Raw genomic sequence first — 107,926 nt, forward strand, 5'->3', positions numbered from 1 at the left:
GGTGATGCAGTCGGTTTCTAAGCAATGGCATGGTAACTGTTTCCCAAGAGTTTAGAATTACCATAGGTTTCTTGGCAGGAAGTCCACAATCTTCTCATTTCAGCATTAAAGCCTGATGTCATTTCAAGCCATCGGAACATTCTTCAAGACGCTCAAATAGGTATCAACTGAGAAACATTACACATCCTGGTTTATGGCTTAAAGTTTGAGCTTGTCTTGTAATGGCAAGAAGAATACAGTCACTTGGATAGATGTTCAATCAAAAAAAATCTGAATAATTCCAGAATCACCAATGTGGTCTCTTCAACCCTTGAAGTGCTTTCATTAAAAAAGGAAAGAGTTTAAGACAACTTGATGCACTTTGTCATGAATTTTTTAACTTCCACAAATACTGACCTTATTCAGTGTTTTTAGATTTATTGCCAATTTAAAATCCAACTATTTTAAAACATCTTTTAAAAAGGATCAATTTACAAATGTCTTCGTATGAAAACAACCAAGTACTGTAGGTTATTTGTGCAAGGAAGCTTACTGCAACCTATACGCTTACATTTACAGTTCATTGCCCACTAGTTGAAACTATAGCAAAAAAAAAAAAAAAAAAAATATATATATATATATATATATATATATATATATATATATATATATATATATATATATATATATATATATATATATATTCTTGAATCTGATTGGCTGATGCTTGTCGTGCTTTGCCAGTAACAGCACTCGACCAGCCTCTTCACCCTTCTGTATTACTCCGCCCACACACAGCAACAAGCATACAGAACAATGCTGAGGACGCTCTACAGTTTGACAAATATTGCTGCTGTGGGCAACATAATGTACTTTTGAGGCTTTTTTGTCGAGAAAGTAGTTGTTTAGATTGCAACTATACAGTTTGGCGACCATTAGCCTGTCATTGAACAGACCAAAGACGGTTGACGTTGTTTATCCACAAGATGGCGACGGAGACTGCATAATAAGCACTTAGAAGATTAAAACAGCGTAATTTCTAACTACAGCTGAACAAATCATTATTATAATGGTAAGTGATATTCTAAGTCGATCTCTCTCTCTCTCTCTCTTGTATGTTGTAGTGCTGTATTTATACTATATAATTGTAGTGTATTGAGAGTGAGATGGGACTCGCATATCTGGAATGTTTGTTGTGTTGGCAGAAAGAAAGAAGAAATGCCGCATATTTTTTCTGGTTTTAGAGCGTCCCTTCATCACTCCACACTTAAATGGGCTATATGTAGACTTCAGAAACCACTGTTAGCTCCTACTGCACACAAGATAATCAGGAGAATGAAAGTTACAAAGCACCCCCAAATACAATACAATATATTACAGTATTTCAGTTCACTTTTAGTTTAAGAATTCTATTAAAGTTTGTAATTATTGTTACTAGTTCTGTGGCGCAAATGCCTTGTTGATGCCAGAGGTCAGAGGAGAATTGCCAGACTGATTCGAGCTAATAGTAACTCAAATAACCACTGGTTACAACCGAGGTATGCGGTAAAGTCTGGATCGGATACATGGCCGGCTAGAAGTGTGATATGCACATCAATAAACAGTAGCAGCATTTTAGACACTGTATAACAATAATTTATATTTTTACAGTACTGTTATTGTGATGGTTGGGTTCAGGGTTGGGGGTGAGCTTTAAAAAATAAAATGTATTGGGTAATTTAATAGATAGCATAAATAATATTCAGTACAACTACTGTTTTTACAGTCCTTCACATAACTATCTGTCTACAGGCTTTCATAGACAACCTCACAATGGCAATAAAAGACATGAAAATTTGTACATATAGCCCCTTTAAAGCAAAACATAGCCTTTCTCTCTGGCATTTAAGACTTGTTCGGAAGTTAATTTCAGCTTGTCTTAAGAAATTAATTTTTAAAATATAATCTAAAATGTGCTTCATCTTTTAGCCCACAAAGTCAGAATACTATTTTGTTCACCATCATTTTCTACTGGCCAATGACCTTCTTAATCCAGGGCACGAAGGCGGAGACTTTGGTGTAAACCCCGGGTGCTTCCTGCAGGCGACACGCATGACCCCATGATGTGACCCCATAAACAACCCAGCTCCCGCTCGGCCTCTCGCACACCAGCGGACCACCGCTATCACCGCGGCAGGAGTCCACACGCTGGGCATCATGGGACGAGCCGGCGCACAGCATGCGATTGGTGAACTGCTCCGAGTAGCGCTGCTCACACTGACGCTTGCTCAACACAGAAATGGAGGCCTGCTGGAGAGTTTTGGAATATGCACGACCTGAGGATAAAAAGAAAGGTCAGGAAGTCCCTTTAACTTGCAGTCTGGAAGTGATCAAGCTTAACTGTTCACGCATGCAACCAAGTGTGGAGTTACTTTGCTCACAGTGCGACAGCAGCACACACTTCATTCATTCCCCTTCAAAATACGGTTAAGGACTTTTAATGCTCAAAATACGCCACTAGTGATTTACAATACGCCATGGTCATTCGAGTGAAACCCCACTATCAGCACGTCACATGATCATCTAGATGCTTGACACTGACATTATAATTACGCAGTGCAGTTTGGTGATGAGTTCCTGATGTTCGGTGCTGTCAGGCTCTGATTGCAGCTCTGTGTGGATGTTTCTACCGTCTCGTCTGTCTTTCTGTTTTGATGAGAGAAGACAGCTGGACAGGTGTGGACACAGAGGATACTGAAAAGAGTGTAATTGTATTGAATGTGCTCTTCTATTATGCCTTACCGAGGACCTACCTGTATTTTGCCCATTTTTTCAAGGTGTAAAATAAGTCTCTGATGTCCCTAGAGTGTGTATGTGCTCAAAATACCACATAAATGTTTTTATAACTGTTTAATACCCCATTCAGGTTTTGTCCTAATTGTGCCATTTTGGTGACTGTTGCCACACAACTGTGAGTATATATTTTTTTAAGTATATTTTCAATTTTAAAGGGGTGGTCCACAGTGTATTCTTAAGGCTTGGTCATGTTTATAAGATGCCCTCAAAGAGGCTCTGATTGGTCAGCTAACATAAAGTGCTATGATTCGTGGATCTGCTACATGTCACCAGGCAAAGCGTCACGCCTCTAATAGCTCACGCTGTGTCATTGTGTAAATACTGTCAGTCAGAGTAGCTGTTAGCTGTATCAGTTTGAGCCTGAATCAGATAGAAACTGAAGAGGACACAGCTGAACCTCATGCCTGCTCTCTAAATAATGTTCACATCTTTTGCGAGTTCGTTATTTGGGATGTAGAATGCAGGGAAATCGACCACATAGAGAGACACTGATGCGCTGGTGAAGATTGTGTGTTTACAGCGGTTTTGACGGATAAATATAAATTTGTAGCTAAATTGTTAGCCGTGCCAAACTGCATTTCTCATTGTTTACATCCTTGTTACAACATACCATTAATGCTAGACACTATGCATGTAATACATCAGTTCTAACTTACAGGTTGTGACTCACAGTCCACAGCTTCTTCTATTATGGTTGGAGCTGCTCCTTCTTTGAGGAGTTTTTAGCCGAATCCAGCACTGAACTGGGAAGGATTCTGGGAGCTCTCCTTTGTTAAATGCTAGCTATATACTTTTTATACTGGAACATAAACAAAATTCACACTCTCTTTGTGTCACATCCTTTTGAAGTCAAAATACAGAAACAGAACAAGCTCTGTGGAAATAGCAGCGTTGGGACGGAATTTTAGCTTTCTCTGCTATAACATTACAGTGCCTCTGATCACGCCCCTTCACTGCGCGGGGTGTATGAGTGTGTTGCAATGCATGTAACCTGAAGCGTTTGTGATCTCACTAACCCGGATGTATTTTTTTTGTAGTCCCCATTCTTCGTTGACTATAGGCTTTGCTAAGCTAACTCGGTTAAAGGCATTGTCTCACTTTGCATTGATCTTTGAGCATATTACATTCAGAGATGTTTATGTTCACACAGCTACATTACACATCAACTAAAGTTTAAAATATAATATCGTAGTCGACCACCTCTTTAAAATATGTGCTTGCATCATGTAAAAAAGGCATCTTTTAGTGTACTAAAATACACAAAGATGGCAATATGGATATTTGTACCTAGTATTAATAGGAGAGTTATATATATCCCCAAAACTTTGCACCTTAAATGTGCGTCACAAAAACCTATTACTTCCAATGGAGCTGTATCTTCATATCTTCTTAAACACATTAAAAAATAAAGGCTTGAAACGACTTGAGGGTGAGTAAATAGTGAGAAATAAATCATTTTGGAGTGAATATCTCTATTTAACAATTAGTTAACCCCAAAAAATTTATTAATTTCTCACCCTCATATCATTGCAATAACCTGAAACCGTCCTTCATTTGTCCATGATAATAATTTCATGACAATATGTTCATGGGATGCAGCAACACACGTTGGAGGGCTTCAAGAGAATGGGAAAGCAAGCAAAAAAGGATGTAATAGCAAATTTTTTCAGTCACATTCAGCACGGTTATTTTGTTTTACTGTGCATTCTCCCAACATATTCTGTTACAATCACAGTAAATAACTAGCTTTACAATAGTAAGTCTTAAGTGGCTTTTGCCCATTTACACTATGAAAGCAATCAGATCAGATGTGTTTGACAGCTTCTGAAAGCTGTTAAAAGTGAAGGGCTCTAAATGCTTAGACACTATTTATTATTGTCAATGTCACTTGTGATCAGATTGATGAAAATGCGTCTTAATATCAGTGTAAAGCAGATTTCGAAATGCGTTTTGTCTTTTAAGAAGTGCACTTTAAGCGCACTTAAAGAAATCAAATTTATGTGCATTCTTTTCAAGTATATTACTTCCATAATATATATACTAAACTTCTCATGGCTATAAAATTGTTTGTAAGTGTAGATTATGTATTTGAGGGTAAATGTAACTGATGTAGCTGCTAATTAATCACTGGACATCTGGTTGGAGATATTTATAAATGACATCAGTTCACAGCCCCATGACCCCACAGAACACTAATATAAACTCTTTGGTGATTATGAACATGTTAAAATGGCATTCACGCCATGTGCTCATACATAAACCAGTACTTACAAACAACCTCATGCAAATATGCAACATTGTTTGCAAATACAACCGAGGAAACAAATAATTACTAAATGTTTGAGATGGATGATGTCTGACTGTTGTGAAAAAACAGATGTTTTACTGATTTCTTTTTTGTCATGTTCAGCCAACAAGTAAAATTTTATCGCAAATTAAACAGTTCACCCAAAAGTACAACTTCTCTGTGTTTGTCTCCATTGACTTGCATTGCATTGATATTTTCAAAAATATATTCTGTGAGGTCCAGAAGAAAGAAAACCACACAAGACTAGAGAAAGTATAAGATGTTAAGTTTACTGATGACACCATGTTAACTGAAATTTGATTTCAGTTTAGTAATCATTATACACTACCTGATAAAAGTTCTGTTGTCGATCCCAGTTGTAAAAACAACAAATAATAATAACTTTACTTCTGGTTGATCACTTGGAAAAGTGTCAGAAGGTAGTTTTTCTGATGAATCATCTGTTGAACTGCATCTCAGTCATCACAAATACTGCAGAAGACCTATTGGAACCCGCATGGACCCATGATTCACACAGAAACCAGTCTTGGTAAAGGAAAAATCATAGTCTGGGGTTACATTCAGTATTAGAGATCTGCAGAGTGGATGGCAACATCAACAGCCTGGGGTGTCAAGACATTTGTGTTGCCCATTACATTACAAACCACAGGAGAGGGCAAATTCTTTAGCAGGATGGCACTCCTTCTCATACTTCAGCCTCCACATCAAAGTTACTGAAAGAAAAAAGGTCAAGATGCTCCAGGATTGGCCAGCCCAGTCACAAAGACATGAAGATCATTGAGCATGTCTTGGGTAAGATGGAAGGAGGCATTGAAGATGAATCCAAAGAATCTTGAGGAACTCTGGGAGTCCTGCAAGAACACTTTCTTTGCCATTCCAGATGACTTTATTAATAAGTTTTTTGAGTCATTGTATTAGCCACTTCTGATGCCAAATGATCAACTAGAAGTCAAGATGTTATTTGTTGGTCCTAAAACTTATGGACTTATGTCAGGTAGTGTAATAACTTAAATTATAAGTTAAAATAGATTCACCATAACCGCTTGTCAATATTGAATTGCCATTCACTTTATTTTGAATATAATAGTTATAAAATTATAAAATTACATTTGAAGTTGTACTCTAGTCCCAGTCCTCTAGTAAAAAGCATTCTGAAGTCCAACCAGGGTTTATTGAAGCTTTATAACAAAAATACTGTAATTGTACTGGAAAACAAAAATACTGATCAAAATTAATTCAAGTCTTAATGAATTTAGAAGGTTCAATTTTGATTTAGGAGCTTTAAATTGTAGAAAAGTAAGAGCCACAGAAACTACTTGCATTTGATATCATTTTTAACTACACTAAAAAAAAATACATTCGCTATTTGTTCAAACTACTTATTTAAGTAATAAGCTGAATCAACACAACCTTTTTTTAATTTGTAAAAACAAATAAGTTAACTTCCTTTATGCTGTCCCAACACAAATCAATTGTGTGGAACCCAGAATTTTTTACAGTGCATATTGCATTTTTATTTTTACATTAAACTTTATATTATATTTGTAAGTGTATTATTTTGGCAAGTTATTCCCATAAAGCAGGGCTATTCAGTTTGTTTGTCATGGGGGCCAGTTCATGAAAAGCATCCAAACCAAATGAGGGGCCGGAGAGTGTGAATTGCAATATAAGTGATGCCACAACAGCAATTTAAGAGCCCATATGTTGTATTTTTGCTCTTTAATACACCCATGTTGGATTTTCCTACATTAAAATGTTAATATGTTGTGTTTTGAAACTACATAATATCAGTGCATTGTACAGCAGGCTTTTTTTCTTTGTACAAACATTCAAATCTTGTATTTCAAAGCACAACAAAAGCAGTGCATTGCTTAAGTAGGCTTCTTCTACATTTAAACACATATTCATATGTTTTGAACTACACAATAATTAGGAATGCAACAATTGGTTGTACGATTATATAGTCTGAAGAATAATCATGGTTTCACGGTTATCACGTCTAATGTACATTTAAGCTTTATATTAGGCAAGTATTTACATGAACTGTCATTTTAATAATTGGTCTAACGTAACCTATTGTTTATATTGCACTGAAAGCCACGCACAACTCTCACTGCTACAGTGTGAGACGTTTTCTACTCGGTGCGTCTGGAAGGCACGAGCGAATTGCTCCGCTTGCCCATGCATACTGGCATATGTTCTTACATTTTAAATAACGAACTTGTGCAGGAAAAGACGCGATATGTGAATGGCCCGCTGCTATAGTTAATCCAGTGTGTGTGCGTATAAGCTTCGGTGTATAAGCTCGGAACTTTAGGCTAGCGCACAGGTGGCATAACTTTGTTTAGTTGCAACAGTTTCGCTCCATGCAACGCGGCATTGAGAAGCCTTTTAGCTTAAGTATCCAAATGTTTTCGGCTGCTCGCGCACACTCTTAATATCAGTTGTCTTACGGTCTGAGCAGCCTTTAACTGCAGCTTGTGCTTTACTGAACAGATGCACGTCACTTCATAACTATAGCGGTCATTTTTCAACTGAACATGTCTTGGTCACACTATTTGGAAATTGCCTCACGCGCCAAGTTCGGCCCACGGGCCACTATTGAATAACTCTGCCATAAAGAGTAGGCTTTTAAAATTGTTTTAAAGTGTACTTCAAAACATACAGTGAAGCACTTACTGGTATTATAAATAAATAAATGGCATTACACATTGATGAAAACCTCTTGAATTTCTGAACTGAAATTGCTTGTGCTCTTTCTCATTTGTACTTGCTTTGGATAAAAGCAGCTTCTGAATGATTAAATGGCAGTGTCATCCCATATACTTGGCTCAGTAGTTTTGTTCTTGTCTGTCTGTGGGTGAGAAGGACACAGTGAGGGAGCGATTGTTTCAGACAGAACACAGAACAAAGACTCAGTAAAATCTTGCGGTGTGTGATCATCGCTGTCAGTTCTGCTTTCACACTCTCTGATCACATCTTATGCCTGTCAGCCTGCACTATTCAACAGCGCCCAAAACACCTACATTTCACACACAAACACAGCCTCAGCTTTTGCTCTAATTGTGGTCAAAACATCTTTCATTTTGAAATCTTGAGGCTGTCAGACAGTCTGTTATAACCGTTTCTCAATCTATTTCTCGAGTCTTAAAGCAAGTTTCAGAAAGCATGTTTAAAAACTCATTTCGCAGGTTTCTCTTGTCTATTGACATAGGAATGGGATCTTGTTATTTATCACTAGCCCTTAAAAGAACACCGCTATTTTGGAAATTAGGGCCGGGTGGGGACACATTTAGCTTAGCTTAGCATAAATCATTAATTCAGATTAGACCGTTAGCATCTCACATTAAAGTGACCAACAAGTTCCAATAATTTTTGGTGTGTGGGGTACTTCAAGCTGAACATTGAGACACATTCTACATACAGTTGAAGTCAGAATTATTAGCCCCCCTTTGAAATATATTGAATATTATTATTTAGTCAGAATATTATTTGAATTCTTTTTTTTTCTTTTTTAAATATTTCCCAAATGATGTTTAACAGAGCAAGGAAATTTTCACAGTATGTCTGATAATATTTTTTCTTCTGGAGAAAGTCTTATTTGTTTTATTTTGGCTAGAATAAAAGCAGTTTTTACATTTTTTATGAGCCATTTTAAGGTCAAAATTATTGGCCCCTTTAAGCTAAATTTTATTTGAATGTCTACAGAACAAACCATCGTTATACAAAAACTTGCCTATTTACCCTAAGCTGCCTAGTTAACCTAATTAACCTAGTTAAGCCTTTAAATGTCACTTTAAGCTACATAGAAGTGTCTTGAAAAATATCTTGTAAAATATTATTTACTGTCATCATGACAAAGATAAAATAATTAAGTTATTAGAAATTAGTTATTAAAACTATTATGTTTAGAAATGCGTTGAAAAAAAACCTTCTCTTCGTTAAACAGAAATTGGGGGAAAAAATAAACAGGGGGCTAATAATTCAAGGGAGCTAATAATTCTGACTTCAACTGTATACCACAGATTTATTTTACATCTTTTAAAAAATGTCTTTTTTTCATGTCTAGTTTCCTTCTAGTGTCCATTTTAAAGAAAAAAAGACTGTGTGGATGCATGAATGTGTGGCCATGTCATGATATAAAACAAACAGTTGTTTATTTTCAGCTATTTTAGGTGCATTTAGCACTAGCATTTATCAAATTAAAAGAGTAATTGTACAAACAAACATAAAATAATTGTTTTGTTCTTTTATCAATATTAAAGAGGTAATTGACTCAATGAAATTGACTAAATGAAAGTGCTGTCATTATTTACTCACTCTTAAGTTGTCAGTGACCTCACTAGTATTTTCTCCAACAACTGTTTGGTAACCCACATTCTTCAATGTATCTTGTTCTCTTATGTTTGCTAATGAAAACACTATTGGTTGGGTTTAGGGAAGGGTTTAGATCAGTAGTTCGCTATAGGTGGTCTGTACAACAAGCTCTGCATTCTTGTGGACTAGTTGTACAAGATGGATTTGTATCTGAAATGACAACAAAACGTACCCGTAGCAAAGTATTTTTGAAAAATGTAGGCACATATTTCCAATGAGCCTGAGCTGGTTAATTCCTTTTGTATTGTTATGCTGTTGTAAATCATTATATAATTAGTGGAATAAAATGGTCTTAAAATGAGAATAATATTTGCGGTGACAATATATTTCACAACAAAATGACTTATCGTGCCAGTCCTATGAATGTGTGTGATTTATGCTATCTCTAACCTGTATCTCCCCAGCCTGTGATGTAACAGTTGGCGGTGCCCTTTGGCACTTTCTCTCTCCGCACTGGCAGACAGGCGGGCAGCACGGATCTGCTCAGTGTGACGCATTGGCCTGTGACACCCCTGTGAGCTCTGTGTCCAGACACACGCAGAAGTGCCAGGTCATAGTCGCTGCTGTCTGAATGGTAGCGTGGGTGAAGGACGATCTTCTCTACAGCGTACTCTTCCTCATACTCCTCAGGGACCAGAGAGTGATAGTCACCAACACGAACTTTATACAGTCCAGTGCTGTTCCCATACCTGAGAAAGAGCATATAACAGACAATATAACCAAACCACAGATTTGTTAGTAACCTTACTAATTGATTCGTAACCACGTCCACTGATCAACTGAACATCTGTGCAGAATATAGTTACAGTACCATATTAATTATCTGCTTTTATTGGAAACCTTTAAAGTTGAGGTTTATAGTGAATTTAAACTGGGGTCATTAGATTTTTTAAAAGGGTAATCCAGCAAGAATGTGTCACAATTGGCAGTATTAACAAACCATTACCTAACACTACTGGCTTAATAAACAAGTAATTAGTAATTAGGTAGAAGTTGGGTTTAGGTTTTGGGTAGGATTAGGGTTCCAGAATAAGGTCATACTAACTACTAATGAACAGTTAATATCCTTATAGGCGGGTGATAAGCCAGGGGTAAATAGCATGAACTGTGACCTAAACCAAAGTGTTACCAATTAATCAAATGTGACAGTAAAGACAGTTAAAATTTTACTTCATATTTCTTAAAAAAAATATATATATATATATATATACTAGAACTTTTTATTTTTTTAAACAATTCCGAAATAAAGGGTGGCGCAGTAGGTAGAGCTGTCGCCTCACAGCAAGAAGGTTGCTGGTTCGAGCCTCGGCTGGGTCAGTTGGAATTTCTGTGTGGAGTTTGCATGTTCTCCCTACGTTCGCGTGGGGTTTCCTCCGGGTGCTCTGGTTTCCCCCACAGTCCAAAGACATGCGGTACAGGTGAATTGGGTAGGCTAAATTGTCCGTAGTGTATGTGTGTGTGAATAAGTGTGTATGTGTTTCCCAGTGATGGGTTGCAGCTGGAAGGGCATCCACTGCATAAAACAAATGCTGGATAAGTTGGCGGTTTATTCTGCTGTGGCAACCCCAGATTAAAAAAAGGACTAGGCCGAAAAGAAAATGAATGAATGAATCCGAAATAAATCGTTGTTTCCACAAAATTGCTTCCTTAATCTTAGGCTTCTTGATACCCAAATACTAAATATGTATTAAAAGAATTTCTACTATCAAAATGTGTTCATATTATTATTTCATAAATTATATTATATTGTCTTATTATTCACAAAAAATAAATAATTTTCTTTTAATCGACGAATCTTTAAAACAAATCTGGACCTCATTATCACCAAGTCAGCATATTACAATGATTTTATTTTTTTTAAATATTACTTTATTATAAAATATTCATTCATTTTCTTTTCTTTTCAGCTTAGTCCCTTTATTAATCAAGGGTCACCACAGCAGAAGGAACTGCAAACTTACCCAGCATATGATTTACGCAGCGGATCCCCTTCCAGCTGCAACGCATCACTGGGAAACATCCATACACACTCATTCACACACATACACTACAGACTATTTAGATTACCCAATTCACCTATACCACGTCTTTGGACTTGTGGGGGAAACCGGAGCATCTGGAAGAAACCCACGCAAACACGGGGAGAACATGCAAACTCCACACACAAACACCAACTGACCCAGCCGAGGCTCAAACCAGCAACCTTCTTGCTGTGAGGCGAGAGCGCTACCCACTGCGCCACTGTGCTGCCCACTAGTATAAAATATTATGTTGTAATAATATTTCCCAAAAGTTCACTGAATTTAGTTTTTTATTCCTTCATTCATTCATTTTCTTTTTGGCTTAGTCCCTTTAATAATCTGGGGTCACCACAGCGGAATGAATTGCCAACTAACCCAGCTTATGTTTTACGCAGCGGATGCCCTTCCAGCTGCAACCCATCTCTGGGAAACATCCACACACACTCATTCACACACATACACAACGGACAATTTAGCTTACCCAGTTCACCTATGGCGCATGTCTTTGGACTGTGGGGGAAACCGGAGCACCTGGAGGAAACTCACACGAACGCAGGGATAACATGCAAACTCCACACAGAAATGCCAACTGATCCAGCCGAGGCTTGAACCAGTGACCTTCTTGTTGTGAGGCGACAGCACTACCTACTGCGCCACTGCGTCGCCCGAATTGAGTTTTTTTAGTAATTTTTAATTTCATATAAATCTAAAACCACTTTAAACTACCTAAATCACTAACCATCTAAACCACCATCAAAAGATCCACAAAATTTCCACAATGTTTCCACAAAAACATAAATCTAAGAATATGACGAGTAAGAAATGTTTTAAGAATCAAATCAACAAATTATAAAAATGATAATATTGCTGAAAAGTATTATATTCAATATTATTAAATTAAAATGGACGTCGTGGTGGCGCAGTGGGTAGCATGATTGCCTCACAGCAAAAAGGTCGCTGGTTCGACCCCCAGCTGGGTCAGTTGGCATTTCAGTTTGCATGTTCTCCTCGTGTTCACGTGGGTTTCCTCCAGGTGCTCCGGTTTCCCCTACAGTCCAAAGACATGCGCTATAGGTGAATTGAATAAAGTAAATTGACCGTAGTGTATGTGTGTGAATGCAAGAGTGTATGGGTCACAGTGTTGGGTTGTGGCTCGAGGGGCATCCGCTGTGTAAAACATATGCTGGATATGATTATGATATACATATGATTAATAAAGGGTCTAAGCTGAAAAGAAAATGAATGAATGATTAAATTAAAACACTGTCGTAAGTTTTACTGTATTTATAAAAAAATTTATGCAGATTTTACTCGTTTAAAAAAATCAATTATACCAGTTTGAACGATGAAAATTTATATCAGAAATAATAAATATTTAATTGTGCATGTTTATTCTCTTTTTTTATATGATATTTTATTTTGATAACCTTTAAAAATAATAATAATTACATTTTGAAATTAAAAAGTAATCTTTAATCTATTCAAATGAAAATCTATTTGTCATACTGTACATTTAAAAAAAATGTGATGCCTAAATTCACTTCAAATTATTCGTTTATAATTTTTGTGATTTATCGTTACTTATACCAGTTTCCCAACCCTGTTCCTGAAGGCACACTAACAGTACACATTTTCATTCTCTCCCTAATCAAACACACCTGAAACAACTCATCAGAACATTAGAAGAGACTCCAAAACCTGAAGTTAATGGGTCAGATGAGTGAGACATCCAAAACACGAACTGTTGGTGTGCCTCCAGGAACAGGGTTGGGAAACACTGAATACTATATATTGTTTTGTATTATTAACGGGCAAAAAGTCCAAATAAAAATAATATAACAAAACTGGCGAGACTAAACAGAATGAACTGAATTTATAATCAAACCTGGATGAAAATGGCCCCAGCACAGCAGTGTAATACATTATCACAAGATGATTTATGACTCTTCTACATGCCACTCAAAACGCCCTCACATGACAAATCAAGTCCCTTCCTCAGGAAGTTCATGTCAACTGATCTTAGAGTTCCAAAGCCAAAGCATGTGCACTTACACACATTCACACCAACACACACTTGCAAAACCACTCTGGGGTCACACGATCAGTTGGTAAAAACAGAGATACAAAGGAAGTTTTCTTTTTCCATAAACTCAAGACTATGACATCATACCCAAAACACTCAAACAGTGATTTGAATGAAACTGAAAGCCTCTTGTCATAACCAGTCTTTAATATAAAGTATTTTAATGTAGGGTTAATTTACTGTCATTGGTGTGATTGTCAAATCTCTTTATAGATAGTTGTAATATGGCATGTGGTAATGGAAAAAATGAGTTGTTTTTTAACTGTAAACAAATAAACAACAAAAAAAGAAAAGCATAAGATTAAGAATGAGATTTTTCTGTGGGCCATTTTACTTAGTAAATAATTTCCTTGTATGTGTGTGTGTGTTGTGTGTGTATGCGCCCACCCCCTGTCTGCTTGTTAGTGATTGAACCCATTTCTGTGTAACGGAAATATGTATGTGGTGCCAAAGAGAAAGAGACGGCAGTGTCCAGTTACGCGGTCAGGTCTTTTCTGGAAAGGGATCTGGCCTGTCCGGAATGACACTCTTGGTCTGGCAGGAATCAGAAGCAGGATCAGCAGCACATTCCCACAGCCCCTTCATGAGAGACACTCAATATATTACACTTCTAACACTCACAATCAGTGTTAATCCATACTGTAGTACTGATCTAGAGCAGGTTATTAAAAGGTTATTCTGTCTGAGACACGGCCAAGTGGGTATTGCTCCGACATGCTGCACTTGAACCCAACTGTGAATGAGGATCATTTCTCAATAACAACCCCCCAGCCGTTCTGAGCTCGCTATAGGGTCACCTCTCCACCTTCTTATTTCATTAAAGGCATAGGCTCTGATTGGTGGACTATTCTAAATTTAACGTGGTTATTTAGGCCACTGTGTTATTGGTACACCTTGTTAGTCTTGGGTTGGGCTCCTTTTTTGCCTTCAGAACTGCCTTAATTTTTCATTCCACAGATTTTTTACAATGTGCTGTAAGCATTCCTCTGAGATTTTGGTTTATATTGTTATGACAGCAATGTTCTGAAGTGAAATCAGGGTTTCTCATACTCAGGTATTGAGCGATAAAGCAAAATGGACTAGGAAACAATGCACACTTCACAGGGATGTGTCAGTCAAAACATAGTTCATGCATGGAGCTCTTCTAATGGCCTGGTCACCTAAATCACCAGTGTTAAATAAGAGACATGAACAAATATGCAGCATGAGGGTGTGAAGACCAGGATTAAGAAACACTGATCTAAGGAATCAACTTGGTAAGCAACAATACAGAGGTAGGCTAAAGTGTTTAAATGATCCTCAGCTAGTACAGTGAGATGGAAGAAAATAATCCCCACACCATCACACTACCATCAGCAGCTGTCATACAAAGCAATAGTTATCTACTGTGTATATTTGCAGAATGTTATTTACACCAAAATGTGAAATTGTGTCTGAATGTCTAAACAGTGTCTGAAAATGAAGACTCATCAGGTCAGGCAGTTTGTTTCTAGTCTTCTACTGTCCAATTGTGTTGAACCTGTGCAAATGTATCCTGGTGACAGCAGTGGCAAAGATGTGTTCTTCTGATTCAACATTTGATGAGCTGTGCATTCAGATATGCTCTTTGTCAGACCTCAGTCAAAAAATGAGTGTTTATCAAGTTTACTGAACCAGTCTGGTCATTTACGTCTGACCGCTTTCAAGCTTTACAGTCACAGAACTTCCACTCAGTGTGCATTTCCACAGAAGCGTTTTTGCACAGCTGAAAATGCCAGCGCTCTTCCATAAACGCTTACCTGGGAGCATTTCTTTAAATTTTAGTGCATTAAAATTAGCACTGAGAAATTGATGCTCAGCACCACGTCATGCTGCTGCCATTCTAACAAAATATGGCGATTCCATTTACGACTGAAAAAATTAACTCAGCTTGGGAAAAAAAAATCACTTTGGTGGCCACACGTCCTTACCCAATATTTTCATACCATTCTCTGTAAACCCTAAAGATGGTTGTGCTTGAAAATCCCTGTACATCAGCTGTTTCTGAAATACTAAGACAAGCCTCTTTGGCATCAACATCCTTGCTACAAAATCCCTTGAATTACCATTCTTGACCACACTTCTGTTCAGTTTAAATGACTATTCTAAGCCTAAAAATCCCTTTTTTTATTTTATTATTATATCCAGTATGAGGGCATGTGAGAGATCTGTAGAGTGGATGGCAACATCAACAGCCTGAGGTGTCAAGACATTTGTACTGCCCATTACATTGCAAACCACAGGAGAGGGCAAATTCTTCAGCGGGATGCCGCTCCTTCTCATACTTTAGCCTCCACATCAAAGTTCCTGAAAGCAAAAAAGGTGAATGTGCTCCAGGATTGGCCAGCCCAGTCACCATACATGAACATTATTGATCATGTCTGGGGTAAGATGAAGGAGGAGGCATTGAAGATGAATCTAAAGAATCTTAATGAACTCTGTGAGTCCTGCAAGAACGCTGTCTTTGCCATTCCAAATGACTTTATTAATAAGTTATTTGAGTCATTGCAGAGCTGTATGGATGCAGTCCTCCAAGCTCATGGGAGTAATATACAATATTTATAATATACAATATTTTCCACTGCCCCATGACTTTATTTTTTTATACTGTACATTATTTCTGTTAAGTGACAAGACTTTTTTCTAAGCAAAGTCAGACCTTACTGCCCTAATTAAATAATTAAAAATCAAGACATGATCACATTTTATGGGAAAATAAGCATAATCTAGAGACTTTTCCTTTCATATAAGCCACTTCTGATGCCAAATGATCAACTAAAAGTCAAGTTATTATTTGTTGTTCCTAAAACTTGGATAGGCAAAAGGACTTTTGTCAGGTAGGGTAAAGTAATTCAGTACCCTATGAATTCATTAACTCAACCCACACTGGTTCAATAGTGTACTGCTCTGTTGTACCAAAAATCCAGAAGCCGGAAGCTATCTGACTTTTAGCTTGTTCATATTGAGGCTCTCTCAGTCCTATAATACCATGCCGGTTGTAACCCCAGAGTTAATTAAGGTTGGCCAACAACCTGGCACACAGCATAAAAATAGTTTAATATCAATGTGTGTGTGTGTGTGTGTGTGTTTGTATGTGCTATTTTTGCACAAATGTCATGCTACCCTCGGTAAACTCGGAAGTGAGAGACTAACTTGAGTCATCTCAAGCTAAATGATCTCAAATGATTTAAAACAACTGTTACACTTCTGCATGATATTAATTGCATTCTTAAAAAAAGTGTGTGAACGAGTATGAGGAAAAAGAGGGGGGGGGGGCATAAGGTCTCTAGATTTATAGCTGTGTGTATGTGTGTGCACGTCTCTGTGTGAAGGAGAGCATGCAACTAGAGGAAACTTTAGCAGTAGTCTGATGTCATGGATCATATTTTGAAGGCTCAGTGCTTGGACTGGTTGATAAAAAACAGATCCTATCTTACTTAAACCTCTCACATTGCCAAAGTCTTTCTACTGAGACCCTTTTTTTTTAAATGAAACCCTAAATGGTTTAGGAAACTACCACTGGCGTACATTCTTCACAGTAATGTGGACATGCAGCAGAGTCTCAGACTGAACTGAAGGCAGATCATTTACCAGACTGATCCTTATGGGAAGCAGAAGTGTTTGTTTTCATATCTTTTTTTATTGCTTTCCTCTGACCTGCTACTATTATTCTTCCTTAATGTGAAAAGCTATAGCCTTTATCCCTTTGGTGAAAACTCATCAAAAATTGCACGAAAGGTCTATGGCTAATTGCATGTGTTATGGGGATGGATGAGGTTCATCATTGCCTAGAAACAAGCAGTTATATTTACAATATTCAAAACATGAGTCCTGCTAAATTTAAGATTTGACATGAGAATAACTACTTAAGAAAGTAGATAGTGATGTAGAAAATCAGATTTTTTTGTACTTTTGCAAACAAACACTTTTCAAAAGTACACATTTTTGTTAAAACCACTTAAAGCGGTGGTCCACTATGATATCTTATTTTAAACTTTAGTTAATGTGTAATGTAACTGTGTGAACATAAACAACATCTCTGAATGTAATACGAATGTAATATGAATGTAATATCAAAGATTAATGCAAAGGGAGACATTGGCTTTTACAGAGTTAGCTTAGCAAAGCCTAGTCAACCAAGATTGGGGTCTACAAAAAAATACATCCCTGTTAGTGAGATCACAAACGCTTCAGGTTACATGCATTCACCAGCAATGGGGCATGGCCAGAGGTGCTGTAATGTTATAGCAGAGAAAGCTATTTCCACAGAGCTTCTTCTGTGTCTGTATTTGAGCTTCTAAAGGACACGGCACAAAGAGAGAAGTGATTTATTTTATCTTTGCCATAATGACAGTAAATAATATTTTACTAGAATTTTTTCAAGACACTTCTATACAGCTTAAAGTGACATTTAAAGGCTTAAATAGGTTAATTAGGTTATCTAGGCAGATTAGCGTGATTAGATAAGTTATTGTATAACAATGGTTTGTTCTGTAGACTATCGAATATATATATATATATATATATATATATATATATATATATATATATATATATATATATAACTTATAGGGGCTAATAATTTTGACCTTAAATTGGTTTTTAAAAAATTAAAAACTGCTTTTATTCTAATCGAAATACAAATAAGACTTCCTCCAGAAGAAAAAATATTATCAGACATACTGTGAAAATTTTCTTGCTCTGTTAAACATAATTTAGGAAGTATTTAAAAAAGAAAAAAAATGCTAATTTTAAATTAATTAATAATTAATTAATAATTAAATTTCATTTTGAATTTTATTGAATCATTAATATTATGTCATATTGTTGATTGTATGTGATTTTGTTGATTGTTAACTCACAAAAATTACATTACCTTGAATAATTAGTGGACACCCTGCAGTTCTGATTGAAAAGAGCTGGTAACGCTTTATTTAGATGGTCCATTTGAGTATTAGTAGACTGTCTGCTTAATATCTGTTGATACTGCTCCTTCAACAGACATTTAACTGACTACAAGAAACTTTGCAAGTACATGTCAACTGACACTAACTCTAACCCTAACCCCAACCTAACAGTCTACTTATAATCTAATGAGAATTAGTTGGCATGTAGATGCAATGTAGCTTAAATTAAAAAAACGGACCATCAAAATAAAGTGTGACCAAAGAATTTACTGTCCAATAGAGAGTCAAGAGTGGAAACCAAGCAAACTTTTGATGAAAGTCCATTTCGCCTACTTTGTTGCAACATCTCCCAATACAATCGTGATTCTCCTAAATTGTATATCATTTCATATAAGAGATACATATTTATACCTATTGTTTAAAAATGTTCAGTTATTTGTACTAGTTGTGTTTAGCTGTACAAACACCCATTAGCAAAAGTGTGACCTAATACACAGATCTACTTTCATCGCCTTCATCAAATAGACGGCATTTTAATTTGATTCCTGCATCTGTTATTGAATCTGAATTATTGGAACTGTTTAACTCTGTTTGTTTTGCAGCTGGGATGACTAAGAGTGTTTATTTGCAGATAATGATTACAGAATTGTTCACAGACAACAGAAAAAGTGTGGGAAGAAGGTACGTTGTTTAAAATGGACCATTAGAAATGTTTTGTTTGTTTTGATGTTGTGTTATCTAGCAGTGTGAGTCACAGTGGAAAGTTGGAAACACAAGAAAGAAGTTTGAGTGTACGCGGCAGGGTGTTATTTAAGCCTTGCAGATGCGATACAGAATGAAGATGTACCTGTCCATATATATAAGTAATTGTGTACCTCTTGAAGCAGTGAGCTGAGGTGAGGATCCAGCAGCTGCTGATCAAAGTGGCTCCACATACCAAGCGTCCATCTGCCTGAGAGCCCCGTAAACGCACAGCTGCCTGCCACGGCCAGCCACCACTACGCCATCCACAAACACACATAAACACACTATGAGCATGCTAGTACTTAACATTTAAACAGCTCTCCACATAGTCTTCTCATTCTGACCATATATACAATTATTTTGAAATGTGTCATTTGTTATGGCATCGATGTTTATATACAATTTGACCCTCTTTGCTTACCGTAGAGAGTTTTCTCCTCCTATAATTCTCTTCTGACGTGTGTGAGAGGGTCTTAGACCACACATGGAGCCAACTGCCTCTGAAATGTATTACAAACACAAATTTCTATAAAGCATGCATGGGTGAATCTGTTAAGAACATCTGCCTTGGTGCTGTTTCACCGCAAGCCTCCTGCAAAACGTTGTATAACACTTGCTGCTATTAAGAGGCTCTGCTCCTCTTCTCTCGCCTGCACCTTTACAGTCTTCAAAACAAAAAAAGGAATAAAAATATAAGAATAATATAAACAGAAATTGTAGTGACTTTCCCTATAAACAACTTTTATTTAGTGCTGGACAATAATTAATTGATTGATTGTGAAAGAGATTAATCACATCCAAAATAAAATTTAGACAATATATGTATGTGTATATTTTATATATTTATTTTTATATGCTTATATACAACCACATAGAAACAAAACTATGCAAATCTATTTTGTTACATAGACATTTTAAGTTCTATATATTCTTTACATATATAAATGTATCCAGTATGTACTGTTGAAGCTGGCTTCTGCTGATGAAACTGCAAACTATCTTCAGTAAACTTTCATTTAATTGAATCTCTGACTTCTTCATCTGACTAACTGGTGATTTTTGGGTTAAAACTGTCAGTTCGCCAATTTTTTTATCTAACATTTTCTAAAATATATGCATGCATTATATTATTATATGCATGTAATATAATTATTATTATATGCATGTATTTACATAAATCTACACTGTACACACAGATATATTATGTCAAAAAAAACTTTTATTTTGGATGCGACTAATCACAATAAATTTTTGCCCGGAACTACTTTTATTATATATAAAACCACTGTATTTAATGGCAAAATGGCACTAGTGGCTTGTGGAAAATGTGCTGTTTAGATGCTCACATGTCTTATATTTATATCTTTGTGTGCTTTGAACGTGTTTTTGCTAGCTTGATTGTGTCACTTTGAAACATAAAATATATAGCATAAAATGCTACTTGTATTCCAGACAATAAATTACATATATCTTTAGAGAGTATAGTGACAATAACAACAGATTATCATTAAGTATTATGAAAATATGGCGATGCGGTGGCGCAGTAGGTAGCACTCTCGGCTCACAGCAAGAAGATCGCTGGTTTGAGTCGGCTGGCGTATCTGTGTGGAATTTGCATGTTTCCCCATGTTCTCGTGGGTTTCCTCCAGGTGCTCCGGTTTCCCCCACAAGTCCAGAGACGCGGTACAGGTGAATTGGGTAAACTAAAATTGACCTTTCGCTAAGCCCCGCCCTCCTTAGTTACTGTTGCTACGCCTGTCAAGCTTTCGTGCCTGGCACGGCTTTTACAATGTGTATGCACCGGTGTCAGACATTGCCAGGGATATAATGTCCTTTTTGGCGAACAGGTGAGATATCCGAGAACGCCAGACAAAAAAGGAATGCAGTATGCATTACAGGAGTATATTAACGACATAATAGACAACCGATTAGAGAATAATTTAATAAAAATTGAAGCTAGCTTAGCATAGCTGCCTCATATGCTGACCATTCAACAGCTTAGTTCATGCACAGCAGGAGAGGTGAAATTTTTAAATAATCTAATAATAACAAATTAAACTGTCATTTCTCTATTTTTAGCCAAAAAGGCTGATAGACTATTGTTGTGCAATGAAATATAGCGTTACTAACCGACGAGGAAACACGCACGGACAGTGCTTCTACATAGTTCATTCATAGAAAGAGCAGCCAGAAAGGGGAAATTGATGGACTTGTGCCAAATATTAGCATCATTGACCTATAACAATGTACAGTAAGTTACCTATTACTGTCAGTATGTTTGTGTGCTCATTATAAATTAATGTAAAACTGCTGGTGGTAAAGTATATTGATCGCAAGTGCTCAGTTTGTGATCACATCTCTGTTTTGTTCTGTTGATTTGTAATTTTAAATATTCATAGCTTAAAATAGATGGAAATATGAAGTTCAGTAAAGTTAGCAACAGATTTGCAGATTCGTATTTTCTGGATCAATAACTCATTATGACATATTCGCTATTAGTATGACTAACGTTACCAGGGGCGTAGCAACCGGGGGGGACGGGGGGGACACGTCCCCCTCACTTTTTGGAAACAGGTTACTCTGTTCCCCGACTGGCCCACACGTTTTATTTGACCTAGCGGCCGCAAGTGTTCTCTGATTTGTTACTTGATTTGAGTGAACGATCACTCAGCCAATCACAGCACCAATCTCTTCAGCGTCTGCCACGAGCTTCATTCATTCACATTGCAGTCAAAGTCCGGGATGACGCGGAAGGGAGCAACAGCTACAGCTGGGTAAATCACGGTAAATCACTGACTTTACAGAATCCTACTTTTGTTCCGTTTCGAAGTGAGAACCGTAAAGTCCCTGGTGCTGGTGTCTTGTCTGGCGCTGAGCCAGAGAAAGACAGCGGGGTTAAGTTGGTTTTGTTTTCGGTATTCCTGACACATTCAGTGACAGACGGCATGAACTAAAAAAACCTCTCACCCTGAAAACATCTAAACTGTATTCCCTACAAAATGACAAAGCTGGTTATGTTTCACAGCTGTCTTTTTCTTTTTTCGCTCGATATTACGAGCACTGCTTGAGCAGTCGCAATATGCGTTTAGCCAAAGAGGGCTCGCGCTGAGCTAAGCTCTCAGTAAGGGACCGTCGGAAAAGTGCTTCTTTTTTTCGTTTTTTTTTTTCCGAAAACAAGACCAACTTAACCCCGCTGAGAAACACGTGTTATTTTATCACAGTTATGCAGACTTTTTACGGCCTATTGCTTAATTTATGATTTAGACATGTAAATACACACAAGTACTAGTAAAACAAGAACTTTAGCGTTTGAAAAACACACAAGGAAGTCTAACAATCCATTCAAATATAATTTGCCGATGTGTTTTAATCATATCAGATACACATACTGAAAGTAACTATAAAGTTGAATCTACTCCTTTCTACGTTCACCAACCACTTACTTGCATGTATTTGGGGAGTAATTGGTGAATTTACATGTTGAATCCTACGTGTTCTGCTTTTATGAATGATGCATCGGCCGCAAGTACACATGGATGTCCATCTCACGTTATATGTGTAGTATCAACTTGAAATGTGTTTGGTTCTGTTTATTTATTGTTATTATTAATATTTTGTAATTATTTTAGAATTTTGGTTAAAAGATTATTAAATAAACTTTATTGCTAATAAATCATTAATCACTTTTGGGTGACCATACAGCTGTCCCCCCCACTTTTAAAATGGCTGTTACGCCCCTGATTACACATATATAAAAACATATATGCAACATGCTGCATATTTCAAATATTGTCAAAATGGTTGTCTATATATACTACCACCAACCTTTGGAATTACAAACTTGCAGATATACACTGCTGGTCAGAAGTTTGGGGTCAGTAGGATTTTTTAAAATGTTTTAAATAAGCTTCTCCTGCTCACCAAGACTGCATTTATTTATTTAAAAATACAGTAAAATGTGAAATGTCATTGCACTATATAATAACTGTTCAAAAGTAGTTTATCATTTATTTTAATCATTTATTCCAGTGATTTTAAAGATGCATTTCAGCTTCATTACTCCAGTCTTCAGAGTCACATGATCCTTTAATATTAATTATTAATATTAATAATATTATTTTATTAATATTATTATTAATAGTAATAGTAATAAAAGCAATAATCACTGGAGCAATAATTTTATTTTAAACTACATACAGTAAGAAAGCAGTTTTTATTAAAATTGTAATAAATATTTAACAAATGTAAAAAAAAAAAAATGCATTTAATAAATGCCGCCTTGATAAACAGAATACATTTTCTTTAAAATAAAAAAAACTGACCCCAAACTTTTGACCGGTATTGTATGTTCAAATTTATTATCTATAATTCTATTTATATACTGTATGTTCAAATATGGCCATGTATCAGATTTGTGACAATATATAGTACAACACCTACAGGTAATTACACAAAAATGTGTTTTGCTATTGTGTCATCTGGGTTTAATGAAGAAAGCAGGCTGGATTAACATGCATTACGCTTATTAGATTTATAAGGAAAATAAAGCAGAAAGAAGTCTAAGTGAATAATACAGCACAAAAAGTCTACAGTAAGTGCCAGTGATCATGCTGAGCCAAACCACATCCTTTAGAGTAGACATAACACACACACTCACACACACACACACACACTTCACTCCAGCACTACAACAACTATAGATCTTCTCAGGTAATGGGTTCCATCTTTCTTTTAGATGGCTTTTTTTTTTTACAAATCAGAGTATAAACAGAACACTCTGCACATTTACCTGCTGCCGCAACATATGCATTACACCACTAAAATAAAGGCAGTGTTTTATACAATCTTGCAAATTCCAAGTATTTAATGTGCCTTACAGAAACAGATACATTTAGTAATAAAATGTTAAGAATAGAACAAAATGTAGAGTACTAAAATGCTATGTATACAAAAGGATGGATAGAAGCATGTAAACTTACAAAAATGTACACTCACCAGCCACTTTATTAGGCACACCTGTCCAACTGCAAATTTCTAATCAGCCAATCACATGGCAGCAGCTCAATGCATTTAGGCATGTAGACATGGTCAAGAGGATCTGCTGCAGTTCGAACTGAGCATCAGAATGTGTAAGAAAGTTGATTTAAGTGACTTTGAACATGGCATAATTGTTGGTGCAAGATGGGCTGGTCTGAGTATTTCAGAAACTGTTGATCTACTGGGATTTTCACGCACAACCATCTCTGGGGTTTACAGAGAATGGTCCAAAAAAGAGGAAGTATCCAGTGAGCGGCAGTTCTGTGGACGCAAACGCCTTGTTGAAGCCAGAGGTCAGAGGAGAATGGCCAGACTGGTTTCAGCTCATAGAAAGGCAACAGTAACTCAAATAACCACTCGTTATAACCGAGGTATGCAGAAGAGCATCTCTGAATGCACAACACATCCAACCTTGAGGCGGATGGGCTACAGCAGCAGAAGACCACACCGGGTGCCACTCCTGTCAGCTATGAACAGGAAATTGATGCTGAAATTTGCACAAGCTCACCAAAATTGCACAATAGAATATTGGTAAAACGTTGCCTGGTCTGTTGAGTCTTTATTTCTGCTGCAACATTCAGATGGTAGGATCGGAATTTGGCATCAACAACATGAAAGCATGGATCCATCCTGCCTTGTACCAACGGATCAGGCTAGTGGTGGTGGTATAATGGTGTGGGGAATATTTTCTTGGCACACTTTGGGCCCATTAGTACCAATTGAGCATTGTGTCAACGCCAAAGCCTAACTGAGTATTGTTGTTTACCATGTCCATCCCTTTATGACCACAGTGTATCCATCTTCTGATGGCTACTTACAGCAGGATAATGCGCCAAATCATAAAGCGTGAATCATCTTAGACTGGTTTCTTGAACATGACATTGAGTTCACTGTACTCAAACGGCCTCCACAGTCACCAGATCTCAATCCAATCTCTGAGCAATTTTCCAGTACCTTGTTGAATCTATGCCAAGAAGGATTAAGGCACTTCTGAAGGCAAAAGGGGGTCCAACCCAGTACTAGTAAGGTGTCCCTAATAAAGTGGCCGATGAGCGTATACTGTAGTTTAGTTAATGCTAATATTAAACCCCCCTTCCTCACAGCAACTCCTAGATGCTATTATGTTTTTTTTTTTTTCATTTGTAAAGCTTGAAAATTTCATTGAATAAAAAGCTGCATTAACAGTGTAGTTTACCTAAAGATTACAATTTACTCATCAGTTACTTGTCCTCAAGTTGCTCCAAACATGAGTTTCTTTCCTCTTTGGAACACAAAAGAGAAGATATTTTAAAGAATGTTGGTAATTGCGCAGTTTAAAGTTCCACTGTATGAAATTAAATATTATTGAAGGAATTACCAACAGCTGCTCAAAATGGCTTTTGTCTTTAACATAGACAAAACATTTAACTCATATATGAATGGATTTGGAACAGCCTGAGGATGAGTAATTGGTGAGTAGCCTATTCTAGTAAACTATTCCTGTTAATGTTCCATAACAGAAATACATTCATAGAGGTTTTGCTGACCATCCCAGTGTGACATGTTTTGGATGCTGTAGCAATGAGAAAAAAACAGGAGAATGTCCCACCTTTGACCCCAGGAGAATCCTGCTGTAACCCATAGTTACAAATAACACCGGCATCTTCACTATGGCGACAGTTGTGCATCCCGAATGGCTGTTTGATGCAGTCAGTCAGGGAATGTTCCCCGCCTGTACACTTTACATTGTCAATGTGGATAGGACCGTCGCCTTCCCCAAAATATGCCATTACACGAGCTTTAGCCAGCCCACTGCAAAAAGAATGACAGGGAAATTTTTACTACTAAAAAAAAAAATCTGAGAGACATTTTTTAATGGTTATTATAAATTTAAATGTTACATTGAAAACTTAAAGATGTACTAGAATTACTGAAATGACTAAAACAAAACTTAAATAAATACAAATTAAAGCTAAACAAAATGAAAAATGCAAAAATAACAATACTACTAAGTCATAATGTGTAAAATTCTGTAAATTAAGTGCACAGCTCTCTGGAACACTTGATTCTGATTGGTCAATAAAGCTTTATGTTTATTAAAAGAGTTAGTAAATTATTACTGCTTAGATCAATGTTTTATGTCTTATGTGTTGAGCTTAAGTGTTGAGTATGCAATAAACCTCTCGGGATCTATTCTGCAAGAGCAACCTGCTAGATTGTATGTACATTATTCCTTACATAAAACACCACTGTTGTTGCCATAACAAATGTAGTGCAAGTAGAGTAAAAGTATCTGTTGTAAATATTACTCAAAGTACGAGTAAAAAGTAGCCATTTTAAAAGTACTCAAGAGTACTGAGTATACGCTGTGAAAAGTTGATGCGTTTATATGCAGTTTGTGCAGGGATGTGTAAACGTAATATTCTGTAGTGCATTCAGTGATCTTCCTATATTCATTCGTTCCTTTATTTCTTTCCATTGTTTGTTTTTTCTGTCCTTCCTTCATTCATTCCTTTGTTTGTTCGTTCTTTCCTTCATTCATTTGTTCCTCCCTTCATTCGTTCACTCATTCATTTGTTCATTCATTATTTTGTTCCTTCATTTGGTTCTTTGTTCATTTATTCATTCATTCATTCATTCATTCATTCATTCATTCCTTCGTTCCTTAGTTTGTTCAGTCCTTTCTTGAATCCTTCCTTCATTCATTTTGTCCTTCCTTCCGTCATTAGTTCGGTCCTTCTTTCCTTCATTCCGCCCTTACTTCCATTCAACATTCATTTCATTTTGTGATTGTTTAAGGCTGTTTGGCAATTTCATTCATCACACAGTCGACATCCTTCATTTTCGTCTCTGGGTCATTGCGTGTAAAGATTTTGGACATTTTCAATGCTTCCAAAAGGTTTGCTGCATTTATAAAGAGCCCATGTCTTGGAGTTGTTCAGTATGATGCAATTTATTTCTATGTTTGGTTTGGACAGGAATTACAAGACTGATTTTTCTACTTTAGTCAAGCACCATAGACAAGAAAGATATAAAGTAGTGACAGAAAGTTGAAGGAAAATAGTGGAGTAAAAGTATCGATACAGCACTAAAAATTTGCTCAAGGGAAAGTAAAAGTACACATTTTTTTAAACTACTTAGTAAGTTCCTCAATTACTGTAATTTGAGTATTTGTAATTTGTTACTTCACACCACTGACCTTGACACACCTCACACAAATTCTTCCCATACCACTCATGGCATACCATCAATATATAGCATGCACTGCATTTTAGCCAAATCCTACTTAAAACAATATTGCCTACAATAATTTTCCACCAACAGTCAAACTATGTGTTTTTGATTGTGTACTTGTCTATCTGTGCCTACATGTGTGTAATGTGTGTTTTTCTTAATGTATTTATTATTTAGACTTATTGTCTTTCACGCATTACTGTCAACATTGCTAATAGTATATTGTTTTATTTTTTGGATTATGTTGTTGTATTTTGCACTGTCTATATTTTGCACTCTCTGGAGCCTGCACCTTTTCACTCCTCATAGTAAGTTACACGTGCTGCTGTTGATGTAACAACAAAAGTGATTTGATTTAATTTGATTTGATTTGATAATCCTAAAGTATAGCAAGGTACATTTACTAAGCTCAATACTTCAATACTTTGAACGTTAGCTCAAACAATGACACAATGAAAGGTCTGTATGAGTTCTGGGTGTATTCACTCAAGAGGAACATATATCGTAGCACACACACACACACATACACAGACAAGCACACCATATCTAACATAACACAAGTGAGAAACATCGCCAGCTCCAGCTGAGAGAACTGAGCTCATGAGATATAAGCATCAGTTACAGTGTCATAACCTGACCTCTGACCCCCCCTTAGGAGGTGAACGTGAGGGAAGGTGTTGATCACATTAGCGTGTGTAAATCTGACAGTCTTCTCGGTGTTGTAATCTGAGCTCAACAATAACAATAACCATTCAGAACTGAACTAATAAAAATCATATTTATTTGCAAAAAAGAAGCAAACTGAAATAGATCTAGACCTAGCTCAAATAGTAGAGCTTTGCAAAATGGCATCACAGCAATCACGAGTTTGATCCCACACTTAGCCATAGGTTATAATAACCTACTTAAAAAACAACTCATTTAGTCATCTTTCAGAAGTGGATATTCCGTGTGGCAATAAAACAGAGTCGAAGTGTTGTCATTATCTGGATTTCCATTACCCTGTGTTAATGTGCATTTTGAAGTATCAGATGTGAAATGAGTGATGGAAATGCAAAACTCTGAATAAACATCCTTCAATTTGGTGGATTAGGATTTTTGACTTGCATTGTTTACTGTTGGTTACTAGGTTACCAATACTACAGTGAGCTACTCTAACAACAAAATTTTAAAGGATTTCTTTTTCTTTTTCTTTAGTGAAATTTGAACAGATTTGCTTTACATTCAGATGGAAACCTGGCTACTCACAGTAATATATATATATATATATATATATATATATATGTATGTTTTTCAAGATGCCACAACATTATGAAAAAAAACAACAGGTTAAACTTTCAACAAGTAGGACTATATTGCTTTGTGTTTCAATATCTAAGGGCACCTATGATGAAAATCAACTTTTGTAAGCTGTTTGAACAGAACTGTGTGTAGGTATAGTGTGTCCACTGTCATATTGGAGTGATAAAACACAACAAGTCAATGCAAAAGGCATTTGTGAGTGCCTCCTCATTTTAGAAAGGCTTGGATAAACTCCACCACAAATATATGAAATAAACTTACTTGGTATTTTTGACTAATGAGCTATATCTCAGCTCATCCATGTCTGTTTCCATCACTGACTGCTGTTTATCTGATGTAACACATGATGAGAAGCAGACACGCATGTGAAACAGTGGGCGGGAGAAGCAGCTTATTTTCATTTAAAGCCACAGGCTACAAAAACAGCTACACTGTATTCAGACATCAAAACAGGCAGGTTCTGGAGGCTATAATAAATAATCTGATGGGTATTTTGAGCTGAAACTATAAAGACACATTCTGGAGACACCAAATGCTTATCTTACATCTTGTAAAAGGGGTAAAATAGGTGCCATTAAAACTCTATGGTAAGAGTTATTTAATATATGGTAACATTTTAAAATCATGTTAGACAGCACCTTTCCCTTTTGTCAATTTAGCAAAATAATCTGTCAATATTACACATTTCACAGATTTTCAAACATGTAGACATATTTTCACATTATACATTTTGTATGAGGTCTGATGGTTTATTGGCTACTGAGCCTGTTTGATATACAGTAGGTTACTTAGATTAAATAGTGTGTGGTGAATTGAGATTTTATTTGTTTTTTTTAAATGTATTGTCTTTCTGACGATAAAAGATTCAAACCTTAACTATTTTAAACTTTCAGGCCTTGCTTTGTCAAGCCAACATCAAAGAACATTTACATATCTTATTCGACTTGATTACTTCAGTCTGTGTATTTGAATGTGTGTATATTATATTATATTATATTATATTATATTATATTATATTATATTATATTATATTATATTATATTTTACTATGTTTATTTTACTATCTTTATTTTACTATCTTTATTTTACAGAGAAACTGTCTATTTGTGATGAAATGGCAGAACATTTAATGCTCATCAGGTGAAATACTGGTGTTACCTGTAACCCAACTGTCTGCACACCACTTCTGCGTCCCGATCCGTCCATCCATCATCGCACACTGTCCCCCACTGGCCACCCACCATGATCTCCACACGCCCCTCTCTTTCATTTTCTCCGCCCACCAGCCTCACAGGTAAACCTGAAGGACAGGGAAAGCAAAATAAAGAACATTTATCTTTGGTAGTGTGGTGGCTTAAGCAAAAACAGAATGTGCCTTATATGTTCTAAATGTTTCACACAAAAATTAAAATCTGCCATTTCAAAACTGTGTGTAAAAACTGTGAAAAAATATTTTCAAATGCAAATCCAAACAGATTTGGTTGACATTTACCTCCATTGTAAAAGCAAACAGACACTCACATTCCTCTAAAAATCTTGTTTGTTTCATAGAACAATGTGTAAGCATGTGTAAGAAGAAATACCAATTCATTATTTTTAAGATGGCAAATAAAACTTAAAATGAGAATAATGGCCAAAATGATCATTACTACAATTTTTTAAATCACAAAAGACAGTATATGGATTATGGCTGTGCGATTTGGGGAAAATATCTATTTGCGATTTTTTTTGCGACAGATATTGCGATTTTCTATTTGATTTACGATTTAATTCAAGCTTCAAGCTGATTTTAATTTAATTCAAGCTTCAGCTCAATAATCTAAAAGCCGTGGCAACAATTCTGTTACAGCTCTTTAAAATTTCCTTGACATATGGTGTCGTGGGGAGTCTTTAGCAACTAAAGGACGTCGTGACACAAGATTCAATCATTTCTTCTTGTATAATGGCATAGTTCAAGACAACCGATGCCATGTCTGCAATGCTTTACGACACCATCGCAGAAAGCCTAATATGTTTAATTTTCTGAAGCATAGCGGACTGGTTTTGAAGCACTTCACCTCAGATGTTATTCGTTATTTATATATATACATATATATGTTTTATATTGCAGCCTCTTAACTAATCGCAATGTTTTAAATTGCGATTACGATTCGATTAATTGCACAGCCCTATTATGGATTTTAGAAACTAGTTAAAGTCATAAGTAGCTGAAGCTGGCTAAATACCTATATATAAATATAAATAAATATATACATACAGCATCCACTAATCCTCAGACTTTAATAATAAAAAGAGAGCTTCAATGTCTGACAACCATGTTAATTTAATCACTAATTACAACTAGAAAATATACTACAATGTAATTACATATATTTTCCTGGGGTCAAAGGTTTTTGAGTAATCTCACAAGCTATAACTGGCTCCCTGGGGAATTCATTTGTTTGATATAGTTTATTGAAGCTAAATTGGGTCTAAAAAATCTAAAATGGTCCTCCTAAGGCTTTTATCAGACTTTTGTGACTTCACTAAACTTTCTTTCATCTACCAATAAAATATCAATACCAATAAAAAGTTCAAACCCCAAAGCAGTACAATTTCTGATCAAAGCTGGAAAGGTAGACTGAGTTTGGTATGATTTAATGTGTTAAATAAGGTCAGAAGTTGTCTGAATGTGGTCTTTGTGTAATATTCTATTTCTGTTTTATATCATCAAAACTTGTCATGTAATTTTTGTCATCTAGTTTGAATGTTGTTAATTCGTCGAGTTTGAGTACTGCTTTAGTGTGCCTTTGAGTGTTCAAACTGTGGATGAAGATAACTTTGTGTTAATCAAAATGATGAAAGTGTACCATAGATGTATACACTAGATATCAGATACCGACCCAGAGTATGCGTCAATAGTGCCGCCACATTATTACAGTGCTCCAAGGACAAAAGTCATTCAACCGCACTAGTCAAGACTAAAGCCAATCTGAAGATGCTGGACTTTAGTGCTGCGTATGCGTGTAGTAACAAGCAAACAAAAAAAAAACAAAGCATAAAGGCTGTACATTTCGTAGTTAAGATTTCGTTTTTTACATTTTTGTATGTTATGAACTTTTGTGCTCAACAAGTATTGATGATAATACAGTCACTTATTCACTATAAGGCAAAGTAGCACCAACTCACACTAAATACTCAGGTTATTCTAGTTTTGTTGAATAAAATAAGCAAACAATATAAATGAAACATGACAAAAAGATGCTGTGGTGCCTGAAACTAGTATTATTGTTGGCTAAGTGAACGGTTGTTCGTAACAGGGATTTAATAAGAAACAAATCGCTCCCTCCGTTAATATGAGAAGTAAAAGCAGAAAGGGGGTGTATTTCAGGACACAGATTAAATCAAATTAAACAGGGAGGGTGGATAGTGCATTTTCATGCACACAAACATACACTCTTTGTCCGCAATGCCCATGCAGTCACTTATAAAAGCGATGAAGAAAAGTGATGTAAAATTTTAATTTTTGTCATTTAAAAAAATATTTGCATACTGACCAACGGGAAAACTCCCAATCATAGATATATGTATCTATGTGTATATATCTCTCACTGTGGATGGCCAGTCCTCCACTGCACCTTAGTTCTGCATTCATTTCAAAGGAGCGCTACCCTGTGCTAAAATGGCGGCTCTATTGACGCATTCCTACATCTACATGTAGGAATGCGACATCTAATGTAAATATCTATTAAAGTGTGCTATGAGGGACTTTGCGTGATAAAACAACACATTGCCAAACACAGATGTGACAGATGTGATTTGTTTTTATGCTTAACAAATTTTGGGTTTAAAGAGATGTTTCATTTAGTTTCATTTGGTTGTTGCTAGACCAGATACGGTCATGACCAAAAGTTAACAAGAATTATTTATATTATTTATGAAATTTCCCATTTATTGTATCTATCAGTACCCCAACCCTAAACCCAGCCATCACAGTAATGTAAAAACAGTAGTTGTACTGAGTATTATTATGTTATTTATTAAATTTCCCATTAAATTGTATTTTATTAACGCCTACCTCCACGCCAACCCTAAACCCAATCGTCACAGTACTGTAAAAATATAAATTATTGTTATACAGTGTTACAAAATGATGCTATATTGATGTATCCACAGCTGTATCCTATCTAGACTTTACAATTTTCAAGCCAAAACTCAAGTCATTTTAAACCTACATGATTTTTTGATGATGAGTTTGGCAGATTTATGGGTTTTTATGGGTTTTTAAAATGAAATAAAGGAAAAAAAACTTACTGAAATGATTTTAGAGAATAGAGGAAATAAGGAAGGCTATAGAAAGAAAATTTACATCCACCTATTCGTGTGTGTAGCACAGTACGATGCATAAAAAAACACCTGGTGCCAGAGGGACAGTTTTAGGTTTCCACTCACAGAACACCTGTCTCCACTTACACATAACACACAGACACACACAATCATTCATCAGCTACAGACCCGTCAGCAATATCAGGGGCACTCTCAGTGCAAAGACAAAAAAAGCATGACTTTTTACTGGCCATAAATTACTGCATTAATTTAGTTGTGAATTTTTTTAGAATTAAAAACTGATAGTGACTGTGCATCCAGATTGGCCAAGTCATTTATGCATGCTCATGACCACATAATTGTGCATTAATGTGCCAAGAATAAACTGCCAAGACTTATTTCAGATTTACAATCTGATTATTATTACAACCACTTCAGTGAATTTTCAGTAACGCAGTGCATTGATTATCGCTCTACGACATATTCTATACATTAACAGAACTGCTTCATGAACATCTGCAATCCAAATCATTGCTTCAAAGCATGAAGTCCATTTCTCACAGTCATGTCTCGTTTGTCAGCACTTTTTTTATAAAATTAAATTTACGTCATAAAGCCTTCTGCACCAGTGGCACACACGTACACTCACATATGATAACAATCGGCCGCTGAAATGTTTTTTCATATGGTCTTTTCATCAGCTCTGTCTATGAGATGACATGAAAAACACTCCTAAAACCACACAGGAACACTCAGACACTTTTATTTATTTGGATTCACTGTGCAAATACCGTGTTTCTGCTGCGTGCATATTGAGAGAGAGAACTTGAGTGTTTGTATATATATATACTGGTCATCTGTCATCTACATATAAGGTTTTCTGGCATGCAAGTTAGTAAGAAAGAGAGGCAGAGTTACAGATATAGAGTAATAATTCAGGCGAATAGAATGACAATAGAAATATGATATTTTTTATGTCAATCAGATGTGACAACAAACATCTGAGGGCTGTGTTGATTTCTGCAGAATGCATTTAAATGTGATCAAATGTGTTAAACGGAGCTGAGAGTATACTGAGATGAATGACTGAAGGTCGGTTGTTCTGGAAATGGGTGGAATTACAGTTTTGTGGGCAGAGATTCCATGTGGACCCTTATGGATTCCATGTGGCTCTGAGGCAAATAGGAACTCAATTTAAGTTCATTCAGCAAGAAGGAAACATTATTCAAGCTCTGAGAGTTTCCCATAGAGCCAGACTCACCGCATTTTCATAAAGCCATCAATTTGACAGAGGAAGGCCAGTGGGTGGGTGTGTGTACATGTGCGTGTGTGTGGGCATGCATGTGTGTGTACTCTGTGTGTAGGATGAATTCCAAAAGCTATTCAGCAGGCAACACTTATGTAGAAATATAAAACATATATTGCAAAACATTTCCCCCAGACCTGACAAAAATGTTTAAATACATCCTAGTGCCTTAAATGATAATCCTAATGCATAGTTTTTATATACATTTATATATTCGGAAAAACTAAAATTTGGAGTGGCACCCGGTGTGTTCTTCTGCTGCTGTAGCCCATCCGCCTCAAGGTTGGATGTGTTGTGGGTTCAGAGATGCTCTTCTGCATACCTCAGTTGTAATGAGTGGTTATTTGAGTTACTGTTGCCTTTCTATCAGCTGGAACCAGTCTGGCCATTCTCCTCTGACCTCGGGCATCAACAAGGCATTTGTGCCCACAGAACTGCCGCTCACTTGATATTTTCTCTTTTTTTGCACCATTCTCTGTAAACTCTAGAGATGGTTGTGCATGAAAATCCCAGTAGATCAACAGTTTATGAAATACTCAGACCAGCCAGTCTGGCACCAACAACTATTTCACATTCAAAGTCACTTAAATCACCTTTCTTCTCCATTCTGATGCTCAGTTTGAACTGCAGCAGATCATCTTAATCATGTCTACATTCCTAAATGCAATGAGCTGCTGCTAAGTACCTAATAGTACCTAATAAAGTGGCCAGTGAGCATATGCTTAGTAGATATATACTCTAGTTTATTCAGTGCCACCCCAAAGGTGGCATAAGGTCTGTTAAAGTAGGTTTTGTTAGTTTAACATGTATATAGTGAAATTTTCAGTGTGCATTTGTAATAAAGCAACAGACACATCGTTACCTTGGAATTATAAGGTTTTATCTACGGTCTGACTGAATTTGAGGTTTTGAGTTTTAAAGATTCTTATAGCAAACAGTATGTGTATAAAGTTTGTTTTTTAAATAAAAAGTCTTAAAATGTAAACAACTTAAAAAAACATCCCATAATGTAAATAAGTTGTCATTTAATAAGAATATGTCAATAACTTAATTTTGAAAAAAAGGTCAGATAGAACCTTATAATTCTAAGGTGTCGACATGTAAACTGTTAAATGAGTCTTTAATGCAAATTTATGCATGTGTGTCCTAAATTTTATAAACTGAGACACTCCTTTGTCTTATTTAGAGTTATCCTAAGCAAAGCAATTTAAGTATTTAAGTAATAAGTGAGTTACATATATTCTATACAACATAGGCTTATTCTGAAAACAGCCCTATATAAGTTTCTGGAGCTCGCAAATTATGTAGCCAGAGCTACGTATACGCATTTAATTTTTAAAATAAACGATACGGGGCGGTATGACACCGTTTCTTTTCGCGCTTACCAGCTGACCACTTATCTCCATATGGACGGCTTTCCTGCTGTTACCAGTTTGTCCCGTTCGCTCGACATATCCTCGGCGGACTTGAGGCGCAGAGAGGAGTCGACCCCGATGATCGGGTTCGAGTGCAGTAAAGAGTGGTTTTAAAAAGCAGGTTTGACCAAAACAGCATCCAAAAAATTTAATTACAAGTAAATAACAGGGTGAGAATGTGGTAAAATCTGAAAACGTGGTAAAAATCAGACGAGGGCTTTTCTTTTTCTGGATTACTTTTGAAAATTGTTGGTTGGTCAATCAATACAATTGGTTGGGTTTAGGGAAGGAGGAGGGTGGGTCAGTCGATCGATCAGTCAGTCAGTCAGTCAGTCAGTCAGTCATTTAGTCAGACAAACACTCAGGGTGCTTTCACATCTGTAGTTTGCTTTATTTGGTCCGGATCAAGGGTAATAAATAATACATTGTAGCATTTTCTGCCATCTTTGGGTCGTTTTTACACCACACTGATTGCTTTGGTCCAAACCAGTTAAAAAGAACTAAAATGCAGTCATCTGACAAAATCCACATCCCTCATTGGCCAGATGTTATTGAACATATTTCCTAAACTGCTTTTCGATTGGTCAGAATTAACGTGCGGGAAAATGCCAATGGAACTCCCGCAAGGTAACAAACACCTGTTGACACAAAATGTCGCTTTTGACTATGGAGGCATGACTCAGCTGACTGCTCATAATATACTATATAGTTTGTAAACATCACTTTAGACAAACTATACATTTCGAGAATGAAGTGCGGCTGCGGCTGGAAAACAATGTTTTAACACATTGCAAATGGCGAAGGTGGATCGCAAGTCACTTCAGGAGGAGGCGTGAATTAATTTAGCTAAACTGCGACATGGTCATCTTCCGGAAATATTACCAACGATCCATCAGTTAATGTTTTTCACCCCCTCTCCCTCTCTGTTTAAAATTGTTGGCAAAGCGCTGTCAACAAATATTTTTCCTCCACATTACATAATGCATGACGCATCGGCCTACGGCAGCTGGATTAGTCCAAAAAGGTGCAGTACCTTTTGCGATTGTGTCTGTTTTAGTTCGGATCATATTCTCACCACAAACTAACCACTCCAGGGTTCGTTTAAAAGCATACCGAGACCTCCTTGAAGCTTTTTTGGTCCGTTTTTGGTGCACACTTGAGTACGATTGCTACATTCACACCTGCCCAAACGAACCGCACCAAGAGGTAAAAAGAACTCTAGTACGATTCAACCGAACTAAATAAGGCAGGTGTGAAAGCACCCTCAGTCGACAGCAGCCTCTGGTGGATTTACGTGAGGACAGCAGGCGCAAATGGCACTCGCGAAAAAAATTTGGAGATCTCAAAAAGCATACACAGCACCCTTTGGTGGATTCACAAAAACTGCAAAAAAAAGTAGCTCCTGAAACGTAATTGGGGGCCTCAAGAAATGTATAAAGAGGTACGTTTTAAGAATGAGCCTGATTCTATATTATAGCACAGTATAAAAATCATAAATGAAATATTTGAAAATGAACAGTAAAAATATTTAAAGAACATTTTCAGATCCTCCCGGTTATTGGTGTTAATCTGGCACCTGCTTGCAATTTCTTGATTATCTGACACACCCTATTTAACCGCTATCTCCACTCTGTATAATGTTGAAATGGGTGCTTGATGAGAATACTAAGAACTACTTTAGCCTTTCATTTATACACACAGAAAACCACACTCGTTTGATTCCCTTTGTGTAAAATGAATTAAACAGGGAAATCTCATCTGTAGTGAGTCTCTTGAAAACATTGACTGCTCTGTCCAAAGTCAATAAAGTTAAATCTGCCAGAAAGTCCAGGAAAAAGACCTCAGCAGGGCATTTACACACAAACAATAGTTCCTAGTGTGTGTGTGTGTGTGTGTGTGTGTGTGTGTGTGTGTGTGTGTGTGTGTGTGTGTGTGCGTGCGTGCGTGTGTGTGTGTGTGTGTGTGTGTGTGTGTGCGTGTGCGTGTGCGTGTGTGTGTGTGATTGTAGAAGTGACATACTCCTCACCGTTTCCCAGTTGCAGTGTTGTCACTCATTCTGTTATTCACACTCTGACTGGCCTGCTGCCCTCAAAGATCTATTACACACACATTCATTCTCTTTCTCTGTCTGCTGAATTTTACAAAAGAGTTCTGGGATGGAGGGGAAATAGAAGAAAACAAAGCGAGGAAGAGAAAAGCAGCAGAATAATGTGAGGGTAATGTTATTTCAGAACCTTTCATTCAGTGAAACACATGAATGGTGGACCCCACTGTAAAATAAAAATTCTATTAGTTTGAGTATTAAATTAACTGATACTAAAGTAGAAAAGTTGTGGACTTGTATCCCTATAGATCTGTCAGTCTATTATTTTGTGAAAATCAAACACTAAGGGCTCTACTTAAACGATCTAGGCAAATAGTCTAAAGAGCAGGGCGCAAAAGCATTATTGGCGTGTCTGAATCAACTTTTGCTATTTTAAGGATGGAAAAATACGCTCTGCACGATGGCGCATGGTCTAACAGGGTTGAGCTTATTCTCTTAATGAGTTATGGGTGTGTTTTGAGAATAAACCAATCAGAGTCTCATCTCCCATTCTCTTTAAGAGTCAGTTGTGTCGCGACATGGCGCATTTGCTATTTACATGACGGACTTTGTTAGTGGAATAACCGAACGCTTCACTAGCAAGAAAACAGTTAAACAAACCATCTGCAGAACGAGCCTCCTTCAGTTGGCCTCTTTACTTTCTCTTTACTTTCCTTTTACTCCTTACTTTACTCGTTTACTTTCGTGGATAAGGAAACTGTGTTGTACGCACAACTATTTAGCATGTTACGCACAAAGATTTGTTTCAACACTATTTCTAAATTCAGTTCTAATTTCCAGCAAATGAATAAACGAACAATAATAACGAAGTGTGGTCAAAAAACTGAGTAATATAAATACACACGTCTTATTCTTATGCCCCATATTGTTATGCAGATGTCTCCAAAACCCAACAGGAAGACAAATCTAAACTTATTTTTATTAAAACATATAAATATGCATATAATCAATAATACTGCTGATAATAACATTGTACAACTGCAAATTGTCATGAATAAACCGAAAAAGCCCCCCGAGATGAAGAAGGCATGGAGGCAGAGGTTTTTATATTTATGTAGAAAATAATAATTTTTGTAACATTTAAAACCTTTAGTTTATTTTTTTGTGTGAATATATTTGCTGTACATCCTGTGTGTATTAAGCAATGTGTAAGTGTTTGGACCTGCATAGGCGCATAACTAAACGTGCTGTGCGCTTAGACCTGCTTTTAGTTGGTCAACTGTGTGGTTTGTTTTAGTTTCTCAAAATAGCAAGGCGCCAACAATGCGCCTTAACACAACTTCTTTTCAGACCAGCACACCCATGAGTCCACAAAGTGGCACAAATAGATTTGCTATTTAAACAACGTGGCACAAAACATGAAAATTAGGCTTGCGCTGGTCTGAAAATAGCAACAAATCGTGCCAAACACATCTTGCATCTTAATGTGCGGGGTGTATGATAGAGCCCTAAAACTGATAAGATTAAGAAAAGTTTTGTGCTAAAACTTTGTTCTATTGCATTAACAGTTACATTTGTTCACTTAGTAGACACTTTAATACCAATCTGTATTTACAAATAAGGATATTAGGAGATCATCCAATCTCCATAAAGTCAACAATATGTAGATGCTGTGAGAAGTCTTGGTGAGTTTAGCATTGTGTGTGTGTGCGTGCCTGTGTGTATATCATTTTTATTAACAAAATCAATTACTTTTACATTGTTTTAATATTAATGCTTCCTGAATTTATTTTTTGTAATTATAGTTTTATTATAAAACGTCTAAATTAATATTATTATTACAGTAATTATGTTTTTAAAATGTTTTTACTAAATAGCATAGTTTCATTTAAAATGTTTATATTTATATTACATTAAACATAAATTAATTTCAACAGTCTAGGTTAGAACTGAAATCATGAAAATGAAGGGGATTTGATGTATTGGAGTGTTTTTACATTTGTACTGTGTGTAATTGTGTGTCTGTCTGGGTCAGGTAAAATCATCAGCTCTTTATGAAACTCAGCAAGAGTCAGGCATGATAAGTTTAATGGCAGCTGCACTTGTTAAACGTCTGACTTCATGCCCTCTGACCATGAGCAGAACTCGTCTGTCGCAAGTCTTGAGATGGTTAATACATCTTGCTAAACCAAAGCTCTTAATGAGGTTTCAGAGAATTCTTTCTAGTAAAAGTCTGTCAGATCATTTCTCTCTATGTGGATTTTGCTTACATATATATATATATATATATATATATATATATATATATATATATATATATATATATATATATATATATATATATATATATATATATATATATATGCAGTAATGTGTGTAATGTAACATTCAGCTTACAGACAGAGCTTCTCAGGGGGAAATATTCAGGTTTTATGATTGTGTAAAAGGTGTAAATACACTACCTATTCTGCCACATGGTTTACAGGTGTGGAGACATCACCACGCCAACCAATAACAGTCATCATAACTCTAAAGTCCTCATAGAAAAGTATATAAGCTCATGTATCAGAAACATATGTGGTGTCTGAAATCAAATACTTCCTACTATATAATATGTGAAAAACAGCATGTGAGCCAAGTAGAATGTCTGAATTCACAGTAATTGAAAAATAGTAGGTGAGAAGTATCCAGATGACCTACTACTTCCAGTAAGCAACCCAGGCTCATTCTAAAAACACAGCCCTATATACATTTCTGGAGTGCACCAAATATGTCCCAGAAGGTACGCTTTTTTGCAGTTTTTGTTTTCACAAATCCACAAGAGGCCGCTGTGTTTGCTTTTTTAGATTGCGACTGATTCTTTGACTGACTGACTGACTGACTGTGAGCGTTCTTTGCTGGACTGGAACCCTGTCAAACTCCTCTCTGCATCTCTAGTCCCCTAACGTACATAGTGAGCCACTAGTAAAAGCCATCCAAACAGAGTTAAGCATTAAGCTGCTAGCATGAAAAGAAATGGTGTCGTACCACCTCGTAGCGTTCGTTTTAAAGCCGAAATGCAGCCATACGTATTTCTGGCTACATAATTTGCGCTCTCCAGAAATGTATATAGGGTTAGTCAGTAGTGCCAGTGAGATTCTGTAGTTGATTACAATATTTTTTTTTATAATTTCAAATAAAAAACATATTGTTAAGTATTATTACAGTTTTTTACAGACGCTAGGACACATTTCTCAATTCTTAGGTCACTTTTGCAAAACTCTTCACACAATTCTCCTAACCGAATTTCAGCTTGGCAAAGCAGTTCATTTCACATTCAAAGTGCACTACAACTACCAAAACACTATATTCAGATCTCAAATAAAGCCATTCTTCCAGAACACTAGCAAAGGTTGACAGCCGACAAACACACATTGTCACCCACAAAACAATGACCTAAAAACACTAACAACATATATCACTACACTGTGTTTTCTTGTGTAAAACAAGGACACATCTCTGTTTATAATATATTATATATTGTTTATAACTGCAATATATGTTACTGGAATGAATCAGACATGATACAGAATTCGTCAATATTTTGTTGTTTATTTATTTATTTTTTTGCACTAAGTAATTTCAAAATACAAGAATTTCTAATACACACCATTCACGGATACAGATACAATAGTAATGCTAATCTGGCTGGTTAAACTGCATTTTTAGATTTGAAATATGTTACAATAAAATATTGCGGTTGAATTTTGCTTATTGTTTTGAACATGAGTTGAAACAGTTTTGATAACAGTATCTACGCATGTGCAAAATGTCCTTTACCTACAAAGATTTTTGGCAGTTGTTGTGACTGAGTGAGAAAAGAATTCATGAAATTTGAGAGATGTAGTCATTGAACGCATTTTGTGCCAAAACAACGAAAATTGATCCTCAGTTTAGCCCACATAGACTTCTATTGTGCTCACTGTGTAAAGAGTTTTGCAAAAGTGACCTAAGTATAAAGAAATGTGTCCTAGCGTCTGTAAAAAACTGTAAACCTGGCAAATTATACCAATTCCATTATATGATTATATTTATGAATTGACATTATGTGTTAGTGTCTACATTTGGTGAACATGGTGAACATTTACATTGATTAAAATAGTGTACTTTGTAACTAATTAAGACTTTCAGCCATAATACTGTACATCAATATTCTTATTACATTGTTATGTGTTATTAATATACTGATGATGCCCATTGAAATGAAATTAAAAAATCTGAAACATTAATTTCCACAATAATTAAAATCTGTTACCATAATAACATTCTCAGGGCAGTTACATGAACTGTTTTAAATGTTAGTTTTAGCTCTCACAATAATATCTATTTATCTATCTATCTATCTATCTATCTATCTATCTATCTATCTATCTATCTATCTATCTATCTATCTATCTATCTATCTATCTATCTATCTATCTATCTATCTATCTATCTATCTATCTATCTATCTATCTATCTATCTATCTATCTATCTATCTAATATAAGCCAATATTATACCGAAATACAAGTAAGTCTAATGTCAGCTTTGGTTCCATAATAACTATTTAATTTCATAGTAATATCAATTGAAATTTAATATCTTCACACAGTGGAATAAAACTTCTGTCAGAAGATGTAAAGATCAGAATAAACAAGTCTTGAGAGAGAAACACCAGAAATGCTAATATTTCCAGAACGTTCAAACAATATCTGGTCATAAGTAATACTTGTCGGATTTATGGCTGTGAAATGTGTTTCCCTCAGTGTTTGGATTGTTTCTGTTTCTCTAAAGGGGGAACGTGTAAGGCTTTGTTAAAGTGTGTATGTTTGTGTGTGTGTGTGTGTTTCAGAGCACTTACTGTTAGGCACTCCATGTCTGGAGCGTTGGGGGCTGCACACAATGGCTACATCTTGTCTGTGAGTGCAGTCGTGTTTAAACCAACCCCTTCGGCTGCAGTGTGTGACAGTGGGCTCTTTTCCAGTACAGCGCACATCATCCAAGAGAACAGGACCCGCCGCTTTCCCGAACCGCCCTGCTGACACGCTCTCCCCTGACCTGTATCAACACAATACTATTAACAAAGTCAATAATATGCACATGATATATTGTAAATTAATCTACAGATTAGAGTTGAAAAATTTCTTAGTCTTGTGTCTACACTGTAAAAAGGAAACCATTGGATTAACCAGAGTTATTTTCATAACAAAAATGGATCAAAAATGAACAAAAGCTTAAAAGATCTAATACTCCAGTAACATGACTGAATGAATGCTCATATAATGAGTGAACAGCAAAATACAGTGGATTATACCAAATATTAATGTTCGTTAATTAGGTTAGTTTAAGTTATCAAAGTCTGCACAAGAAGTTCGGCCAGAGGAGAAATGTCGTGCACAACTGAGCCTGGTTTCTCTTGAGTTTTTTTCTTCTTCACTTTCGTCAATTGGTGAAGTTTGTTCCTCACCGCTCTCGCCACTGGCTTGCTTGGTTTGAGATTTGTGGAGCTGCGCATCGATGGATTTGCTCTTCAGTGTTTGGACTTTCAGCAGTGAAAATTAAACTACACTGAACTCTGAAAACTGAACTGACACAGTTTCAATTTACTAGAACCTTTGGTAACACTTTATAATAACTACACACTATGAATCATTTGCTAAGCATTAGTAAATACTGAATTCATTATTTGTTAAGCATTAACTCGTTAATGAAACGTTATAATTATAAATGTTAATAAGCAGTTTATAACTGCAGCTACAAATGCTCTATTCTTGACTTACAACCACATTTATAATATGCTTAATAATCGCACTTTCATAATTTGTAACTGATTTGATTTGAATTGATTTTTCATTACTAAATTCAGTATTGCATTATTAACAAAGCATTTGTATTGAGGAGTAGTTGGGTTTTATAGATCATTCCGAATCAGTTAGTAAATGATAAACTATTGAAATTAACATTTATATATCTTATTATTCAGGCATATAGTAATGGTTACTATCTATGTTAATAAATGCTTTATTAACTCAACTTCAATTAGTTTTGTGACCTAATCTAAAGTGAGGACTATTTATGCTTTATAAATGCCTTATAAATGACAATTAAAGGCTCATTATCAAATGAACAATAATATTTGCAATCTTATCTAAAAAGTAAAATTACTGTGAGGTTTAAACATTGCTGAATAACATAAGTGTCAAAATATGACATAAAATTGGATAAAACAACAACAATATAATAATAACAATATAATAGGATGCAATGTTTAAACTGTGCAGTAATTTTATTTTAGATAAGATTGCAAAAAAAAAAATGTTTTATACAGTTTCATTTGTGTATCTTTAAACGAATAGGTATGAATAAAGTCGTTTATGTTCTTTTTTTTCCTGTTTAAAGTTTAACTGAGACTTTAATTGTCATTTATAAGGGATTTATAAAGCATAAACAGTCCTCACTTTAGATTAGGTCACAAAACTGGATGAAGTTGAGTTAATAAAGCATTTATTAAGATGCAAATGAACTATTAGTATCTGCCTGAATAAAAAGAATTATAAATGTTAATTTTAATAGTTTACTAATCATTAACTAACTTATTCTGAATGATCTTAAAAAACAACCAACTATGCTTAAATAACTGGTTTGTAAATAATGCAATACTTAATTTAGTAATAAAAAATAAATCATTAACAAAGTATGAAAGTACAGCCATTAAGCACATTATAAATGTGGTTGTAAGTCAAGAATACAGCATTTGTAGCTGCAGTAATAAACTGCTTACTAATGTTTATTAATGTAGAGTTAATACTTAACAGATAATGAATTCACTATTCGCTAATGCTTAACAAATGGTTCATAGTGTGTTATATTGTTTATTATAAAATGTTACCGAACCTTTATGTTAAGCTGCTTTGACACAATCTACATTGTAAACGCGCTATACAAATGAAGATGAATTGAATTGAAGTCTTTACCCACTGTTTGTTTCTCTCCTTTTTCAGGAGTTTCACAAACAAAGCAATCCAAGGGATATTTTTTTATTTGTTTGTATTACCTGAAACCCAGCTGCCTGCAGACGACCTGTGTGTTGATCTGTGTCCAGCCATCATCACACACAGTCCCCCACTGTCCTCTGTAATGGACCTCCAGTCTCCCTTCATAACCCTTCACACCTCCAACCAGACGCACTGCACCATCTGAGGGAGAGAAACCGAATATGTTTACACCAGGTATACATCAACAAACTACAAAGGTCTATGTACTATTAAAACACTACCATTCAGTCGCTTGCCTATTCAGGACATGAACGACACATGGGATTGTGTCGTGTTAAAAACAAATAGAACAAATTATAATCACTGAGTCTTATGAATTATAATCACAATCAGTTTATGTGCACTTATGTCTACTGATAAACAGGACAAATTGAAGAGAAAAATATGTTTTGAGTTAGCACGCCAGGTTCTAACAGTCAGGAACAACATCAGGAATAAGTGAACATTTATTTTTACAGTTTTTCTCAGTCCATTTGGTACATTTCTCAAAATTGAAATTCTCAAAACTACCTGTTCCATCTTCAGATCAGTGTGTCACTTGTGCACATCAGAAATGCAGTTTCTCATTCGATTGAAAAAGTTTTAAATGCTTTTGTACATCCATGCAAATGGTTATGTGCAATTCTCTGATGCTTCTTACATTATAAATTGCTTATGTCATGTTGATCAAAATGTATTATTTTGATCTCTGTTGAATAGTCTCACCCTCCAAAGCATTTAATCACTTGTTCATGGCATAAGTCTTTACATCCAAAATGGCTGAAGAAGTTGTCATATTATTTTGTCATAATGCATTTTCTACACTTTTCCATTAGACTTTTTTTAAAAATCTGTCTACAATTGGTACATTTCTCCCAGGTGAATCTTGACTTTTTCTAATGAAGGTGCATCTCAAAGCAGATTGTCCTATGTTCACATTCCTACTTTTGTTTTTTCTTTCTTGTATGCAGTGCTGTCTTTTCCTTCTGTATCACATTGTCAACAAATTACAGTACAAACAGCAAAAAAAGAAAAAGAAAAAAAGCAATAGTTTACAACAGAACACCTCTCCAGAACAGTTATTTTGACACCATGACTAAGTAATTTGGCTGTCGTATCAGTACACAATGACACAAGGATTTGTCATTCTGACAGCACTGACACATTCATCGACACAGAAATTTAGCTTTGAGAGATGAACCAAGAGACTGGCTTTCGCAGCTAATACATGGTGTTTTGCTATTTGTAAGCGCTTTTTTGAGAAATGCGCTTACTGTTTTGCAAATTTCACTGATCTGAGAAATATTCCAAAGCGGCTGAGAAAAACTGTAACATGCTAGATCACGTGACAAGAAAATATTAGTTTAAAGATATTAGACAACAGATTGTTTTGAAAATGAGGCACAGGACCCACCTCGTAAAAAACAATATTTCAGAAAGAATGAGAGTAGAAAATATTATTTTCCCCATATACAGTAAAGTCAGAATTATTAGCTGCCCTTTTTTTTTTTTTTTCTTTTTTTAATATTTTCCCCATTTGATGTTTAATAGAGCAAGGACATTTTCACAGTATGTTTGATAATATTTTTTCTTCTGGAGAAAGTCTTATTTGTTTTATTTCGCTTAGAATAAAAGCAGTTTTTAATTTTTTTAAATCCATTTTAAGGTCAAAAATATTAACCCCTATAAGCAATTATTTCGATAGTCTACAGAACAAACTATCTTTCTACAATAACTTGCATAATTACCCTAACCTGCCTAGTTAACCTAATTAACCTAGTTAAGTCTTTAAATGTCACTTTAAGCTGTATAGAAGTGTCTTGAAGAAGATCTAGTAAATATTATGTACTGTCATCATGGCAAAGATAAATAAATCAGTTATTAGAGATGAGTTATTAAAACTATTGTGTTTAGAAATGTGTTGAACAAATCATCTCTCTTTTAAACAGAAATTGGGGAAAAAAATAAACGGGGGCAAATAATTCTGACTTCAACTGTACATATATATGTATAAACTGCACACATTTTTTTATTGTTTGTTTAATTTTTACATTATTTTTAAAGTGAAACTTAAGAAACATACTAAAAATATTTTTAAAAGTTATAATATTGACATTTAGATAAATTTTACTTTATCATAAGTGCTTGTCAATGTATTTATAAATATGTCACAATATATTATACAACAATAAATGTGATTGTGGAATGACTTCTATAGATCTACTCAAGTCCTTAAAATAACATATTTAGTTTATATTAAGTATATTAAAATAAATATACTTAAGTATAAACCAGGTGTCACCAATTTTGTTCCTGGAGGTCCGGTGCTCTGCAGGGTTTAGCTCCAACTTGCCTCAACACACCTGCCTGGGTGTTTCAAGTATACCTAGTAAGACCTTGATTAGCTTGTTCAGGTGTGTTTGATTAGGGTTGGAGCTAAAATCTGCAGGACACCGGACCTCCAGGAACAAGTTTGGTGATCCCTGGTATAAACCATTACCATTGAGTTCATTTTTCCAAACTATGCAACATCATGCCCGCAAAAAGCACTTCAACAAACACTGTCAGTGTTTTCATTAACAGAACTGAATAGAATTTGATTTTATTTTCATTTAACATAAGGCACTCTGCTTTAAAACTTACACATTGAATATATAATGTGCCAGAAGTGTGTTTATACCTGTTAGTGGTACACAGGATACTCCAGCATCCTCTGTGTGGTCACAGTTATGCTCCCCCCAGGCAGTTTTTGGACACTGCTCTATCGAAAGCTCATTTCCTGTGCAGCTCACCTCATCCAAAAACACACGCCCCGAGCCTGCGCCGAAATAAGCTCCCACCCAAGCCTTCGCAATGCCACTGTACACATAAATCACAAAATAATACAAAACACCAGGACGTCAGTATGAAATTTAAATCACTGATATTCCTCGAAGAAAGTAAAACAATGAAATATTTCAGCTAAAGGTTAAAGCTAGCGTCCCACGATGATGATTTTTCCAACTGATTTACAGTCTCATGCTTCATTTATTTAGTCATTATGAAGTCAGAGTGAGTTGCTTGTCTCTCAGCAGGTCACTGTGAAAAGCTGTAAAGACTTCCTGCTAAGCTCCTCTAGAAGATTCCAACATATTGTTGCATATTATCAGTTTAAATGAGCTGAATGAGATTTCTTCTCACGCTAAATAAAAAAAACTCAGGCTATAACCTAAACAAGCAGTAAATAATGTCAAACTGTTTTATTAATATTTTGTCATGCTTTAGAAAAGCATGCTTACTTTGTTAGTGAATAGTAAATTACAGTTTTTCTCAGTGGCTTTGGTGCATTCTCACAACACTATTAACATCTGCACAACAGTTTGTTTTGGCATTTCTCAAAACAATTAGTACAACTGCAAAACCTTGTTGATAACCTGCAAAAGCATTTCACTTGCTCAAAATGGATAACTCATTCGTCAAAAGCAAGTATTCATGTCAATGGAAGTGTTAGTGTCATCAAAATGATAAGTCCTGACACCATTGTTTATGAACAAGATAGTCAAATGGTTTTGTCGTGTTTTCTTTATGACAGTTTACTCTGTACATTTTTTTCAATGCAAAAAAGTCAGATTTTGGTGACACTTTTGAAATTGCTCAAGACAGCATTATATACTGTTTGCACAGCCATTTGAAAACTTCAGTAAAGTTAGACATCACAGCATTTAGTGAGGCGTCTAAGTACAAGACACTGAATATGTTTCACATTTTTACTGCACATGCAATATCCTCTTTGCAATTCTAATATATTCACAGCATTGTGCGAAAAAACACACCCTTTACAACAAACATAAACCTTCTTTGGGTAGAGCTGTGCACAACTGTAAACAATACTGCAGAACATATTGGAACTGAACCTACAACATACATAGGTCTGTAATCATTCATGAAATTGTTCAATTTTAGACATTTTCAGGAAAAAAAAAAGATTTTAATTTTTTTATGAATTAGCTTGACAGATTTTGATAACTAGTTCAGCATTTTTGTATGTAATGACTCAAGTAATGAAATGAGGGACTATTAGTTTTATATGGAATGACTATTCAGCATTCACAAGTTTAGTTCATTTGACTGACAGGACATAAGCGAAGGATAATGTTATAAACAGCAGAGAGTTGTGTGAAAGCAATTGATGCATGTCCAAAAGCATTCGCAATTTGTTGAAAGGAATGAGAAACTGCTACTATGATGTGCACAATTAATTGTTTTGAGAAATGCATTAACTGTTGTGCAAATGTAAATAGCTGGAGTGAGAAATGCACCCAAGCTGATATGATATATTATTCTTAATATTACTTTTATTCAAACAGCCAATTTTTTTTGTGAAGAATTGGCTAAGGCATATCCCAAGATAAACATATATTTTGAACAAGACAAAAAGTCAAAAAAAAAAAATAATTCTCAGCTTATATTTACATGGACGGACAGACAAACAGACAGACAGACAGACAGACAGACAGACAGACCAAACTTCCAAGTGATAAGAAGTACTTATTAAAAACTTATTGAAATTACATATTAAAATGTCTGCAGTCGGCTGAAGTGGATCAAAAATTTTAATTCTGCTAACTCCATTTGTCGGATGGATGATTATGTAATACTTTAGCATACTTTCTAAATTCTGGCTACTTTTTACAGTCATATTTGGCTGAGTGACAGCAGTTAAAACAGTCCTTTTGTTTCTGAATACGCAGTTACATTTTAAAGTTATGTGCCCTCTAGTGGGCATAACATCATGAAATGCAATCACCCACTATTTTCCTTATTACAGTTCACAAAATGTACATTTACACTCCTGACCAGAGATGCCCAAAGTAGGGCCCGCAGGCCAAAGTTAGCCCCCTGGTAACCTTTAATTTGACCCGCCATCCCATCTGAGAAGAAATTCAGAATGAAGGTTGCGGCAAATGCCTTCAACAGAGATTGTCATTTAGAATTTTAAAGTAACTTTTTGTTTGTTTGTTTGTTAATGTTGAGCTACAAAAGGTAAACTGAATTAAATGTTTCAATTAAATGTGCATGAATCAGATTTTTAAATGTAAATATTGTCATATGGGGCGTCACAGTTGCGCAGTGGGTAGCACGATCGCCTCAAAGCATGAAGGTCGCTGGTTCGAGCTTCGGCTGGGTCAGTTGGCCTTTCTATGTGAAGTTTGCATGTTCTCCCGGTGTTCGCTTGGGTTTCCTCTGGGTGCTTCAGTTTCCCCCACAAGTCCAAATGTCATGCGCTGTAAGGTTAATTGTGTAAGCTAAAATTGTACGTAGTGTATGTGTGTTAATGAGTGTGTATGGGTGTTTCTCAGGGATGGGTTTGCAGCTGGAAGGGCATCCGCTTGTAAAACATATGTGGATAAGTTGGCGGTTCATTACGCTGTGGCGACCGCCGATTAATAAAGGGACTAAGCTGAAAAGAAAATGAATAAATGAATGAATGAATACTTGAAGATAGTGGACAGTACACAAGACATTGATGGGGAAATCAAGACAAAGGCAGGTGCAGCTTGACTTGTGTATTCAGCATTGAACACCATTGTGTTATAGATGTGTTGTTTATGTTTTATTGTAAAAGTTTATTATAAAGTGTAAAAAATGTATAATAAGATTGAAGTATTTTTCTCTTTATTTTTCAATATTAATAAATTAGGAAATTACCATGGCAGCTTTTAATGTAATAGTTTGGTATACTTACCTTGGCCCACCTCCTTTGGTTTTTGGCTCTTATTAAAAAAAGTTTAGGCACCCCTTCTCTTGACAGATAAATTAGAATATCCTGGGATCTGACCTATGATTGTTGTATCATTATGAAAATAATGTTCGACCTATCAAGATGCACAAATCTTACACAATGCATTATGTCTTCTGGAAGGGGCTATATTTTAGTACACACCCCTGTATGGATCATATTTCAGGAATGAGCCAAATTACCTATATGCATTGTGTTACAAGTGCAGGTTTGAGAACAAATTGAAAATACCACATACATATATTATTTTAGAGTAAATTTATAGTTAATTTCATAAGTCATCTTTTTTTAAAGCTTGCTAAAGATTTCTAACTGTTTTTCCTACAGTCCATATATTAAAAAACTCTGAATGTAAAACATTTAGATTATTTAACCAAGCATTTTCTGCTATCCTACATTACATTGCTAATCATAATAATAAAACACGTAGGCAGAACTATCTGTGGTATAATTTTTTCTCCTCACTAAAACTGAGCGTGCATATTACAGCATTTGACATTTTCTCAAGTTAATGTTAGCATAGAACCACTTTTTCATTTGGAAACCTTCACGTTGATTGGGAAAATGAGACTGTATAACAGAAAAAGAAAAACAGACTGTGTTATAAGTTGTTATAAGTATCCCAGTGGGCTGCATTAAGAGTCAGCTATGAGATTATATACACTTTTTTATATTCTCTCTGTGATTAAAAGGCCATCAAGCACAACGTTCAGCAGTCAATAATCAGTGAAGGTTGAGAGGCAAATGAAGTGGAACTGCGGTCTCTGACATGTGCAACGAACCCACACGTTTTATTCTACAAGAGCTTTTCTGCTCAATGGAGAGCCCTTCACATGAGCGATTATTACAAACGCACCTGCAGAGCTCACTTTTGGGCCACCATTTGTTACAACCGTCAGCATTATAACAGTCGAAAATCTTGAAACAATCAACCTGATTCACATCTAGAATCTTTCCATTCCCTCTTTCCGTTCCTCTCTAATTCCTCTCCTCCCTCTAAATCACCCTTTACGCCTCTTTGCCCTCTCGATCTGTCTTCCTCTGGCTCTCATCCTCTCATTATCTCCATTTTCTGTCCTGTCTGGAACACACTCACTTTTCTTGCTGAGAACACTTTGGCTTGTGTGTCAGGAACCTCCCAACAAAATATTTCACATTTTTATGCAGGGAAGACACTCTTCTCCTGTCTTTCTGTACTCTCTGTTTATCACTCCTACCTCTTCTCTATCTTCCTTTTATTTTCCGACATTTCAGTTATAAAAAAAACGCCCCCGTGTTCCTCTAAATAGACAGTTTGTTCCCAAGAAACAAGGTCAAGCCTCCATGGGTTTGTTTAGACAGGCAGATTTCTTTGGCATACGACTCATTTGCTCTTATTGGTTTGCTTTTGTATTGCTGTTAATTAATAAAAGATGAACATATAATAACAAAATAATTAAGAACAACAAATAATTTAAATCTTATATTTTGTTTTTTACATTAAATTACTCTAATTAAATCTCAACTGTTAATTAATTATAGATAATTTAATTTAGCTACTTTTTGTATTGTTTTAATTTTTCCTAATTAATTAATAATTCATTACATTTTTGTCTAAAATTATACATTTTAATATTAACAGTTTGTAACTAATTTGATTAAATTAGATTGACGCAATTCAAACCAATCCAGGTTTGAAATCAATTCAGTGCATTCAGACAGATCAGATTTCAAGTTGTTGTTTTTTTTTGTCATATGGGACACAGCAGGAATGTAATGCCACACACAAAGCGCAGTAGTGTCAACAGTCATGTCTGAATGCATTCATTCATTCATTCATTCATTCGTTTACTCTCACAAGTTGCATTCACAATGTATGGTAAGACAAGCAAGCATATGCATGAATGCTGTGCATCATCATATGATGTCCAGTACCACGGCAACAAAGACTTAAATTTCTTTGTTTTGTCCTTTTATATCTTTGGTTGTCATTACTATGCCTTGTTAGAGTCACCAGCAATCTAACTACTGCTGATCGCTGGAGAACTACAAATCTGCCCACATATACGAACTACAACTTCCAGCATGCACCGCACACACACCAGTTCCTGATCCCGACTAATTGCAAATACACACAGTTACAAATGCGCACACTCAAGGACCCATTACAGAGGACTATTTATACAGCATACACACACACACACATTGACATTGCTGAGTCTTGTTGTTTTACATGTTGCATCACGAAGCATTTCTCCTTGCCTTTTTATGTTTGATTCCTTGCTTTGTATATTGATTTTGATGTTAGCCACCTGTTACCGATCTCTTTTTTGATGACTTTTTTGAATTGCCCTTGATGATTATGTTTGCGGGGCATCACGGTGGCGCAGTGGGTAGAACGATCGCCGCAAAGCAAGAAGGTCGCTGGTGTGAGCCCTGGCTTGGTCAGTTAGCATTTCTATGTTGAGTTTGTATGTCCTCCCCATGTTCGCACGGGTGCTCCAGTTTCCCCCACAAGTCCAAAGACATGCAGTATAGGTGAACTGAATAAGCTAAATTGGCCGTAGTGTATGTGTGTGAATGTAAGAGTGTATAGGTGTTTCCCAGTCTTGGCTTGCAGCTGGAGGGGCATCCGCCGTGTAAAACATATATGCGGGATAAGTTGGTGGTTCATTCTGCTGTGGCGACCCTGAATAATAAAGGGACTAAGCCAAAAAGAAAATAAATTAATTAATGATTCTGTTTGCTCCTGTGATTGACCCTTGCCCGCCTGACCATCTTTGCAATAAAGACACTGCCATTGGATCCTCAGCTCCATTCTCCAGAGCCGTAATGTTACAATGGCAACTGTAGTAGATATGCCAGATATTTACCTCACTTAGTTTACTGAGATTTTAATTACCTGAACAGATCTAATCTCATCACTTATTTAAATAAAAAATAAAGAATTTAAAAGTATGAGGGGCAGAGTCAAAACTTGGGGGGCTGTGCCCAAATTAAAACTAGCATTTAATAATAGTAATTTGTTTAAACATGAAAATGTTAAATACAAGTAAATTGTAATCCTCAATATTTCTCATTACACAGATCTCTGAAATACTTGATTCTGATTCGTCAGTCACCACACTCTAATGTATGTTTTTCCCAGATAACAACCACTGAAACTAATAACGCAGGCTCATTCGGGTACTTCAAATCATCTTGACCATTAGTGAATATATGAATATACAAATTTATATTCTTACGTGTCACTCTGCTGTTTATGCAACTATGTCTGATAATCTAATAATCTATATCATTTGCAAGTATTTTTTTAGAACTTATGAGTAATTACTTTGTGTTCCCTCTTGACTTCAGTTTTTGATCTTGCACTCTGATTTGTAGGTGAACAGCCAATCAGAGTGCTCTTTCACCAACAGCCGACACTGATTCTACATGCTGAATCAAGCAAACTCCCTCTAATGCGAGGCTGATGAGAACCAAACAAACTATCCTGAAAGATGTTGACCAACGCCCCGACACTGTACAATGACTGACCATTGGCGATTTGTGGAACATACCAACAAAGTCTTTAAATATATCATAAAATGATTCTTGTTCTAAATATGCCTGATAAGATCTTTTTGGTATCAGGTATGTGATCAGCCGAGGACAAAACAGAAGGAAGACGAGACCCCCACCCATCTCCCACTTTCACTTTCCCTTTCCCTCAGCGTAGTCCCTGCTTTTTAATAGGTTTAATTAATAATAAAATATATTTTATAAATTGGTATTATCATCTAAACAATTTCTTGACAATTTCAGCTATTACATTTCAGGAGCTAGGCTAAAGCACTGAATAAATGAAGACATCAAGACAGATGACTTGCAGTTGCAGAGGATAATAACAAATGTGTGCCCTGGCTTAATTTATAATGTACATAGAGCTCATGTGGCCATGACATGCAAATTTGAATGCGGAAAAAGTGTGCACGCATTCAAATCGATTTCATAATCTTGCATATTGTCAGCGGCTTCTTCATACGTGCACATAGGACTACGCAATATCATTACCCCTGAATGACGTCCGGAATGAAGCAGTTAATGCTCCTTGTGCACAATGAGGAACAATGAAGGCGGAAACCATCAATCAGGTGGTCGCCCCATTGAGCTCTGAAAATACGGTAATCAGTATTTATACGGAATAATCACATCCCTGGGTATATAACCATGGTGTCAACCAGGGCTGTTGCTAGACATAAAGCTCTACCTCACTAGACATGCCTCTGGTGTCAATTTTTAATCACTGTAAAATATATCACAATATATAGACATAAATAGAAAAAAATTATAGACAAAGCACATCAAGAGGTAGTATTACATTATGCTTACTGACTATGACTATATTTTAAAATTCAACATTAATATGACAATATATGTGTTCATTTGTTATATATATATATATTATATATATATTATATATATATATATATATGTAATATGATTTAATTTAATTTATATTACTTATTTATTATTATATAATATTGTGGCAGCACGGTGGCTCAGGGGTTAGCATTGTTGTCTCACAGCAAGAAGGTGGCTGGTTTAAGCCCCGGCGGGGTCAGTTGGCATGTCTGTGTGGAGTTAGCATTCCGCAGGGGTGTTCCCTGAAGAATAAAGGGACTAAGCCGAAGGAAAATTTCTGAATGTTTAATATTGTTCATTCATTAATTTTCCTTTGGATTAGTCCTTTTATTCTTCAGGGAACACCACAACGGCATGAACCGCCAACTATTCCAGCATATTTTACACAGTGGATGCCCTTCTAGCTGCACAACCCAGTATTGGGAAACACCCATACACTCTCACATTCACACACATACACTATGGCCAATTTAGCTTATTCAAGTCACCTTTACCTCAATGTGATTGGGGGGAAACCGGAGCACCTGGAGGAAACTCACATGAACAAGGGGAGAACTCCACACAGAAACACCAACTAGTTCAGCCGGGACTCGAACCAGTGATTTTCTTGCTTTGAGACGACAGTGCTTACCATTGAGCCAATGTGCCGCCCAGCTTAATATTATGTTCAACTATAATAAAATGGGGTGTCACAGTGGCACAATGGGTAGCACGATCGCTTGAATTGGGTAAGATAAATTGGCCGTAGTGTATGTGTGTGAATGAATGTGGATGGATGTTTTCCAGTGATGGGTTGCAGCTGGAAGGGAATCCACTGCGTATAACATATGCTGTATAAGTTGGCGGTTCATTCCACTGTGGCAACCCCTGATTAATAAAGGGACTAAGCCGAAAAGAAATAAATGAATAAATGAAAATAATAATATGTGTGTATATGTCTTACCCTAAGCCTAGCTGCCTGCAGACAACCTCAGCGTCGTTATCATCCCATTGGTCATCACACACTGTGCCCCACTGTCCTGCATGATACACCTCTACTCTGCCCTCATATGCAGATGGACCACCAGAGAGACGCACTGGGACAAACACTGAAGCTACACACAGACACAAACACACAGGTTATTTTCTCTTTTTTTTATTTGAGGTTGTGATTGTGTCTGAATTTTGTAAATGTTAAAATACTGTACATACCCTCCACTGGCATGCAAGAAAAACAGCAGCCGCCTGGCGATTCTCACACTCCCCCGTTCCAGACGGTGCGATTGCATTGCAGTAAATCGTCTTCCTGTCCTTCACAGCCCACAGTCTGCCAGTGAACTACAGACACCACCAGACGTGACAGAGGACTCACACGTGCATGTGCTCTATAGCTGAGACAGAGTGATAGAGATGGAAATTAAAGTAATTTTTGTGTCAGTTTTCTGAAATTAAAAACACCATGAAAGCAAAATAAATGAAAGCTGAATAAATAAACAAAAGCATTTTCTTAGGGGACAATATTTGGCCGAGACTACTTGAAACTATTTGAAAATCTATAATCTGAGGGTTCAAAAAATTCAACACACTGAGAAAATTGTTTACCAGATGCAAGTTTACAGAGTTATTAGCAATGGCTATTACTAATCCAAAATTACATTTGATATATTTACCAGGAGAAATTTATTTTAAAAAGTTCTTCTGGAAGATGATCTTTACTTAATATTCTAATTGTTTTTTATATAAATTAAATGCTTTTAAGGATTTTACTGTGTTTAAACCGTGTGTGTACTGCATTTAAAGCATTCAGGTGCAAGACAAACTAGTATTTGAAGCTTTATTAATCTTGTATTTCGATAATACAGCGAAGAGTCGAGTGTTATTTTTATTCATTCATTCATTCATTTTCTTTTCAACTTAGTCCCTTATAAATCTGGGGTCACCACAGCGGAATAAACTGCCAACTTATCCAGCATATGTTTACGCCGCAGATGCCCTTTCAGCCACAAGTCAACTGGGAAACACCTATACACTCTTGCAATCACACACATACACTACGGCCAATTTAGCTTATTCAATTCGCATGTACCGCATGTCTTTGGATTGTGGGGGAAACCGGAGCACCTCGAGGAAAACATGCAAACTCTACACAGAAATGCCAACTCACCACTGGTGCTGTGTTTCAGGACAAATTAAAACAGGGGGGTGGATAGTGTTTTCATGCACACAAACATACACTCTTTGTCCGCAATGCCCATGCAGTCACTTATAAAGCGATGAACAAAAGTGATGTAAAATTTTAATTTTTGTCATTTAAAAAAATATTTGCATACTGACCAACGGGAAAACTCCCAATCATAGATATATGTATCTATGTGTATATATCTCTCACTGTGGATGGCCAGTCCTCCACTGCACCTTAGTTCTGCATTCATTTCAAAGGAGCGCTACCCTGTACTAAAATGGCGGCTCTATTGACGCATTCCTACATCTACATCTAGGAATGCGACATCTAATGTAAATATCTATTAAAGTGTGCTATGAGGGACTTTGCGTAATAAAACAACACATTGCCAAACACAGATGTGACAGATGTGATTTGTTTTTATGCATAACAAATTTTGGGTTTAAAGAGATGTTTCATTTAGTTTCATTTGGTTGTTGCTAGATCAGATACGGTCATGACCAAAAGTTAACAAGAATTATTTATTATTTATGAAATTCCCATTTAGGTATCTATCAGTACCCCAACCCTAAACCAGCCATCACAGTAATGTAAAAACAGTAGTTGTACTGAGTATTATGTTATTTATTAAATTTCCCATTAAATTGTATTTATTAACGCCTACCTCCACGCCAACCCTAAACCCAATCGTCACAGTACTGTAAAAATATAAATTGTTATACAGTGTTACAAAATGATGCTATATTGATGTATCCACAGCTGTATCCTATCTAGACTTTACAATTTTCAAGCCAAAACTCAAGTCATTTTAAACCTACATGATTTTTTGATGATGAGTTTGGCAGATTTATGGGTTTTTATGGGTTTTTAAAATGAAATAAAGGAAAAAAAACTTACTGAAATGATTTTAGAGAATAGAGGAAATAAGGAAGGCTATAGAAAGAAAATTACATCCACCTATTCGTGTGTGTAGCACAGTACGATGCATAAAAAAACACTGGTGCCAGAGGGACAGTTTTAGGTTTCCACTCACAGAACACCTGTCTCCACTTACACATAACACACAGACACACACAATCATTCATCAGCTACAGACCCGTCAGCAATATCAGCGGCACTCTCAGTGCAAAGACAAAAAAAGCATGACTTTTTACTGGCCATAAATTACTGCATTAATTTAGTGAACTTTTTTAGAATTAAAAACTGATAGTGACTGTGCTCCAGATTGGCCAAGTCATTTATGCATGCTCATGACCACATAATTGTGCATTAATGTGCCAAGAATAAACTGCCAAGACTTATTTCAGATTTACAATCTGATTATTATTACAACCACTTCAGTGAATTTTCAGTAACGCAGTGCATGATTATCGCTCTACGACATATTCTATACATTAACAGAACTGCTTCATGAACATCTGCAATCCAAATCATTGCTTCAAAGCTGAAGTCCATTTCTCACAGTCATGTCTCGTTTGTCAGCACTTTTTTTATAAAATTAAATTTACGTCATAAAGCCTTCTGCACCAGTGGCACACACGTACACTCACATATGATAACAATCGGCCGCTGAAATGTTTTTTCATATGGTCTTTTCATCAGCTCTGTCTATGAGATGACATGAAAAACACTCCTAAAACCGCACAGGAACACTCAGACACTTTTATTATTTGGATTCACTGTCCAAATACCGTGTTTCTGCTGCGTGCATATTGAGAGAGAGAACTTGAGTGTTTGTATATATATATACTGGTCATCTGTCATCTACATATAAGGTTTTTCTGGCATGCAAGTTAGTAAGAGAAGAGAGCAGAGGTTACAGATATAGAGTAATAATTCATGCGAATAGAATGACAATAGAAATATGAGATTTTTTTCTCATTAGATGTGACATCAAACATCTGAGGGGTGTGTTGATTTCTGCAGAATGCATTTAAATGTGATCAAATGTGTTAAACGGAGCTGAGAGTATACTGAGATGAATGACTGAAGGTCGGTTGTTCTGGAAATGGGTGGAATTACAGTTTTGTGGGTAGAGATTCCATGTGGACCCTTATGGATTCCATGTGGCTCCGAGGCAAATAGGAACTCAATTAAGTTCATTCAGCAAGAAGGAAACATTATTCAAGCTCTGAGAGTTTCCCATAGAGCCAGACTCACCGCATTTTCATAAAGCCATCAATTTGACAGAGGAAGGCCAATGGGTGGGTGTGTGTACATGTGTGTGTGTGTGGGCATGCATGTGTGTGTACTCTGTGTGTAGGATGAATTCCAAAAGCTATTCAGCAGGCAACACTTATGTAGGAATATAAAACATATATTGCAAAACATTTCCCCCAGACCTGACAAAAATGTTTAAATACATCCTAGTGCCTTAATGATAATCCTAATGCATAGTTTTTATATACATTTATATATTCGGAAAAACTAAAATTTGGAGTGGCACCCGGTGTGTTCTTCTGCTGCTGTAGCCCATCCGCCTCAAGGTTGGATGTGTTGTGGGTTCAGAGATGCTCTTCTGCATACCTCAGTGTAATGAGTGGTTATTTGAGTTACTGTTGCCTTTCTATCAGCTGGAACCAGTCTGGCCATTCTCCTCTGACCTCGGGCATCAACAAGGCATTTGTGCCCACAGAACTGCCGCTCACTTGATATTTTCTCTTTTTTTGCACCATTCTCTGTAAACTCTAGAGATGGTTGTGCGTGAAAATCCCAGTAGATCAACAGTTTATGAAATACTCAGACCAGCCAGTCTGGCACCAACAACTATTTCACATTCAAAGTCACTTAAATCACCTTTCTTCTCCATTCTGATGCTCAGTTTGAACTGCAGCAGATCATCTTAATCATGTCTACATTCCTAAATGCAATGAGCTGCTGCTAAGTACCTAATAGTACCTAATAAAGTGGCCAGTGAGCATATGCTTAGTAGATATATACTCTAGTTTATTCAGTGCCACCCCAAAGGTGGCATAAGGTCTGTTAAAGTAGGTTTTGTTAGTTTAACATGTATATAGTGAAATTTTCAGTGTGCATTTGTAATAAAGCAACAGACACATCGTTACCTTGGAATTATAAGGTTTTATCTACGGTCTGACTGAATTTGAGGTTTTGAGTTTTAAAGATTCTTATAGCAACAGTATGTGTGTAAAGTTTGTTTTTTAAATAAAAAGTCTTAAAATGTAAACAACTTAAAAAAACATCCCATAATGTAAATAAGTTGTCATTTAATAAGAATATGTCAATAACTTAATTTTGAAAAAAAGGTCAGATAGAACCTTATAATTCTAAGGTGTCGACATGTAAACTGTTAAATGAGTCTTTAATGCAAATTTATGCATGTGTGTCCTAAATTTTATAAACTGAGACACTCCTTTGTCTTATTTAGAGTTATCCTAAGCAAAGCAATTTAAGTATTTAAGTAATAAGTGAGTTACATATATTCTATACAACATAGGCTTATTCTGAAAACAGCCCTATATAAGTTTCTGGAGCTCGCAAATTATGTAGCCAGAGCTACGTATACGCATTTCATTTTTAAAATAAACGATACGGGGCGGTATGACACCGTTTCTTTTCGCGCTTACCAGCTGACCACTTATCTCCATATGGACGGCTTTCCTGCTGTTACCAGTTTGTCCCGTTCGCTCGACATATCCTCGGCGGACTTGAGGCGCAGAGAGGAGTCGACCCCGATGATCGGGTTCGAGTGCAGTAAAGAGTGGTTTTAAAAAGCAGGTTTGACCAAAACAGCATCCAAAAATTTAATTACAAGTAAATAACAGGGTGAGAATGTGGTAAATCTGAAAACGTGGTAAAAATCAGACGAGGGCTTTTCTTTTTCTGGATTACTTTTGAAAATTGTTGGTTGGTCAATCAATACAATTGGTTGGGTTTAGGGAAGGAGGAGGGTGGGTCAGTCGATCGATCAGTCAGTCAGTCAGTCAGTCAGTCAGTCATTTAGTCAGACAAACACTCAGGGTGCTTTCACATCTGTAGTTTGCTTTATTTGGTCCGGATCAAGGGTAATAAATAATACATTGTAGCATTTTCTGCCATCTTTGGGTCGTTTTTACACCACACTGATTGCTTTGGTCCAAACCAGTTAAAAAGAACTAAAATGCAGTCATCTGACAAAATCCACATCCCTCATTGGCCAGATGTTATTGAACATATTTCCTAAACTGCTTTTCGATTGGTCAGAATTAACGTGCGGGAAAATGCCAGTGGAACTCCCGCAAGGTAACAAACACCTGTTGACGCAAAATGTCGCTTTTGACTATGGAGGCATGACTCAGCTGACTGCTCATAATATATTATATAGTTTGTAAACATCACTTTAGACAAACTATACATTTCGAGAATGAAGTGCGGCTGCGGCTGGAAAACAATGTTTTAACGCATTGCAAATGGCGAAGGTGGATCGCAAGTCACTTCAGGAGGAGGCGTGAATTAATTTATCTAAACTGCGACATGGTCATCTTCCGGAAATATTACCAACGATCCATCAGTTAATGTTTTTCACCCCCTCTCCCTCTCTGTTTAAAATTGTTGGCAAAGCGCTGTCAACAAATATTTTTCCTCCACATTACATAATGCATGACGCATCGGCCTACGGCAGCTGGATTAGTCCAAAAAGGTGCAGTACCTTTTGCGATTGTGTCTGTTTTAGTTCGGATCATATTCTCACCACAAACTAACCACTCCAGGGTTCGTTTAAAAGCATACCGAGACCTCCTTGAAGCTTTTTTGGTCCGTTTTTGGTGCACACTTGAGTACGATTGCTACATTCACACCTGCCCAAACGAACCGCACCAAGAGGTAAAAAGAACTCTAGTACGATTCAACCGAACTAAATAAGGCAGGTGTGAAAGCACCCTCAGTCGACAGCAGCCTCTGGTGGATTTACGTGAGGACAGCAGGCGCAAATGGCACTCGCGAAAAAAATTTGGAGATCTCAAAAAGCATACACAGCACCCTTTGGTGGATTCACAAAACTGCAAAAAAAAGTAGCTCCTGAAACGTAATTGGGGGCCTCAAGAAATGTATAAAGAGGTACGTTTTAAGAATGAGCCTGATTCTATATTATAGCACAGTATAAAATCATAAATGAAATATTTGAAAATGAACAGTAAAAATATTTAAAGAACATTTTCAGATCCTCCCGGTTATTGGTGTTAATCTGGCACCTGCTTGCAATTTCTTGATTATCTGACACACCCTATTTAACCGCTATCTCCACTCTGTATAATGTTGAAATGGGTGCTTGATGAGAATACTAAGAACTACTTTAGCCTTTCATTTATACACACAGAAAACCACACTCGTTTGATTCCCTTTGTGTAAAATGAATTAAACAGGGAAATCTCATCTGTAGTGAGTCTCTTGAAAACATTGACTGCTCTGTCCAAAGTCAATAAAGTTAAATCTGCCAGAAAGTCCAGGAAAAAGACCTCAGCAGGGCATTTACACACAAACAATAGTTCCTAGTGTGTGTGTGTGTGTGTGTGTGTGTGTGTGTGTGTGTGTGTGTGTGTGTGTGTGTGTGTGTGCGTGCGTGCGTGTGTGTGTGTGTGTGTGTGTGTGTGTGTGCGTGTGCGTGTGCGTGTGTGTGTGTGATTGTAGAAGTGACATACTCCTCACCGTTTCCCAGTTGCAGTGTTGTCACTCATTCTGTTATTCACACTCTGACTGGCCTGCTGCCCTCAAAGATCTATTACACACACATTCATTCTCTTTCTCTGTCTGCTGAATTTTACAAAAGAGTTCTGGGATGGAGGGGAAATAGAAGAAAACAAAGCGAGGAAGAGAAAAGCAGCAGAATAATGTGAGGGTAATGTTATTTCAGAACCTTTCATTCAGTGAAACACATGAATGGTGGACCCCACTGTAAAATAAAAATTCTATTAGTTTGAGTATTAAATTAACTGATACTAAAGTAGAAAAGTTGTGGACTTGTATCCCTATAGATCTGTCAGTCTATTATTTTGTGAAAATCAAACACTAAGGGCTCTACTTAAACGATCTAGGCAAATAGTCTAAAGAGCAGGGCGCAAAAGCATTATTGGCGTGTCTGAATCAACTTTTGCTATTTTAAGGATGGAAAAATACGCTCTGCACGATGGCGCATGGTCTAACAGGGTTGAGCTTATTCTCTTAATGAGTTATGGGTGTGTTTTGAGAATAAACCAATCAGAGTCTCATCTCCCATTCTCTTTAAGAGTCAGTTGTGTCGCGACATGGCGCATTTGCTATTTACATGACGGACTTTGTTAGTGGAATAACCGAACGCTTCACTAGCAAGAAAACAGTTAAACAAACCATCTGCAGAACGAGCCTCCTTCAGTTGGCCTCTTTACTTTCTCTTTACTTTCCTTTTACTCCTTACTTTACTCGTTTACTTTCGTGGATAAGGAAACTGTGTTGTACGCACAACTATTTAGCATGTTACGCACAAAGATTTGTTTCAACACTATTTCTAAATTCAGTTCTAATTTCCAGCAAATGAATAAACGAACAATAATAACGAAGTGTGGTCAAAAAACTGAGTAATATAAATACACACGTCTTATTCTTATGCCCCATATTGTTATGCAGATGTCTCCAAAACCCAACAGGAAGACAAATCTAAACTTATTTTTATTAAAACATATAAATATGCATATAATCAATAATACTGCTGATAATAACATTGTACAACTGCAAATTGTCATGAATAAACCGAAAAAGCCCCCCGAGATGAAGAAGGCATGGAGGCAGAGGTTTTTATATTTATGTAGAAAATAATAATTTTTGTAACATTTAAAACCTTTAGTTTATTTTTTTGTGTGAATATATTTGCTGTACATCCTGTGTGTATTAAGCAATGTGTAAGTGTTTGGACCTGCATAGGCGCATAACTAAACGTGCTGTGCGCTTAGACCTGCTTTTAGTTGGTCAACTGTGTGGTTTGTTTTAGTTTCTCAAAATAGCAAGGCGCCAACAATGCGCCTTAACACAACTTCTTTTCAGACCAGCACACCCATGAGTCCACAAAGTGGCACAAATAGATTTGCTATTTAAACAACGTGGCACAAAACATGAAAATTAGGCTTGCGCTGGTCTGAAAATAGCAACAAATCGTGCCAAACACATCTTGCATCTTAATGTGCGGGGTGTATGATAGAGCCCTAAAACTGATAAGATTAAGAAAAGTTTTGTGCTAAAACTTTGTTCTATTGCATTAACAGTTACATTTGTTCACTTAGTAGACACTTTAATACCAATCTGTATTTACAAATAAGGATATTAGGAGATCATCCAATCTCCATAAAGTCAACAATATGTAGATGCTGTGAGAAGTCTTGGTGAGTTTAGCATTGTGTGTGTGTGCGTGCCTGTGTGTATATCATTTTTATTAACAAAATCAATTACTTTTACATTGTTTTAATATTAATGCTTCCTGAATTTATTTTTTGTAATTATAGTTTTATTATAAAACGTCTAAATTAATATTATTATTACAGTAATTATGTTTTTAAAATGTTTTTACTAAATAGCATAGTTTCATTTAAAATGTTTATATTTATATTACATTAAACATAAATTAATTTCAACAGTCTAGGTTAGAACTGAAATCATGAAAATGAAGGGGATTTGATGTATTGGAGTGTTTTTACATTTGTACTGTGTGTAATTGTGTGTCTGTCTGGGTCAGGTAAAATCATCAGCTCTTTATGAAACTCAGCAAGAGTCAGGCATGATAAGTTTAATGGCAGCTGCACTTGTTAAACGTCTGACTTCATGCCCTCTGACCATGAGCAGAACTCGTCTGTCGCAAGTCTTGAGATGGTTAATACATCTTGCTAAACCAAAGCTCTTAATGAGGTTTCAGAGAATTCTTTCTAGTAAAAGTCTGTCAGATCATTTCTCTCTATGTGGATTTTGCTTACATATATATATATATATATATATATATATATATATATATATATATATATATATATATATATATATATATATATATATATATATATATATATATATATGCAGTAATGTGTGTAATGTAACATTCAGCTTACAGACAGAGCTTCTCAGGGGGAAATATTCAGGTTTTATGATTGTGTAAAAGGTGTAAATACACTACCTATTCTGCCACATGGTTTACAGGTGTGGAGACATCACCACGCCAACCAATAACAGTCATCATAACTCTAAAGTCCTCATAGAAAAGTATATAAGCTCATGTATCAGAAACATATGTGGTGTCTGAAATCAAATACTTCCTACTATATAATATGTGAAAAACAGCATGTGAGCCAAGTAGAATGTCTGAATTCACAGTAATTGAAAAATAGTAGGTGAGAAGTATCCAGATGACCTACTACTTCCAGTAAGCAACCCAGGCTCATTCTAAAAACACAGCCCTATATACATTTCTGGAGTGCACCAAATATGTCCCAGAAGGTACGCTTTTTTGCAGTTTTTGTTTTCACAAATCCACAAGAGGCCGCTGTGTTTGCTTTTTTAGATTGCGACTGATTCTTTGACTGACTGACTGACTGACTGTGAGCGTTCTTTGCTGGACTGGAACCCTGTCAAACTCCTCTCTGCATCTCTAGTCCCCTAACGTACATAGTGAGCCACTAGTAAAAGCCATCCAAACAGAGTTAAGCATTAAGCTGCTAGCATGAAAAGAAATGGTGTCGTACCACCTCGTAGCGTTCGTTTTAAAGCCGAAATGCAGCCATACGTATTTCTGGCTACATAATTTGCGCTCTCCAGAAATGTATATAGGGTTAGTCAGTAGTGCCAGTGAGATTCTGTAGTTGATTACAATATTTTTTTTTATAATTTCAAATAAAAAACATATTGTTAAGTATTATTACAGTTTTTTACAGACGCTAGGACACATTTCTCAATTCTTAGGTCACTTTTGCAAAACTCTTCACACAATTCTCCTAACCGAATTTCAGCTTGGCAAAGCAGTTCATTTCACATTCAAAGTGCACTACAACTACCAAAACACTATATTCAGATCTCAAATAAAGCCATTCTTCCAGAACACTAGCAAAGGTTGACAGCCGACAAACACACATTGTCACCCACAAAACAATGACCTAAAAACACTAACAACATATATCACTACACTGTGTTTTCTTGTGTAAAACAAGGACACATCTCTGTTTATAATATATTATATATTGTTTATAACTGCAATATATGTTACTGGAATGAATCAGACATGATACAGAATTCGTCAATATTTTGTTGTTTATTTATTTATTTTTTTGCACTAAGTAATTTCAAAATACAAGAATTTCTAATACACACCATTCACGGATACAGATACAATAGTAATGCTAATCTGGCTGGTTAAACTGCATTTTTAGATTTGAAATATGTTACAATAAAATATTGCGGTTGAATTTTGCTTATTGTTTTGAACATGAGTTGAAACAGTTTTGATAACAGTATCTACGCATGTGCAAAATGTCCTTTACCTACAAAGATTTTTGGCAGTTGTTGTGACTGAGTGAGAAAAGAATTCATGAAATTTGAGAGATGTAGTCATTGAACGCATTTTGTGCCAAAACAACGAAAATTGATCCTCAGTTTAGCCCACATAGACTTCTATTGTGCTCACTGTGTAAAGAGTTTTGCAAAAGTGACCTAAGTATAAAGAAATGTGTCCTAGCGTCTGTAAAAAACTGTAAACCTGGCAAATTATACCAATTCCATTATATGATTATATTTATGAATTGACATTATGTGTTAGTGTCTACATTTGGTGAACATGGTGAACATTTACATTGATTAAAAATAGTGTACTTTGTAACTAATTAAGACTTTCAGCCATAATACTGTACATCAATATTCTTATTACATTGTTATGTGTTATTAATATACTGATGATGCCCATTGAAATGAAATTAAAAAATCTGAAACATTAATTTCCACAATAATTAAAATCTGTTACCATAATAACATTCTCAGGGCAGTTACATGAACTGTTTTAAATGTTAGTTTTAGCTCTCACAATAATATCTATTTATCTATCTATCTATCTATCTATCTATCTATCTATCTATCTATCTATCTATCTATCTATCTATCTATCTATCTATCTATCTATCTATCTATCTATCTATCTATCTATCTATCTATCTATCTATCTATCTATCTATCTATCTATCTATCTATCTATCTAATATAAGCCAATATTATACCGAAATACAAGTAAGTCTAATGTCAGCTTTGGTTCCATAATAACTATTTAATTTCATAGTAATATCAATTGAAATTTAATATCTTCACACAGTGGAATAAAACTTCTGTCAGAAGATGTAAAGATCAGAATAAACAAGTCTTGAGAGAGAAACACCAGAATGCTAATATTTCCAGAACGTTCAAACAATATCTGGTCATAAGTAATACTTGTCGGATTTATGGCTGTGAAATGTGTTTCCCTCAGTGTTTGGATTGTTTCTGTTTCTCTAAAGGGGGAACGTGTAAGGCTTTGTTAAAGTGTGTATGTTTGTGTGTGTGTGTGTGTTTCAGAGCACTTACTGTTAGGCACTCCATGTCTGGAGCGTTGGGGGCTGCACACAATGGCTACATCTTGTCTGTGAGTGCAGTCGTGTTTAAACCAACCCCTTCGGCTGCAGTGTGTGACAGTGGGCTCTTTTCCAGTACAGCGCACATCATCCAAGAGAACAGGACCCGCCGCTTTCCCGAACCGCCCTGCTGACACGCTCTCCCCTGACCTGTATCAACACAATACTATTAACAAAGTCAATAATATGCACATGATATATTGTAAATTAATCTACAGATTAGAGTTGAAAAATTTCTTAGTCTTGTGTCTACACTGTAAAAAGGAAACCATTGGATTAACCAGAGTTATTTTCATAACAAAAATGGATCAAAAATGAACAAAAGCTTAAAAGATCTAATACTCCAGTAACATGACTGAATGAATGCTCATATAATGAGTGAACAGCAAAATACAGTGGATTATACCAAATATTAATGTTCGTTAATTAGGTTAGTTTAAGTTATCAAAGTCTGCACAAGAAGTTCGGCCAGAGGAGAAATGTCGTGCACAACTGAGCCTGGTTTCTCTTGAGTTTTTTTCTTCTTCACTTTCGTCAATTGGTGAAGTTTGTTCCTCACCGCTCTCGCCACTGGCTTGCTTGGTTTGAGATTTGTGGAGCTGCGCATCGATGGATTTGCTCTTCAGTGTTTGGACTTTCAGCAGTGAAAATTAAACTACACTGAACTCTGAAAACTGAACTGACACAGTTTCAATTTACTAGAACCTTTGGTAACACTTTATAATAACTACACACTATGAATCATTTGCTAAGCATTAGTAAATACTGAATTCATTATTTGTTAAGCATTAACTCGTTAATGAAACGTTATAATTATAAATGTTAATAAGCAGTTTATAACTGCAGCTACAAATGCTCTATTCTTGACTTACAACCACATTTATAATATGCTTAATAATCGCACTTTCATAATTTGTAACTGATTTGATTTGAATTGATTTTTCATTACTAAATTCAGTATTGCATTATTAACAAAGCATTTGTATTGAGGAGTAGTTGGGTTTTATAGATCATTCCGAATCAGTTAGTAAATGATAAACTATTGAAATTAACATTTATATATCTTATTATTCAGGCATATAGTAATGGTTACTATCTATGTTAATAAATGCTTTATTAACTCAACTTCAATTAGTTTTGTGACCTAATCTAAAGTGAGGACTATTTATGCTTTATAAATGCCTTATAAATGACAATTAAAGGCTCATTATCAAATGAACAATAATATTTGCAATCTTATCTAAAAAGTAAAATTACTGTGAGGTTTAAACATTGCTGAATAACATAAGTGTCAAAATATGACATAAAATTGGATAAAACAACAACAATATAATAATAACAATATAATAGGATGCAATGTTTAAACTGTGCAGTAATTTTATTTTAGATAAGATTGCAAAAAAAAAAATGTTTTATACAGTTTCATTTGTGTATCTTTAAACGAATAGGTATGAATAAAGTCGTTTATGTTCTTTTTTTTCCTGTTTAAAGTTTAACTGAGACTTTAATTGTCATTTATAAGGGATTTATAAAGCATAAACAGTCCTCACTTTAGATTAGGTCACAAAACTGGATGAAGTTGAGTTAATAAAGCATTTATTAAGATGCAAATGAACTATTAGTATCTGCCTGAATAAAAAGAATTATAAATGTTAATTTTAATAGTTTACTAATCATTAACTAACTTATTCTGAATGATCTTAAAAAACAACCAACTATGCTTAAATAACTGGTTTGTAAATAATGCAATACTTAATTTAGTAATAAAAAATAAATCATTAACAAAGTATGAAAGTACAGCCATTAAGCACATTATAAATGTGGTTGTAAGTCAAGAATACAGCATTTGTAGCTGCAGTAATAAACTGCTTACTAATGTTTATTAATGTAGAGTTAATACTTAACAGATAATGAATTCACTATTCGCTAATGCTTAACAAATGGTTCATAGTGTGTTATATTGTTTATTATAAAATGTTACCGAACCTTTATGTTAAGCTGCTTTGACACAATCTACATTGTAAACGCGCTATACAAATGAAGATGAATTGAATTGAAGTCTTTACCCACTGTTTGTTTCTCTCCTTTTTCAGGAGTTTCACAAACAAAGCAATCCAAGGGATATTTTTTTATTTGTTTGTATTACCTGAAACCCAGCTGCCTGCAGACGACCTGTGTGTTGATCTGTGTCCAGCCATCATCACACACAGTCCCCCACTGTCCTCTGTAATGGACCTCCAGTCTCCCTTCATAACCCTTCACACCTCCAACCAGACGCACTGCACCATCTGAGGGAGAGAAACCGAATATGTTTACACCAGGTATACATCAACAAACTACAAAGGTCTATGTACTATTAAAACACTACCATTCAGTCGCTTGCCTATTCAGGACATGAACGACACATGGGATTGTGTCGTGTTAAAAACAAATAGAACAAATTATAATCACTGAGTCTTATGAATTATAATCACAATCAGTTTATGTGCACTTATGTCTACTGATAAACAGGACAAATTGAAGAGAAAAATATGTTTTGAGTTAGCACGCCAGGTTCTAACAGTCAGGAACAACATCAGGAATAAGTGAACATTTATTTTTACAGTTTTTCTCAGTCCATTTGGTACATTTCTCAAAATTGAAATTCTCAAAACTACCTGTTCCATCTTCAGATCAGTGTGTCACTTGTGCACATCAGAAATGCAGTTTCTCATTCGATTGAAAAAGTTTTAAATGCTTTTGTACATCCATGCAAATGGTTATGTGCAATTCTCTGATGCTTCTTACATTATAAATTGCTTATGTCATGTTGATCAAAATGTATTATTTTGATCTCTGTTGAATAGTCTCACCCTCCAAAGCATTTAATCACTTGTTCATGGCATAAGTCTTTACATCCAAAATGGCTGAAGAAGTTGTCATATTATTTTGTCATAATGCATTTTCTACACTTTTCCATTAGACTTTTTTTAAAAATCTGTCTACAATTGGTACATTTCTCCCAGGTGAATCTTGACTTTTTCTAATGAAGGTGCATCTCAAAGCAGATTGTCCTATGTTCACATTCCTACTTTTGTTTTTTCTTTCTTGTATGCAGTGCTGTCTTTTCCTTTCTGTATCACATTGTCAACAAATTACAGTACAAACAGCAAAAAAAAGAAAAAGAAAAAAAGCAATAGTTTACAACAGAACACCTCTCCAGAACAGTTATTTTGACACCATGACTAAGTAATTTGGCTGTCGTATCAGTACACAATGACACAAGGATTTGTCATTCTGACAGCACTGACACATTCATCGACACAGAAATTTAGCTTTGAGAGATGAACCAAGAGACTGGCTTTCGCAGCTAATACATGGTGTTTTGCTATTTGTAAGCGCTTTTTTGAGAAATGCGCTTACTGTTTTGCAAATTTCACTGATCTGAGAAATATTCCAAAGCGGCTGAGAAAAACTGTAACATGCTAGATCACGTGACAAGAAAATATTAGTTTAAAGATATTAGACAACAGATTGTTTTGAAAATGAGGCACAGGACCCACCTCGTAAAAAACAATATTTCAGAAAGAATGAGAGTAGAAAATATTATTTTCCCCATATACAGTAAAGTCAGAATTATTAGCTGCCCTTTTTTTTTTTTTTTTCTTTTTTTAATATTTTCCCCATTTGATGTTTAATAGAGCAAGGACATTTTCACAGTATGTTTGATAATATTTTTTCTTCTGGAGAAAGTCTTATTTGTTTTATTTCGCTTAGAATAAAAGCAGTTTTTAATTTTTTTAAATCCATTTTAAGGTCAAAAATATTAACCCCTATAAGCAATTATTTCGATAGTCTACAGAACAAACTATCTTTCTACAATAACTTGCATAATTACCCTAACCTGCCTAGTTAACCTAATTAACCTAGTTAAGTCTTTAAATGTCACTTTAAGCTGTATAGAAGTGTCTTGAAGAAGATCTAGTAAAATATTATGTACTGTCATCATGGCAAAGATAAAATAAATCAGTTATTAGAGATGAGTTATTAAAACTATTGTGTTTAGAAATGTGTTGAACAAATCATCTCTCTTTTAAACAGAAATTGGGGAAAAAAATAAACGGGGGCAAATAATTCTGACTTCAACTGTACATATATATGTATAAACTGCACACATTTTTTTATTGTTTGTTTAATTTTTACATTATTTTTAAAGTGAAACTTAAGAAACATACTAAAAATATTTTTTAAAAAGTTATAATATTGACATTTAGATAAATTTTACTTTATCATAAGTGCTTGTCAATGTATTTATAAATATGTCACAATATATTATACAACAATAAATGTGATTGTGGAATGACTTCTATAGATCTACTCAAGTCCTTAAAATAACATATTTAGTTTATATTAAGTATATTAAAATAAATATACTTAAGTATAAACCAGGTGTCACCAATTTTGTTCCTGGAGGTCCGGTGCTCTGCAGGGTTTAGCTCCAACTTGCCTCAACACACCTGCCTGGGTGTTTCAAGTATACCTAGTAAGACCTTGATTAGCTTGTTCAGGTGTGTTTGATTAGGGTTGGAGCTAAAATCTGCAGGACACCGGACCTCCAGGAACAAGTTTGGTGATCCCTGGTATAAACCATTACCATTGAGTTCATTTTTCCAAACTATGCAACATCATGCCCGCAAAAAGCACTTCAACAAACACTGTCAGTGTTTTCATTAACAGAACTGAATAGAATTTGATTTTATTTTCATTTAACATAAGGCACTCTGCTTTAAAACTTACACATTGAATATATAATGTGCCAGAAGTGTGTTTATACCTGTTAGTGGTACACAGGATACTCCAGCATCCTCTGTGTGGTCACAGTTATGCTCCCCCCAGGCAGTTTTTGGACACTGCTCTATCGAAAGCTCATTTCCTGTGCAGCTCACCTCATCCAAAAACACACGCCCCGAGCCTGCGCCGAAATAAGCTCCCACCCAAGCCTTCGCAATGCCACTGTACACATAAATCACAAAATAATACAAAACACCAGGACGTCAGTATGAAATTTAAATCACTGATATTCCTCGAAGAAAGTAAAACAATGAAATATTTCAGCTAAAGGTTAAAGCTAGCGTCCCACGAGATGATTTTTCCAACTGATTTACAGTCTCATGCTTCATTTATTTAGTCATTATGAAGTCAGAGTGAGTTGCTTGTCTCTCAGCAGGTCACTGTGAAAAGCTGTAAAGACTTCCTGCTAAGCTCCTCTAGAAGATTCCAACATATTGTTGCATATTATCAGTTTAAATGAGCTGAATGAGATTCTTCTCACGCTAAATAAAAAAAACTCAGGCTATAACCTAAACAAGCAGTAAATAATGTCAAACTGTTTTATTAATATTTTGTCATGCTTTAGAAAAGCATGCTTACTTTGTTAGTGAATAGTAAATTACAGTTTTTCTCAGTGGCTTTGGTGCATTTCTCACAACACTATTAACATCTGCACAACAGTTTGTTTTGCATTTCTCAAAACAATTAGTACAAACTGCAAAACCTTGTTGATAACCTGCAAAAGCATTTCACTTGCTCAAAATGGATAACTCATTCGTCAAAAGCAAGTATTCATGTCAATGGAAGTGTTAGTGTCATCAAAATGATAAGTCCTGACACCATTGTTTATGAACAAGATAGTCAAATGGTTTTGTCGTGTTTTCTTTATGACAGTTTACTCTGTACATTTTTTTCAATGCAAAAAAGTCAGATTTTGGTGACACTTTTGAAATTGCTCAAGACAGCATTATATACTGTTTGCACAGCCATTTGAAAACTTCAGTAAAGTTAGACATCACAGCATTTAGTGAGGCGTCTAAGTACAAGACACTGAATATGTTTCACATTTTTACTGCACATGCAATATCCTCTTTGCAATTCTAATATATTCACAGCATTGTGCGAAAAAACACACCCTTTACAACAAACATAAACCTTCTTTGGGTAGAGCTGTGCACAACTGTAAACAATACTGCAGAACATATTGGAACTGAACCTACAACATACATAGGTCTGTAATCATTCATGAAATTGTTCAATTTAGACATTTTCAGGAAAAAAAAAAGATTTAAATTTTTTTATGAAATTAGCTTGACAGATTTTGATAACTAGTTCAGCATTTTTGTATGTAATGACTCAAGTAATGAAATGAGGACTATTAGTTTTATATGGAATGACTATTCAGCATTCACAAGTTTAGTTCATTTTGACTGACAGGACATAAGCGAAGGATAATGTTATAAACAGCAGAGAGTTGTGTGAAAGCAATTGATGCATGTCCAAAAGCATTCGCAATTTGTTGAAAGGAATGAGAAACTGCTACTATGATGTGCACAATTAATTGTTTTGAGAAATGCATTAACTGTTGTGCAAATGTAAATAGTGGAGTGAGAAATGCACCAAAGCTGATATGATATATTATTATTAATATTACTTTTATTCAAACAGCCAATTTTTTTGTGAAGAATTGGCTAAGGCATATCCCAAGATAAACATATATTTTGAACAAGACAAAAAAGTCAAAAAAAAAAAATAATTCTCAGCTTATATTTACATGGACGGACAGACAAACAGACAGACAGACAGACAGACAGACAGACAGACCAAACTTCCAAGTGATAAGAAGTACTTATTAAAAACTTATTGAAATTACATATTAAAATGTCTGCAGTCCGGCTGAAGTGGATCAAAAATTTTAATTCTGCTAACTCCATTTGTCGGATTGGATGATTATGTAATACTTTAGCATACTTTCTAAATTCTGGCTACTTTTTACAGTCATTATTTGGCTGAGTGACAGCAGTTAAAACAGTCCTTTTGTTTTCTGAATACGCAGTTACATTTTAAAGTTATGTGCCCTCTAGTGGGCATAACATCATGAAATGCAATCACCCACTATTTTCCTTATTTACAGTTCACAAAATGTACATTTACACTCCTGACCAGAGATGCCCAAAGTAGGGCCCGCAGGCCAAAGTTAGCCCCCTGGTAACCTTTAATTTGACCCGCCATCCCATCTGAGAAGAAATTCAGAATGAAGGTTGCGGCAAATGCCTTCAACAGAGATTGTCATTTAGAATTTAAAGTAACTTTTTGTTTGTTTGTTTGTTTAATTGTTGAGCTACAAAAAGGTAAACTGAAATTAAATGTTTCAATTAAATGTGCATGAATCAGATTTTTAAAATGTAAATATTGTCATATGGGGCGTCACAGTTGCGCAGTGGGTAGCACGATCGCCTCAAAGCATGAAGGTCGCTGGTTCGAGCTTCGGCTGGGTCAGTTGGCATTTCTATGTGAAGTTTGCATGTTCTCCCGGTGTTCGCTTGGGTTTCCTCTGGGTGCTTCAGTTTCCCCCACAAGTCCAAATGTCATGCGCTGTAAGGTTAATTGTGTAAGCTAAAATTGTACGTAGTGTATGTGTGTTAATGAGTGTGTATGGGTGTTTCTCAGGGATGGGTTGCAGCTGGAAGGGCATCCGCTTTGTAAAACATATGTTGGATAAGTTGGCGGTTCATTACGCTGTGGCGACCGCAGATTAATAAAGGGACTAAGCTGAAAAGAAAATGAATAAATGAATGAATGAATACTTGAAGATAGTGGACAGTACACAAGACATTGATGGGGAAATCAAGACAAAGGCAGGTGCAGCTTGACTTGTGTATTCAGCATTGAACACCATTGTGTTATAGATGTGTTTGTTTATGTTTTTATTGTAAAAAGTTTATTATAAAGTGTAAAAAAATGTATAATAAGATTGAAGTATTTTTCTCTTTATTTTTCAATATTAATAAATTAGGAAATTACCATGGCAGCTTTAATGTAATAGTTTGGTATACTTACCTTTGGCCCACCTCCTTTGGTTTTTGGCTCTTATTAAAAAAAAGTTTAGGCACCCCTTCTCTTGACAGATAAATTAGAATATCCTGGGATCTGACCTATGATTGTTGTATCATTATGAAAATAATGTTCGACCTATCAAGATGCACAAATCTTACACAATGCATTATGTCTTCTGGAAGGGGCTATATTTTAGTACACACCCCTGTATGGATCATATTTCAGGAATGAGCCAAATTACCTATATGCATTGTGTTACAAGTGCAGGTTTGAGAACAAATTGAAATACCACATTACATATATTATTTTAGAGTAAATTTATAGTTAATTTCATAAGTCATCTTTTTTTAAAGCTTGCTAAAGATTTCTAACTGTTTTTCCTACAGTCCATATATTAAAAAAACTCTGAATGTAAAACATTTAGATTATTTAACCAAGCATTTTTCTGCTTATCCTACATTTACATTGCTAATCATAATAATAAAACACGTAGGCAGAACTATCTGTGGTATAATTTTTTTCCTCACTAAAACTGAGCGTGCATATTACAGCATTTGACATTTCTCAAGTTAATGTTAGCATAGAACCACTTTTTCATTTGGAAACCTTCACGTTGATTGGGAAAATGAGACTGTATAACAGAAAAAAGAAAAACAGACTGTGTTATAAGTTGTTATAAGTATCCCAGTGGGCTGCATTAAGAGTCAGCTATGAGATTATATACACTTTTTTATATTCTCTCTGTGATTAAAAGGCCATCAAGCACAACGTTCAGCAGTCAATAATCAGTGAAGGTTGAGAGGCAAATGAAGTGGAACTGCGGTCTCTGACATGTGCACGAACCCACACGTTTTATTCTACAAGAGCTTTTCTGCTCAATGGAGAGCCCTTCACATGAGCGATTATTATACAAACGCACCTGCAGAGCTCACTTTTGGGCACCATTTGTTACAACCGTCAGCATATAACAGTCGAAAATCTTGAAACAATCAACCTGATTCACATCTAGATCTTTCCATTCCCTCTTTCCGTTCCTCTCTAATTCCTCTCCTCCCTCTAAATCACCCTTTACGCCTCTTTGCCCTCTCGATCTGTCTTCCTCTGGCTCTCATCCTCTCATTATCTCCATTTTCTGTCTGTCTGGAACACACTCACTTTTCTTGCTGAGAACACTTTGGCTTTGTGTGTCAGGAACCTCCCAACAAAATATTTCACATTTTTATGCAGGGAAGACACTCTTCTCCTGTCTTTCTGTATCTCTGTTTATCACTCCTACCTCTTCTCTATCTTCCTTTTATTTTCAGACATTTCAGTTATAAAAAAAACGCCCCCGTGTTCCTCTAAATAGACAGTTTGTTCCCAAGAAACAAGGTCAAGCCTCCATGGGTTTGTTTAGACAGGCAGATTTCTTTGGCATACGACTCATTTGCTCTTATTGGTTTGCTTTTGTATTGCTGTTAATTAATAAAAGATGAACATATAATAACAAAATAATTAAGAACAACAAATAATTTAAATCTTATATTTGTTTTTACATTAAATTACTCTAAATTAAATCTCAACTGTTAATTAATTATAGATAATTTAATTTAGCTACTTTTTGTATTGTTTTAATTTTTCCTAATTAATTAATAATTCATTACATTTTTGTCTAAAATTATACATTTTAATATTAACAGTTTGTAACTAATTTGATTAAATTAGATTGACGCAATTCAAACCAATCCAGGTTTGAAATCAATTCAGTGCATTCAGACAGATCAGATTTCAAGTTGTTGTTTTTTTTTGTCATATGGGACACAGCAGGAATGTAATGCCACACACAAAGCGCAGTAGTGTCAACAGTCATGTCTGAATGCATTCATTCATTCATTCATTCATTCGTTTACTCTCACAAGTTGCATTCACAATGTATGGTAAGACAAGCAAGCATATGCATGAATGCTGTGCATCATCATATGATGTCAGTACCACGGCAACAAAGACTTAAATTTCTTTGTTTTGTCCTTTTATATCTTTGGTTGTCATTACTATGCCTGTTAGAGTCACCAGCAATCTAACTACTGCTGATCGCTGGAGAACTACAAATCTGCCACATATACGAACTACAACTTCCAGCATGCACCGCACACACACCAGTTCCTGATCCCGACTAATTGCAAATACACACAGTTACAAATGCGCACACTCAAGGACCCATTACAGAGACTATTTATACAGCATACACACACACACACATTGACATTGCTGAGTCTTGTTGTTTTACATGTTGCATCACGAAGCATTTCTCCTTGCCTTTTTATGTTTGATTCCTTGCTTTGTATATTGATTTTGATGTTAGCCACCTGTACCGATCTCTTTTTGATGACTTTTTTGAATTGCCCTTGATGATTCTGTTTGCGGGGCATCACGGTGGCGCAGTGGGTAGAACGATCGCCGCAAAGCAAGAAGGTCGCTGGTGTGAGCCCTGGCTTGGTCAGTTAGCATTTCTATGTTGAGTTTGTATGTCCTCCCCATGTTCGCACGGGTGCTCCAGTTTCCCCCACAAGTCCAAAGACATGCAGTATAGGTGAACTGAATAAGCTAAATTGGCCGTAGTGTATGTGTGTGAATGTAAGAGTGTATAGGTGTTTCCCAGTCTTGGCTTGCAGCTGGAGGGGCATCCGCCGTGTAAAACATATATGCGGGATAAGTTGGTGGTTCATTCTGCTGTGGCGACCCCTGAATAATAAAGGGACTAAGCCAAAAAGAAAATAAATTAATTAATGATTCTGTTTGCTCCTGTGATTGACCCTTGCCCGCCTGACCATTCTTTGCAATAAAGACACTGCCATTGGATCCTCAGCTCCATTCTCCAGAGCCGTAATGTTACAATGGCAACTGTAGTAGATATGCCAGATATTTACCTCACTTAGTTATTTACTGAGATTTTAATTACCTGAACAGATCTAATCTCATCACTTATTTAAATAAAAAAATAAAGAATTTAAAAGTATGAGGGGCAGAGTCAAAACTTGGGGGGCTGTGCCCAAATTAAAACTAGCATTTAATAATAGTAATTTGTTTAAACATGAAAATGTTAAATACAAGTAAATTGTAATCCTCAATATTTCTCATTACACAGATCTCTGAAATACTTGATTCTGATTCGTCAGTCACCACACTCTAATGTATGTTTTTCCCAGATAACAACCACTGAAACTAATAACGCAGGCTCATTCGGGTACTTCAAATCATCTTGACCATTAGTGAATATATGAATATACAAATTTATATTCTTACGTGTCACTCTGCTGTTTATGCAACTATGTCTGATAATCTAATAATCTATATCATTTGCAAGTATTTTTTTAGAACTTATGAGTAATTACTTTGTGTTCCCTCTTGACTTCAGTTTTTGATCTTGCACTCTGATTTGTAGGTGAACAGCCAATCAGAGTGCTCTTTCACCAACAGCCGACACTGATTCTACATGCTGAATCAAGCAAACTCCCTCTAATGCGAGGCTGATGAGAACCAAACAAACTATCCTGAAAGATGTTGACCAACGCCCCGACACTGTACAATGACTGACCATTGGCGATTTGTGGAACATACCAACAAAGTCTTTAAATATATCATAAAATGATTCTTGTTCTAAATATGCCTGATAAGATCTTTTTGGTATCAGGTATGTGATCAGCCGAGGACAAAACAGAAGGAAGACGAGACCCCCACCCATCTCCCACTTTCACTTTCCCTTTCCCTCAGCGTAGTCCCTGCTTTTTAATAGGTTTAATTAATAATAAAATATATTTTTATAAATTGGTATTATCATCTAAACAATTTCTTGACAATTTCAGCTATTACATTTCAGGAGCTAGGCTAAAGCACTGAATAAATGAAGACATCAAGACAGATGACTTGCAGTTGCAGAGGATAATAACAAATGTGTGCCCTGGCTTAATTTATAATGTACATAGAGCTCATGTGGCCATGACATGCAAATTTGAATGCGGAAAAAGTGTGCACGCATTCAAATCGATTTCATAATCTTGCATATTGTCAGCGGCTTCTTCATACGTGCACATAGGACTACGCAATATCATTACCCCTGAATGACGTCCGGAATGAAGCAGTTAATGCTCCTTGTGCACAATGAGGAACAATGAAGGCGGAAACCATCAATCAGGTGGTCGCCCCATTGAGCTCTGAAAATACGGTAATCAGTATTTATACGGAATAATCACATCCCTGGGTATATAACCATGGTGTCAACCAGGGCTGTTGCTAGACATAAAGCTCTACCTCACTAGACATGCCTCTGGTGTCAATTTTTAATCACTGTAAAATATATATCACAATATATAGACATAAATAGAAAAAAATTATAGACAAAGCACATCAAGAGGTAGTATTACATTATGCTTACTGACTATGACTATATTTTAAAATTCAACATTAATATGACAATATATGTGTTCATTTGTTATATATATATATATATATATATATATATATATATATATATATATATATGTAATATTGATTTAATTTAATTTATATTACTTATTTATTCTATTATATTTAATATTGTGGCAGCACGGTGGCTCAGGGGTTAGCATTGTTGTCTCACAGCAAGAAGGTGGCTGGTTTAAGCCCCGGCGGGGTCAGTTGGCATGTCTGTGTGGAGTTAGCATTCCGCAGGGGTGTTCCCTGAAGAATAAAGGGACTAAGCCGAAGGAAAATTTCTGAATGTTTAATATTGTTCATTCATTAATTTTCCTTTGGATTAGTCCTTTTATTCTTCAGGGAACACCACAACGGCATGAACCGCCAACTATTCCAGCATATGTTTTACACAGTGGATGCCCTTCTAGCTGCAACCCAGTATTGGGAAACACCCATACACTCTCACATTCACACACATACACTATGGCCAATTTAGCTTATTCAAGTCACCTTTACCTCATGTCTGTGGATTGTGGGGGAAACCGGAGCACCTGGAGGAAACTCACATGAACAAGGGGAGAACTCCACACAGAAACACCAACTAGTTCAGCCGGGACTCGAACCAGTGATTTTCTTGCTTTGAGACGACAGTGCTTACCATTGAGCCAATGTGCCGCCCAGCTTAATATTATGTTCAACTATAATAAAATGGGGTGTCACAGTGGCACAATGGGTAGCACGATCGCTTGAATTGGGTAAGATAAATTGGCCGTAGTGTATGTGTGTGAATGAATGTGGATGGATGTTTTCCAGTGATGGGTTGCAGCTGGAAGGGAATCCACTGCGTATAACATATGCTGTATAAGTTGGCGGTTCATTCCACTGTGGCAACCCCTGATTAATAAAGGGACTAAGCCGAAAAGAAAATAAATGAATAAATGAAAATAATAATATGTGTGTATATGTCTTACCCTAAGCCTAGCTGCCTGCAGACAACCTCAGCGTCGTTATCATCCCATTGGTCATCACACACTGTGCCCCACTGTCCTGCATGATACACCTCTACTCTGCCCTCATATGCAGATGGACCACCAGAGAGACGCACTGGGACAAACACTGAAGCTACACACAGACACAAACACACAGGTTATTTTCTCTTTTTTTTATTTGAGGTTGTGATTGTGTCTGAATTTATGTAAATGTTAAAGTATACTGTACATACCCTCCACTGGCATGCAAGAAACAGCAGCCGCCTGGCGATTCTCACACTCTCCCCCGTTCCAGACGGTGCGATTGCATTGCAGTAAATCGTCTTCCTGTCCTTCACAGCCCACAGTCTGCCAGTGAACTACAGACACCACCAGACGTGACAGAGGACTCACACGTGCATGTGCTCTATAGCTGAGACAGAGTGATAGAGATGGAAATTAAAGTAATTTTTGTGTCAGTTTTCTGAAATTAAAAACACCATGAAAGCAAAATAAATGAAAGCTGAATAAATAAACAAAAGCATTTTCTTAGGATAGGACAATATTTGGCCGAGACTACTTGAAACTATTTGAAAATCTATAATCTGAGGGTTCAAAAAATTCAACACACTGAGAAAATTGTTTACCAGATGCAAGTTTACAGAGTTATTAGCAATGGCTATTACTAATCCAAAATTACATTTGATATATTTACCAGGAGAAATTTATTTTAAAAAGTTCTTCTGGAAGATGATCTTTACTTAATATTCTAATTGTTTTTTATATAAATTAAATGCTTTTAAGGTATTTTACTGTGTTTAAACCGTGTTGTGTACTGCATTTAAAGCATTCAGGTGCAAGACACAACTAGTATTTGAAGCTTTATTAATCTTGTATTTCGATAATACAGCGAAGAGTCGAGTGTTATTTTTATTCATTCATTCATTCATTTTCTTTTCAACTTAGTCCCTTTATAAATCTGGGGTCACCACAGCGGAATAAACTGCCAACTTATCCAGCATATGTTTTACGCCGCAGATGCCCTTTCAGCCACAAGTCAACTGGGAAACACCTATACACTCTTGCAATCACACACATACACTACGGCCAATTTAGCTTATTCAATTCGCATGTACCGCATGTCTTTGGATTGTGGGGGAAACCGGAGCACCTCGAGGAAAACATGCAAACTCTACACAGAAATGCCAACTCACCCACCTGGTGCTAGAATCAGTGACCTTCTTGCTATAAGGCGACACTGCTACCCACTGTGCCGCCCCAGGGGTATTTTGTATTTGATTATTCAATTTCTGTTTTAAAACTGTTCTTGTGAAAAATCTGGTGTATTTATCTGCACTTTATGCTTATGCACTGTTTTATGCTTATGCACTCGTCTACAAAATCACCCCAGCCCCTAAAAATATATGAATTCTTTTATAATAGAGGCAATTTAAGTCATCAAGTGAAATACTCAGTATTTTTATCTCAGTATATACTGCAGAAAATCAAAACACTGAAATGTATTTTTTTCCGAAATTGTGTTGCAATTGTTTCCTTTACTTTAATCTATTCACAGTTATGCAGTCATGACCCTGTTGGGATTGAATGAGATGCAGAGGTACCATTTCTGTGAATTTCATCTTGTTATTGGGGATTGTAAAGAAATCTTATTGCATTTTTAGCATAGCAAAGCAGTGCAGCAGATATATACTGTACCATACAGTACTGGAAATCATCTCTGCACTTTCTTACTCATAATATTAATAAGGAGCTGTCTGACTAAGACGTCAACTGAGAAGTAGCAGTTATTTTTTTATTCTTTATGGTAAAAATCTGGAAAAGTAACTATAATTTGACATTGTAGGTAATATAAATAATATAGATAATTTGTGTATAATTACCAGTGGTGTAAAGTAACCAATTACAAATACTCAAATGACTGTAATTGAGTATTTTTTTTAAGAAATTGTAATTTACTAAGTAGTTTTATAAATGTGTACTTTTACTTTCCCTTGAGTAGATTTTTAGTGCTGTATCGGTACTTTTACTCCACTACTTTCCTTCAGCCTGCAGTCACTACTTTATTATTTCCTGTCTAAGGGGATTAGAAAAATCAGTCCTGTGATTCCTGTCCAATCAAATCGCACATAGAAAGTAATTTTGGTAAAAACAGCAACTCATTTTCCATATTAATTGAAATCTATGTAAATAGCACAAATAGGGCCTGTTTCCTTAACAAATACTATTGAGAACATTACGTATTCTATTCTAAAACATAAAATCACTTACAAAAGCTAACACGTGCACTGCAAAGAGAGCACAATTGTAAACATGAATATCGCTGAAACTGAACTGTAAAAATACTTTAACAAATTACACCTAAGATTACACCAGCTTTTTTTTTTTAATAATTCCAAGTTTAAATGTTAGAATGTTCTAAACGAATAGAGCATCTGTTCATAACTGAGAACAGACCACAGCCAGGAACTAGCGTACACGTTTGCAATGCAGTTTGCAAATGTTCGTTGGAACGATGGATTTGGGAAACTAGGTTTGCAACGACGGAACTTGTGAAGTTAGTTTGTCAATGATGGTTTTCGGAAACGCACCCCTGTACAGTTTTGATATTGACCAAGATGAACATTTTCACCAGTACTACTTTTTTTTAATCAGTGTCACACAATCCTTCAGGAATAATGTCCTAACATACTAATTTAATGCTCAAGAAATAAACATTAATTATCAGTGTTGAAACGAATATTTTTGTAGAAACCATGACAGCATGACACACTGCTTGATGAATGGAACATTCAAAGCAACAGTTTATATTGAATACAAATCATTTATATATTGTAAAAACCTGTAACTTTTCGTCAAAGTGATGCATCCTTGTAAAATTAATTTTTTTTTTAAATCCTTAATGCCTGCAAACTTTTGAATTATAGTATGAAACAGCATTTTTAAAGAGATTTTTAAAAGGTTTTATTTCGTAAAGCATTCAAGGGTTAGTCCACCCAAAAGTTATGGGTTTTTGAAAATGACCTTCCATGCAATCTGTAACACAGCTCTAAGTGAAGTGAAATGTCCAGCTAAGGCTTAAATCTAAAAGTGAACCAAGTTTAAAACTATTGATTCATCTATAAAATAGTTGACTCATAGTGGTTCGAATGAATCGTCGCAGTAACGAATCTTTAGCCATGCCAGCGTGACATCAATAAGGAACTCAAGCCCCGCCCATTTGTTGCACGCGCAGGGCCGGGAAAATTGGAACCCCTGCCCACAAACACTGTAGAAAGAAAAAAGAGGAAGAAAAACATTGTAGCAGATCCCGGTTGAATCACGTCTGCACTTTGACTTTTTCAACAATGTTGATAAGCCATTGTGGACATTTCTCTCTGTCTCACGCTGAACGCAGTCGACCAATCATAATAGACTGGGTCATCAGACCAATCAGAGCAGATTAGTATCGCGCTAAAGAAGGGTTTGGGAACAAATGAATCGCTGAACGAATCATATAGGAGTCATTGGGATAATTTAGTAAAAATAAATGCATATTATAAGACAATGAAAGTGTTTTTTGACCTTGCGTGCATATCAGCCTGTTGTTGGAGACCCCCAAAACCAAAATATGACCTTTTTAAATTCATAATTAATTTTAATTTCAACATGAGATTGAATAATTATTAGCAGAATATTTGGGTGAAGTAACCCTTTAATGCTATTATTCAAGAAATAGGAGAATAACTTGTGATAAAATGATATAAAATGCACAAGTCAGAAGACTTACTTTTTAAAGCTTAATGGGATTTATGCAGACGAGAAAGTGGCATAAGTCAAACAGAATAAATATTGAAACTGTTGTTAAGGTAATACTTTAAAATTTGCACAGCTTTTTCTACATTGTTTGGGTATGGATTAAAATACACTTGTGGCAAACAAAAAGATAGCAAACATAAATCAAAGTGCATGGAGTCAATCTGTCTCTCTAGCTTTTAAATAATTCAGGTCAATTCATCTACTAAAGCAGAGACACCCAATGAATTATTCAGACTTGAAAAATGGCTAAGCTACTGAGGTCAAATGATGACAGCTTTACGCATGTGTATGCATCCGCTTGTGTTTTATTGGTAAAATAATACTTTTTGTCAGACTTATAACTGTCACTGTTGTGTCATGTGATCTCTGAGACCCTGCGGTCACCTCTGTCTGAGCACGCTCGATAATGACCTCAGACAAACATTCTCAGATAGGCATGTGTGTCAGCATGATAGACACAAACCATATGGGTGTGTTCAAGACAGAGATTAGAAGTATCCAGGGAAATCTGTGATCTTTTCAAACGCCTTCTCTGATAGACAACTCACTAAGCATATGCCAAGTTGTAAAGGTGAAAGACTGACCTCTGACCTTTGGCTTACTAGGGTCAAATACCAAAGGATTCCATGCGCAACCTTACAAAGGTTGTTTTGTGGTTAGGTAACAAATGAACAGGCAGCATATGGTCATCAGAACACAGTGATTATCACTTTCACAGGCCCAGTGGTGGCAGCAATGACAATGTAGCTTCAAAATCTGACTACATCCACTTGTGGTGTCTTTTAAATATGTCTCTTTGCACATTCCTTGCTGTGATGACAATAATATGTCTACTTCAGCAATCCATCATATGTCTTGTTTGGGTAACACTTTATTTTAAGGTGTCCTAGTTACAGCTGTTCCATATAATTACTTTAGTAAGTACAATTAGGTAATTATACATACATGCATGCAACTAACACTTGACCTAACATTCTAACCTTTTATTCCTTTAGTTTGACAGAACCTCACTACTAATTCAGTGGCATCCAGTTTCTATATTTGTATTTTGCTATTTTAAATGTAACTTTTATAAAAAGAAATATTTTTTTAAAGTTATTGCAATAGAGAAAAAGACTTGGAATGTGACTTTATGACAATAACCAGTCTCTGTCGATGCACTCAAAAAAATAAACAGAAAACTTACTTTTATACTCCATTGTCAAATAGAGTATTTGTTCTGTAAGTAAGAATTAACACTTTTTAACTTTTTTTCATATTTTCTACTGACTTTCTTTATAAAGGAATAATTTCTTTATTTTGCATCACATATAATGGAATATTTATGAATGTTTAGATATTGGTATTGGAAGAAAATCACTGAGAATATTTGCATGCAACATTTAACGTCATGACTTACAGTAACTTAGGATTTAAAACCATGTAAGGTTTCAACTTTTAAAAGCTGCTGTTTCGTCTGATTAAATTAAAGTGCGCTTGCTGAATAAAATTACAAATTTCTTTAAAAATCTATAACAATAATCGTATTGACATCTGATTTTTGAAAGTCTGGTTAAACAAGTCTTCAATGAGACATTAGGAAGGAACAGTTTACGCAAAAATAAAAACTGTTCCATCGTTTACTCGTTGAAAAATTTAAGTGATGTTTGATAATAAAGCGTGTTTGGCATGCTGTCCCAGGAGAGAGCCCTGAGCTCAGAATATTCTCAAGCTTGAGGCTCCTTCCCATTTGAAGGGCGAGAAGGGAGAGCTCAGGTAGACCTCGAGAACTCCCCTGCTTGTGAGCGTGTTAGGATTAGCTTAGAGCAGGGGTAGGGAACCTATGGCTCGGGAGCCACATGTGGCTCTTTGACCAAAAATATGTGGCTCTCCAGCTGTTTTTCTTCAATAATATTTCAGTTTTTTTTTAAATAGAACTGTTACTAGATATCAGTTTCTTATTGAACATACAATTACAATTCCTTTTATATTGTATTTTCTATAGCAAAATGAATAAACTCGGTTTACAATAAAAGGACGTTTCAACCAATGCGCATATGTGGTGCTGTGGTTTAACTTGAATCGTGACAACAATAAAGGGCAAGTTATGTTTCTTACATTTCTATGGTAGTTTACATTCTATTGTTACCCCACAAACGTAAATTCAAATATTCATGAGTGACTATGGCAAAAACAAAAAAAAATCAGTAAATTGTCCTTTCTTTATACATTATGATGCATCATATTTGTTTATTTTTTTTGAGTTGTGCACGGACATAAATAAGGGTTTGTTGATAAATAAATAAAGGTTTTGTTATATACACACACCCCATATGGCTCTTCAAAAAAAATCTGAAATGGCTCTTTGCTGAAAAAAGGTTCCTGACCCCTGGCTTAGAGATAAAGCTGGCTAAGTGTTTGTGTTATGATGCTACTTTGGATTAGCCAATTTACTTATAATGTATGTCTTTGGACGGTGTGAGAAGAAACCAGGAAATCCATGGAAAACCCACGCAAGCATGGGGAGAACATTCAAACTTTGCACAGAAACGCTGACTGGCCTGGTAAGGGCTCGAACCAGTGGCGTTCTTTGCCTTGAGGCAACAGTGCTAACCACTGGGCTGCCAAGAAGTGGAGGATTAGGAGTGGAAGGGGGGATTCTTCAAGACGAAGATGACTGAAGTGGAAAAACTCTGGTTATTTATAGTAAGCTAGTATTCATCTGATTGGCGCAATATGTGAAGCTGATGCAGGACCAGCCGTGATCAATCATAAGCATGCAATCCTCCAGAAATTAGTTTATAAATAAACCGCCCTGAGTTTATTTCTTCTGTTGAACACAAAATAAGATAATTTGAAGAATGCTGGTAGCGGGCACCCATTGACATTGTTGATGGGTCTCAGTAACCAGCATTCTCCAAAACACCTTCTTTTGTGTTCAACAGATAAAAGAAACTCATAAAGGTTTAAAACCACACAAGGGTGAATAAATCATAAGATAACTTTTATTTTGAGGTGAATTATGCCTTTAAAGTGATAAAGTCATTAATAACACTAAAAATCAGGTCAAGTCTAACACATTGCATCAGTGTGTATGCTACATATTCTGGCAAATGTACTGTAATGCAAGTAATTCAGATAAGCCCCACAGCACATATATTGCAGAAACAGCACAACAACATTATACACTGTCAATTTTATATGTTTATGTGTGTCCTACCCCTGTCCCAGCTGTCGACACACCACAGCGGCATCTCGGTCATCCCAGCCGTTGCTGCAGATGGTTCCCCACACACCATTCAGATACACTTCAACTGTACCATCCAGCTTAGATCTGCCTCCCTGCAGTCGCAAAGAGCCTGTGAACACACACATAAAGTCCCTGAATTAAACTTGAGAGTGCTTTTGACCTTCACTGTTCAAGCTGCTAATGAAAGCGAATGTTCTGCAAACATTTGGTTCCGCTCGTCTCTGTAATTTTGATAAATGTGCACGTTACAAATGTTCCCTCAGTTAGGCAGCACGAAAACATTAATCGTTGAGTTGCTTTATGTGATGACAGAGGAATGCTTTAACCTCCACATGAGTTTCACTTGTCAGTTGTATAATAAATGTGTGTGTTTGTGCATGTGATGTTGTGAATTACTCAGCTATAATGTATGGCATGAAAACAATGTAAGCTATTGAGTACAGCAGTACAATCAGGTCTATTATAAAGCTAGTGAGCACAAATGAGAAAAGCAAGGTCCTTTGCTGTTGAAATACATATCTGAAATCGAACAGGATATAATATTATATTTACACCACAATAATTAGAAACATTAGCCTTTAGATATTTCTTTATATAAGATTCGATAGTAAATAATCTTGCACAGGCACCAGTTATTGAATTAGAGTAAATTAGTGCAACACAACACAAAATTAGTTCAACACAATTTTTCATGTTGTGCCAACACAAATCAATTAAGGTATCTTTATTGTTTTTACAAACTTAAGTGTATTGAACATTAAACAAGTTGTCCCAAAAAAGATTGTTTCAACTCATTTTAAATAAGTAGTTTAAACAAGCAGCTGGTCATTTTTTGAATGTCGCTATATTCTGTATAACGTATAATAATATAATATAAACCCTAAATATTTATTTTAAAAAAACATATCAATAATGCAAATTTTACATTAATAATTTTTGTTTATTTATTAAATATCTTCCAAATTTTGCAACAACAGTATTGATATACATCCAGTGTGTGTGTGACAGTATTTCATGCGTCCAGTGTTTGCATACAGTATATGTGCAGGCCAGCTGCTGCATTCAGAGCAGTTATAAATCACACACAGCACAAAAGCACACATGATGGCAGCACATGTTCTTCAAACATTTCAGAGCTTCAAAACATTCACAGAATGTTTGGAAAATGTGAAACGGCAGATGTGCTGGAAATATCAACTAATAGAATACCAAAATATTTAAATAAGCTCATCCGGTCACTTAAGACACATTATAAGACGACATAAGACACTGATAAGATGTTCACATGCAATAATAATACTGAAAGAATTGTAGATAAATGTCTCAAATAATAAAAATATGGAAAATTATTACGCAACCTAATATTAGGTAACACTTTATTTTGATGGTCAAATTGAGTATTAGTAGACTGTCTGCTTAATATCTGTTAATACTGCTCGTTCAACAGATATTTAACTGACTACAAGAAACTTTGCAAGTACATGTTAACTTACACTAATCCTAACCCTAACAGTCTACTTATAATCTAATGAGAATTAGTTGGCATGTAGATGCAATGTAACTTAAATTCAACAAATGGACCATCAAAATAAAGTGTGACCAAATATTTTATTCCTCTTCTCCAAGTATTCCTTCCAGCAGTATTACACTGTCCGAAAAAAGGTTCGTGAGCTGTCACTGGAACTTTTCAAAAGGTACATATTTGTACCTGAAGGGTCCATCATGGTATCTCAAACATACTTTTTAGGTACATTTGGGCACTAATGTGATCCTTTAAGGTACCTCTGTGGACTCTTTGGGTACAAATATGTAGCTTTTGAAAAGGTACTGCCCCAGTGAGAGCTCCTGTACCTTTATTTCTAAAAGTGTATAAGACCCCATCTATGACATCATCAAACTATTTATGAATATTCTTATTAAATTCTTTGATGAAAAATGGCAAATCTTCCTTTAGAAAAATTTACCATGGTGGTGTTGTTTTGGTTTGGCTACTATGGTTAGTGTAGCAAACCTGTGGTTAATTTTATGGTTATCATGGTTTGAATTTATTAAGTGTGTGTGTGTGTGTGTGCGCGTGTGTGTGTGTGTGTGTGTGTGTGTGTGTGTGTGTGTGTGTGTGTGTGTGTGTGTGTGTGTGTGTGTGTGTGTGTGTGCGTGCGTGCGTGCGTGCGTGCGTGCGTGCGTGTGTGTAGCAGTAGTAGTAAAACCACGGTTAACGGTGGAGTGTCTTTGAAGATGCACATTCCAATCTTAACTAAATTTTGCCATGGTAAACGCTAGTTAATTTTCACATGGGAAGTTGCTTATCCCACTTAAAGCCACAACAAAGGTTAATGTTGTCAAAAAAAGGATCAAAGTGAGTTCCATTATCTTTTTCCAAGAGCAGAATGTGGAAATATTTTACTTTTATGCAGCCAAGACTTAATAGCCCACATATAAACTTACCTTATTCACTGGAGTAAAATGATATCGCCTCTCGTGCAGTACATTACACACGACTCAAACCCTTTGTTTCTTTCTCTCACAAAAGTCATGCTGTCAAATAGTCACAGTCAAATTAAACGGTACTGGATTCCTTACTTTCTAAACCCGGCGGAAATAAATAAGCACGTGCGCATCTGTCGAGAGTTCACTGCTCAAAACGCGCTCGTACACTACTAATACTAAAAGAGCTATGATGACTGCAACAAATATATAAAATTAACAACATTCTGTGGAAGACGACTGTCTTACAGTAAAACCCAAATGACAACCAGACGTCTTGCGCTGGATGAGAGTGGCTGCTTTGTTCTCAGTTTAGGTGCTACCTGAGGCGCATACCTTTCCCACGCGTGGATGCATTGAAGTTGGACATGTCTTAGCTTGCTTGTGTTGTGTGCACTGCAGTATTTTCTTGACATGACAATGTTTTAAGACTCAAGTAATAGTGAGCGTTAAAGTAATCTTTGGAAATAGGTGAAGCGCGTGAAGGGATGTCTTGTAAGAAAACAAAACACACTTGAAGCGCGGTAAATTTCCCTTGTTTAAAATATTGCTGTTCAAAATTAAATAATTTATTTTTATACATACCCTGTTTGCAGTCGCAGTAGCCCCAGTCAATGCGTCCTCTGTTGTTCGTGAAGAAGCACCAGGGCCGAATTCTCCCGTCCGGATTTCGGCAGAAAGTGTGATCTCCGAGTCCTTTTCCTTGATACCGGTCTGTAACACCAGGCACATCGCTCCAGTTCATGCACTTCACGCCTGATTCGGTTGCGTCAATGGACCCCTCGTAAAAGCCAGCTTTCCCTTTGCTCTGAACACAGTCGGTGAACGGAGAGCCGTCAGTGCGCGCGATCATGAGCAGAAGCGCGCAGACCGTGAAGACGAACCGACACCTCACATCCATCACGATCAACCTGTCCGTCACTGTCTCCATAATACGCGACAATTACTCTCCAGTCTGCGTGGATAAGACATGGTACCCGAGTTTTCTCATCTTGTCATTTGGCTGTTATCAGAGCAGCTCAGACGCCGATCAATAAAAGAGAAACCGGGGAAGCCCGGAGCTTAATGACTCATGCATATTGATGACCGTCACCCAGTCTGGATTTCAAGTTTAAAAAGAGAACAGATGGTAGCTAAAAAAAAATTGTGTCCTTCATTCAAGAGTGACAAGTTGGAGAATAATAGAAATAGCATATATAAGGCAAACAGGAGTTGTTAAATAAATCATTCCACGACACCGCAAGGGCTTCTGTTGCATGTTCACGATCTCATACGCGCGCGCCGATCTTCCCACAGTGTGAACCTAAACGAGTCTGCCACGTTATATCAGTTATTTGGAGTCTGGTCCTGTCATCACTGCTGGTCTCTCCGAGGCTGTACGGTGTGAAAATTTCGGCTCAAGCTTTGAGAAATAATGACCAACAATGCCCCAACAGCAATGACCAACAGCCAACAAACGAAGTTCACGTCTGCCCTCTTGTGTCACTAAAATGCAATCAGACTCAATGCTTCAATTCTTTAATAAAGTGACAAGCCGAAAAGAAAATGAATGAATGAATATATATATATATATATATATATATATATATATATATATATATATATATATATATATATATATATATATATATATAGTTGAAGTCAGAAATATTTTATTTCAGCAAGAATAAAAGCAATATTTAATTTTTTTATGAACCATTTTAAGGTCAAAATTATTCGCCCCTTTAAGCTATTTTTTTCGACTGTCTACAGAACAAACCATTGTTGCCTAATTACCCTAACCTGCCTAGTTAACCTAATTAACCTAGTTAAGCCTTTAAATGTCACTTTAAGCTGTATAGAAGTGTCTTGAGAAATATCTAGTAAAATATTATTTACTGTCATCATGGCAAAGATAAAATAAATCAGTTATTAGAAATGAGTTATTAAAACTATTATGTTTAGAAATGTGTTGAAAAAAATCTTCTCTCTACTGAACAGAAATTGGGGTAAAAATAAACAGGGGGCTAATAATTCAGGGGGTCTTAAAAAAGCTTTAAGTGACATTTAAAGGCTTAACTAGGTTAATTAGGTTAACTAGGCAGGTTAGGGTAATTAGGCAAGTTATAGTATAACGATGGTTTGTTCTGTAGACTATCGAAAAAAAATAGCTTAAAGGGGCTAATAATATTGACCTTAAAATGGTTCATAAAAAATTAAAAACTGCTTTTATTCTAGCCAAAGTAAAAAACAAATAAGACTTTCTCCAGAAGAAAAAATATTATCAGACATACTGTGAAAATTTCCTTTGTGTTTCTGTAAAACATCATTTGGCAAATATTTAAAAAAGAAGAAAAAATTCAAAGGGGAGCAAATAATTCTGACTTCAACTGTATACAGGCCTATAGTCAGCTTATTGAAAGGGGTGGTCCTTTTATTCTGAAAAACTTTACCTTTTTGCAGTTATTTGCCTCATTTTCTATTTGATTGAGTTTTAAATACTGCATTTTACTGACATTTAAAGCACATTTTTGCTGGATTAGTTTTATGTATGGTGATCATAACCACACCAAGTTACTTACAATACTATTTTACATGTTTATTTACAAATGTGCATTTAAACTGTAAGATTTATAATATAGTTTTATAAATAATGTTGAGATTAGCATTTTAAATTCCAAAATTTAGAATAAAGAAATATGAAAAGATACTTATTTTAAAATTTTTAAAATAGAATTTTATATATATATATATATATATATATATATTTTTTTTTTTTTTTTTTTTTTATTGCATAACACAAACAATAGCATACAAAAATCGAGGAATGCAGTGCATACATTTCACATCAAAGGAACAAATCAATAGAGAATAAAAACCAAAAAATAAATACAATTACAGGGATATATAAATTACAAGAAATTTGCATAAGAAAATGTTTCCAAAATTGCATACATCCTTATAGCTTTTTTATTTTTAATATCTTTTAGGGTTTTGATATAATTCTTAAATTAATTTCAAACAAATAAATGTTTATTCTTTGCTGAAAGGTTCTTTGTTTATTTCTGGACCATTTTTGTTTAAGTACATGGTTATTCCCACATATAATCATTAAATTGATAAACACATTTTGCTCCTAAGTTTATTATTATTATATTATTATTTTTATTTTTGTAAGTTTAAATATAAGATACTCAACATCAAAAAAATGGTGTAATATCGATTCCAAGCCCACGCAGACTCCATGTCTCGAAACAAATTTAACAACTTGTTTCATTGGATAAATTAAATGAAATAGTTCATTTGTCACTTTAACTTTATTGGTGGGACCGTGTTTACCAGGTAATAAGGAATTCCAAAAAAGTTTGAATTTAGGCAACAATTTTGGTTCTACATAACTTTTTAATGTAAAAGTTAATAAATTTTACGTTTTTTTACTTCAAATAAACGTAGAGGCGATGCCGTCTACTGACGTCACAGTATGCGTCAAGCGTTGCGATGATGTAAAATACATGCGACGGTTCCTCACGTTGAGGTTTTCAATGGATTTTTGCCGCACTATTGTTGTCATCTAATAATTTCACTAGAAGCTATTTTCCTGCAAAACATTCGACATGAACAGCCGCTTGCAAGAAATACGGGAAAGGCAGAAGCTCAGACGCCAGCTTCTCGCACAACAGGTACAAAAACACAACTTATCTTTCTGCAGAAAGCCAGTATAAACGAACACTGCTCAACCAACGCTGTGTTATATCACCAATGAATGTAAAGTTAGGTGCAGTGCGAATGTTTTATGGCAATAATGTTTTTCTTTACAGCTCGGAGCAGAGAGTCCCGACAGCATCGGTGCAGTTCTCAACAGTAAAGATGAACAAAAAGAGATAGAAGAGACTAGAGAGACCTGCAGGTATAAAAACATTTATTCGAGGACTAGGTGCAGGACTATAAAATAAAGAACACCAGCGCAAACAACTTATATAACCCAAAAGAGCTAAAACTGTACTGATAGGGCAACCCTCACATTCAGCACAAATACAATGTAATGCTGCTACTTGTAGTATTAGTATTCAGACCTATGTTGAGATCAGTTACCATTTGGTTTGTTTACTGTAGGGCATCGTTTGACATATCAGTTCCTGGTGCTAAAAGGAAGTGTCTGAATGAGGGTGAAGATCCAGAGGAAGATGTGGAAGAGCAAAGGGTGAGCAAGCACTGATCAGGAATCAGCTATTTCAGAAATGCTCTTACATTTAATCAGGTCAGGGCTCTGTGTAACTGTTTTTAAATCTGCTGCATGGTGTTGTAGGAAGATGTTGAGCCTCAACATCAGGAAGAGAGTGGACCATATGAAGAGGTGTACAAGGACTCCAGCACATTTCTAAAGGTATTATTAAACACAATAATATATCATTTAATTGAGCAATCGGGTATGAGAGGCTATGATAGTTTGTGAGCATATTCAGACATGAATTCACTAAACAGTTACGACTATATACTGTCATTAAAGGCAAAAGCATGTTACTTTTTTTTAAAGTACAATCTTTAAATTCCTGCATTTCACCAGAAAAAAACTATCCCTTACAGTAAACATATAAACTGCAATGGATGTTGCAAATAAAACATATTTCATAGTTCTCATAACTTTTACTTATTGGAGCTTTTTTGTGAAACAGAATTTCAAAGTGTTACATGAATACATGCATTTTTTCCTCAGTATTATGTATCAGTACAAGATGCCATATGTTTTTTATTCCTTCTGTTATCTTTTTCAGTTGCATAAAATATTGCTAAAATGACATAAGTAATGCTTTCATTATATCATTAATTCTTGTTTCACAGGGCACTCAGAGTTTAAATCCTCACAATGATTATTGCCAGCACTTTGTGGACACAGGTCATAGACCTCAGAACTTTATCCGAGATGGAGGTAAAGTGTTTTCCTACCTTTTCATTTTAGTTTTCCACTGTGAGAGTGTGTTAAACTGTGTGTTCTGTAGGTTTGGCTGACAGGTTTGAGGAATACCCCAAACAAAGAGAGCTCATCCGACTGAAAGATGAACTCATCTCTGCCACTAATACTCCACCAATGTAAGAAAACCTCTAGTCTATGCAAAATATCCAAGTCACGGCCATTTATACAGTCCAGATGGTTTCAAAACAACTTCACGGTAGTAAGCAAAAATAACAGTATTTAATTTGCAAACTTTGACTATGAAACTAAAAAAGCTCTGAAAAGACAGCGGAGCGGCATCATTACTCTCTATTACTATTTAATTTGGTTCAGTGACAGTGTTGCAGTGACTTTCCACAATGAAATAATTATACAGCTCGAGTCAGTTCTGTGTTGATTTGGTTCAATAATTGTGTTGCAGAGTTCATCAATTATGAAGCAAATTCAATTCAGCTGTAAAACAGTTCTACAGAAGACAATTATTGTTATCCAGCTTAATTTAGTTCAGGGTTTCCCATCTAATGTAGACAGACATTGATATGATAATATTACTGAATATCTACACTTTCATCCGCGACACCCTTGAAATGTTGTCGTAGGGCCTGTACCTGCCAGCAGCGTCCCTTTGCAGTTTTTAAACCTGAAGATTGTTCACATTGTTGTATGAAACACTGGGTTTTATTTAGAATCTAGAATTTTATTTGAACATAATAAAAACAAAAGTGATTTTGAGGTTGGAAAGCAAATACAATCAGTCTTGTTTTTAATAATTAGAAGCATTTAACTATGGGACATTTAGATCTTATTTCCATGCTTTTATGAATGTAATATCTCTTTCGTTTATGTGTGTGTGTCAGGTATCTCCAGGCAGATCCAGACACGTTTGATCTGAGAGATTTAAAGTGCAAGTTTGATGTGATTCTGATAGAGCCTCCATTAGAGGAATATTACAGAGAGTCGGGCATCATTGCCAATGAGCGCTTTTGGAACTGGGACGATGTGAGTTACTGCAAATTTTCAAAATCTACCTCATGAGAATGTTTATGAAATTGTGTTCAATTATGTGTTGTTATAATTCACATTAGAGGTATACTTCACTCCAAAATTAAAATTCTGCCATCGTTTACTCATCCTTCATTTGTTCCAAACTGTTTGAGTTTCTTTCTTCTGTTGAACACAGCGGAAGTTATCTTGAAGAATACTGGTAAAGAATACTAACATCAATTGACTCTCATAGGTTTTGTTGTTGTTGTTCCTACTACGTGGCTCCTTTTTCCAACATTCTTCAGAATATCTTGTTTTGTGTTCACAGAAGAAATAAAAACATTTAAAACCAGAGTGTGAGTGAGTAATTGGTGAAATTTTTCAGTTTTAGCTGAACTATTTATCTATGTTTATTAGATTATAGTTGTTATTATACTTTAAACAAATATCATATAATAAAAAAAATTCCTGACATAATATTATGTAATAACTTATTTTTTGTATTCATTTGTGGTATAGATCATGAAGCTGAACATAGAGGAAATCTCATCCATTCGCTCTTTTGTATTCTTATGGTGTGGCTCAGGAGAAGGCCTTGATCTCGGCCGAATGGTACAAATCTCTTGACATGGCAGAATTCTGTTTGTTACACACAGCACCCACCATATTCGTAAACATAAACTTATCTCAAATGTGATACACATAATAACCTGACCACAAACAAATATGCTGTTTTACAGTGATTGCCTATAAATCTTTATTCAAACACATTTTAAAATCTTTCATTCTTCTCTTTCAGTGTCTAAGGAAATGGGGCTTCAGGCGATGTGAGGACATTTGTTGGATCAAGACCAACAAAAACAACCCTGGCAAAACCAAAACACTGGACCCTAAAGCAGTGTTCCAGAGAACTAAGGTAAAATTTATTGTCTATAATCTCACTAATTTATATTGATGGTTTCCTGTAGTAAAGGCTTTTATTTCTGTTCTCTGACATCTCTTACTTTTTTGTGTTTGCATACAGGAGCACTGCCTGATGGGTATCAAAGGCACTGTTAGACGCAGCACAGATGGCGATTTCATTCACGCTAATGTGGATATTGACCTGATCATTACGGAGGAGCCAGAGATGGGCAATATTGAGAAGCCAGTGGAGATTTTCCACATCATTGAGCATTTCTGCCTGGGTCGTCGACGGCTGCATCTGTTTGGCAGAGACAGCACTATTAGGCCAGGTTGGATATTTCTAGATTTTCATTAAAAGAAAAAAACGCTTACGCATATCATTCCTGAATGATGTTATATGTGGAACTAAAGAACCGTTTTCAAAGTAACAGCATAGTATGGCTTGGGAAAAGACAGTATTTTGAATCATTCATTTCAGCTTAGTCCCTTTGTTAATTTGGGATTACCACAGCAGAATGAACCGCCAACTTATCCAGTATATGTTTTACAAAGCGGATGCCCTTCCAGCTGCAACCCATCACTGGGAAACATCCATACACACTCATTCACACACATACACTACAGACAATTTAGCTTACCCAATTCACCTATAGCACATGTCTTTGGACTTGTAGGGAAAACCGGAGCACCCAGGGGAAACCCATGCGAACACGGGAAGAACAAGCAAACTCCACACAGAAATGTCAACTGACCCAGCCGAGGCTCAAACCAGTGACCTTGCTGTGAGGCAATCGTGCTATCCACTGTGCCATCATAACGCCTATTTTGAATCATATTTTATTAAATTATATTATCATTCAGTACAGTTAAAAGATTAAGGCTAGAACGTTTTTTATTTTAAACTAAAATATATTCAAACAAATTTGAAATATGAAATATTGCAATTTGAAATCACTGTTTGTGGGCATCACGGTGGCTCAATGGTTCGCACTGTCACCTCACAGCAAGAAGGTTGCTGGTTCGAGCCCGGGCTGCGTTTCTATGTTCTCACTGTGTTTGCATGGGTTTCCTCCGGGTGCTTTGGTTTCCCCCACAGTCCATTGACATGCGCTATAGGTGAATTGAATAAGGTAAATTGGCTGAAGTGTATGTGTATGAATAAGTGTGTATGGGTATTTCCCAGTGCTGGGTTGGAAGGGCATCCACTGCGTAAAACATATGCTGGAAAGTTGGTGGTTCATTCCACTGTGACGACCACTGATAAAATAAATAGACTAAACCGAAGGACAATGAATGAATGTTTCCTATGTGAATCTACAGTAGTCAACATTTGAATAGATCAAAGATTGTTATTGTGTAATAAATATATAATAAAATATTAGTATTGTTCAGTACACAATTTGCTTTTAGGACAATTATGCTGAGAATTTTTGATCCATTTCAAATGATGACTGCTATACTTCACAGTTTATTGTATTACTATCATTCAAAGTTGAAATTTCAGCAGCCACTACTCCTGTCTTAATGATCTTTCATAATTCTAATATGCTTCATTTTTTGATGAATATGTAATGAGTAGAAAGTTCAAACAATAAAAAGTCTTTCATTCAATTTTAGTTATGCATAAATAAATATTTAAAAGAAATCACCATATTTAAGAACTATTTCATCCAAATGTGTTTAGTTGTTGTGTAAATGTTATGTGTTGTAAAATGTTATGGTTTATTTCATTTAAGGATGGCTGACTGTGGGTCCCACTCTGACCAATAGCAACTTCAACATCGAAGTTTACTCCACCCACTTCAGCGAGCCCAACTCTTACTTGTCTGGTTGTACTGAAGAAATCGAGAGACTCCGCCCCAAATCTCCACCTCCTAAATCTATGGCAGAGAGGGGTGGGGGTGCACCGCGAGGAGGACGGGGTGGTCCCGCTGTAGGCCGAGGTGATCGGGGTCGAGAGAGAAATCGGCCAAACTTCCGTGGGGATCGAGGTGGATTCAGAGGCCGTGGAGGCCCACATCGTGGATTCCCTCCCCGATAGTCTGCATCGTGCCAACTTTCAGACTGACAACAAAAAATGTGAGGATTCTGAGATATTTTTGTATTTGAAAAGGTGTTGATCTCTGTATTTTTTTTTGTTAAGTGTATTAAGGGGTGGGGTTTAATTTTAGCAACTCAATTCTGAATGACTTCTGTTAAGTCACAGTATTTGTAAGAATTTTATTCTGCCTCAATTAAACCCTGTTTTTTTTAAACAAAAAATGTTTTTTTACTTTTGCACATGGCGTAACTCATCCAACATTCACTCACCACTTTATTAATTTATGTTGTTGATGGCAGACGGCTGGGATTTCCATGCAGTCTGCTGGGATTGCATCATGCGTTTTAACCAAAATTGCACAAAGAAAGATTAGAAAAAAGGGTTGCCTTGTTGTAATTAATATGTTGCCTATTATTTCAATGTATTAAATATTATATATATATATATATATATATATATATATATATATATATATATATATATATATATATATATATTATTTTGGTTTTTGATGTAAAGTTTAAATAATAGGGTCACAATTTGCCAAAAAGTGCCATAAAAGCATGGATCCGTCTGCTTCTGATGCAATCATATGGGAGATTTTGTTCACTGCAAAAAATACTTAGGAGTTTTTGTCTTGTTTCTTGTTCAGATATCTAAAAGATGTTAAATCAAGGAGCATTTCCAGACAACCAAAAAGTTGGCTTGTTTTCAGAAATAATATGTCAAAGTAAAGTGAGTTTTTCCTTAAAAACAAAAATAATCTGGCAATGAGGTAAGAAAAATAATCTTGTTTTTGCTTTGACGCGATTATTTTGCTTACACCATCTGCAGATTATTTTTGGCTTAGTTTTGGTTTATTTGTAAAAACAAATTTTTTTTTTTTTGGGTTTGTCTAGAAAATGCTTCTTGATTTAAGGTTTTTTTTAGATATTTGGACTAGAAACAAAACAAAAACTAAATAAGAAAAGCATTTTTTGCAGTGTTTGCACACTTTTGGCCAAATTTTTCAATTATTCATTTTATTTTCGGCTTGGTCTCTTTATTAATCAGGGGTCGCCACAGCAGAATGAACCGCCAACATATCCAGCATATGTTTTACACAGCGGATGCCCTTCCAGCCGCAACCCAACACTGGGAAACACCCATACACTCCTGCATTCACACAATGGCCAATTTAGCTTACCCAATTCACCTATGGCGCATGTCTTTGGACTGTGGGGGAAACCGGAGCACCCAGAGGTAACCCACGTGAACACGGGGAGAACATGCAAACTCCACACAAAAATGCCAATTGTCCCAGCAACCTTCTTGCTGTGAGGCGATCGTCTACACACTGTGCCACCGTTATGCCCCCTTTAGAATTAATTAAACTGAATATTTACACCATACGCTATCTGAGTATTGTTGCTGACCATGACCATTCTATTATGACCACAGCTTACCCATCTTATGATGGCTACTTCCAGCAGAATAATGCTTGTCACAAATATTAAATCAAATCAAACTGGTTTCTTAAGACAGGGAGTTCACTTTACTCAAATTGCCTCCACAGTCACCAGATCTCAATCCGTTAGAGTACCTGTGGGATTGGACACTCATATCGTGGGTGTGTAGTCAACAAATCTACACTGCATGATGCTGTCATTTCAATGTTGACTGAGATCTCTGAGGAATCTTTCCAGCACCTTGTTGAAACTCTGCCACAGACAATTAAAGCAGTTCTAAAGGCAAGAGTTGGTCCAATGAAGTGGCCGGTAAAAAAATGTATGCGTTTTGCCCTGCCACGTGCACACTTCTTCTCCTCCTGCGGAGGGCAGCAAGGCTGAGTTTTATGATCGGTGCCAAGGTTTATTGATTCTGTCAGTAGTCGTACATAGACCTACTGAGTGAATATAGTCAGGCCATTTAATGTTTTCTCCTAGCATGGAGTTTTTTTTGTAATTTTTTTATTTTATTTTTTTTTTTTTATGGGGAACTGCTTATAATAAGGAAAAAATATGTTTTTTCCTGGATATATTAAGGCTAAAATGTAAAAGAATAGTTCATCAAAAAAAAAAAACATTTTGCCATCATTTACTCACCCTTGACTTGTTTAAACCAGTTTAAGTTTTTTATTGTTCTGTTTAACACAAAAGAAGATATTTTGAAGAATGTTGGAAATATGTTATCCTTGACTTCCATGGTAGGCTATATTTGTTTTTTGTTTTTTTCTGCTATATAGAAGTCAATGGTTAGAGGTTTGGAACATTATTCAGACCATTGAACAGAACAATAAACTCAAACTGGTTTGTAATAAGTCATGGGTGAGTAAATGTAGCCAGAATTTTCATTTTTTGGTGAACTATCCCTAATGTGGAAGACTTGGTTCATTCATTTTCCTTCGACGTAGTCCCTTTATTCATCAGGGGTCTCCACAGCGGAATGAACTGCTAAAACTTATTCAGCATATGTTTTACAGCACACACCCTACCAGCTGCCTCCCAGTACTTGGAAACATTCACACTCACACATACACACTCATTCACACACACATACAATAATTTTGTTTAATCAATTCACCTATACCTAGGGCTGGACCGATGAACGAAAGTCTATCGAATCGTGATCAAATTTATCAGCCGAAAGTATGTTGTGCCATTTAATGGACCCTTTAATGTTTATGGCTTCAGTCGTTGTTGGGTTACTCTCTTAAATCTAGAAGCATTAACAACTTTTATCGAAATATATGTTGTTATCATTCAATATGGATCATAATTATGGAGACAGCATTTTTGCCATATCGCCCTACCTATACCACATTTCTTTGGACTGTAGGAGAAACCAGAGCACACAGAAGAAAACTCACACGGGGAGAACCTGCAAACTCCACATAGAAATAACAACTGACCCAGCCAGGACTCGAACCAGCGACCTTCTTGCTGTGAGGTGACAATGCTAACCTGTGGAAGACTTCTAATGGACAATTAAAATCATGCAGTTTTCTAATCTTCTCACTTTCCTAGTGTTGTTTTCTGGCCTGATTAGATAGCAGAATGTACAAAAAAAAGTGGGGGTTTTCCATATATGCATGAATGTGACAGCATGATCTAGGCCAGTCGAAATGTGGGTCAATTTCATATTTTAATGTTTAAGTTACATGAAGTATCCCAGTATACATTTGTTGTCACAGAAGATAACAAGATGCATATAAGGTAGATGTTGCTGTTGTATTTAACAATACACTACACAAGTATTTTTGGGGGGCTTTTATTGAATCACAAAATAATTTTTCCCGTATAATAGTGCTATGGAGATGAGTGTACATTAAGTTGTGTAAATTCTGGAAAGAAGTGAGATTTAGCTTGTTTATGTAATTAGATTTCACCTTATGGAGTTAATCTTGGTACTAAATTATGAAGGACTGGTGAGCTTTTTGAGTTGTCCCAGTTAGCAATCTTTCAGTAACCGCACTGCAACATGTTTATTACCAAAAGCAACCACATTTGGGAAGCTGCACAATGTCCCAGTATTTCTTCAGAGCTTTAGGCTTAATGTTTCCTAAATTAATGTTCAAAATTTCCCAAAGTAGGCCTTAAGTAACCTGCATATGAATAGATATTTTTATTTGTGCAATATTTATGTATTTTCGGCTTAGTCCCTTTATTAATCTGGGGTCACCACAGTGGAAGGAACCGCCAAATTATCCAGCATATGTTTTACGCAGCAGATGCCCTTCCAGCTGCAACCCATCAGTGGGAAACACCCATACCCTCCTGAGACCCAAAGAAATTGTTTTTCTTTTTTTTCTGTGATTTCCTACATCCTTTGGGTTAAAAATATCTACAATTTAGAGTTTTTACATTTAGTTTTTATTTTTAATTGTACAGCATGTCCACTGTAGTGGACCACAGGAACATTTTAGTTTGAAACGACCGCCAAACTCAGACAGCAAAACTACAGTATATGGATGTAAAGGGTTATTAATCCAATTTTAATGTAACAAAAACTAAACATAGCCATTTTTTCCTTTTGTATTGAAATTCCTGAAACAGTTTAGTCTGAAAGAGAGCCAAACTCAAAAAAGAAAACAAAAACAAAAAAACAAGTGATGGTAATCCAAAAAAAATTAAACATAAAAGTGATTTAAAACCGATTGTCATTCTTTAATTGTCTCTAATTCTCTAATTGTCTGATTGTCAGACTCTAAGTCAAAGTCTCCCTCAACTATCTTATAAAGAATCTTCTCTGCTTCAGTTCTGCCCCCTACAACATGCAGTCATTAATTACATTAAGATGGTCCTGGTGTCTGCTGTAGCGGACATTTATAAAAGGAAACTCAAACAAGTTAACAGCTTTGAAAGCTAGATGTTTTGTTCCTGACACTTTAATAAACACACACACACACACACACACACACACACACACACACACACACACACACACACACACACACACACACACACACACACACATATATATATATATATATATATATATATATATATACATATACATAAATTTTACATACATCTCTCCTTCCCATAAAATGTGCTCGTTTGTATGCCGTATATGCAGTATAAGAAGTGGTTCCTAGCATGCCAGCCAATCAAATGACATATCACTAGCAAGCCCAGGATGTCCTCTGAACATAACAGCAGGACTTGACAGAGTAGCTCAAAAAATTCAAAGAAAATTCGTGAAAACACATTATCCACTACAGAGGACACAAGTCAATGGGCGGGGTCTCCAACCAGCGACCTTCTTGCTGTGGGGCGACAGCACTACCTACTGAGCCACCGAGTCACCTATTTGTGCAACATGCAAAAAGTAATTCATAAGATAACTGTTGAGAAACTGTTGTGAAATATGAATAACTCTGGTCCATCAGACTTTTCGAACTTGGTTTTCTATATTTCTTTTTGGTTTTCCTAAAAAAGTTGATGAAAAATTAAAGGAATCCCATTGATTTGTGTAATGTTCAAATGCGGCTTATCTAGCACACTCCAGCTGTCAAACATTAAAATTTTAACTCCCTGAAGCATCTACTATTTCTAAACAGATAAATGTAAGTTTCTCTCTAATTCTTCAACTAAACATTTCTAAAAAAAAGCCTATCCTTCATGTTTTGTTATCAATATAATAAAAATGCCTGCTACAGTATGTGTTAAATCATAACAAAGCAATATGCTAACAATGTGGTAAATATGTTAGGCAAGGCAAGTTTATTTATATAGCACATTTCTAGCACAATGGTAATGTAAATGCTTTACATAAACAAAACTAAAAGAAACAAGAAAATAAAAAATAATTAAAACAGATAAAAACAGATTAAAATGTGTTAAAACAGGTTAGAAAAGAATGAAAAAGAAAAGAAAGACATAATAGTGTGGTCTGTGGGGAGTAACAGTGCTCATTCAGTAAAGGCACAGCTAAACAGATGGGTTTTCAGTCTTGATTTCAATGAGCATAATGTTGGAGCACATCTGATCATTTCTGGAAGCTGATTCCAGCAGTGAGGGGCGTAGTAGCTGAAGGCCGATTCACCCTGCTTTGACTGAACTCTTGGAATTTCTAATTTACTTGATCTTAATAATCTGAGTGATCTGTTAGGTTTGTATTCAGTGAGCATATCTGTAATGTATTGAGGTCCTAGGCCATTTAGTGATTTATAGACAAGTAATAATACTTCAAAATCTATTCTGAATGTAACTGGGAGCCAGTGTAAAGACCTGAAGACAGGTGTGATGTGCTCTGATTTCCTGGTTCTGGTCAGAATCCTGGCCGCAGTGTTCTGGATGAGCTGCAACTGTCTGACTGTTAGTAGCATGCTACACATTGCCACAAAAAGCAGATTAATAATGTGCATTACCATGCTAGCAACATGGTGAACATGCTACAAAAATGCTTCCAATGTAAAAAAATAAAACATAACTATCAACATAGCCTATAATTTTTTAAACATTTAAGAAACATGTTAAACACAAGAGAAAAATGCCATGCTATTTGTTGAAACATGCTTGCAATGTGGTAAACAGGTTACTAACACACCAGCACTGTGCTAAAACATATACCATACCATATATACCATCCTACAATTTTGATACATACTAGCAACATGCTAAAATTTGGTAGAAACATGCAGTTTGAATAAACATGTTAGCACATAGCAATTAGCATACAGCCATCCAGAAAACCACAGCAAATATTACATTGTGGAATCTTTTATGGAATTAAACATGTTAGCACATAGCAATTAGCATGAAGTTATATTAGAATGATATAAACAATACGTTATAATAGGATCCAAATCCCTGCAATTTTAAGGCCCACCACAACGTGATGTAGGAGTGCGGTTTCCCCACTCACCAAACATGTGAGCATGTATTAACAATGTCTCCATAGTAATGCATATAATCGAATCCACAAAATAGGATTTACCTTAAGCAACTGTGATTAAAAGATCTGTCCAACTCTCTGTGATCAGCTGCAGCTCAAGAATGAGTTTTACAAGTTTAAAACATTTGTAAAACAGTGCATGTTTGTATTTGTAGTAAAGACAGTAAAATTGCTAATTCATCACCACAGCCACATACAGTCATTACAATTACAAAAGAAGATGCTTCAGTCCCGGTTTGTGGACTTAAATCAGGTTTATTTTGTACATTAACATAACAGATATCCATACAGCTAAAAAATTTAATTTAAAAAAAATTAAATTAAAAATTTAGCTTTAAATTTTGGCCTCCTTGATTAAGAAAAACAATAATCAGGAAAAAACTGTTAAATTGCGTCACTAAATTTCTCTACATTCATACCTCCTCAAAGCCAGATGGCAGTAAAATCATATCAATTGCCTTTTGCAGCATGAGACGTGGTTGTTATTTGTATTATTAAGTGCTGATTTAATATCATTAAGTACTTTGTTCATGTTTTTAAAAGTGCAAAATTGTGATGTTCAATGTATGCGCTCTAGGGATGTGTGTCCCCACCAATGTCAAGAGCAGATCTACACCCTTGGCTTGTTAAGTGTCACGTCACGCAAATCTGCTTTCGGGTACAATTGCTTTATCAAACTGTATGGGGAGACTCAACAAATGGTAATATTAAACATTTACAAAGTGATGTAATACTTTCGAATATTACGCTCGCATTATATACATCCATGACTAATATCTGATAACCAAAACGTGATATATTTTTTATAAATAGTTAAAATATTGGTGTCTGTGATGCAGGAGGTCCAGAGACTGTTGTGTACACCATGATTTGATATAAAATTAATTTTATATGTGATATAACAAAAAAGTGGTCAAAAACAAATATTTTCTTAAATTAAATGAAGAACGGGCTCGACCCGGAAACAGTATTCCATAGGTCACGACTTAACAAGCGGATGGTTCTGACATGCACCTGGGAATGGTGGACGGGAATAACCAGCTCATTTGCATTAAAGGCACAAGCAACAAAAGCAGCTACAGTGTCATAACAGCTCAAATATCCTTTAATCAGAAATGTATAAGTAATCTGATGGGTATTTTGAGCTGAAACTTTACAGACACATTCTGGAGACACAAAGGGGGTAAAATAGGTTCCCTTTAAAATGCTTCTTTTTCAAAGCAACTTGAACCAAAAGAGCAAAAATATAGTTGTAGCTAGGTTTTGTGTGTGTTTTTCTGTTTTTTAAGTAAAAAGAATAGAAAATAGACCAGAGACTAGCATAAAGTCAAGTGTTTTGTTTTCTTCAAGCCATAAATAAGCAGAACAGAAGACTGTTAGAGGGTCAAGTGTTGATAACTACATCAGAAGAAATCTTCATAATAACAGAGCATTGATGAAGCTCAAATAGCAATGAAGCTGAATGCCCTGTATTCACTGGACACACCGATCTGTCTCTGAGACACTGACAGGTGGGATAATGTGGAAAAAAAGAAGCCATGTATTTCTTCGCATTACTAATTCAGCACACAGACACACAAGGAAGTGTGCACACCCCACATTATTAATTAAGCACTCTCTCTCTAATGACGGTTCCAGTGTTTGTTCCACTAATCTGGAGTTAAAGCAACAAAGGATTCTTTTCAAAGAGATTGACAGATCTCATCACTAATTAAAAGTCAACTGATGACAGTCGACCAATCAGGTGCTGCCTGGGAGGGGTTTAATTAGCCTCGAAAATTGATTGGCTGTCAAAGTTGAGGAGGAAAAAAAAAGTTGGTTCTTCAAAGAAGTGAGTGATGAAGGTCAGTTTAGTTTAAGTTCTAAGCAAGGGAGACTGCAACTCAGATCGTACTTGAGCCCAAAGCAATGAATCATTCAGCATGATGAATGCAAACGTCAGGCTAATTGTGTCTCATTGGAGCCGACGTGCGTCAAGCGTAAGAGGGTTTCAAATGAGCAGAAATGAAGCGTTTCTCTGGAGTCTG

At 35.8% G+C, this 107,926-nt stretch overlaps 2 protein-coding genes across 2 annotated transcripts; one reads left to right on the forward strand and one right to left on the reverse strand.

Annotated features, from left to right (window-relative positions):
• Positions 1-695: 695 nt before the first annotated feature.
• prss12 (serine protease 12) lies at positions 696-92,043 on the reverse strand. The gene is made up of 18 exons (XM_056453484.1): positions 91,246-92,043; positions 88,147-88,285; positions 81,386-81,564; positions 81,135-81,285; positions 72,680-72,858; positions 70,013-70,154; positions 67,820-68,016; positions 56,302-56,334; positions 56,054-56,204; positions 47,629-47,807; positions 44,969-45,110; positions 42,776-42,972; positions 29,983-30,124; positions 25,898-26,100; positions 19,694-19,772; positions 19,404-19,526; positions 9,890-10,188; positions 696-2,294 (listed from the first exon to the last, which is right to left on the reverse strand). Exons 1-18 carry the CDS (start codon positions 91,589-91,591, stop codon positions 1,987-1,989), a joined length of 3,189 nt encoding a protein of 1,062 aa, XP_056309459.1. The 5' UTR covers positions 91,592-92,043; the 3' UTR covers positions 696-1,986.
• Positions 92,044-94,134: 2,091 nt separating this feature from the next.
• On the forward strand, positions 94,135-99,742 carry mettl14 (methyltransferase 14, N6-adenosine-methyltransferase subunit). Its single transcript, XM_056445328.1, has 11 exons — positions 94,135-94,319; positions 94,458-94,546; positions 94,753-94,840; positions 94,946-95,023; positions 95,479-95,566; positions 95,637-95,727; positions 96,448-96,589; positions 97,094-97,186; positions 97,374-97,490; positions 97,599-97,809; positions 99,217-99,742. The coding sequence occupies exons 1-11, from the start codon at positions 94,254-94,256 to the stop codon at positions 99,519-99,521; spliced, it is 1,368 nt and encodes a 455-aa protein (XP_056301303.1). The 5' UTR covers positions 94,135-94,253; the 3' UTR covers positions 99,522-99,742.
• Positions 99,743-107,926: the final 8,184 nt, after the last annotated feature.

The sequence above is a fragment of the Danio aesculapii genome, chromosome 1 (genome assembly GCF_903798145.1).
Source record: "Danio aesculapii chromosome 1, fDanAes4.1, whole genome shotgun sequence".
Lineage (NCBI taxonomy): Eukaryota > Metazoa > Chordata > Actinopteri > Cypriniformes > Danionidae > Danio > Danio aesculapii.

Coding starts and splice junctions, on each gene's coding strand:
- prss12 (XM_056453484.1), bottom strand. CDS start 91,591: ATGGAGACAGTGACGGACAGGTTGATCGTGATGGATGTGAGGTGTCGG. Junction 42,973..44,968: donor TGCAGGCAGCTGGGTTTCAG/GTAATACAAACA, acceptor GTGTTGATACAG/GTCAGGGGAGAGCGTGTCAG. Junction 30,125..42,775: donor CAGACATGGAGTGCCTAACA/GTAAGTGCTCTG, acceptor CCTGTCCTTCAG/GTTTACCTGTGAGGCTGGTG.
- mettl14 (XM_056445328.1), top strand. CDS start 94,254: ATGAACAGCCGCTTGCAAGAAATACGGGAAAGGCAGAAGCTCAGACGC. Junction 94,320..94,457: donor GCCAGCTTCTCGCACAACAG/GTACAAAAACAC, acceptor TTTTCTTTACAG/CTCGGAGCAGAGAGTCCCGA. Junction 97,187..97,373: donor GCCTTGATCTCGGCCGAATG/GTACAAATCTCT, acceptor CTTCTCTTTCAG/TGTCTAAGGAAATGGGGCTT.